Below are 140731 nucleotides of genomic sequence, written 5' to 3' on the forward strand. Positions count from 1 at the left end.
TTTCAAATAGTTGATCCCCCTCCTGTTTGTAGGCTCCCTTTAGGTACTGAAATGCTGCAACAAGGTCACCCCGCAGCCTTCTTTTCTCCAAGCTGAACAAGCCCAGCTCCCCCAGCCTGTCTTCATAGGGGAGGTGCTCCAGTCCCCTGATCATCTTTGTTGCTCTCCTCTGGACCCTCTCCAACAGCTCCCTGTCTTTCCTGTACTGGGGGCTCCACACTTGAATGCAGTATTCCAGATGGGGCCTCACAAGAGCAGAGTAGAGGGGGACAATCACCTCCCTGTTCCTGCTGGCCACCCCTCTTCTGATGGAGCCCAGGATACCATTTGCCTTCCGAACTGCAAGGGCACATTGCTGGCTCATGTTAAGTTTTTCATCTATCAAGATCTCCAGGTCCTTCTTTGTAGGGCTGCTTTCAAGGACTGCTCCTTCCACTCTGTACGGATGCCTGGGAATCCTCCGGCCCAAGTGCAAAACTCTGCACTTTGCTGTGTTGAACCCCATCAGTTTCACCCGGGCCCACCTTTCTTGCCTCTCGAGGTCCCTCTGAATGGCATCCCTTCCTTCCACTGTGTCAACCGCACCACTCAGCTTGGTGTCACCAGCAAACTTGCTGAGGATGCAATCAATTCCATCATCGATGTCATTGATAAAGATGTTAAAGAGCACCGGTCCCAAGACAGACCCCTGGGGGACACCACTCGTTACCAGCCTCCACCTGGACATAGAGCCATTGAAGACCACCCTCTGTCTGCGGCCTTTCAACCAGTTTCTTATCCCTCAGATTGTCCACTCATCAAATCCACATCCCTCCAATTTGGAGATAAGGATGTGGTGGGGGACCATGTCAAAGGCCTTGCTCAAGTCCAGGTAGATGACATCGATCGCGTTTTCCTTTTCCACCAATGCCATCACTCCATCATTGAAGGCCACCAGACTGGTCACGCATGACCTTCCCCTGGTGAAGCCGCACTGGCTGTCTCGGATCACACGCCCATTCCTCATGTGATCAAGCATGTTGTCCAGGAGGATCTGTTCCATGATCTTCCCAGGCACAGAGGTGAAACTCACCGGCCTGTAGTTCCTGGGGTCCTCCTTGCTCCCTTTCTTATAAATGAGAGTGACGTGACCCTTTCTCCAGTCATCCAGGACCTCACCTGATAGCCACGACTTTTCAAATATGATGGAGAGCGGCTCGGCAACCACCTCAGCCAGCTCCTTCAGAACCCTGGGATGCACGCCATCTGGCCCCTTAGACTTGTACACATTCAGTCTCATGAGGCGGTCTAGGACCTGCTCTGTCCTCACAGCAGGGAGGGATTTACCACCCTGGTCCCCACCTATAGGTTTAGGGATGCAGGGCTCAGGGACGTGAGAAGTACTGGAATCCTGGCTGCCAGTGAAGACCAAGGCAAAGAGCTCATTCAGTACCTCAGCCTTCTCTTCATCCGTTGAAGCAAGTTCTCCTTTTACATTTACCAAAGGAGGTACACTCGCTTTCGTCTGTCTCTTCTGGGCAATGTACCCATAGAAAGTCTTCCTATTGTTTTTCACATCCCTTGCCAAGTTCAGTTCCGCCTGCATCTTAGCTTTCCTGATCCCACGTCTGCAAGTCCGGACAGTATCCCTGTATTCTTCCCAGGTGACACACCCTTGTTTCCAGACCGTGTACACACCTTTCTTCGCCCTCAGTATGCCCAGCAGGTCCTCAGCGAGCCACACCGGCTTCCTACCTCCTCTGCCCGCTTTCTTATTCAGAGGGACGGAGAGCTCTTGTGCTCTCAGGAAGGCATCCTTGAAGAGCAGCCAGCTCTCCTCAACATCTTTGTTTTTAAAGACAGCATCCTAGGGGATCTCGGCCAATAGTCCATTGAACAGCTTAAAGTCCGCTCTTCCAAACTTCAGGGTCCTGATGCCACTCTTCGCCAGGCCCACATCCCTCGAGATCATGAACTCGACCAGAGTGTGGTCACTGCAGCCCAGGCTGCCTCCAACCTTAATGCCTTTAATGATCTCCTCCACATTGGTGAGCAGCAGGTCCAGCAACACTTCACCTCTGGTCAGTCTGTCCAACACCTGGACCAGAAAATTATCATCAACACATTCCAGGAGCCTCCTAGACCTCTTGCAACTCGCCGTGTGGTCTTTCCAAGAGATATCTGGATGGTTGAAGTCCCACATCAGGACAGGAGCCCATGAGCACGAAGCCTCCCGCATCTGAAGCAGGAAAGCCTCATCAACATGTCCCCTTGATCAGGTGGCCTGTAGTATGCATGCAGATATTCATACGCACACTTAGCAAGAGAAAGGAGAAAAAAGAACCATTGTTTCATTCCATAGAATGGAATGAATTTGTGGAATGAATTTGTGATCAGCCACCATAAAACTTCAAATTCTAAGCATTTTTCTGTATAAAACTTTGCTGAAAATGAGAAAATTGCAGAATCTACCTTATCATTATATGGAATTCTGCTTTCAGTTTCAGAAGTTACTGTGTCTTTGAAAGTGAGAACAAAACAAATCAAATCCTATTGAAAATCAAACCTAATAAGGGAGAATAAGAGTTACATAATACAGGCTTTTTATGAAGATACTCTATTCATTGTTCATTACCTGACACTTGAACAAGCTTCAACCATCAAAGGTCATGCTAAAATACTAAGAAGCAAAATGCAACCTAAGACATCTGCAGAATTGTGAAGATTAGTCAAGAACTGGTGCCTTTTCAAGTACATCAGCAAATGTTACCACTGAATGTATTGAACTTTCCTTGTCATACCTGCAAGGATAACAAATAACTTGTCATGTTAACTCCAGAAATGTAATTAGCATTAATAGTTATGTAAAGTAAGCAATTACTTTCTAAGCATGATGGATACAAGCATAGTTTCTTAACAGTAACCACTGAGAGTTCCTATCTAAAATCATGGCAATTCATCTTAAATGACTCATGTGATACTACTTCAACTAGTATAGGACACTGAGTCAACCCAAGTAATCGCTTCCACAGAAAAAAAGTCCTCAGAGGCAGTTTTCAAAAATAACTGATCTTTCTCATAATGTGAAAGAGCATGTCATACAATCACAAAATTGTTTGAAATTTATGGATTTAATTCTCACTCTGGAAAACTTTGGTCTTTGCACATTCCTCTTTATAGATATAAATATTTGTAAGAACCTAGGGAAATCATTTTTCCTTTGTGAATTACATTTTATTTTCAGTGTATGTGTCTTGGCAGAGATGCTGAATAGAGTTGAAAATTACCCAACTACTCAGCAAAAATATAACCTTTCTTTTTTACAAATCTAGAAATATCTGTATTGCATTTTCCAATGCATTCAAGTTCAGCTCTTAAAGCAAAAAATTTTGACTGCACTGCATCCAAAATTCATCACTGTCTTCTATAGTTTGTAAGATGCTGGTTTAAAGACATAAAATATTTTTTGTAATATTCAGAAATGCTTTTTGACCAAGTAACGAGATCTGCAGTGTATACAAATATACACAGCCTAAAGCATCCAAACTCTCTGTAGGAAATAATTTCATGTTGAGAAACAGCAAAAAAAAATGGTCCATAGTATGCACATAGATTGTGAAAATGTCTTGGTTGCAGTTTCATGTCAGAAGAAAAGATCTAACAACAGAAATACTGAGATACTGATGCTATCGAGCAACAAATGGAAATTGCTGAATTGTGAAGACAACAGTGATTAAATGGAAAGGGAAATCTTTACATTTAATATGGCAGAAAATCTATGGGCATTCAGTTACTTGTATATTCTTTACACATATATTCTGTGAGTTCTTTGAGTTCATATGCTCACAAGACTCTAGACTCTATGCTTGCATCACTGAATTGCAAAACACATGGAAAAGGCATAAAATCTCTTGCAAAGAACCTACCATATACATGAAATGTATAATCCTCTGCTTTACCATGAGGGAAATAGCTGGTATCTTAATGACACTGGAGGAGCAGAGGTAGCTTAACACAGTGCACTTGTGTTCACTGTTTCTTTTGCCTGGTGAACCTAGGACCTATGTGAATCAAAGGGTATTGGGAAGTTAGCAGAGGTTTGTTTTTTGTTTGTTTTTCTCGTGCTTTTCATTAGTGGTTCACATATTTTTCCCCTCCTTTCCAGTGATTTTACATAACAGTTTAAATTGTTTATATATTTATGCATAACTAATTTAAAGCATTTCACATATTTGAGGTGCAGTGTTTCTGAATAAACTTACAAAACATAAAGGGATGTCTAAGTCATTAGAAAAAAGAAAGGTAAACATAATGTAATATTTCTGATAATAACCCAGGAGAGTGTACCCCCCCAGTGAATGACACAGGCAAGCTGGTAACAACAGACAAGTAGAAGGCTGAGGTACTTGACAACTTTTTTGCATCTGTTTTCTCCGATAACTGCTCAACACACAGTCTTAACGTTTGGTTTGGTAGGAGTGCACTGGGAAAGCAATGTCCCTCCCACTGTAAGTGAAGATCAGGTTTGTGACAACCTGAGGAACCTGAATATCCACATGTCCCATAGGGTCCCCATGAGATGCATCCAAGAGTCCTGAGGGAATTAGCTGATGTACTCACCAAGGCACTCTCAATAAATTTGGAAAAATCATGGCAATCCAGTGAAGACCCTGGTGACAGGAAAAAGGCAACATCACACTCATTTTAAGAAAGGTAACAAGGATGACCCCAGGTATACTAACTTCTCAGTCTCACCTTTGTGCTGGATCCTCCTGGAAGCTATGCTAGGGCACGTAGAAGAGAGAGAGCTGATATGGGAGAACCAGCATGGCTTCATGAAGGACAAATCCTGCTTGACCAATCTTGTGGCCTTTCATGATGGTGTAACTGCATCAATAGACAAGAGAAGAGACACTGAAGTCATCTATCTAGACTTCAGTAAGGCCTCTGACATGGTACTCCACAACATTCTTCTCTCCAAATTGGAAAGACATGGATTTAAGGGTGGACAGTTCAATGGATGAAGAACTGGCTGTGGGGTCAAGTCTAGAGAGTGGTGGTCAATGGCTGAATGTCTGCGTGGAGAACAGTGATAAGTGGCATCCCCCAGGGGTCAGAGCTGGGACCAATACTCTAATATCTTTATCAATGACACTGACAGTGGGATTGAGTGCACCCTCAGCAAGTTTCCAATGACACCAAGCTGTGGGGTGTGGTCAACACACCAGAGGGACGAGATGCCATCCAGAGGGACCTGGACAAACTCAAGCGGTGGGCCTGGGAGAACCTCATGAGCCAAGTGCAAGGTCTCGCATTTGGATTGAGGCAACATCCACTACCAATAAAGTTTAGGGATGAAAGGATTGAGCCCCACCAAAAAGGGCGTGGATGTACTGGTGGATGGAAAGCTGGACATGAGCCAGCAATGTGCCCTCACATCCTAGAAAGCTAACTGTATCCTAGACTGCATCCAAAGAAGTGTGGCCAGCAGGGTGAAGGAGGTGATCCTACCCCTCTATTCTGCTCTAGTGAGATCTCACCTGGAGTACTGCATCCAGATGTAAAGTCCTCAGTACAGGAGAGACAAAGACCTGTTGGAGCACATCCAGAGGGGGGCCACAAAAAGGATTCAAGGGATGGAACACCTCCCTTGTGAGGACAGGCTGAAAGAGCTGAGGCTGTTCAGCCTGGAGAAGAGAAGGCTCTGACGTTACCTAATAGCGGCCTTTCAGTATCTAAAGGGGAGCTACAGGAAAGAGGGGACAGACTTTAGCAGGGTCTGTGGTGATAGAGCAAGGGGAAATGGCTTCATGGTTAAAGAAAATGGATTTGGGTTAGATACAAGGAAAAAGTTTTTTACAGTGAGGGTGGGGTAAGGCACTGGAACAGATTGCCCAGAGATGTGGTGGATGCCCCATACCTGGTGACTTTCAGAGTGAGGCTGAATCAGGCCCTGGGCACCCTGATCTAGCTGTGCATGTCCCCGCTCACTGCAGGACCATTGGACTAGACAACATTCAAATGTCTCTTCCAACTCTAAGGATTCTGTGATATCTCAGACTCCTTGTGTTTCAGTAACCAAAGACTTGCTTTCAAACATCCTGTCACACAGAAATTGTTACAATATACTAGAGAATCAAAAGAGAGAAAATTTAATCATTTTATTACTATGAAAAACCTGCCAGTGTTCTCAGAGGGACTCCGCAAAGAAAGAGTAAACAATCAGCAGAGGGTCCCTATCTCAGCAAAGCATCCTGCAATCTGTCCATGCCTACTCCCTCCTCTATATCAGAACACATCAGAATGAGCCTTGAAGCCAATGGGGTAATCTAGAATAAATTGTGTCCTTTGTCTTCAAACATTTGCTGTTATTTCATGTGCATGTTTTGTATTTCCGTCAAAACACACTGCCCAACTTGTTCCTAGTCTGCAGCATCAAAACACTCGGTGTAACATTCTTGAAAGCTGCACTGCATCTGGCCGGGTTACACTGATGAGGCCACAAACACATTGTTTAATATAATGTTCATTGCACTGAGTTAGCCCTCTCTACAAGTGAGGTTTTATTCTCCTGCACAGGCACTTCACTGCAGATTCATAGAATCAGAGGGGTTGGAAGTAACCTTTGGAGATCATCTATTCCAACTCTTTTCTAAAGAAATTTCCCTGCAGTGAGTTGCACAGGAAAGCATCCAAATGAGTCCTGAATATCTCTAGAGAAGGAGACTCTTCAACCTCTCTGGGCAAACTGTTCAGTGCTCTGTCACCTTCACAGTCAAGGAATTCCTTCCTCATGTTCATATGGAAATTCCTGTATTCTAGTTTGTGCCTATTGCCCCTTGTCCTGTCACTGGGCACTGCCATTTGACTCCTACCTTTCACGTATTTATAAGCACTGATCAGATTCCCCCTCAGCCTTCTTTTCTCCAGGCTGAGCAGCCCCAGGACTCTCAGCCTCTCCTCATACAGGAGATGCTCCAGGACCCTCATCATCTTTATGGCCTTCACTGGGCTCTCTATGGAAGTTCTGTCTTTCTTGAACTGGGGAGCCCAGAACTGGGTACAGTGATCCAAATGTGGCCTCACCACGGCAGAGTAGAAGGGGATTAAAAACTGTGTACCTATGAAGTTGCTACTGTTCTCCCTCCAGCAAAAACATACGCCATGTTTGGCTATCCTGACACGAGAGGTTTCATGTGAAGTACTCGGAAAATGAGTTGCCTTTTAAGCTGGTAACACAGAATCTTCTACAACTCTGAATTTAAGACTCTAGCTATTCTAAACTCCATCATTTCTAAAATTTTAAATATTCTAGAACCACTTCTTAAGCAAATCTACCTTTCTTAAAGAGACAAAGAAAGAATAATTATTTGTGATATTTTGCATTCCAACACAAAATGAGGAAAATGTCATCAAAACCTCATACATATTTGGTATATCTTGGGTCTCCCACACTCTGACAACTACAGAAAATCCAGATACCACATCACACCTGTGCCAAACCCTGCCCCAAAGGGAGGATTTCTCCCTTACGCAATAACTCTGCAGCTGAGCTCCATCTAGTATCTCCAGCAAAGATTCCAGGCTAAATTCTCCAGCCCTCAGCTAACAGTACTGCCCAAATCAGGGCAAAAAATCTGGTCTTCAACTTCTCACAGGTGTGATCATTTGGAAGCTCTGATCATAAGATCAACAGACAAAGAAGACAGTCTATATGTTACACATAAAAAATCTGCTTTGCTGCCTGAAAATAATGTACAAAATGTTCCTGCTTCAGATTCCAGCACCTCAAGCTGAATGTTTTTAAACATCTGAGTGTTGGTATTTCAGCCATTGCATTTGTGGGGGTTGGAAGGGACCTCTGGACATCAGCTAGGAAAGTCATTTCCAAGCAGGAGTCTTCCTTGAAGCAGAGTGCCAAGAATTGGTATTAGTTACTAAGTTAAGGATCAGCACTGGGTTGAAACAACAGGTTTCTGTGTCTCAGACTGTATTTTTTAATACATGTTTAATCTTGTTCACAGCTGAAAAGCTTTGCTGACTTGTTTTCACTGTGTAAGCAGGTACATTCCGAGGTCATTTTCTACATTAGTGTTCCCCATCTAAACTTTATTCATTTCAAAGTGTTCCTCCACGTTGTATTTATTCAAATGAACTTTCCTACCAACATTTTTTTTAAGTTTTAGAAGAATTATTATTTTCACATTCAGATTCTCCATGTTTTCAGACTTCTTTCCCTAATCTGTTAAGATAATTTTGATTTCTAATTCTGTCCTTCTCTGTGATTGCTGTACCTGCAAAGTATACTCTTTTTCTTTCATTCTTGTTTCATTTCTATTCTTTTCTTTCATTAATACATTAATGGAAATACGACAAGTGCCAAGCCACTGAAGAACTTAACAGTTGTTTCAGCTAATTCTAATTTTCCTAGTTTCTTTATAAGACTATTATGAGAACAAGATATGACTATGTCAAAGGCCTTCGTCAAACTGTGATCGTGTTCTGTTTAGTGCTTATCCCCAAGCACGAGGTTAAACCAGCTGGCCTGTTGTTATGTTTTCTGAAGATAGAGGGACTGTTGGTGAGTTTTGCAGAACCTCCTTAACCTCCAGCAGTTCTCAGAAATAACAATTAGAGCTCTCAAGTTACTTCTGCCAGCTTTACTGCTGTGCACTGTGAACAATAAGGCTCCAACTTATTGGAGCTTTAGCAACTGAAAAGGTCTCATCATGTTTCTTATGGCAAAGCACCCGTTTAGCGGGTAATAATGCTTTAAAGCATTCTCTTCCGGCAATTTTTAGAGAAATCTTTCTGAGTTTTGGATTTATGCAACATTCCTTCTAACAGCCAAACTCTATCAAATCTCCAGCTACTTTTTTAAATTATTATTATTATTTTATTCACTGCTAAAAATGTTCAAAGAGTGAGTCAAATGCATAATAATGTACAGGGATATTTTATGACAATGTGTGATTGCACCTTTGTACCACTGGATTTCACTAGACAGTGAAGATATTAACTCAAAATACTGGTGTGAGCACAGAACCTCAACACTGTATAAAATGCAACATCCTGTCAGACTTTTCTCAGTTGCTCGCATACTACAGACATAATCTGTTACTGTCTTGATTCAGTAATGAACTTTTCCAGCAATAAATTGCTGTGAGAATTTATTGTCTTTCAAGGTAAGACATTATAATGCTCAGACATGTACCTGTAGTGGATTTGGGTAGCTACCTATGTGTTCTATTGCAACAGCCATCCAACATCGTAGCATTAATTGGAAACAATAATGCAAATTTAGAGGCCCCTTAATACATTAAGGGCTTTAAATAATTCATTTTACAGAGACAACAAGCAATATAACATTTTAGTCCTGTTAGTTCCGGTATGCTATGACCCATGATTGTTATAAGAGGTGGCATGAAGTGCAAGGATTTGGTTTTTGCATCTGGATCTTTGTTAACTTGAAGCCCAGTTTGAAGCCCTGGCCAAACTGGATTTATACAGTGCTAAAACCATTTGACTGTTCTGGAGCTTCTCAGTAAAAGTAGACAGGCCTCTGGAAATTTCCTGGAGTGGAATTCTGCCATCTTATATCTTTGGAAACAAAGAGAGCTGCTATTCCCACTGAGATTTTGTGATCTAAAGGAAAAGCATAGGAAGAACAACTCACATAATTTCCAGAATATTTAAGACCATATCCTTTAGAACCATATGTTTTCCTTTCCCCAGATATTATTCCTTTTTTTTCCCAGAAATTCTGACACAGTAGATTTAAATCCCTTATGTACTTAAGTATATATATATATAGCTATATACACAACTATACCTATGTATAAGCATACATAGATAAAAACACATATACAGGTATTTATGTATATATACATGTATATGTGTGTGTTTATATATATATAAAAACAACTGTGTTCTTGATGGAAATGTTTTCTGTCACTACTTGTAGGTGTCTGTTACTATTTTAGACATCCTGAAGTATCCCGTATGTCCTCCAGCTGTTTTCTTGGATGGACAAAGATCTCCCATGTGTCCTATGCTATATCTGCCAGACCCTATGAATGTCTCGTACATGCTGGACCATGTGAACTAGTCCTAAAAACCTGTGTGAAGGTATCTGATCTGCTTTCTGGATGTCTGATGTGATGAGTGCCTCAAGCAGGAAATGCTGGAGATGGCTACAGCCCACACGAGCTATGATTAAATCAGAATTTATCATAGATAGTAGGTGTGTGCATGCTATATAGCCCTGTGTGTCTCTGCCAACATTTTCAGAAAATATTATATTTATTGACATAAGTTGTGTATAGTACAGTTTTGCTGCAGGGATGGACATGCTGCACATGTGTTGTTTAGTCAGTATGTCCATGCTCGGGAACCTTTGTTTATTACAAGTCATCAACAAGTTTAGATATGCATATTTCTGTTCAGAAAATCCCTGAGAATAATCTTAGTATATAGGAATAAATCTAGAGGGATGACTTAAATTGGCCTTTACATACAGCCTACAACAAAAGATTGCAAACAAAGGGACTGAACATTTGCCAGGTGATTTTCACAGCAGTTCATTCTGCCGGTCAATAAGGAGCTTGTTGTCACAGGGTACTAGTCAAAATTTACATTAAAAAGGCAATATAACTAGAATCGAATCAATGGAGGGAAAGAATGTGTCAATTAAAATAATCTGATGGGGGAATGCATAAATTAATTTGAATCCTTTCAATTTTCCATTACTTTTTGATGTTAGAGAATATTGTTTCAAATACGATTAAAATCAAGTTTGCTTTGTGTGACTCACTTTGCTTAGCTATATAATACATGCAAACTACCATTCCATTATGTTACAATCGTATATTTTCTATTATAATATCTGGATGTTATCAGAATGAAACAATTAAATGGTTCTGAATCAAATTTTGCATTCTGTGGGAAGCTTACAAGTGATTTTTTTTTTTTATTATTCTGAATTAAAGCAAGTTTGAAAGTGCTAAGACTTTCCAAAAACTAAAATTACAGTTTTTATCAGCTTGGGGGAGGGGAGAGAAGGGGAGACAAGGTGAGAAGGGAGAGGAGGAGAGGAAAGGTGAGTTCTTCAACTATTTTCTGTAAAGGAAAAGTTTGCAAGACTGCATACAGTAAGTATGAGTTGCAGTATTTCTATCCAACTGAAATACTTATTCATACAAAGCAGGTGAGCCTTGCAAGTGTCCCTACATTCCAGATCACACACACTGTTGTTAACAATGCTAACTGCCATCCAGTAGTTTCTAGAGATAAGAATGCTCAAATTATGAGTGAGAAGGGGTGCTTCAGTACATCGTTTTCTGAGGACAGTACCTCAAGTAACGAAGCTGAGGATAACATTTGCAATGGTAGTCTGTTCACAGTGTGATACAGACCTGTGATCTGTGGATACAAAGCGAACCTATGCCTCATGAGGTGGGGACATAAGCCCCAGCAGACCCACAGCTTATGCCTGGTGGATGTGCCTGATGTCTTCTGCAGTGCTGGCTTTGCTGCCCTTGCACAAGTACAGCCATCTGTGTTTGTAGGAAAATGTGTCTGGAACAACCATATGTGTCAGTCTGAACAAATATACAACTCCAAATTCCTGCCTGAAAAAAAAGGAGGACAGACCTTTAGTGCTCAGAAGTGAAAAGGCAACTCAGAGGTATGCTGTTAACTGTGAGTTCCTGATCAGAGCGTGTAAGAGAAAAAAAAATCACAAATGTCTCTTGTTCAACCACAACCACTGTTGTGGTTTAACCTGGCAGGTGGTTCAGCACCACACAGTCATTTCCTCACTCACGCCCTGCTTGCCAGTGGGATGGGGCAGAGAAACAGGCAAATAAAAAGTAGATCTCTGTGAGCCGAGATAAAACTGTTTACTAAGACAGAGGAAAGGATAATAGTTATGACAATATATATAAATACATATGAATGTATATAGCAAGTGATGTCCAACTGGTCCTCAGCAAGTGTAGGAGAGAGAGGAGCTCTCACTCTCTTCAAAACTCCATCTACATGATGCCATATGGTATGGAATATCCCTTTGACCAGTTTAAGTCAGCTATACTAATTATGTTTCTTCCCAGCTCCTTGGGTCCTTCTCTGAGAATGGCCTTGACTCTGTGCAACACTTCTTAGCAGCACCTATAAACATCAATGTGTTATCAGCATTGCTTTTCTCCTAGAACCAAAACATAACATCATACCAGAAACTCTGAAGAAAACAATTCCGTCCCAGCTGAAACTAAGAAACTCACCACACACCCACAGTGCAGTGCCAGGCTGAGAGCAGGAGGCAGCTAAAGGCACAGGTCTTGTGCAGCCTGCAAACAATTAGCATTACACAGCTCTCAAATTCTTTGCAAACGTTTTTTATCCCTTCTTAACCTCTCTTCAGCTCCATTTCCCTACAGGTGCCCAGAAAGTCAGCAGATGAGCTGCAAAATGTATTTCTTGCTGGTTCCAATCTTTGCCAGGAACACAGGTGCACTACTTTAGTGGCTCCCTATAGATGCTCTTCGTGCCTAGCATCAAAAAAACGGGATTTTTCTGACAGCAAATTAATTACAGGGGACTCTGAGCATTAGGAAAGCCAAATGCAGAGTACCTTGCTTCAACTTCTGAGGCAAAAGTATAACCAGTGTTTGCATGTGTTTTCTTTTGCCTCCTATCAGTAATAGTTCATTCCTACTCTGTCTTCATCTAAAGAAGGGAGAGTTTAACCTGATTTTACTTATCCACTTGGGGAACACCCTACTGCCCACAGCATACAGTTATGCCCTGCTAAAATCGTAAGTGCAATCAATGGCACTTCTTAGTCCACCAGCGGAGACTGTGCTTCAGCTCCTTCCCTCCTCTGGTGCCTCTGATGCTCTACACAGCAAGCACCATTACACGGAAGCATCTGTCTGAAAGACTCTGATATAACATGGACTTTTAGGTTTTATCCCAGAGGCAAGAGCCCCATACCAGTTTTGGCGATTTCTGTAAGAATTTCAGAAGTGTTAAATTTTGAGCAAACTTTGACCATTCTCAGAGGAATCATGGATGTTGAGCCTGAAGCAGACAGCAATTTGATTTGGTACGGACAAAGTTCACAGTGAGGGCAAAGGAAATGAGCCTTGTGCACATGGAGGAGAAGCAAAAACCTCTTCTAGATGGTGAACAACACAGAGAATGAATTTAGATCTGGTGAAATGCTGCTGAAGTTACATTTAAAAACACTTTCCTATAAGGTGCAACCCCTCTGTAAGACTGATAAGGACAGTGAGATGAGATAATCTCACCTAGCTCCATATATCAGCACTGGTTATACTTGGGGCTCTTCATCACTTCTTTCAGATATTTCCTTTAGGGCTAGGAGAACTGCCTGTTTTTCTCTCGTGGCCATTAAGAGAAGATTAGACAAGCGCTGATGGCATTATTTGGTCAACTGAATCCCTCCAGCCTATTAAGGGGCAAATCTTAAGCACTTCCCTTTTAAACCAGTGTTTTTCTTTCTGTTCTTAAAAGGAATGAAACTAACTGAGCTAATCACTTCTGTTCCCCTTTCTTGCCATGGATGAAACAAGAGGTAACATGTCTCCAAGTCAGCAGCAGAGAAGAGCTGCAAAACAATGCAAGGTAGGAAAGGGAAGAGTGGAAAGCACCTGAGCAAGGTCAGAGAGGGCTTTCTTCCAGTGTTAATGCTGCAGATACTATATGGGTTCAGCTCTTGCACCTTGGAAATGTACAGCTGGGGGAAATAACATCCAAAATGGAACCGTCATTTAGGGGACTTGAATCTGATGTGAGAACAAGCAGCAGTAAAAATGGGCAGTATAATTTTGAACTGTGCCTCAGCTTGGCAGGGGCGGGATTTTGCCTTCTAGAATTCCACAGCTTTCAGTGGCATCCATTTTACTACACAGAAAAATTCATGAAAGCAGAGGGTATTCAGAGAAATAGACAAAAAAGGATTAGAGCTCCAGAGGGCAGGAACAATACTGAAAGGAAGGAAGCAGCAAGCGTATGTTATATACGGAGATATGATTTTAAGTATATCTTGAGGAGCACTGGCATTCTTTTTTAAGATGGGTATTTGTTGAGATCAAACAATATTTTTACGTTAAAGTGTGTGAAAGATCAGGAGGGCTACAAAAAGACAGAACAGCTTAAAGAGGGATTATACAAGAAAAAGCAAGAAATTCAAGAAAAATATAAAGAAAAGATTGCCTGAGGCTAATTTCTAGTAGGCTAAGTCTCCAAAAGTGGAGAAAATTCACTTTCCTTAAGCTTATTCAAAACTAATAAAACACAGGATGATTTTTCAAAAAGGAACTCTCAATGCTTGGAGTTTTTACATAACAATTTTAAATTCTGTGTAGCTTTTATACATAGCTCAGACTTTCATAAATTATCTTTTCAAAAAAAGTCAATGAGATCATTTTATTGAACACAAAAGGCTGTAGGTACTTCAGACCATAAAGTCAAGCTTTCCAGCCTGTGTTTCTACAGGCTAAAATAAATTTACCTGTTTTTTAAAAATACAGATTGACAGAAGTTTCCACCACTTTCACTTAGAGAAATGCAAATGCCCAAAAAAAAAAAAAAAAAGGAAATTAAAAATCATCCTATGGGTTTGTCCCATTATATTTAAGGCAGTTGGTGTTGTCTTCTCCTGCTCTGCTGAATTTTGACAGCTGTACCAAAGTGTCAACTTTAACTTATACAACCACAAATAGAGACGAATTGGTAACCACTCCTGTGACATCTATCAGGCCTGTATCCAACAGTGGGGACTGCAGAAGGGTGAGATGTGTGAACACAGGATCCCAGGGCTACCCTGCAAAAATGTCCTATGCTGGGAGCAGACAGTTCATAGATGGCTATCCAATGTATTGCAGGGTTCAGTATGAGCAGAGAGGTGTAGTCATGGGTCAGCCTGAACATCAAGAGTAACCTGGTTTTTTTGGGTGTTCTATGTCAGCTCAAGAAATCGAATTGAATCAGATTTTGTAAGCCATGAAAGGAGTGAACAGGCAAGAGAAGCTGAGATTATTTCCATCTGTTCCATTCTTCCAGGGCCTCCCTGCACCAGGGAAATAGCAAGCACCAGGGAAAGAAGGAAAGGGGAGCAAAATGGGAGTTACTAATTACAGAATCACAGAATGGCCTGGGTTGGAAGGGACCTCAAGGATCATGAAGCCCCAACCCCCTTGCCACAGGCAGGGCCACCAACCTCCAAATTTAGTACTAGACCAGGCTGCCCAGGGCCCCATCCAACCTGGCCTTGAACACCTCCAGGGATGGGGCATCCACATCTTCTCCGGTCAGCCTGTGCTGTGTTCCAGCACCTCACCACTCTCTCTGTAAAGAACTTCCCCCTGACATCCAACCTAAATCTTCCCTCCTTCAACTTAAAACCATTTCCCCTTGTCCTGCTGTTATCAGCCCTTTCAAGGAATTGATTTCCCTCCTGTCTATAGGCTCCCTTTAGGTACTGAAAGGCTGCAGTGAGGTCACCCCACAGCCTTCTTTTCTCCAGGCTGAACAAGCCCAGCTCCTTCAGTATGTCTTTGTAGGGGAGGTGCTCCACTCCCCTGATCATCTTCGTGGCTCTCCTCTGGACCCTCTCCAACATCAGTCTTTCTAGTATTGGAGGCTCCTACCTGGACACAGTACTCCAGATAGGGTCTCACAAGAGCAGAGTAGAGAGGAAAAATCACCTCCCTACCCCTGCTGGCCACTCCTCTTCTCATCGAACCCAGGATAACTTCTGAGCTGCAAGAGCACACTGCTGGCTCACATTAGGTTTTTCATCCACCAGGACCCCCAGCTCCTTCTCTGCAGGGCTACTCTCAAGGACTGCTCCTTCCAATCTCTATATATGCCTGGAATTCCTCTGGCCCAAGTGCAAAACCTTGCACTTTGCTGTGTTGGACCTCATTACATTTTCCTGTGCCCACCTTTCAAGTCTGTTGAAGTTCTTCTGAATGGTATCCCTTCCTTCCACTGTGTCAACCGCATCACTCAGCTTGGTGTCACCAGCAAACTTGCTGAGGATGCAATCAATTCCATCATCGATGTTATTGATAAGATGTTAAAAACCACCGGTCCCAAGACAGAACCCCTGGAGGACACCGCTTGGACATAGAATCATTGATGACCACCCTCTGTGTGCAGCCTTTCAAACAATTCCTTATTCATAGGATTGTCCACCCATCAAAACCACATCTCTCTAATTTGGAGATAAGGATGTGGTGGGGGACCATGTCAAAGGCCTTGCTCAAGTCCAGGTAGATGACATCGGTCGCGTTTTCCTTTTCCACCAATGCCATCACTCCATCATTGAAGGCCACCAGACTGGTCAAGCATGACCTTCCCCTGGTGAAGCCATGCTGGCTGTCTTGGAACACACGCTCATTCCTCATGTGATCAAGCATGTTGTCCAGCAGGATCTGTTCCATGATCTTCCCAGGCACAGAGGTGAAACTCACCAGCCTGTAGTTCCTGGGGTCCTCCTTGCTCCCTTTCTTATAAATGAGAGTGACGTGACCCTTCCTCCAGTCATCCAGAACCTCATCTGACAGCCACGACTTTTCATTATGATGAAGAGCGGTTTAGCAACCACATAACAAAGGGTGAAGTGTTAAGAAATTCAGAAAGATTTCAGTCTGATGTTTAAGTTTGGAAAACTAGTGAAAGTGGGACTGAATCAACCCTTGAATCTTGTGCATGTACCAATAACAACTTTGTTACTGTTCATTGGACTCTTGGTTCTTACACCCCATTTCCCCTTCATGTAGGCTTGGTTACAAACCCAAGGCCACAGATTTCCTGACCCCAAGTTTCACATCCCCATAGGGTCAAATGGGGCTGGCACAGCTTTGTAAGTCTGAGCTGGGCTGCTTGTTCAGTTTGAATATGTCAGTTCTCTAACCTGAGGGTATTCTTCATCAAAGCATCTCATTTTCCATAAACTGTTCTTTCAAACGCTTGAGTAATCACTCAAAGTTCGGCAGATAACTATTCATGCACAAAAGTGACAATAAAAGTCCAGTGAACAGATTCATTCACTCAGTTCTTTACAAAGATAAAGACACATGGGCTATTTCATCATTAAGATGGGCTTTTTATTTTCTAGCCAAAGGTGGACACTCTTCAGGTGATAGTTTGTCTCAATCCAATTACTGGAAGAGAGCTCTGAGCCAAAAATTGTTCCAGCTTCTTACACAGTTACAGAAAGCAGGATTCATCCTGGTCTTGGACATTTATAGTTTGAACTCTTGATTCAGTTTTCCTAAATGTTTTCTCCATTGATAATGAAAGCTCAACTAAGTAACTCAGGTATATGTTTTAGAGACTGAAAGTTAAAACAGTCTCAGAAACTCACTGTCCAAGATTTCACAACACATTAGGTTCTACAAGGATTACCAGATAACAGCCCTTTTCCTGCTCACCACATATCCTTTACTCCTTCTGCAGACCAAAAGGGTTGTGCTCTGCATCTGCTCTGCTCCCACAGTTATCAAAATCAGCACTTGTTCCTTAACAGTTGCTCATTTGTCCAAGCCAGACTCAAGTTGGACTGTTTTGTTGTTGAGACCCTAAATTAAAAATGAAGCTATGGGCATAAATTAGTCATGACAACAGTCTTAGAGGTTGTGACTACAGAATTTGTCCATCAGGAAAACGATACCATGTTCAGGTGAGAAAGGACTTCTGGGCAGCCTATGGCTGCCTTCTCCTCTTGCAGTAGAAACAGTCAATTTCTCCAGCCTCCCACTGTTTTTTTAATGATCATAAATACTTTCAAGTAATAACATTATCCCTTTTTCTCCCTGAGACTTCGTCTGAAAGCAGAATCTATTTCTTTTTATATCATCCAGAGACTGCTCTGCTGATTTCTTTTAGTATTTGGAGCATCAGCGGAGCCTACATGGATTTGGTAGGTGGGCGGGCAGGGTTTGGAGGAGAATTTTAGAATACCTAAGTTTTTGCAGTTTTTCCTTCTGAGATTTTTTTTTTTCTGGCATATGATGCAAATCTTGGTTCTTCGCTGGGTGCACACCCTGCATGAGAAGACAAGGATCTACAAGAGGAAATGCTCAAGGAATTAAAACACAAACACATTACCAAGGCAATTGAAAATTAACATTCCCCGAGGTATGGTATTGGCAAGACTGTCAGAGTGAATATAGCTCAGAGGAGCAGCAAAAGCGCTCCCAAAGGAAGAATCAGATAAAACAGCTCAGCATGAAAAGTATTCACAAAGGCATTCCTGATCACGACAGTCATTGCACAGGAGTGGGATCAAATCCATGTAATAGCTGAAGTAAAATCTGCAGTGGGAGCTCAGGAGTTCCTCAGCATTGGGGGATCTTCCCAAGGGAGAGACTTAGCATAAACAGCCATTGTAGATGAGCTAGAGATGCTGCCTGAGACAGCATGAACAAATTCACCAGAGAGATGTTGTATAAATATTTGAAATGGAAGAGGAGCTTAACATAAGAGCTGTTTCAGCCATTAAAGCTTACACCAGAGTTGTACAGCAGGAGAGGCCACAACTTTGTGATAAAATCACAGTGAGAGTCCATGCTGGAGCAAACACCACTTGGTTTTCAGCCACTGTCTGGAACAGCAGTACCACCTACAATGCCTTAGTCTCCACATATCATACTCTAACAAAGCCAGAGTCTGAAGGGACAACTGGCATACAGCACCAGCTATACCTCAAAATAATTTCTTTCTCCAAACAATCTTTTCTTTCAATTTTCTATAATAATGATGACATCATCATGGAATGAAATAGGTCTTGACATCTTTGGGAGAACCACACATTTTCAAAGATTTCCCTAGACTCATGAAAAATAAGCCAGAGACAGAAAGTAAAACCCCAGGCAGAAGTGATGGATAGCCTAAGATTCCTCATACATCCTGTGTCAGTAGGAAAGGAAGGGCCCCACTGCTGCCAAAGTGCCGATGCAGAACGTTTGCACACCATTTCAGAAGTGCCACAGCAGCCTCAGTGCCTCAGTGGTGTCAGACCTGTGAGAGGCCTGACGGTTTGTTTCCCAAGCCGTCTGTGTTGACGTAGAGGCACTTCAGCTGGGCAGCTGGTCTTGTCACCTTCTTGGAGGATGACTCCTTAATTCCTGTGAAGTCTCCCTGTTGTTTCATCATCATAAAATGCAGCAGGTCAAGGCCCTCCACCTCCACCAGCAAACTGAACGGTTCCGCAAGGAGAAACACCGCAACCCCCACCCCATTAACCCTGGGAACACCCAGTCTACCTGTGGGGGTCTGCCTGCCTTCATTCCCAGATCTGCTCATAGTGCGTCAGAGCTGCATCTGGGCATGGGGTTGGCACTTCACACTTGGGAGTGCTGGGTCTTGCTTTTCCTGCAAGGATATTCTAATACCAGCATTTCTCCCATTTCCCTTCACCTGCAGTCACCCACAGTCCCCAAGAACACTTCAGCAACCACCAACTGGAATGAAAGCCAGTAACTGGCAGCCAACTGTAATGTCTCCCTCCTTTGGTTTACAAGTTGTGTCTCCCTGTGCTGCAGAACACTGTGGCAAGCCTTCCGTATCGTGGTGGGGTTGTCACCACCGCCCATTCCCGTCTGGCATTTCCATGCAGTTCTGTTTGGATCATGACAAAAGCTGTGGAGCTGCTCATTCTCCTGGTACAGGGCAGCCTCCAGCACCCACAGGCAGCAAATGTGGCTCACTGGCCTCTCTCCTGGTATGACAGCACTGTCTGCCTACTACTGCTGTTAAGACCTTCCATTTGCCTTGGAAAAGGGATTGGCTCTGCCACATCCATCCCGTGCAATTAGCACATGGTGTTTACAGTTTCTTTCTCTTACAATCTCAGAATCATAGAGGTTCGAAGGAACCTCTGGAGATCATTGAGAACAACCTCCACTGCTAAAAGTAGTTCCTTACAGGAGGTTGAGCAGAGAAGCATCCTGGATCACCCTCCTCGAGCTGCTGGCCACTCCTTTTAAAGCGCCCCAGGATAACATTGGCCTACTTGGCTGCAAGGGCAGCCTGCTGTCCACCGCAACACCCAGGTCCTTCTCTGCAGAGCTCCTCTCCTGCAGGTCAGCTCCTAGCACAAAAAATATGCAGCTGTGCATTCCATTTTGATACTAGAACTGGAGAATAGATTTCAAGACTGCTAGAAATTCATCAACTTTTTTTCTTTGCATCTCCATTTTCTGTTGACATAAATACATTACTGGCTGATTTTCAAATGGAGCATGTAGAGCTGCATCCATCTAAAGTCTGATTGCTTTATTAAACAATAAAAAGTAAAAAATTAACATAAGTTGTGTTACTTATTATATTATACAATGCATTTTCTGAGGGCTGCTCTGAAAGTAATGCCTCTCATTTTATGGTGTTGGCCCATGATGTCAGAGGTGAATGCGAATCACCGATTGCCCTTTTACTTCACTTGCTTTATCTTCATCCTGACACTCATTTAATTGTGCATCACCCAGTCCCCGCAGATACATCACTTACATCATTATGGATATATATATATATGATTTTTTTTTAATACGTTTGCACACATGTATTTATGTATTTGAGAGATTACCATCACTAGTCCTAACTAGCCACATGCTACTTTGATAAGATTGTGTTGGTATATCATTCTAGTAGCAGACATATAAGTCCAGAGAGATTCCAGACACATCTGTCTCCAAATGTAATTTGGGGAATTCCAGAGTTCCTATGTATTCTATCTACTAAGGAGCAGACTAGAAGTATAAATAAGTTTAATTGAGAGCTTTCCTCATTAGACCTATCTTTCTAACTTGATTTAATTAAATGTAATGGATATCAGTCTGTGTTAAGGATCTCAGTGATGTGGTACACCATTTCCATATACATCCTTTATGTCTGTATTTCACTCAGTCTAAGATGAGGCTCATGGACAACTCAGCTCTTCACTTAGCCCTCCAACAGTCCTGTTTCTGACGTAAGCATGAAGCAGACACTAAGCACAAAGGAGACCCAAAGCATTCCTGAGCAGTCAGGACAATTAAAAAAAAAAAGAAAAAAAGAAAAAACAAACAAACAAAAAACAATAGCAAGTACAGCACTGAAGTTGCAGAAAGACTGAAAGACTAATGAATAAAAGTGGTATTAAATCTGTCTCCCAGGCAGAGCTCTTCAGTATCCTTTCAAGTATAACAGGGAAGAAGAAACAAGGAGACTAGTATGGAGATCAGAACAGAGGTGTCCACAAAGAACAAAGGATATCCAAATAGTATTGTTGGCTGCAGACATGGTCAGGCAGCATTTGGAAAGAGGAGGTTTTCAGGAGGAGAAGAAAGGGAAAGAAAATGAAGGAGCAAGAGGAATGGGAAAAAAAAAAATGGAACATGCAAAAAAAAATGCTAAAGAGAAAGAAGCATTTGCATTTACTGATTATACATCTTTGAAATTGAAATACAGGCAAACCAACAACAACAACAACAACAAAAAATACAGAATAGTACAGATACTGCTATTGAGAAGTGCTAGATATCCTAAGTGAAGGAACTAGACCTTAAGTTTTACAGTCCACTGGGACAAACAGCATTGTAATGAAATCCTACACCCTCTGTGGCATGCAGCCCCTCAGTTGTGTTCATCAAGGGGCCATGAATCGCCTGAAGAACTGTCTCAGAGAACTGGTGAGAAAAGCAGGAACTGAGGGGGGAAATTCTCTAACCATGGTATTTCTGAAAAAAAGTATTAGGGGATGTTTCCTCTTGCACCATTTAATCTTGGCCAGGACTGACTTGCTGAGTGAAGAGGAACACGTTCTGATTTTTAAAAAGTGAAGAGGAGTATTCAAAGAGGATGGTATAGTTTATATAGAAGAGTTTGCACAGACAAAAGAGGCTGTAGCCTTAAAGCCACAGATTTTTCCAGAATAGCTTTCTTGGACTACTAGACTGTTCAATTCCACTTCCAATGGGAAAACATTCACATTTACTCCAAGCCTTTCACAGTTAGTTGTCATTCTCTCCTCTTGCCTTCCTTGTAGACTGTTAACACTTAATCAGATTTAATTTATTAGTAAAGTGAGCTTCAATTGCTATAAAATAATGAGCAAAGATACACTCTTGTTTCTTATTTAGCTCGTTTCTACATGAATCACTGCTGCAACACCAGCTACTAAAGGATGCAGAGAACATCTTTATGTCATGTACTTAATGTGCCTCATCCAGTTCAGTTCAGTAGGGCAGATTTCACACTCTTTACCCTCTGGAGAACACTAGTACCATACAGATAGAATGTTATCAGAAGAAGGGAACCTGTCAGGAAAACCCATACTTCTTGCCATCAATTTGAGGAATGTTAAGCAAAGTCAAATCTTTGCAGAATATAGTCAACACAGAAATTTCCTCAGAAGGATTTTTCTAGTCCCGGATGGGATTTCCCATCAAAGCATTTCAGAGACACCAACCTTGAGAATAAGCAAACACCAGCAGCTGAAGTCATCACTGTGAACACCACAGGTTAGAATGTGTCCAGATTAATTTACATGGAGCTGGCACATCTGAAATGAAGAGATAAACCACTGGACTTTTGTCTCTGTTAGAGCTTTCCTCAAGCCTTTCCCTACAATAAAGCACTCTGATGACTGTCTTGCTCTGATGCACAGTGACACAGAATTTCAGAAGTTCAAGCAAACTGGAATTCTCTAAGGTCTTGGCCTGAAATAAGAGTCCCCCTGGTGAGGAACTGAATAAGCATATTTTTCTAAGCACTCTGGGTAGTGATCTTTAGTCTTGATTCATAAATTATTGGTGCCTCCCTGTTTCTCTCTGAAGTCTCCTTCAGTGAAGCTTCAGATCTGTGGCATCGAGTAACACACAGCTGACTGTTCAGACATAAAATCTTCCCTGTTTGCTGTTCAAAAGCACTACACAAAGGCACTGAGGAGGTTTGGTTTTTTGTTAGTTTTTGTTTAAGTTGTGATACATCCCCCAAAATATCAGCAAACTGTATTTTCTTTATAGTCTCTGCTCATAACCTGAAAATAAAAGCATGCAAATTCTAGGCCAGGTTGGATGGGGCTCCGGGCAGTCTGATTTAGTGGGTGGCAGCTCTGCTCATGGCAGGGGGTTGGAGCTGGATAGACATCAAGGTCCCCTCCAACATAAGCCATTCTACGATTTCATGGAATAGAAAACATGAAATCTGCCTGCTGTTTCTCTTGTTTCCGGAAATCACTGCATGCATACAGATCTATAACTGCAACACTGCAAAGAAAGCATTAAACAAAAATATTGCAGATGACCAATACAATTTAAAAAGAAAAATTAGTCCGCTCTGTCATCTGGATACACTGTATGTGAGAAAATTTCATTTTCTTCTTATTCATTGACTTAGTTATCAAAGATGCTCCATAACATGTCCTACAAAGTCCTCTTTACTGTATTAGTCTCAGGGGAAGGATGTTCAAAAGGGGAATGCAATATATACAGTAAATAGTTTTCAGTATGATTTGATGGGAATGAAACCATCATGAGGAGTCATTAGTTCACTAAATTGCTGCTGCAGCATCTGTGCTTTCTACTTACATTACAGAACTGATGCTTTTAATGTAAGCCAGGCCAGCAAAACATATAAATTACTCTAAACTTCTTTTTCTTTTTTTTTCTTTTTTTTTTCTTTTTTTTTTTTTTAACATGGAACTGCTGTATTCCACAGTCAGGTAAATGAAATAGATGCAGAAGACCACAGAAGACAAGCTCAGCAACTGGAATACACTCAGGTTAATTGGAAAATCTGAGTATCTGCACGTTCATGAATAGCTTTCTCCTTGCTTTTACAACCTCTGTTTAAAAAAAAAAACAACAAATGTAGTAACAATTATCCAAATCTTGTGTTTTGAGCTCAACTATCCTACTCTGTATAGTTCTAATGTGTACTGCAGCTTTAATATGTCACCATGTTATGTGATGTATCAGACAATACACCATCAGGACAAACTCACATTGTTTCTTTGTTCTGTTACCATCTAGATTTAACTCAGAACAAAATCAAGCTTCTTTGGTTATTGAGAAACTCAAAAATCATTAACTTTGTTTCTGAAAGGTTTCAGATAAGAAAAAAAAAGTACAGCTAAAATGTCATTATTTGGACACCATTCCCATAGATTTGGGTAATTTATTCAGGATCTTTAATTTGAGAGATGTCAGTCCAACAACTATGCTAACAAAAATCACAATGTATGCAAGAATAGTAGGGTTTTTATTTATTTTCTTTGATCATGCTTAAGCAGTTGTGTGTTTCATTAAAGACATCACTCTAAATTTTCCTGTAAACCCATATAAGCACAAAATCATTCCTTTCCCTCCAGCTAATAGAAACTTTATAGGAAATCTATTGCAAATCTTTTTGCATTTATGCCAGACTTTATTCCTAGACCATGACACTAAACTATTATAATCTGCTGTTGTTTAAAGCATTTTAATTTTGGTTCTTGAATACTTCCCCACAGGAGTCATATTTGCTAGTTATTCAAGGGTCTAAGATTTCATTTTGCCATGTGTGCATTGCAGCTGTTGTGCATTTATTTTTGTTGGCTACTTTTGGTCTGCAAGTACCTGAAGCACGCAGCACAAGTCAAGTGCCAGGACAGGGCAGATGACATAACTCTTAAGGGAATTATGCCAAACTACAAACAGCAATGAACACTCAGCCAACTAATGTGATTGATGTGATGCCTTTGTCGGAATTATGTCTGAGAGAAATTAGCCTAGCTGTTGCCTTTCTCTGAAAAATAGCTGATCTCTACTTTTGTCACCATGAATATGTGACTGTTACTCTTTAGTTCACATTTACGTTGCCAAAGTATAATATGTAACAAACATCAGCTTTTAATCAAAGATAATTCATGCATAGTTCATCCTGCAAAAATGCAAATGAACAAATCTTGTGAGTGTGGGCTATATCTTGCATTGTCTTACCTGAATGGTCAGATAATCTGTGTTTCCTACTGTGTTCCAGGTTGCACTAAGAGTACTAATTGAGAGAAAAATGTGGTTATTGCTTTGAAAAACTTTCTCAGTTAAACAAGAGAAGCAGCCTTAATCGCATGGCACACAGTGTACAACAACACATTGTACCCTGTGAAACCACTATGCAATCAAAAGACAGATTCATTTAAAGGTTTAAGCTTCTTAACAACCCATTAGAATAGTTGATTGGGAAGCTACAACCCTGTACTCCTTATAAAAGTACAAAATCAACTAAAATGTTGCAGTACAAATGATAACTCAGTGTACTACGATTCCATACACTTAGAGATAAAGTCTGCTAATAAAAAAATAGAGATACTTGAAATGTTGGCAAAACCTCCTCTGATTCTGTATGGTGGCTTTGGACCTGTAGTTGTGAATATTTTCATTTTTCTAAGCACAAAATCTCAGAGAAAACAAAGATCATCTGCTACATATATTTGTGCAAACCTCGCTTCCTATGATGACCAGTGATTCCTCATCAGTTTCTTGTGCTGCCCCAGAAATTTGTTTGTTTGTTGTCCTTCCTGTTATGCTCAGTTTATAAGCTTCTCAGGGCAAGAAACACTTCTTGTACCTCTCTGTAACTCATCATGCACAGTGGGACCTTGGTCCATTTCTGATACCAATAACAATCTGGTTCTTAGATCTCAGATGAAAGGGTTTCAGAATCCTTTCAAAGAACAAATGAAATATTGTTATTTCTTTCAGCAGAGAAGCAGAACCAAATAGCAAGAAGGGCAACTGTGTATTCTGAAGAAGCTTAGAAATATTATATGAGAAATTGCTGCCTCATATTACCTTTAATTGTGTATCTTCCTACCAGGAAATCCTTTGTCACAACAGAAATCAAAGTGGCCCCAGGAGAAATGTCCAAACAGACATCTTTTGTGAAGCAGGAGTTTTGAAAGCTATTAAAGGCAATTGGAAAAGGGCATTTTACCTAAAGATAGCAATAAAGCTGAAGTCAAAATTTCAAAAGAATCAAAACTATATTAGGGTGGGCACATTTTCTGCATAGAATGATGATATTATTTTCTAGCCATCTGTCAAATCAAATTCAAAGGATTTCCAGATCCATGTTGCAGGGGCTGGAAATATCATCAGATGCTTTATTTTGGCTTTGATGCAAGGCTAACTGTGTTAGGTCATTGTCTCCAAGAGTCATAGTTTCTGTTATCTTACAAATATGAAAGAAGGAAGCAGTAAAAATTTACAGTAAAAGAAAAGCAATAAGAAAAGCAGGGAAAAGCAGTAAATTCTCTATACTGCCAACATGTTCTTTCATTTTCCTTTGGACAATAAAATGACTGCAAGTCTCAAAAGTACACTGGCAAGTTACTTCTGTTGATCCTTGAGAAATAATCACAATGTTTTCTGTTATACAAATTCTGCATTTTCTGAAACTTGTTCAAGGAGGAAAATAAATTGATTAACACCTGAGCCCTAAGCTACAGTCAAGTTCTTGCTGATGGCCAGAAAAAATAGAAAGCCTTAGAGAGGTGGTAAAGACAACAATGACTCAGCTGCTGGCATGGAAATTGTCATGCAGTTGTTGCAGGTAAAACACCCCCTGCTTGATGGAAAGGATAGGGGTGAGAAACTGAAACAGGAAACCCTTGGTTTCCCAGTCCCACCTCTAGAATTTCTCCTTGGTCCCAACGTTTCCCACCCCAGAGGACCACGTTGCACAGGAACACAAGCAGTGCAGGCTGCCTCCAAGGATGTTGGAGGGGGAGCAGGTCACCTCTGCGAGTTTTGGGGGAATCCTCTGCTGCCTGACGTGATTCAGGGAGTGGAAATCTGATATCCCAGGGGGAAAAGGGAGGAGGGGAAAAGAAACCATGGGCTCCTGCCTTCATCTCTGCTCTTCAAAACTCCAGTTATTTCTCAAAGTCTCTCCAAACTTCTACTGTTTCACCAAACCTAAGCTATCCATTTATCTGTTGCATGCACCCAGCATTATCTAAATTTGCAGTATTCCAGCTTTCCCCTTCTCTCCTCTTTACCCTCCTGAGTCCTCTGCAAATGTTGAAGAACTAGAACCAAGCTTTCTCCACAGATCTCAAAGTCTTGAGCCAACTCTGGCTGCCACCACTACTTGGATAAGGATTGTGCAAACACTTTGGCCCTTCTACATCACATGGTGAAGAGTAACTCTCCTAATGTAGGTGTCAGCATCCTTCTGGTCTCACTTTAATCCATCTTGATCCTTTTGCTACTCATTTTAATGAAGCCCAGAGTAGTGGAAGGAGAGAAATGGCCACTCTACCACCAGTTTTATAAAATATATTCTGTTTAAGCCCTTATGTGACCCCATTGCTTGTCATTGCCCATGTTCCCTGTAATAACCATGCTTACACTGGCTATTTCTGAGCTGCATGCGTATCACCCTAGCTAGGAGTCAGGAGGTAGCTCAGGCAGGTATCCACACCCAGGAGCTCAAGATCAAGACCCACATGGCCAAGGGGAGATCAGTCCCAACCTTACATACACAAGAGAATGAAGGTCAGAGATCTCACCATTAAAACAGTGCTTAAAATAACATTTTTTAGACTAGACCACCACAGACTGAGATCATTAGACTGAGATTTACCTACCTGTGTCCACTGGGGTAGATTAGCTAGGTAGACTTGGCAGGATTGGAATGGACTGGACAAGGAGCAAGAAACACAGTGCCTTGCTATGCAGCATCAGCAAAACCTAACTAACAGCTTTTCTGCTTTTAATCTATCAGTCTAACTTTCTTTGTCATTTTCTCATTTCCAATAAACTTCAGTTATAATTTTTTTTTTCACTATATTTTTCCTATGAGATAAATTAATGCCATGGATTTGTATTTGTTATCAAGGTAAAGGAGGCTGTGCTCTTGATTACAAAGAAAGATAAAATTCTGAAATATCATACATTAATTTCTCATACATAAATTTCTCTTTCCCATTGCTAAAAGGTTGAAATATATTTTTACTGTGAACTTTAATTTTCACTGAGCTCAAATGAAGTTAATTGGTTGCAGCTAAACTAAAAAGGTTCTATGGGCCATGGAATCAAACCTTTGTTAAATTATGAAACTCTTCACCCTGTTTTCAGCTGAGACAATAACTAAATGTAGTAGATAGCTTTCAAAAATGAAGTTTTTCAGACCACCTAAAGATAACGTGGAATTTCCTCAGTGATGTGACCTTACTGGTTTCAGTTGAGCATGACTTCTTCCTAACACTCTGCTCTGCCTTCTACCTTTTTCCTTTTCCTTTGTCAACAGAAACACAACCTTTTTCCTCAGTCTGAATTAAAATTTGCAGTGAGCTCCTGATGTTTTGTTTTTTTTCCACCACTCCATTCTATATTCAGCTGCTTGTTCAAACTCTGCCTTGTTTCATTACATACTTTTTGTACTTCTCTGGTGCACTATCAAGGAGAATCATGTCTTTGTTTTTCTCTTGTAAGCTGCATGGAACCTGGTTCTTAGGCTCAACACTGCTGGCAAAATCTCTCATCTTTCCCTTCATCTGGCCCTCCACCACTGCCACTGCCAAGAGCAACTGCACTTTGAGAAAAGTCCATGTCTCCAGGGCTGAGTAGTTTCTGGAGGTTTCAAACATTAGTGTCATCATGAAAGTAAGATATGTAACATTCTTTGGGACAAAGGAAGTTGGAAATCCTTACTGCTAGCTGCTAGTGAACTCGAAGAGATAAAGTGTAGGTTCAAAACCTTTCCCTTCTCATCTGAACCCAGGTAAAATACAAGCAAATAACAAAGTGGCCTTTTCCATCTCATGATTTTTATTTAGACCCACCTTTGTTCTGTGGGAATGTAGCAAAGTGGAACTAAGCTTGTCATTTGCTGGTTCCATTAGTGCTTTTGATAGAAAGCATTTTTGGGGGTCAAGGCATAAGAAGGAAGACAGGAGTACCTGCAGCATGGTATGATATGGTTTGAATCTCCTGTTGCTGAATGTTTTTTAAGTGAAAGCCTAAAATAAGGATAAATTCCCATCAAAATGTTCTCTGCTATAAAATTCATGCTTTAGGGACTCCAGCTGGGAGTAAGCATACAAACAGAGCAGCTTTCTCTTACTTTGTAGTCCCTGGCTCAGAATAAGGGAAGATAATAAGTCGGTCCAAGAAACAGCAGGTGTTAAGTCTTCTGTTTTCACAGCTAATATTACACTTGAAACGGTAACCAAAAAAGCAAAGCTTGGATATTTGGGTTGTTTCCACTGAGAATAAATTAAATTTAATGTTTATTAAAAAGTCTGTGTTGCACAGAAATCTCTAATCCACTGGAAAAAGAAATTAACAGTTAAAAAAAATAGCGGGAGGAAATCCAGGAAAAACTTAGAGCTGTGACAATTTGTAAGAACATTAAGTTGCTCATTGCAATTCTAGTATCATTAGATGTTTTTCATCTTTAAAGGAAAATAATTTACTGAATGTTATGTGGCATGCATATATATTTCATGTGGGTGTATGGATACACTGCGTGTTTGGAGCAGGCTATGAGATTTTCTACCAAACTGGGTAAAGATGCATAAAATCTTTTTTTCTGCTTTAGTACTTCCTTTTCTCTCCAAGAAGAGGTCCTCTAAAACACTGAGATTAAAATCTAAGGCCTCCGTGTGACTCTTAGAAAAAGCATAATAGCATGAATAACTAGAGAAGAAAAGAAGTGTTCAAACAAAATAGGTAGAACACATATTTGTGCAACAAATGGAGCAGAAGACTAAAAATGCAATTATTTGTATGAGATAGGTCTCTTTTTCAGGCCTGGATTTTTAATCTCATGCCACTCTGGTAGCGTGAAGGTTTGGACCCAAAAGCTATGCCTGAATGAAGCATTCTCAAAGCTGCTCCCTGACACCAGGGCCAAGTGGCATGGAGTGGTTTGTGCTCATACTATTAAACTCCCTTACCATATAACATAGGGTGACTGTAGCTACACCACACTTGGGAACAGTCCCTGGCCTAGGCTAACTTCTGAGCTGTGACTGGGAATCGTTTGGGAGAGTACTATTTGGCCAAAAGCAAGCTGGGGGGCATTTCAATAATTTAACAATATAAATAATCAAGTCCGGTAATGTGCCCTGGCACCGCTTCATTTATTAGAGGAGACACAGCTGACACGGCCAGCTGCTGAACCCTCAACAGTACAGAGACAGCACAGATGGCCTTGGACCGCTTTCCTCTCCAAGCAGAGGTGCCGGGAGCGTGCCCAAGCATATGCAGTGCTTCGCCAGGGGCCAGAGGAAACCCGTTTGTTGCAGAGTGAGCCAGAGCTCATGCTGGTAGAAAAGCTGCTGCCTTCCAGCATCGCTGCCTCCTTCCCCTGTGGGCCTGCACAGGAACACAAGCCACCGTTCTCTTGATCCCAGAGCCAGGGGAGGGATGGAAGATGCTGACATAGCCTGCCAGCACACAGGAGGAGAAACAGAGGCCAGTGGTGGTCCTCTTCCACAGCAGCCATCAGGGTCTGCATGCAGGAGTCGTACGGCTGCAGAAGCCACAAGCAGGCTTACAGGGTGGATACACTATGCACTGTGATTTAATCAGTGCAGTTCTCAACACAAGTGGCCTCTTTGTTTCTGAGTAGTAGTGTAAGCATCTTTGACCTGCATTTTTAAAAAATTATCATTTTCTATTTTATGAAATATTTTCATTATTGGTCTATTCTAATCATTAATTTCACATACAAAATGTCTTGGAAGGCAGCGAATACCTTTTGTATGTCACTGAAAAAAGAAAAGCTATTTTTTTCTTTATAAGCCATTTTTTAAGAATTGTGATGAACTAAAACACAGACATTTAAATGACATAAAAAATTAAAAGAAGACCATGTAAGGCAGCCATGCACAGATGAGCTCCCAATGTGAGATTCAAAAAGCAACTAGTTTGTGTCTGCCTCTGTGTTTATGCCTAGAATAAAAATAGGCAGCTCTGAGGAATTCAATACTTGTTTTTATTTTCCTCTCACTGCTCAGCTGTAAAGAGCTCATGAATATGCCATGGGTTTCAGCTGCTTCTCGATTGTCCAGTTAAATTGTCCTTCAAAACACCTGGTCACCACTGAGGGCTGTTTGGATTGTTTGACCCAGTCCTCCTATTAGAAATCTTTGTACTCCGGCAGCATCCCTTGCCAGCCACTGGCTGAGAGAAGCAGCATGGATGCGGAGTTTGGCTACTGTATTGCTCTTACGCAGCAAGATTTTGGTACTGGAGGGCTGCAGGGGAGCTGCAGGGATGGGCTCACATCAGATCAGAGCCAGCTCTATCTAATCCAAAAGGGACCTGCCACTTGTGCCTCTGGGAGAGCAGATTTAAGGAAGGGAAAAATTGCTGCGCAACAGCAGCTGGGAGAGAGAAGTGAGAGATGATGAGAGAAGCAGGTCCGCAGGCACTGACTGAGGACGGTGCAGCAGGAGGGCAGGAGGTGCTCCAGGCACAGAGCAGCAGCTCCCTGCAGCCCAGGAGATGCCCATGGAGGAGCAGGCTGTCCCCTGCAGCCCACAGGCACTGCATAGAGCAGATCTTCACATGCAGTCACAGAGGAGCTCACAGAGCAGTGGTGAATGAGGCCTGGTGGAGGCACAGCCTGTAGAGGAGCTGTGGAAATGAAGTGTTATGGGCTGACTGCAGCCCCCATTCCCCATTTCCCTGCACAATAAGTTATATGGATCTCTATGCTGAATCCATTTTGCTGCTAATTGGAAAGTGGTCTCCCTGCCCTTACCTCAACCCATGAGTTTTTTTACATTGTATTTTGTCTTTGTCCTTCTGAGAAGGGGGATGAGAGAGCAGTGTGGTGGTGCTACTGTACCATTATGGGTGCGTTCATGTCTTCAGCTGCTTGTCTCAGAGACAGTCTTCAGATTCCTCCAAAACTGATGGTGAGGGAAGGACTTCTGTGTGAGCTGTTTCCTTGTTCTTATACATTTACTTTCACAAGTTATGACAGTACAAGTTGTACCTTACCATTCAGAGTTTGCCTCACTTCCACAGAAGGATTGAGTAGTTTGAGTGGGAAGGGGTTGGTACAAACTTGGAAAGTATTTCTGAATTCATTGACACAAGCATTGTTGACTTAGTCTGTCTGCATAGTGTGCAGCTGGTCTCAGTCCAGTGGCATCTGTGGATGAGCTGGCTCATCTCAGCAGAATTAAAAAGCTAATGAAACAATGTCAGTGGTAGCGAGTGAGTAAAATACAGCAATAGGTTTGATCCAGGATGCATTCAAAATTATAGAATCTATTAAGGCAGTGCATACACATATTATGTGAGCCCTGAACTGTCAGCAGAGCATCCACAGCCATTCCTTTGCTTAAAAAGAGCTGGACTGTCAAATTTCCCTCACGTTCTACTCACTGTTTGAGATGCAGCTTCTGTCATTCATTCTCTTTTCCCTTCCTTCCTTCTTTCACAAGTAATGAGTGGTTTGTTGTCACATAAACATCTAGAAGCTTGTTTTATTGAATATTATTGTTCAAGTATCAACCAATCCATTATTCAGTGCATACACTTCAGTTTCTTCATCCATTTACTCAGCTTTGTCCTTTCCCGTGCCTACAGTAGAACAGTTTATAGTAGGGGTGTCCAACCTTGCCTTTCCTGGGCCATACTGAGTGAACGTGAATTGTTTTGGGCTGCACACACAAGGTTGATCTGAAAGTAATGCCTCCAATTTAGTTTCGTGGAAACTACAATTGATACAAAAAGCATAATAACGCTATTTGATTGAGCACATTATCAGCTACGAAACGCTATTTTTCAATGTAGTCACCACCACAAGCTATGCATTTTCACCAGCAATGAACAAGAACCTGAACGTCACACTTGTAAAAATCTGCATCAGCGAAGGTGACTCATTGTCACTGTCACCACTGCTAACATGTGCCACTCACCACCTACTGTGCTCACATACACTATTTGGTCTCCATCAGCATTCAGCACGTATCTACGAGTGTCACTGGGTGCCATTTTCTCCACAAGGAGGAATTCACCAACACCCCTTAATTTCACCCACACTTCCATGTCAGGCATCATTGTGTCAGACTGCCTCTCTGCTGCCATCTGTCACACGGCAACAGCATGTAACAGGATACTGGTGGGAAGGTTCAACCTCTACTGCCATAACACCAACATCTGTCTCTGATGTTATGAGCCAAAATAATAAAACAGGAGGCATTACTTTCAGGGCAGCTCTCTTAAAATATATAACGTAGTTAATGTATACAAGGAAAAAAATATTTTAATCTTTAATATTTTTACTAAGACAAGAAAGTAGAGGAACAAAAGCATAAAACTGGTGGGATATGTGACCTTGTTTTTGTGAAACTAACGTGTCACCCTGGTTCGATGGCAGTGGTTGCAATTTTTAGTGTGTTCTCAAGGTATTCATCAGAAATTTTTGATGAAATGTTACTCTTCCCATTCTTCATCCTAAAACATCCTAAAAAACAGTTGTTCATGAATGTATGTACTGCTAAAGAATTAATAAGGTGTGACTGTGAAGTGAGGAATGTTTTTCTCTGGTAAGAGAGGTCTTATAAAAGTAAAGAAACATGGTCAGATTTTTAAGCTGAATGTCTGATTGCAACTCTACACATTCCATTTAAAAATATGCAGGTAATGTATTTATGCTGACAGAAAATGGAGTTGCAAATATGCCAGTGCCTGAGGGAACAGCATGGAGCTGTGTCAGGAGAAGGGCAGCTATGGGTAAGGGAAAGATTCCGCACCAGAGGGCGGTGGGAATGGAACAGGCTGCCCAAGGCAGTGGGCACAGCCCTGAGTACAGGAGTTCAAGGAGTATTTCGGCAACATTCTCAGATATAGGGTTTTAATTTTGAGTGCTGCTGCGTGGAGCCAGAAGCTGGACTCAGTGAACCTTGTAGGTGCCTTCCAAATCAGGATGTTATATGATTCTGTGATTCCAGTGTCATTTCAAGTTCTTGATCCTTGTATTGTAACAGGAAAAGGTCAGCTAACACATGTTCACCTTATCCATGACATTCAGATGTCATGGATTTCGTCCTCTCTCTGAAGATTAGAGTCTTCTCTTTTTCAGACTGAATATTCTCCTCTATGTAGCCAAGCAGAAGTTTCACGCATCTGATAATTCTAGTTAACTTTCTCCGTAATCTTTGTGGGTGGGCCATCCAGCTGATATTCCTTGAAAAGAGATCCTGAATATTCCCCATGCTTTCAGCTGACACTGCATTTCTCTGCAACATGACCAGACCCACCATACAGTCTTCTGCCTTTTCAGAGGTTTCATATGGCCAGTGTCAAGCAGAAGAGAAGACCTCCATACAAAGGCTCAGAGGTCACCTGTCCTAGGACAGACTAAACTTGCAGACAGCCTGGCATTATAGTACATTGTGGATGTCAGGTGCTAGGTTTAAAGAGGATGCTGGGTTTTCAGGATTAGATCCTTGCCAGAATGTAAATATAGATACAAAGTTAGAGAACTGCAGAAGTGTTGACTCAAAGAGACCTGGAAGTCATCCCATGCACCTCCTGCTTGATACTCATTCAGGTCATCCGCAACTTTGTCTAACCCTTTTTTGAAAACAAGGATCAGTACTGAAAAATCTACTTCTTTAGTGCTGCTCTGCCCTTCAAGTGGAACAGCTCTTCCTAATGTTCAACCTGAATATCCATCGTCACACATTGTGTCTCTTAGCAATTCTTATTGCACTGTACACCACCAAAAATAAATTGATTCCATCACCCTTAAACCTGCCCTTCAAGCAGCTGCAAGGCACTGTTAGATACCTCCTCAGTTTCACCTCATGTAGCATGTGGTTCAGCTCCCAGCCATCTTGGTGACTTCTTTGTTGGACCTTCTTCAGTTTATCTATACTCATCTTGAACTAGACAGGTCTGAAACTAAATACTATATCCTAGTGGCAGCATCACCAATGCTGAGTAGAAGTGGATAACAACTTCTGGCCACATTCATCTTAAAAGTGGCTCAGTGTATAGATCACTTTTGCAATAAGGTGTAAAGATGGTTTATGTGTTACCCCAGAGTAAAGAGCTCACCATAAAGACCCAGTCTTTTTTGGCTGCAGCCAAGATGATTAATCTCCCCATTTTTAGTAAAATATATGGCATTAATTTTAAAGGTATGACAACAAATTTATAATCGTATGACAATTAAAATATCCTTAAGTAGGAGAAGTAAAACCTTCATGCACATAATGAAACAACATGGTTCTTGCTTCAAGAAAAGAAACTTAGGTAATAGAAGGTGTTGCATGGAAAAAGGATAAATAAATAACCGCACGTGAGTTGACAGTGATACACTGATATCTAGTATAAAAAGCAGCAGTTTCAGCATCAGCTGTCCAATCCAGCATATTTTATTGATGTCTTCCATATTTGATTAAAATAACTGCGGTATAATGGCACTCTGAAGAAACTCCTTCAGATTGCCAGTCACATATATGATGTCATTTTTCACACAGGTGTCTCACTCCAATTTATAAGAGGGAGAGGAAGTTCTTTTAATATCCGTATACCCGGCGTGAGACTAAGAAACAATGGTTCAAATGTGGTCTGACCAGTTTATTATAATCCTAATCAGGGAGACAGAGAAGGGAAGGATGGCAACTATTATGAATTAGGGTGGTGGGGAAGGGAAGGAGGGCAATAGAAAAGATAGGAAAGAATAGGAAAGAATATGCAAGAATTGCATAAAGCAGGGATAGTCACCACCAGGATCCAGCAGCGGTCCCGTTGCACGATGTTTTGAAGGTCCAAGGCAAAACCAGCAGGGAGAGAGCAGCAGCAGTGTGGCCGGCCTTGGGCAGCAAGCAGGTAGCAGGAAGAAGTCGCAGAGCCAGTCTGGGAGGAAGCGGCAGGACTCAGGTAGCAGGGCCAGGAGAGTCTATCAGCACGCAGGAATTCCATACTGAGGAATCTGATGGCAGACACCTCTGTTCTTTATGAGCATGCTGGTAGAGCGCAGAGCAAGTTCAGGAGGGAGAGAGGCAGATCGTGAGGCTTCTCATGTCCGAAACCTCTTTTTCTTTGTGAGGAAGCACAAGGCTGATACCTTTTTAACCAAGCTCATAGATAGATCATCCCAGCAGCAACAAGTTCTACAGTTCCAGTATGATGAATACAGTTAAAACTCTTGTTGATGTGACTTCAGAAGTAGGGATGACTGAGGTAAAGAAGATAAAAGTAAGAATTTTTGTGAAATATCCATGAAAACCCATTATGAATATTTGAAGTTTGGATGCATAATATTACTGAACAATAAAGAGGAGTGAATCTGGGAGTTAGTCTGATACCTCTCTGTGAAAAGCACAATCTTCCTTTGAAAAATGCTATTTTCCTAGAAATCTGAATAAATTCAGGTCCATAAATACGTTATACATTCACTGAAAAAGGAACAGAAGGAGCAGCCTAATCTGATAAAATTTCCAACACAAAGTGTCTCGTAATTCGTGAAACAGGAAAAGGTGAACTCTATGCATCTCCCATTTGGTAACCCAGTTTGCTTTCAGCAGTGGTAGAAAATAAAACTATCAAAGAATACCTTTTTTTTAAAAAAAAAACGTTAACATAAACAGCTGCTTACTCCACATGGGTCCAAAAAGCACATCAACACTTTTTTTTCTCTCTATGGACAGAAATTCTCTTACGGTTCTACTCATAATTAAAAATTCCAGTAGCCATAGCAACAGGACCATTGATTGTTCAAGGCCAGCCCGGTAATGGCCTGAGAAACATCCTCTAAGCATGCAACAAAGGTGGTTTAAAAGGGAAGCATTCTCCCTCACTCTTTGACTACCATCTTCTTGTTGCTGAGGAAAGAGGGAAGACTCCTAACTCCCAATATGATATCTCTGTACATTAACTAGTTAGAATAAAGGCTAAATTCAAAACTAAATCTCTCGAGTAGAATTTCAGTACCTAATTTACTCTAATATTAGGCCCCTGGCTCCTATTCTCTTCAGTTCATAAATGCAGATAGGCTGGAGGGACTGCAAAACACAAGGCAATAATATAAAATAAACTATTAAAGCTAAGGACACCATGTTCCTTTTATTCTCTCACTCACCCACACACATACGCCTACACATAGGCAAAAGCTCCTCGGGAGCAGGAATCTTGAAATGTGAAAAGTCCAGTATGCAATAAAGCTGTAAAATAAACTTATTATTTTTTTATGTACATGTCCTGTGTCATTAAGCAGCCTTCCTAGAAAAAAGGACATGGTATATACATGCCTTTTTTTTTTCGCTACAGGAGTGGTAATTGCTTTTTCAACACAAGTAATTTCGAGCTACTTGTTATACGCTGAGTGACACACTGGACAAGCAATTTTGTGTTCCCACAACAGCAAATTAGAAAGGCAGCCAAGCCAAGTAACCACATGACAATCCTCCTCTCCCCTTGAGTTTCAAATTATTGCATAGAAAGCACTAGAACCAATATAAAGCCCAGCCATTGATTTCACCATGAACCAAGTTTCACCCCAAATTCTTTTGCAATAGTTCATGTGAAAATTTTAAGTGTCTAGAAACTTCAGCAAGAACATTGTTAAAGGTAGGTTTTTGCAGAGATCCCTTCAAACAACCATATGACAGTTTTTAAGTTTGGAAATAATTCCTTCATTATCTTGGAAATCTGGTTTGTCCTTCAAAGTTTTTCTGCCTGAACACTAGCCCTTCATTCAGACTTCCAAATTCAGTTGTCAGTTCCATGTGCCAAATCTTCAGCTCAAGCTGGCAGAGAGACACCTGGAGAGCATGCATCTTTTAACAGCACATTTCAGTGATACCAGGCCCATGTAAATGGAGAATTGCCTGTCAGTATGATTTCTGCAATTTTTGTTGGTTTGTATTAAAATGAAACCTCAAGTATCTAGAATCCTCATCTGGCCAAGCTTTGCAAGCACGTGGCTGTGTTTCCATAAAGTGCTCATGCTGCAGCTCCAAATTACCCTCAAGCCACTGCTGCTTTCTCTAAGAAAAGAAAATGCTGACTTACCTGACCTGCAACTTTGCGCAAGCTGTTGTACATAGGAACCTAAACTGAGTCTTCGGTCTGGAAAGCTTGAACTGTTCTGAACAGAAGAGAGAGCACTACAGTGCTCCTACTGAATGGCAGAGGGAAAAAGAAATGTAAAAAAGTCTGAAGCTGTCACCTTCTTATGGGTTGCTACTGTGTGGAACTGGATTCAGTGCCGAGATCAGATTGCATCATTCCCCACATTCCATAGAAGATTCTTTATAACACTGAGAGTGTCAGTTTTATTCAAAACCACATGGCCTTTCCCAAAGATTATCTGGTATTTGGCTAAAAGGGATTCAGAAAGCAAAAAGGAGTTCAAGTAAGTTTATTATTCTGTGCTCCACCTTACTTTCCTTCCTTGCCTATGTCCTGTTTCCCAAGAGTCAAGTACATGCAGGCAGAAAGAATCATAGCATCATAGAATCATAGAATTGCTCAGGTTGGAAAAGACCTTAAAGATCATCAAGTCCAACCACAACCTAACCGTACTACCCTAACTAACAACCCTCCACTAAATCATATCCCTGAGCACCACATCCAAATGGTTTTTAACCACATCCAGGAATGGTGACTCGACCACCTCCCCGAGGAGCCTATTCCAGTGCTTAACTACCCTTTCTGTAACGAAGCTTTCCCTGATATCCAAACTAAACCTCCCCTGGCTCAACTTAAGGCCATTTTCCCTCGTCCTGTCACCTGTCACCAGTGAGAAGAGACCAGCCCCTCTCTTGCTGTAAGCACTTTTCAGGTATTGGAAGAGAGCAATAAGGTCTCCTCCCAGCCTCCTCTTCCCCAGACTAAACAGCCCCAGTTCCTTTAGTTGCTTCTCGTAGGGCATATTCTCCAAGCCCATAACAAGCCTTGTTGCCCTTCAAGTCAATTCAATTTTGAAGGAACTAGTTTGTTTCCACAGGCTACATTGGCAGGACAAATAAGAAAAGAAAAGGTAACACCAAAAGTATCCCAAATCAATTTCAAATGCACAATTCAACAGGATAGGCAAACAGAATTTCTTGCAGAATAAATCAAAGCAAGGTAAACAGAAAAAGGGACATTCTGAAACCCATACTTCAGTACTCAGATTCATACAAAATTTAAAGCAAGACTGGCAAAGAGCTGGTTTTGCAGGCTCCATGACTTTCCATAAATAAAATGAGAAATATGCAAGGTAAACATCCAGATGAAGTACAGTGGTTTTCCCATCTACAATTCCAAGTCCAAAACAAATTACTTGCCTTCTGTGTTTGGACTCTGAAATAAGTAGAGCTGGTTCACTTTTGGCTCAGGGGATTGGCTCTGAATTGGCTTGCTGAGCTAGACGGCAGCATTAAGCATTCTGTGTGTATAATATAGTCTTAAATTTGGCACTTGCTCTCCCTGCAGTCCTCTGGCACAATGACATCTATTCAAATTGCCTACTTTATTTGCCTAACACAAGTGCTGAAATCTCAAAATCAGATGCCTGACCAAAGCAGGCATCAATAATAAAATAATGCAGAGCATCCAATTTAGGGTGCCAAAAAGAGAAGACTGTGAGATCCACAGCCCTTTTTCTTCAAGGTGAACAGCATGCAAAATATGACCTTACAGTATCAATCCTCTTATATTTACTTTCTAGTGCATTATTTCTAGAACTTGTCTCCTCCTGGGAGGAGTAGGACTGCTGTCCCCAGGACCTGCATATCCAGTGAGACAGACAGACAGACAAAAGATATGGTTGTTATTCCTGTCTTAAAGGCATTTCAAAGGTATTCACACAATGCCTTGCTGTGAACAAAACACTGACATACAGATAGGAGGGGAATTAACATAAATGGCTTAACTGAACAGTGTTATGACAATGCATGATCCATGACCAAAATATCTTCTGAATTTTCCACTATTTTGGAATTATTTTTTATTCACTGTAAAATGAAAATTAAGAACTGATGTTAACAAATGTACACTTCTCAAGAAAATTAAGCTATTCATATTCACATTCAAACTGGGAAGTTATTTTGGGCATTCTAACAAAAATAGAGTGGGTTTCCACCAGGTCTTGAGGTCAATAAAAGCTAACTACCAAAAGGCCAGGCAGAATTGTGCCAAAGCTTCTAATGTTCAAAATATTTTTTCAAGGTGAGGGATGAATGTTTTACCCTCAAAAACTAACAAGCACACTTTAGGGAAAAGGCTACAACTTATAGAAACAAAACCATGAAATTCAAATTATGAGCTTGTGAAAAGAGAAAAATACTGATGAATATTGAGTCTCAACTGTAAGATGACTCACTTTAGTATTTATTCCTGTGTCAGTTATATAGCACTTCTGCTGTCTGAAGGAGTATAAAACAGCTGAGTTGGGTAAAATGAAAAACTGGTCATTATGCAAAACCAGTCAAAATGCATGGGCTGATACTCCAAGTTATAAAACAAAGTGGGATGTATTCTGGCCACACGTTTTAACCTTACTTGTTTACCTCCTCAGCCATGCCCACTTCCTCATCAATGCCTATTTTGTGCCAAGTCATACACACCTCAGTGTCAATATCCTGTGCCTGTGATCACTGCATGGTCAGAATGGGTTTATCATGCAAAAACATTGCCCAGACTAGAATTAATCTTCAGTACCACAGAGGCCTAAGATGTGATTGTTGTGCGAATTCCACAGGCTTTGCAGCATTTAAATTCTCAGCCACAATCTTGTGTTAATGTAGAAGAGCTATTGTCTTGAATAGCTTTGTGCCTACCCAGAACAATGTTAGATGAGAGCTTAACACTTCCACATTGCCCAGATTCTTGACAATTTTTTTTTTCCAAAACTAAATTCAGCTTTACCTACTACATACTAATGAATATATATTCCTTCTGTTTACACAGAAGGAGGTTCCTAAGACTTATGTTGCAGGTTGTGAAGTCAATTGTGTATTCCATTTAAATGAAAAAAAAAAAAAAAAGGAAAAAGAGGAATTGAAAATTAAGTTCTTAAGCAAGAAGACAAAACTAAGAAAATTCCCCAGTCCTCTAATTAAGAGCTTGCTCATTCAGGCCTTCTGTGTTGCCAGCAGACTACACACTGATAACAACAATTTTGGATTATTTAGACTTGAGCAAAAACGCTGTGAGTTTAGAAGGCCAGCATGAAAATCATTGCCATAATGACAAGCTCCAGCAATAAGAAAATTCAATTAAATCATTACACAGAAACATAGCACTGATGGAATTTTCACAGCTCTACTGAGGCCAGTATGAAGTTCATGACCTGCTATGAAGAATGTTTAACAATGATGGGCTACTGAATGCCATTGTTTATTTAAAGTTCTAAGAGGGAACTCTTTGAGCACTTTGGATGGGCCTCATCAGTGGTAACAAATAGTCTAAATAAAACAAGTTTCTAACAAATGATAGCATAAACAAAAAACTTTTCTTTAAGCCTTCTCATTACCAGAGAAGAAAAAGTGAGTTTTGCAGCATTCTCATAAATGTGAACTAGATACCATTGGTGAATCTAAGATGGACTCCATTAGTATGTCATGAAGATGCTTTAAAAGATGTAGAATTATTATTTTCTTACTTCAACAATCTCTAAGAAAGTTACCAAAGTAACTGGGATTTGGAGTACAAAAGAAAGAACCTTGCACAGGGCAGGAAATTGCAGGAATTGCTGAGTTTTGTAGATCCGTGCTGTCAGCCGACAGCCAAAGACACTGGCTGCGTTTGGTGCTGGGCCCAAGTCATGGAGTTCCGGCAATGTGACCTACTACAAGAAATGAAGTAAAAACAAACAAACAAAAAAATATGAGCAGGAATATTTGTACAGCCATTTTTTATTTCATTTAGCTGACTTGGATTTCAGATCAGCCCTTGAGAACACAAAGTATTTTGGGCTCCATATGAAGTTCTCCAGTCAGAATGTGATTAAGACAAAATTTAACTCCCCCTTGTAGACAAAATGAAATCCAACACTAGGAAGAATCATTTACTTCAGTACTCATGGGAGAAGTAAAACACTATTAAAATAAATGCACAGTGGGTAAGCACAGCTCCTCGCATTCCCTCTCAAATTGCATTTTTAGAGAAATGCTTTATTAAGGTTAATACTATTCTCAAAGTTCTTGTAGAGAGCTGAGGATAAAATAATTCTTGACTTTCGAAAACTGCTTTAAGGCCTTCAGAGGCTTTTTTTATTTTTGAAGTTTTAGTTACTCTACCTACATCACTCTGGCACATGGAGCTGGGACCTGTGGTTGAGTGTTTATTGAACAGATATATATTACCCTGCCACATAAACACTGTTATATTGATATTTCCCATGCTAAATGTGCCCTTCCTTGGGTGTTTAACATTCTCCATGTAGTATTTGCAGAAATGTGCTGAATAAAGTGAAGGAGAAAAAGAGAGGGAGAAAAACACTTCTGACAAATCTTCCCACCATCTTCATCTTACTGTAATTAACACAAAACACAGCCAAAAAAAAAAAAAAAAAGGCCCAGAGAAAAATGGTATATCTGATGTGTTAATATAATAAAGATCTGACTGATTTCCACCAGTAGTGGTAAGAAGAAAGTCAGTACCCTGAAGTATTATACATCCTTTTCTCAGCAACACAAGATTCAAAAGTGGGACTTAATTACTTGTGGGCACTAGCTTTATTCCCTCCTAGAGCATGAACTTGACTCTTTTCAGTGTTTCTACTCTCATGTGAGCTCTCAGCTGTGCTCTTCTCATCAGCATCTCAGTTCTCAAGCGTCACCATACTGCAGGGGACAGTTTGTGCTCAAGACAGGTTGCTCAGGAGGATGCTATGTATTGTGCTGGACTGTGCTCTCTCTTCCCCTCTCCTCCCTGTTTAATGAATAGGGCAAAGCATCTACAGAATAAGCCTGATTTTCTGGGGAGCCAGCAATTATTACTAAGAGAAGCAAGGCAGGAACAGAGAAAAAAGTGGGATAGATCCAGAAGGGGACATAAGAGAAAAATGAGCCCTTTATATATGCTGTAGATGTAGAAGGATTGCCATTTAAATGTTTGCCAAAGTAAATCAAATATTTACGAAGAAGATCGTCTACTTAGGAGGAAAAATTTAGCTTTTCAGGAGCTGTGGTATGCTTGTGTGTAGTCAATTTTCTTTTAAACGATCACCCATTATAAACTAAAGTAAAAGACAGACCTTAACACAACATAGCCAGAGGAATTAGTCTGCACTGCAATATTTGGGAATAACACAGGTTTTCCAGCATTTGATAGCTGTTGTAGCTCCTCTTCCAGACTGCATTTCTAAATGAGCTGCAGCCATTATCATAGGTAACACCAGTAAAACAGGTTGTGTTGCTCAGTATTCTGACGGGGGGATTCCTGACTCCTCTTACTGTTCCAGAGCTGACTATCTTGCAAATGTTTGCTGCAGTGCCTGATTATACCTGACTGAAATACGAAAAAAAATAAAACCACAGTATCTCTTTGCCAGGAACCATAATCATCTAAAAAAATCTAATTGCTATGAGTTTTTATCTACGAAAACGAATCATGCAATTTTAATCTGAATACCATTACTGAAAAAGAAAAAAACACTTTTATGGGAGAAATTCCCAGTGTTTGTTCTGAAACAGATAGACTTTATTGATTCTGCCTCAGTAATATCCTTACTGCAGAAAAAACCCTTCAGAAGCCGGAAGGCATGATACACAAGGAATAAAATGACAATTGCATAAATGTCTTCCTCCCATTAACCAGACTGAAAGCTGTTCCCACAAAGATATTTTATGAAACTTTCCCACTAACTAGCAAGGTGCAAAATTACTTTGATTCCTTTCTTTCCATTTGTGAGAGAATTTGACACTGAAAGGCATGCTGTGGCACTTCCTAGAAAAGGCTCAGGTGAAGGGCACTGCAATGTTAGCTACACATCACAAAGTTTTTGAACAGTTTAGTAGAAGGTTAAATGTTATTAGGCTTTAGAAAAGAAAGAATTTCCCACAGTTGTCCTTCTCTGATGTCATTATTCCTTGTAGTTCCAGTTCAGCTCATTTGTCATGTTATAGAGCTTGGTAATGAAAATTCTGTTGCTCTTGTGAAAGCTCTCCAAACAGCTGAAATATCTTATGACTATTCTTACAGTCATCAGCAGGTCATACAATAATTTGTGTGAATTACCACCAAAGCTGAAAATTTTCTCTTGTCCCTGTGAGTTGTCAGATGTTTTGCTTTTCACCTATAATAGCCTATAATATATATTTTTAGAAAAGTACAAAGAATCGGTGGTGAGAAGACAAGCCTAAAGAGATGAAACCACCGTGTAAGTTCAGCTGTTGTTAAAATCTGTAGGAAGAAAAGATTGGATGAGCACTTAGAAAGCTATTATTTCTATAGCCATAGCAAGAGCATCAAGTAGCTGGCAACAATTCTTCCAAAGTTATCTAATATTTTAAATCAGGGTCACGTTCCTCTTTTCTTGTAAAAGTTTGTCTACCCTTCTGCTCCCACCTCCCTTACAAATGTGGTTACCTTTAGCCCCTGACTTCTGTTTTTCTAGATACATCCTTGCAACCTAAGCCACACCAGCCCTTCCATCCCAGCTCTGCATCCCAGCCAGCACTTCAGCCTTCCTGCACCTTGCCTTGCCAAACCACAATATCTGCTTCCCTGCATGTCTGCCCAGGTCGTCCCAAAAATTACTCTTTCCCAGGTATTACTGAGTGGGTAACGCTCCAATCTCTGGTGATGAGAGAAGTGAGGGAAAGATGATGCAAAGACCACATGTTACCAATATCTTTTATACATGGGATAAACATTCTGCACACTATCCCACCTCAGCATTTCAGTAACTGTTAGGCTGGGTCTCCTGACTAAACATACAGCATTCTCCAGTAATATCCAACATAAATCCATACTGATCTATCTCAGTGGAATAACTATTTATGAAAAGATTGTTCCATTTTCTTCTTAAATAAATGTGGTATTCACAATGATCTCAAAATGCTCAGTGATTTAAAATACTTTATAATACTATCTTTCAATCTGTCATAAAAATTCCTAAAGCAGTGGAGGAAATACTAAGCTAAAGTTCTGACTCTGCACTAGTACAGGCCAGAGAGTTTTGTGTTCCATTTTCCTTGCTTAACGAAAGTTGAGAAATGAGGCTCAGTAGTATACATGTGAAAGCCACATCTCATTAGTTGACAACCTTTTAAATGTGCCAAAGGCTTTAACTTGTATAAATGTGCTAAGGAAAGACTTCTATAACCATTAAGAGATAATGAAAGCATTGAGATCTCCGTTAAATCTATTCTAGGAAGTTAAAATGAGCCAAAATTCATCTAAACTAAAATATTTGAGAGCTATGTGTCTTGAGAGTTTGAAAAATGTAACATTCTATGAGCAATGCCCAGACGATCTAACACAATGAATTTTGAAGAGTATTTTGATGCCAAGAAATGGCAAGGAGCCCTACATCAAAATGAAAAATATCCAATTACAGATTTCTGTAAATTCTTGAGCAATGAGGATGGTAATGAGATAAATGACAGGGAAGGAATGAAAGGGATAGGAGTTGGGCTTTTAGATCTTTATGATACAAAGCTTTGCCTGCAGTTTTTTTGTTGTTGTTGTTTTTAGGAGCATTTTTTTCCTGGGATTTGTATATTTTTATTTCTTCCATTGGCTCCCTCACCATGACTGCTTTGATTGTTTACTTTCTCTTTAAGTAATTCTGTGAAGATGTTACTGTGTGCCACGCTTTTTTGCTTATAAAATGCAAGCCACAACAACAGGGAAGGGGAGGAAGAAAACACCTAGTAAGCAGTCAGGGCAGCACTCCGGAACCCCTGGTCACAGTGTGGAAGTGCACCAAGTGGCAGTCTTTCCTCTAGGTAACAAAGTGATTAGAGGTACCCTGACGATGCACAACTCCTGAAACCTCTGGATGCAAGGTTAATCAAAGTATGTAGAGCAAACAATATTCCGTTAACACCCCACAGGGCTGGCACTAGAGCGATGCATCAAAAATGATTTATGCTCAAGCCAGCAACTGCACGTGGTAAAGCAAACTGCTCTAGCAATTATCCCCAAACTCAAAGAACTCAGACCATTGGCACACAGTTGAGGTCTTGGTGCCGCATGCACCAAGTGTGGCCATCTCCCTGCAAATACTTCTGACGCACCGCTGCTTTCTCCTGTAATTCTCTTGCAAGTAACGTGTCTCTCCTCTTGCTGCCTCGTGCCTGAGCCTCAGTGCTAGCTTGAACAGACACCTTCTGAAGCTAGAGTGTTTCCACTGAGGTAATTGGTCTAAGTTCAGGGTACGTAGCTGCTATCTCAGCCAGAGCCAAACCCAGTACCACGGTGACTCTGTGCAAACTATAACGATCTCAGATGAGGACCGTTTTCTCATCGTTCGCAGTAGTGACAGGTCATAGCCATTCAGAAGAAAGGATAAAAACTAGCAAATAGGTCACGAGAATCTCTTCTGCAAATCTAACACCATTAAATAAATAGTAATATTACAAGTCTTGGTAAATCTGTACAGGCTTAGCCAGTCAGAAGGATTCTGAGAAGGATTTTCAGTGTTTATTCTCATAAATTAATCGTTGCTTCCTAAGACTAGTATTCCAAATATAGCAAAAAGATCTCTACTAAAGCATTTTACAGTGTCCTCGTAAACCCCTAAAATAACAGTGGAGATGTACAAGCTTTTTTGTTGTCGTTGTTAAGTGTGTCACAGAATACAGATGTATACGAAAGGAATTATGTTCTCAGGAATAAATCTCTGGAACCACCTCTGTATCTATCCAGTTATGTCTCACTGTATTCATTACAAGAGCATTTGAACACCTTCCAGCTACTTACAATGCAAACAACAATCTCCGTCTCCTTTCCCACAATAGGACTGCATTCATATTCAGTTCTGTGCTAGCAAATTGGTTGATTTGTGTATCTGGTACCCATACAGTGAATATCACAGCTTGTCCTGTGTCTCAGAGAACAACACATAGTAAGTATGATACAAAATAACAGAAGTGATTGCTGGCTTGTCTGGCCATGCTGTGTGTATACACACGCCTGGGAAATTCATCAAGTAACTATTACATTTGGTTTTGCAAGTGAATATTATTTATCACACCAGAATTTCTCTCATTCTGTGAAGGCAGATTATCATCTCTACTCCTGAAGATTTCCCACCATTCTGGTTCAACTCCACGTGCGTCTCCCTGTAAGATAAGCCCTCCAGGAAATAGCAGTAGTGAGATTTTGCTTTTCAGAATCATTTAATAAAAAGTCCTTCATTATTCATTCTGTGGGAGCCTCCCTGCAAATAGCAAGCTCTCATTGAACAGGGAGATGCTTCGGTTGTAAATCACAGGATACCAAACTGGGAAGATGAAAACCAAAAGAACATTTAAATTAGCAGAGAATGGATGGACAATTCGTAATTAATGATTTGGGAATGAATGCCACCTCAATTTATCATCAAGTACGTGCAAAGGCGGTACATGCACCTGTAATGCCTTTTACTGTCTTGTCAGGGTCATCAGCGAATGCTGGCCCAGTCCATTCCGCTACGACCGATAAGGTTGGGTGTTTAGTCCTGCATTGACATCTCAGCTAAAAATTGTGCAAAGGACGACATCAGTAATAAACTAAATCTTCTTGATTATCTTCTTGAGGAAAAAACAAACAGAACTGTCAAAGCTTGTGCCTATGAATTTAGTGTGACTGGCTGAAAGGGACTGAGCGACGCTTTGTGGAATCTCTCTATGCACAGTTTAAAAACAGATTGATGCTATGAATTTGTGGTTAACTTATAAAGACTTCAATTCACATGCAGAGTATGTCTATTTTCTCTGCCGATTGTGTTCTCTCCTTGTTTTCTGTTGGATGAAATTCTTAATCCCAGTGGTGATTCAGGGCTGACAATTGTGCAGGGATGCCATCTTTCTGCAATACGTGTCATATAACCTGTTACAGAGACGTTCAGCAGCTACTCACCACTGCCTTTCTCACTCATCTGATTACACACATGCAGCACTTCAGAGCACAAGGGCCTCCCTCTCTGATGGTCACTGTGTGCACATCACGTCTGGCCGTGTGGTAGGACTATGCACACACATACCAAGTCTCCTAAAGGACTTCCTATGCACATCTCCAGCCACAGCAAAAAGGTCCTGAGCATGCCAGCCGGAATAAATACTGTGGGCCTTGTGATGGAAAAAACAGCTGAGTCCTCAGGACAGAATTAGCAAGGAACAGGTTGTGAGATACCAGGACATCTTGCCCAGCTCACTTCAGGCTGTCTCACCGTCTCCAGGCTACCTTTAGGAAAGAGGGAGTCAGGATGCACCAGAGGGTGGCCTCTTCTAGTCATTATTTTTTTGTCTTCCATCGCATTGAAATATCACGGGACAAAGAGTTCATTATCACACTGGCCAGCTGCCTTCCGAAACCTAAATTTCAAGAGGAAGTAACTGAGCAGGGGATCATCTAATGGGAACTTGGATCATCTGTCAAGGATGATGAAATGTTTAATATACACAGAGCACTTCTATCTAAGGAGAAAGCAAAGGTAAGTCCAGGAAAGCAGGCAGAGAAGAGAGGCCAGAATAGAGACCCCGCTGGCAGAGGAACATCATTGCTTCAGGAGGAGAGTTTGGGGCACCTCAGCCTCAAGGACAGGTCCAGAGAAAGGAGAAGATTGGAGCATGGGTGGATGTGAATTCACACTGCTTCTACTTTCTGTAACACCAAATCTGCATCTGCCTGTTTCGTCTTCCACTTATACCTCTTATAAAGCCATTGTAGCTTCACAGTCCGAGCTCTGGGAAAGAGTGAGAATTGGCATTCAAAGAATGCTCAGGATCAGCATCGCTCCTGGGTATGTCATGGCTTCTGGGCACTGAAGCCCTGTTCCTGAGAGAGGCCCAGCCTCTGCGTAAGAAGTTTATCAAAGACAGCAAGGAAACATCACCAAAATTATCCAGGTGGCAAAAAGCTTAAAAGCACACAGGATCCAAAGGAGCCAACTCAGCAGGACATGTGCCCAGCTTCTTTAAAAACCTTGCTTCAAAGCTGACATCTTTGTACCTTTCAGGATTCTCTGAATTTACCTGGGACTTCCAGCTAGAAAATCTCAGTCAAGTATAACCTCGCAATAACAAGACCCAGAAGCAACAATCAGTGAACTTTGAAAGGAAAATGTTTGCTTTCAATGATGCAAAAACAGTTTCTGTACAAATATTGATTCATTTAAATTCAATTCCATTTCTTAATTTTAATTTACCAGAAATATTTTGAGAGTTTCCAGTACTAGTATCTATTGATGTTTGCCATATCCTAAAGTTCTTCTTCAACTTATATCTGGTTGCTATTCAGGACTGAGAAAATAGTGAAGTTTTCACAATTGGATGTTCTGTAGGAATTTCCATCTCCTAGACCAGCAGTAAGTACATGCAGTATGCAGGCCATTTCTCCGGGTTTGCATGCTGCTGGGCTCTTCTGAAGAACTCATTTTTTTTCTGATTTGAGTATTCTGGAGTCAAGGAACTCTTAGGAGTATGTCCATTTGTGTGGGATTTCTGGACTGACATATGGGAGAATCTTCCAGAGGTTTTGTTATCTGTGCATAACTCAGCACAACAGTACCTGTTCTGCAAGCTCCAGAACCAGAGGGCTGCTGGAGAAGTAGTATATGTGATGTAGTAGTAAAATCTCCCATCTCCAAGATGTACTGGTTCTTCTCTACATGAGGAAATCCTCATTAGCAGTAGCTTGTACATTTTTCAGAAGCACAAACCTGTTCTGCATTTACCATACAATGTACAAGCACATCTGTCTGACATTTCCAAGACTCAAATTTTACCTCTCACACCCAGGAAGCAGAAACCAGCTTCTGATTTATCAGCCAGATCCCATTGGTGAAAGCTGAGAATACACTAAAGGCAAAGGCTACAAGACACCTCCCTCAGTCTTCACACAGACTTTATTGAGGAAAGTTGCTTCCCTTCTTCTGCCCCCATAGGGAACAAACTATACCTGAGAACAATAGCAAATATTTCCATGAAAACTTCAGTCCCAAAGAGCATTCTCATTGAATTAATATGATGGCAGTAATTAAACAGAGAAACTGGAACCACGATCAGACAAATAAAATAAAACAAGCTGTTGATGCTCAAAATATTCAAAATTTATGGACCCATCTAATACTTTTTGCATGATTACTCATTCCTACTGCAACAACCATGGTATTTGTCTCCCTAAATTTCAAGCCATTTTGACTGCCTGTTTTTTTTTTTTCCTCTTTAGATTGGCCAAAGTATTTGTGTGCCGAACATTGCAATATTTCCAACAAAGCCAGCTTTACAGCTTGCCAAGTTATGTCTGTGGAAACATAAAAACACTGCAATGAAAATGTTGATGGTGGCCTATAAACAGAGGTCAGGCTTTCAAGGTCAGCAAGAAGTAAGTGGCTTGTTCGTTCTCCTGGATGTAAAGTATTAAGCCTCTGAGGTTTAGAAGAGTTTAACCCAGTCTCTCATTTCCAAGTGATGTACTCAGCAGGCTATCCTGTCATCAAAGGGAGCACATTCATCATGACTTATCATTGCCACCTAAAACAAGAAAGACATGCATCGTTTTCTGACAGAATAGCTGCAGGTGAAGATGTCTTCGCATTCTGATTTCTCTATCTTTTTGCCTATCCTCAAATACATAGCAGAAATACCTAACATTGTATCTGGTATCTAATGTCAATGGAGGCAGCCATTTTCATAGAGCCTGCATGTTTTCACGGAGCCTAATGGAAGCATGGGCTCTTCATCTGGAAGCATAAAGTTGGTAAAACAATCACAGGTGTGAAAGCAGGTTTGTCCTGGCCCCACAGCTGGAGGGCTGTCTAAATCCTCGGCTGCAGGAAGAAGCAACTGAGAATGACTTTGCAGCTTTGTTGGGGTCGATCCATTTGTGCACCTAGCTCAGCTCTGATCCAGAGTGGAGCCACTGTCATCTCTTGCTTTTACACACAGAACTTTCTGCAGCTCTTCTCTCATAACTCAGTCACATGGAGACAAAGCAATGCATTTGAAGGATCGAGCAGATTCCTCTTGTTTGGGACAGGTCAACATAACTACACACCTGTTCTATATTCTACACTGCTCCTCAATGCATTTCTAGCCTCAGTTCAAAGAAATTGTGACTAAAGCTTTTGTAACGGAGGACAGAGAGAACACAGAGAAAGACTTTTGCTTCCTCAAAGCCCTCTTTGAGCAGAAAGCTGAGCCAATATTTTCTATGGTCTGTCTCGGGATATAGGTGCTGCTATGGGCTTTATTATTTTCACCTACTGTACTGGGCACAACACCATCTGTACTTGTGGAAATTGAAAAGGTCATGGAAACATCATCAGTGAGACAGCCTGCATTAACAGCTGAAAGACAGCTATGGCTTACAAACAGCCAGCTTTAAGAGCCACAGACACAACAGGTAGGTCCAAGAAATAACAGAAGAAAGGAAGAAAAGAAGAAAGATTATGTAGGGCAATGATCATAATCAAGCAGCTACCATGGCCTAAGTATGTACAAAGTATGTAACTGAGTGTTTTTAATTGAATTTCAAGTGTTCTTCAACACTTCTATCATTAACCTCTAGTCAGTTAAAGGTGGACTATTCAAAAGTTGATTATTAAGTTTAGGCAGAAGTTAAAATACGTAAATAAATCTGACCCCAAGCCATGCGATTTGCACAAACTCTTTCCAAACATAGAACCCATTAATTTTGGTAGAATTTTTGTACCCATACCTCTTAGGCAGTTCATCATACTTCAGTGACTAATAAAGGAATTCAACGCACAAATAAAAACAACTAAAACATAAAATGTATTTTTAAAAGTTAGCTGTGTCTCTAATAAGCAATATTTGTCAAAGCAGGAAAAAAAAAAAAAACCTACATTAAAATGCTGAATGTTATTCAGTCGCTATTTCATAGAATCATAGAATTGTTAAGGTTGGAAAAAACCAATAAGATCATCTAGTCCAACAAACCAGGCCCTGAACACCTGCAGTGATGCAGCATTCACAGCTTGTCTGGGCAGACTGTTCCAGCGTCTCGTTGTCCTCACCATAAACAATGTCTTCCTTACATCCAATCTAAATCTACCCTCTTTCAGTTTAAAACCATACAGCAGACTCAGTACCCTCCCTCACCACTGTGGTCACAGCCATCCAGCTGTACAACTCTCCCCTGATCCAATCAAGGCACTGATTGGACATTTAAAACATCTGACATTACCACAGGGTTTTCTGAATGAAAAATAACTGGTGACATGTGAAATAATACTTTTTTTTTTTTTTTTTTCCTGTACGGAAGAAACAGTACAATGTCACCTGCTCCTCCTAATTAAAATCTTTATACGCTGCTGCTGTATAATAATAATGGCAAGATTAACAAAGACACACATAAAAGAGACCCAATAACCAAAGACCATCAGGATAAAATTTAAACCAACAATAAAATGTATCATTACAATGTTTTGCTGTGTGCATAAAATTAACATATAAAATTCTGATCTAAATCATCAGAAGCTGCTATGCCAAATGTTCCAGTGTTAAGCCTCCGGAAATAGAAATTTAAGAACTAAGTGCTCTGCTCATTTTCGGTTTCAGGCTCTGAAAATCTGGATGGCACAGGTCCCTTTGCTAGCCTGCAAGAAAAAGAAGAACCTTGTGCCATCTGAGAGCTAAGAGAGGACAGCATATTTTAGCAAGACAGAGCTACACGCCTGCCTACTTGGCAAATCTTCTACTCCATCAGAGAAAACAGTTGAGATACCAGCACTGCTGCTTGAAGCAGAAGTTGTGTATTACCATTTTACAATGCTGCCATCTTTTGGCTTAGGTGGAGTTTCATGCTTAATAATCACAAATCCATATTTAGATTTTTGCACTTCCACAGTTTTTCTCAAAGGTGGCTAAACATAAACAGCTGCAATAACAGAACCTCATGAGAATTGTCTCAGGCTTCCTAGAAAGTCAGTGGGAGAAATAAGCACTTTTGAGGAGTGATTCATTTCATCCCAAGGTAGATAGCCAGCAGACATCAGATATGAGCACTACTTTAAAAGCATTAATGCCCTATTCCAGTGGCTAAAACAGCAACTGAAGAGTGATCACCTCAGCTGTACACAGCGCTGATGCGTTCTAAGCGTACAGAACTTGCAAAAGGAATACTACTCCATAATCCAGTGGGAAAGTCTTCAGAGGTGCTGCTAATTATTAATTCATTAACTTGTATTCACACACAGTGAGGCAACAGGCACTAAAGAAGGTGAGTAAGTGCATCTAAATATGGATGAGGGAAGACATTTCTTCCAGAAGTTCAGCTCCAGTATACATTTTCCTTGACAGTTTAAGATGTTTCTAGCTCTCTCTCTGCTTTGCTTTCATAGCCTGTCATTTCTCATCTCCGAAAGCTTAAGAAATATCACCTGTTGTTTCCTGCACACACACAAGTATCAGAAAGGGGCATCAGATCTTCCTAGAAATGTTACAAATTTTGGATTCAGATTATACAAGAGCTAAACCAAAGTAGGATTTGCTTTAATCCAAAGATAGATCTTATCATAGAATCATAGAATCACAGAATCACAAGATTGGAAACGACCTGTAAGATCATCTACTCCAACCGTCTTCTCATTACCACTGCTACCACAAACTAAACCATATCTCGCAGCTCCTCATCCAGGCACCTCTTGAACACTGCCAGGGACGGCGACTCCACCACCTCCCTGGGCAGCCATTCCAGTGCCTGACCGCTCTCTGAGAGAAAAAGTTTTTCCTCATGTCTAACCTAAACCTCCTCTGGTACAACTTGTGACCATTTCCTCAGGTCCTGTTCGTTGCCTGGGAGAAGAGGCCAAACCCTCCCTCACCACAACCTCCCTTCAGGAAGTTGTAGAGTGCAACGAGGTCTCCCCTGAGCCTCCTCTTCTCCGGACTGAACAATCCCAGCTCCCTCAGCCTCTCCTCACAAGATTTGTGCTCCAGCCCCTCACCAGTTTCATTGCCCTTCTCTGGACACACTCCAGGGCCTCAATGTCTTTCTTGTAGTGAGGGGCCCAAAACTGAACACAATACTCGAGGTGTGGCCTCACCAGTGCTGAGTACAGGGGGATGATCACCTCCCTGCTCCTGCTGGCCACATTATTTCTAATGCAGGCCAGGATGGCGTTGGCCCTCTTGGCCACCCGGGCACACTGTCAGCTCATGTTCAGCCAAGCATCAACCAACACCCCCAGGTCCCTTTCCTCTTCACAATCATCCAGCCACTCGTCCCCAAGCCTATAACGCTGCATGGGGTTGTTGTGGCTTTTGAATTATAGTCAAAAAACTGCTGCAAATTCAACAATGTTTAATATGATTATGTCTTATCAAAGGGAAAACAGATAATAAATTAAACGCTTTACATGGTTAATAATCAGCCAAGAGCTTTAGGGCTGATTCATTTTGTATTATCTCTAAATCAGTAGAGCAACACAAAAATAACACACCTGCAAAATAATTTTCTACATACAATTTTGCATCAGTTTAACAGAACAACACATTCAGATGTTACAGACATACAGTTCCTGAATAGTAATGCAAGAAATAGAGGTCAGTATCTAATTTCCTACTTCCTATTAGAATCATCAGGTGATGGAAACAACTATCCTGTCAATGCCATGTCAACAGTATTCTTGCTGCTTACATTTTTACAAATGCCCAGTGACTGTACTTCTTGATTCTTAAAGTATAAGCTAATTAATCGGTCAATTAATGAGTCTGAGTAGCTGATAAATGCTCTCTGAGATGTCAACACTTGACAACTGCTTATAAGGAAATTTCTCTGCTCTCACAGCTGTTCTACTCCAGCATTTCTGGAGCTGCGAGATATGGTTTAGTAGCTTGTGGTAGCAGTGGTAGTGAGAAGACGGTTGGACTAGATGATCTTATAGGTCGTTTCCAATCTTGTAATTCTATAATTCTGTGATTTCAATCTCTGCCCAGGCAACAGTATCCCTACTTTTCTGCCTGGATCTTGACTAGCGTTCAATCATTGGAGCAGCACTGAAAACTGAAAGGAATACAGCCACGGAAGAAAGTTCAACAGGGCCCTGCTGCATTATGGGCCACCATTCATAAAACTGGTAAGAGCAAACCTTCCCTGTAATGCTTCTGGTTCCGAACCTGGGCCACCTAACTAGAAAAGGATCTGGTAGTCCTGGTGGGCACCAAGCTGAATACAAGCCAAGAAATGTACCCTTGTCATGAAGAAGGCTAAGAACTTGTGGATGCTCCATCCCTAGCAGCACTCAGGGCCAGATTGAACGGGGCCCTGGGCAGATTGATCTAGTGGTTGGCAACCCTGCCCATGGCAGGGAGTTGGAACTGGCTGGGCTTTGAGGTCCCTTCCAACCTAAGCCATTCTATGATTCTTTGATTCTGTGATCCTAGGCTGCACTGGGCAAAGCATCAACAGCAGTCAAGAGAAGTGATCCTTTCTCTCTGCTAATCAGCAGTGAGACCACGCCTGGACTACTGAGTCTAATTCTAGACATGTAGTACAAGTGAGACGTGGACATGCAGGAAAGAATCCAATAGAGGGTCACAAAGATGATGAAGGAACTGGAACATCTTTCCTATGAAGTGCTGCGGCAGCTAAAGCTGAAGAAGTGAAGCCTCGAGGGGGCTCTCAACAACGCGTACAAATACCCGAAGGGAGGATGTAACGAAGACAGAGCTGCTCTGTTTTCAGCGGTGCCCGGAGAAAAGAAAGGAGGCAATGGGCACAAACTGGAGCGCAGGAGGTTGCCTCCGAAGCACCTCTGAAGGCAGCACTTCTGTGCTGTGCAGGTGACGGAGTACCGGGACAGGCTGCCCAGAGGCTGTGCAGTCTGCTCCTTGGAGGTCTCCAAGAGCCGCCCGGCCGCGGACCTGGCACCCTGCTCTGGGCGTGCTGCTGGGCAGGGGCTGGGCCTGATGGACACAGAGCTGTGTGCCAGCACGTCATTCTGCGATCCTGATTCTTAGCGCACTCTCTGCGCTGTGACAGATATCCGCCGTGTAACTTTCCTCATCTCTGTTTTTTTTTTTTTTAACCTAGCGACTCTCCGAGTCAACCCCCGCGTTCCGCTTTCCCCAACTCCCAGCCGCCAGTCCGCCACCCGCACAAACACGCACCGCCTGCCGCGGCCCGGCCTCCCACAAGATGGCGCCGCGGCTCCGCTGAGAGTCGGGCGGAAGCGGCGGAGGAAGCCCCGCTCGCGGTGCCGCGCTGCGTGCGTGCCGGAAGGGAGCGACGGAGCACCGGGGCCGGTTCCTCTCGGTTCCCCACGCGGCCGGCTGCTCGGGCTGCCCGGGTGGGTACGCAGGCTGCGGCCGAGTCGTCTCCCTTACGCCGGGAATGCTGCGGGAGGGCCGGGCCGGGGAAGGCGGCGGCGTTAGCGGGAGAACGAGCAGTTCGTGGGGAGTTAGTTGTGCTTTCGGAGCTCGGGCGCCCGGTGGGGGCGGGCAGACGGCGTTTATCGCGCGCGAATCGGCTTTAAGGGGTCGAGGCTTTTTGTGTTTCCTCCACAAGATGTTGGTGCTTCGGGGGCACGGCCCCGTGTGTGCTGCAGACACACCTCTATGGGAGCGTGTTCCCGTCAGCCCGTGGCCTTCGCACTTAGCGGGGCCGTGGCCTGTTGGTCTTCCTTGTGCTGGCGATGAGCTAAAGGGCTCTAAGCAGAGTATGGGCACCGCGTATGCGAGAGCAGGAAGCTGGCTTTGCCGTCAGACCCTATGAAGTTTGTTCTTTTCCGAGCTAGTGACTGAAGCGATGAGGTCCCGTGAAGCAAAAGCTGACAGGGACTGATGGTGATTGCGTTGCACCGCTGGCCTCAGCTTCTGGGTTTGCGTGCTGGATGTGGATTACCCGCCTTTCACAGCAGCACAGGGTTACCGCCTCAGGCTCTGCTTGGCTAGGAGGTGCCCTAAGAAACTCAGCCTTGTTTACAGCTGTGTTGGTTAAGCCAACGGTGATTGTAATTGTGACTTACTTATGTGCAATTTGTTTGCAGGAATTAGCGCTGCTGGTGTATGAGATTGGTGTGAAGACACTGTAGCGATAGCAAAGTCTTCACCTTGTTCTCTTTGGGTGATGGCCAGCTGTGATTGAATCCTAAGTCCCAGACAGATCTTGTGTTACGGCCATTCTTAGAGAAGAATGCAGTGTATGCAGTTGGGAATTGTTCCTCTTTTTCTTTCTCTTTAGGGAAATGCTAGTATAGCCAACTGTCTTAGCAGCCACAGAGTTGAAATTTCTTCATGATTGTAACAAGGGCACTTTGGTATTAAAGTTAACATCATGCTCCAGTATTAATCTAAGGCATATCATCAAAGCACTATTCAGACAGTTCACTCTCCTGGTAATTCTGCATTAGAAGTAAGCATTGGAGGGGTTTTTTTTGTTGTTTTTTTAAAGGCAGTAGGTGTTTGTCAGAAGATGCACACTATTAACATGGATGACTTGCTTTATCTTACTAAACTTTTGGATTATTTTTAAAGAGCTTGAAGTGGGTGAGGTTGAAGTAACCAGAGCAGGTTGACGTTTAACACTTAAATTGTTAAGCTTACACTCATGGCACGTTGTGGAAAAATGGGTTCACAGAGGTGACACAGTTTGGCTTTGAATGCCAAAACCACCTGGGAGCTCAAAAAGTCTCTGAACTATCTGTTGCTGAAACGGTGACACATGTAGCTAGAGAAGTGTTGCATATGTTCTTACTGTGTTTTTCAGAGTATCTCTTGCTACCCATTGCCTGAAATGAGGTACTGAGTTAGGAAGACCTCTGGTCTGATTTGAAGAAGACGCTTCTCAAGGAGCAGAAGCATTAGCAGCAACGGGCAAAGGTTGTGGTCCTCTGTTGTCTGTTTGGGCATTTCTTGTGCAAATGTAGATTACTTTTTCAGGAAAGCTTTATAAAAATGTTTTGGTGAAGAACGCTGTTGAATTTCTTGAAAGTTCACCTTTCTTTAATAATATCTTGTGTTCTTATCTCGGTACCACAGAATGGTTAATTTTCCAATCATCAGCGTTCTAAATAAAGTCAAATTCTCTTTGATCCTACGTTAATGGGCCTTTTGAGCTGTACCTGTAGCTTCCAATATGGCATCCATGTGACAGCACTGTATCTGACACACCAGAAGATGGTTTTGCTTCCATACTGCGCTACCAAGACTTAAAATACAACAATTGGTCTCAGCTTCGTTTGACTCCATATAAATTGAGTGCTGTCACTACTTTGATCGGATATATTTATTTTCATTAATGTTTATTTGGCTGATGCTGATAAAGAAACAAGCATGTTTTGATTAAACGCATTGCCTCCGTACTTAATTATCTGTGGAGAAATATTCTAAAACTGAGAAAAGGAAGCAGTAAAACTTATCAAAGAGAAAACTTTCTTGTGTTAATTTCTTTCATATTTGATGAACTGAACAGAGTTGAATAGTTTCACCAGGTTTTTTCCCTCCTTTCTCCGTTCCCCATTAGAGAGCACACGTACATGTCGTGTATTAATAATAAAGTATCAAACTTCACCGGTTACTGCTTTAAAAAGTACATTTATATTAAGCTCTGAACCTGATTTCTATTTACGCTGAAGCTAGTTCAAAGACCCTTCTGTCACATAGGAGGAATTAGGGGGATAATGAATGTGAATTGTACCTAGTTTTTTTCTGGAAATGGAAGAGTTGGCTACCATGAGCTTAGATTTTTAAGGAAAAGACATGGTGACCTTGACAGCGTCCAGATGTGTATGGGAAAGGGACAGAAAGTACGCATGTAAGTCATGAGAACGGAGCTAGAAGTTTTGACGAGAGGTAGCATGGGAAATGAGGTGTTTGAAGTGTGCAGAGGGATAGCCCATGAGTCTTCTGTGTAGGTGTGGGTGGCAAATGTTAGAAGTCTCTGCAGTGTTTTTCAGTGATCTCAGTTCTGGGTTTTATTCTTCCTACTTTAAGTAGGCAGGGCGGAATACAGTGAATTCATGCACTTGGATTGCATCATTAGGCAAACATTTTACTTACTGATTTGTCATCCCATTGGTTGCAATGGAGTGCTGCTTGTGTACGGAGGGCTCCTTGTTGCTCTGACGAAGGATTTATGGGTTTGAGCTTGGTGTGTGCCATACTAAGGGCAATAATCTGCCTTTGTGGTAGCTTCATGATTTGCATTTTCTTTGAATGAGGCTCATCCTTATTCTTTCACTCAGCGTGTTTTGTCTTAAGAGCAAAAAATTGCGGTTTAATTAGGAGTATTAAATGGGAGACAGAGCACAAGTGGTTTTTGTCCTGTATTCACATACATGCCTTGTGAAAAATCCTAGTTTTACGTTGATATAAATCTACAACAGTTGTAAGTAAGTGCTGTCCTGGCTACGTTCCAGTATTGCTGGGAAGAGCCTTTGACTATGTTTTATGGGTCGCAGTGGTGGTTTAGCGTGCTGGGTGCCTGTTACCTTTCACAGGCATCATGTACATCAAGTTTTGAATGACAGTCCTGGGAGGAAGTATGCGGATGGAGTAGCTAATGTTGTAATCAAGTAATTGTCAGGTAGGGAGGTAAGTTGAAATATTTCTCAGTGTTCCATGCTGGTAGATCACACTGAAAATGATGGCAAATACAAATCCAGCCTTAGAATCATAGAACGACTTGAGTTGGAAGGGACCTTGAAGATCATCAAGCTCCACCCCCCTGCCATGAGCAGGGTTACCAACCATTAGATCAGGCTGCCCAGGGCTGCATCCAACCTGGCCTTGAATGTCTTCAGGGATGGGGCACCCGCAAGTTCTCTGGGCAGAAAACCTTGTGGTCACAGTGATCTTGTTCATGCTTTTGCTCTTTCCCTTCCTTCCCTTCCCCACCCTTTTTTTTTTTCTCTTCCTTCTCTGCCATTGCCCGTATTCCTCTCTCTTTTTCCTCACATTCAAAAATATCATTGCAGCCTGTGTCAGTCTATGTTTCCTTTGCAGGAGATGGGACTGGTTGTCTGGAGAAAAAGATCAGTAAATCAGTAATGTGGAAAATCATTCAGTCTCAGCGCTTTGGGCTGTATAGCAGTAGGTTGCTCCCTGTTAACTAAGGTTAACAAACTTTGGTATTGTAGGGGAGAATTTTAAGGACTGGGTTTTGTACTGACTAATAATAAACTACCAGTAAGAGACTTCAGCTAGCCACAGCAGAGGAAAGATATTCAATACCTATAGGCCATAGTACTCAAGTTTAACAAAAAATATATTGATTGCTTTGACCATCATAACGCATATTTTTATGAATTAAAAGCTGCTATTTTGTTTTCTAGTTCACTGTGATCATGGAAGAAACTCCACAAGAGATGGTAAGCAGTCTTTATGGTTGTCAGTGTGATTGCTTAGTCATATTTTATATACAAAATGCTTATAAACACTTGTATTGAATTGTCAACGCAGACATGTAAAAATTAGCTGTGAAAATATCTAAATGGCTGTGAAATAGAATTCAGATTACAACAGTGATTTGTCTACTCCTGGGGAGGCTCCAGAGTCGTAACGGGAAAGTAACAGAGGACTCTGATCATTTGCTTGGATTTACAGCTTTTGTTTTCTTGAGGAAATCTCTTATTTCCATTTATTCTGCAGCTGGAAAAGCACAGACATAGAACTAAGATAGACTTTGAAGTGTTCCCTTCGTCTTTCCACACCAGTGTAAGACATTTCTGTAATTTCTTTTTTAACAGATGGATTTTTAAAATTCAAATGTAAAAGGGGGGTTTTAAGGGTCACTTTCAACAGAAAAGCCATAAAAAGTACTTGGACAGGCACCAGCAGCACAGTCCTGTCTCCATGAAGTGGCTTTTTGTCTTCCTTTCTCCTAAATTAACAACTGGAGCCAGTCAACCAGCTGGATTCCAGAGCTTAGGGTAAAGTCATCAAGGGCTCTTTAGAAACATTTAAGAAGAACTGGAGATATTTTCTGAGCTTTGAGAGAACACGTTGTCATTTTTGGAAATACATAGAATGTAGGAGATCTCTGCTTTTGTCAAGCTGCGTGGTGTTTCAAAACTGGATTTTTAACTAGTGGGAAAAATAAAATGTTCTGTAAGTAAGCTGTGAATGTATCAAATTGGACAGCAGAACGTTCTCGTCTGGTGAAGGATGAGGAGTCGCTGTGACATTCTTTAGCAAAGTAAGAACAATAAATAAATGAAAAAAACATTGTATATCGTAGCTTTTAGGTCCCTGGATGATTAAGAATGGAGAAACTCCATATGGAAGGCAGATGCTTCTCCTGCACCCACTCGTTTTAGGAATAAATCTTCTCAAATGATAGGTCTTGTAGCAACGCAGTATTGGACTAAAACAAGAATCAATGCCATGAAGTTTAACGTCCATGAATTGTTACTTTATGGGAGGGATCATTCATCTGATCTTTTAATTCGGATTGCTGAGCCTCGTAGGCCTTCACGATTAGGGTGCAGTTTTAATCAGAAGTTATTAAGGGATGCAAGTTTGTTTTACTGTGTGAGGTTTTTGTTTTGTTTTGTTTTTTCTTTATGGACTCTCATGGCTGGGGATCTTTTATTTCTGAAAGCACTCAGCAGTTACCTAGAAAGAGAGCATTTATGGACCTCTTACGGAGTAATGGGCTCAGCTTTGTAGAAAGAAGGGAAACAGAACAGCTGAGGGGCTTTTTGGTATGAATAACAGTTACTCCAAGCTCTATGGTATTTGCATCATTACCTGACAAAAAGAAAATGAAAACAGATATAAGTAAGCGAAATTAACCTACTTTACTTTGTTAGCATTAAATGGAAAGTGCTTCTTTTTTTTTCCTGTTTTGTTTGGGGATTTAATTTTTTTTTTCCAGAGGGCCATTGTTTTAAAGGTGTGGAATTTGTGCCAGTGCAGCTCAAGAAATCACATGTAAAGATTTTTTTTCTAGTATGCCTTTAAAAAAGAATAAAATGAAAAAAACTAATAAAGGACTGTAAGTGTCACATTCATCTCTGCAACCCTTGGCTAATCTTGCCATGGATTGAGTGTTTGCCAAAAGGTGGTTTAATTAAAAGTCTTCTCATTTAACAGGCATTCTGTTTTGCCTAGATAAAAGATTTTCTACGGAAATGAAGATGGGACAGGAAGGAGAATGGCTGCATGTTCTATTTGTTCTAGATTTTAGGTTACTGCTCTATGGCTTTCTTTTAAGATCCTCTGTTATCTCCTGATTTTTGTGAGTAGGGTGAGGACAGAGGTGAAATGGTCTGTATGACAGGGCTCAGGGCTAGAAGGACTGCAGGGCTTTTCAGTTGCTTGTGGAACAGGGACAGAGTGAAACTGAGCTTTTTCAGGGAAACTAAGATCAGGTGCAGGACAAGAGACAGTGGTGTTGCAATACATTTCCCTCTATAGAATTATTTTTCCCTGTGCTTTATCAGTGGTACTTTGTTACCCTTTTTCATGTGTTGGTTGCTGAGGAGTGCAAAAGGGAGATTTACTGGCAACTGGAAGTGGGCTAAATACAGGCTTGTTTTTGATCGAGGCCACGATGGCTGTATGAACTGGGCTGAATTGCCATTTGACCTTTCCTGAGAAACTTACTTTGGCAGACAGATGGAGGAAATATGTTACTGGATAAAATGAATGCCTTTGTTTAATATGGAGGAATTTTAATCTCCTGTGTTTTCCGCCTGCGGATTTGGAAATCAGGTGTCGGTTGTAATGCGTACACCTTGGAATGACTCCGTTCCTAAAAGTCATGTGAGTGGTTAAAGGAAATGTGGAATATATCCACAGAGCGTTTTCCCTAAAAACCACTGACTTCCACCATGGCAGTACAAACACTTGTGTGGAAAAACCTCCTGGACTCTGCAACTCTCTGTTGCCAGTTCTTCCTTGGTAGATGTGATGATGAAAAAACAATCTCTTGTAAGAGTAACAAAGTGTAATGCATGTGTACCGTGTTAACGGTTGCCCTTTTCTTTTAGATATTTTTTTTGCCTTAGGAAAAGAGCGATGGATGATTAAAATACAAATATAGGGCTTACTCTTCCAGTGTTTTACCTCTCGATTACTGCTTGTTTTCTCTTCCACGTGTGTCTCCCCCCATTTGGATGCAGGAGGAAACTGAGCCATGGTATTTTCAGAAAATGTATGCAAGATACTGGAAGCACTATGATTTAGCTATGCGCTGGATGCACAGACACCAGGAAGCCTACAGGAAAGCCATGGAGTCCGTTTATCATGTACCATGGCCTCCTTACGCAGCTTCTCCAAGCAGCCGCTACTCAGATTGGGATGGGGATGACCCCCCGTGTACCCACAGCCATTTTTCCAACTATAGCCCACGTGGCAGAGCTCAGCAGTACATGGATGCCCAGCCAGGGAAGGAGGATGATGACAGGGAGGAGGAAGAGGAAGACTCTGAAGTGGAGGAAGACTTGGAGTCCGAAGGGGAGTTTGAATATGACCTGAGTAACATGGAGATCACAGAGGAGCTTCGCCAGTTTTTTGCCCAAACAGAGAGGCATCGGGAAGAACTACGTAAGTCTGTGCTTGTTTTGTGTTTTCCTGTGCTTCGTGGCCATGCCAATGAGTCGTGGACAGCTTCAGAGTTTACAGGTTGTGTAACAGTTACAGAAACAGGCACTGCAGGTGGACAAGCCAAGCAGATTGAATCAGGCAAAACCAATGGGTACAGTTGAGTACGTTTCATTAGAAATAACTGTTAGAAAAATCTTCAAACACTTTCTGTGAGAAAGAGAAAGAATTATGACCGCAGAGAGGAGACTAACATGCTTGTCTAGGAGACAGTATTCTTAAAAATTCAGGGGTTCTTGAAACTGAAGGTTAAATATAGCTAACATGCTGTATGGTCGAGAGGGGAATCCAGAGGAAGCGCTTCACTACATGAACCTCACTGAACCCCAGGGTAAACCTCAGCGTGTTCTATATTATGGAGCAGCCATTTTGATTGTTCTTCTTTGGCTAACCCAGCAGTAAAATTCCGAGACCTTTCTCTTGTCTCTGCATCCCTAAGGTGCTCTTCATTCTATACTGTACCAGAAGTTTCTCTTTATTTTGCATCTTGATCTGGAGCCAAGTCATTAGGCAGGGGATGTAAGCCAAACATTTAGTATTTATCTCAGATCTTGATCATCATCTTTTTTCTGTGAAACTCCTTAAAAAAAAAAAAAAAAAAAAAAAGAAGAAGAAAAGTTTATTGGTAGTTTATTTCATATACAAATACTGCAGAGAAATTAATGATGTGTTTTTAAAAAGTAGTATGATGAGAACAACTTTTCCCTTAACTCAAATAGGAAGTAGTCAGAATAAATGTTTAATGGAGCTTTCTTTGCATACCGAAAGAGGGAAATATTCTAAAAGAAAAAAAAAGGATGATAAAGGCAGTGATTGGGAGGGAGAAATAAAAATCTTGTTACTCTAAGGCCTTTGATCTGAGGTATCCGGTGAGCTGAGACTGCTCAGCTTTAAGTTCATGCTTCTTACCAGTATGGTGCACCGTTTCTGTAGTTAGGAAAGGAATGTGAGCCAAAGAGCTCAAGTGGTAGTGTGTGATGTGCTAGCCCTTTCTCTCTGTGGTTTTTCAGCATCAGATTGAGGTCTTCTTCTGAAACATTCCTTTAGTGAGGTACAGGATACTTTAAGATGCTTGGCTAATTCTAGAAAATGCAGTACTTGCTTTGATTTTTTTTTTTTTTTTTTATCTTTATGGTTAATGGTGTTTGAAGTTGTGTGAGTGATTAAAGTGGTGTCCTGGAAATGGGGAAATCTGGGCTTACAGATGTTCTTTGTCACGAATATCCTCTATGACCTTGGAATAGCTGTTCAGTCTATTCCTGACCCCTCACTGCCTGCTCTTGCTAAAAATATGAAAAATATCCTTTATGATGAGCAGGTGAATCAGGAAGGGGCTTGTGACTCAGAATACAGATTTGACTTCTGTTCCTTCCACCACAGAGATACTTGGAGCCTTTTGGAATATTTAGGTTTCTGCTCTGTGCCATGTACTAGCCTATTTATGGGTAAGTGTGACTTCACTTTCTTCAGTGACAGTATTCCATTTCTTTGTCCAAAGTTAAGCAGAACCTGGCCTTGAGCTACTGCAAGTCTCAGTTTCTTGTCATTTGAAGTTTCTTTGTGGTATGATAAAGCGAGGGTAATACTTGTATGTAATTATTCAAGGCATGAAAAAGTAAACAAGTACTAGATTTAATTAAAGTATAAAAGTGTTACAGAACTCTTGGGTGACTGCTGCTATCTAAATGCTAATTTTGCGAATAATTAAAAATACAGTATAAGCTTGTTCAGAAATCTTTTTTTCTTGCAGGAGGGAGAAAGAAAAGTAAAATGCATTTTTTGTTGTGTTGAAGTTTCTCGTGTAGCAGAAGTAGCAGGAAGTGGAGAGAATCTTTGTTTCCCTCACTGTATGGTAATGAGCTGCTATGGAGATTGTTCAAGGCAGTATCACACAATGAGGTAGTGTTACTCGTTTTCCTGGGTGTCTTTTCAGAACAAAATGAAATGAAGTTTAGAAGCTCATTAAGGTGCAGTCCATTGCACTGCCATGTTCTATCTTTCATACTGTGCTGAGGAATCCCCGTAGTTCTGTGTTCAAGAAAACTGCGACAATACAAGTGCACAAAGGAAACCCATGCTTACTGATTTCCCCTCTGATAGCTTTTCATTTTAATCCCAAACTGTATGTCGTGGGCTGGCTCACTACCTTAGGAACAGATCTTTAGAGAAACATAGGCATTATAAAGCTGAGTTAGGCCTGAAGTTTAGGCATCCATCTCTGGGAGAGCCACTTGCAGTGCTGAGGTGAGAATTTTAAATTTTCTCTGAACTGGGCATGTCAAAGGAGAATACCAGTAGAGACCTTGGCAACCAGGTGAAGTATAAGCCAGGTGTCAGAGAATGTTAAGGGAAAGCTGTGTCTCAAGTTTTCTTTCTCTGATGTAAATAAGTGGCTCCAGGGGGAGTTCACAGCCTTTGAACCCTCACCTTGATATGCATTTGCAAGCAAACATTGGCCCTCTCTTCTTTTGAAATGAGTGCTGTGCATGAGTTTGATATATGGTTATGGGCAGCTCGCTGAAGTGTGAGACGTGGGAGAGGAGCAACGGGCCAAATAGGGAATTTGGGCTCCTACAGGAGAGTTATACAGGTACAGAACTTGGAGAATTGGTTTATTTTTGTAATGGACGACCACCATTATTCTGTTTTTCAAGACCAAGGCAAAATTAGGAAGTAGTACACAGACTTAACGCAGCTATTTGGACGTGTGTGTGATGAGAGCTTTGATTTACCAGGTTAAATACAGCTGGTTCTCAGCCATGACCCATGTCTGATCAACATGTGGAAGAGTAGTCAAGTAGACTGAAACTATCAGACTCTCACTTCTGGTGCCTGTTGAAGAGTCCACTGCAGGTAACAGGGGTCACAGACATTAGAGGAGAGCATCTTGCAGACTTTATCTGAAAGACTTAAATAGGCCTGAGATTTAGGTGGGAAAGGCATATGTCTGGGTGGTAAAATACAAGTCTTAATACTAATTGCAAAAAGAAGAGTTTCAAAGAGAAGGAAGCTGTTGTTTTAAAGTAGCCACAGAAAAGAACTTCAGGTTTAGTTGAGTTCTCAGTAACCAGCACAGATTTACAGGAGTATGCCTGTTCTTCAGCAATTTTTTTTTCAGTTGTTGGCTGACTTGTACAGTAAAGCCTTTAAAACTGGCAAGCTCTAAGTCTTGCTGCATGATTTAACACTTAGCAGGGATACAGTTGTTCACAAACAACCTCTTTTTTGTCTTTGAATTCATATCAAATTCCTCACAGTTTTTATATTCTCCTCACGTGTTGCAGTCAAGTTATGTGTTCCTGGAATGCCCCAAAGTGATTGTGAGCAGGGTTCTGCTGAGTCTGTATGAGCTCAGACACGTTAATGCACCACAAATTGATTCCATTCCATATTCTAGATATCCTGTGCGCTTGGTTAAAATTCCTTACAGGCAGTTTTGATTTCTTTTCAGTTGTTTACCTCCGTATGCAATCACAATTATTTAGTGTATCTGTTCTAAGGGGTTTTGTTCTTCATCTTAACTGATGATCCCAGCACCCTGTGCTTCCTGGGGATGTTTTTACTAGCACTTAGGTCTTCACTAAGGCTGTTCAGAAGCATGAAATCATTGTTCTGAGTTATCACACCTGTCAGACCTAGGCAGTGTACTTCATTCTCCAGGTGCTCTAGATATGAGGGGCTGAATACACTGTCTTCTTACATTTGCAAGACTTAAGGGGACAAAACCAAGAAAGTAAGATTCACGAGCCTAACAATTCAGTGAATTGTCTAATTAATGCATTTTATTTATTGCACTTCCAAATTTAGCCTTTGAAATGTGGTTTGTTGTTAGGCAGTTTTTCTTTGTTCCCTTTTTACATACGAGAGAAGATGGCTGCTGTAATTGAGCAAATAGGCATTGCAAATACATTGAGACCCATTCTGTAGCAGCCAACAGGCAATGAAAGTGTCTTTTATTTAAAAACAAAAGCAAAGGAGAGTACTGTCATGTCAGTTCATCACTGTAGGATAATGGTCTGTCAGTTGTTAATGCTACAACTCTTTTTTTCCATTAAAGCCTCTGTTTGTATTGCCCGCATAGACCCTCCAGCTGTTCCCAAAATAAAGTTGTCTCAACATTTTCATGCCAGATGGAAAACCTTTAAAAAAAAAAAAAAGAAAAAGAAATTGAAAGGAAATGCTGAATGAAGATGTTTGTTTCAAATCTGCAATTTGTAGTTTTTTTCCCTTGGGTTTCAGAGAAAGGTGACAGTGGCCACTGCCTCTTCCGTGACAAGGGACTAATGGAATTTTCCATGTTTTTTAAACTTGTCTGAATAATACCAGATCCATGAAGTTTTTGGTTTTGTTTAAAGTCTTTGTACTTTGGAAAATAAAGGCTTTTATGCTCATGTTTGTTGTTACCATGCTTTACCAACAGTGAAAGCAATAGATATTTCTCTCTGTTACTCGTTTTGCTCTGTTAGACTCCAGTAGTTCTCCTCTAGATGACCAGCACCTTTTTGCCTCTTTTTCCCTGCCCTGGACTGCTAAACAGTGTGCATGGTGACTCTGGAAATGTCTGCTTGACTCCTTGGCTTGTCAGCCTCGCCATCGTACAACTTTTTACCACTGTCTTTGTAAGCTGGATTGCTGGAGTTTCTGAAAAGAACGTGTGAAATAGAGTGTTCTCCACAATATGTGTGGGTGCTTGAGATAGGTTTTTGAGGCATGGGGTGTTGTTTTATTTAATGGAAGGAGAAATATCTCTTCTTAATGGTTGAACCTTTTATCATGTAGCAGCAGAGTCTTCTCAGGTGCACAAGCTGGTGCCGCCAACGTAGAGGTTGTTATTGTTTGGAAATCAGTGGCAGAAGAATGCCTCCTTGCTGCAGAAACAAAGAAAAGTTCCACAGGTTTTCGTCACCTTAATATTGGAAGGTAATCTGTACTTGCAAAAGAAACAAAAAGGGTTCTGAATTGCATTTGCAGAACAGCAGAGTTGGGCACAGCTTTATATCCATTTCATAAGGGAAGAGATTAACATTGTACTAAGAGTATCAGCTCGGGAACACAGATATTCCTGGAGAATGTCATTCCCAGAGATAGTCAAGAAAATGGCCTTGGATCTCATGCTGGAGACAAAGCTCGAGTTTCTAACATGTTTAGCTTTGTTGTGTGGACCTATGATTTTTCCCACTAATCCAGCGTGTTTTGCAGCTGGTGGCTGTTATGCTGCTACAAGTTGAATGGAACAGAGAGACAAGGTGGTTGTGTGCTGTGTGCATCACTGACCAGATACAGTCAGAAATGAATTTCCTCTGTTGCATGGTCAGGAGGATTTTGTAAGGTTCATGTATGGAGCGAGGAGTGACAAAGTCTGAAGTTGCTCTTATTTGTTTTGTGCCTCAGGCTGAGACGTTTTGACAGCGTTGGCATCCGCTTAAAGTGTGCAAGCAAAGGCCAAGTGTGCAGTCGTTTTGCTGCTGGGATGCTCCAGCTGTCATGTCCAGGTGCTGCAAACCACGCTCCAAGCATGCAGCCTGGGCACTCAGGGGGAGCTGGGGCTGGAGCCTGCAGCTTTGTCTGCCCATGGCTGCGCTGCGCTGGGTTCTGCCCAGGCAGGCTGTGGGTTACAGGTGTTGGAGGTGCAGCAGGCTGTTAGTAGGGGCACGAGGGCAGCAGCTTGTCTGGTTCAGTGTAATTGCAATGTAGACATTGCTTCAAGAGGAGTGCTGAGGTGTCAGGTGTCTCTGTTTTTTTCTTTCGTTTGGTGGAAATGAAGATTGCTTCAGTAGCTGTCTCAGTGTGAAAATATGTATTAAACTTTGGAAACCTGTGATTAAAATCTCACCCCTTATTTTTCCGTCTCCATTAATACAGGGGAGATAACACATACCTCAGGTGGCTTGTTGAGAGGCTCAGTTTGTTCACGTTTGTGAGAGATCTTGAGTACCTTGGCAAGAAGTGAAAGCCTTAGGTGACAGAACCAGTATGATCTAAGAAGAGTTGTTCATTCCAGACCTTTTGTTTAATGCTTAAGTTAGATGTCACCCCTGCATACATCCTAGTGACATCTTTCCTGAACGAGTGCAACATTTCAACTCCTTTTCTCCCAGAGAGTTTTGTTCTTCATAAAATTTCTTGCTTGTGAATCAGTGACCTCTGGTAACTTTGTATGGTCGCTGCTCTTCGTAAATCATTGCTGTAGTAAAATTCCTCCTGAATGGAGTTTTTTCTTGAGGATGTGAGGATAAGATGCATGGGACAGACATCATTGCTCCTCTCAGCTGCCCTGCCCCTTACCATCTGCATGCTAGGTCTGCTGTTGGTAAATCTTGATAGTTGGTGGTCTTAGAAAGATGCAGTGAAAACTGCTTAATAGCTTGCAGTTGTGCACATGGTCTCCTCTGTATCTCTGATAGCTCAGCTATTAGGACTTGCTCTTTACAAAGAAATTGGCAATTCAGTTTTAGGTCAGACAAGCAGAGAGTCATTTCCTGTTTTGTGTCCATGCAGCTTCCAAAGCATGAACATATTCTGCAGTGAGGTACCTGGGCTCCATGTGGCTCTGGTGAAGAGCCACCCTGCAGACGCCAAGGAATCCCTTCCCAGTCTTCTTGTTAGAGCAGAACAACTTTCGGAAGGTTTGTGGGTGAACACACAGAATCTTCTCAAACTGGCACCTGGTGCTGGTAATTCTCTCAAGTCATGTCTGTCTGCTTGCTTATGCCATCAGCATCTGCAGCTGCTCTGTGGGGTTCCCCTAGTCTTCTCTTCATTCTCTGTCCCTGCAGGGGAGCCTGTGAAAGCAGCTGCAGCTGCTGTGGAAAAGAGCAGGTGAGACCGTGCTGATAGCTCTAGGGAAGTGGTGTAAAAGCCATTCACTGCTAATCACTGGACTCTGGCAGTCTGTTATGCACTTTTCTATTGCCCTTAAAATTCCTGGATTAGTGGTTTGGTTCTGTCTGGGTGCCACATGTGGCATCAGTGGACCTCTAAATGCGTTCAGTTAGGAGAGAGCTCTGACTCAGTTTTGTGATGATAAATCTGAATTCATCCATCTTTAATGTAGTGCTCACAACCCTGTAATCGGGCAGTGGCTATGAATTAAGTATTTTCTAACCCAGTCTTTTTTGTGTCTGCTTAGGGGAGCTGTTGTAGCACGAACAGTTAAAGTTTTAAGGTTTATAGTTCTTGAGTGATGCCTTTTCAAGGACCAAGGTAGGAATGAATGTAACCACGGTGTGCATTTTTTATGTTCTTTATTTCCAAAATGTGCTCAGAATCTACAACAGTATGGTGCAACAATACTTCTCAAGCCTTTAAAATTTTAGATCTCTCTCTTAGAAAGCAAACGCCTTGTATGGATTTGCTTGGAGACATAACTCAGCTCTGCAAATTTTAATGTGATGTTGCTAAAGCCAAAACTTCAGAGGAACCGTTTGCATTTCAACACCTTTCACGGTTCCTCAGTTTGATCAGAAGCATCCAGATGGAATTCTTGCCCGCTGTAATTAGGGGCTGTGGGTGCTGCATGGACAGAAACTGAGAGTTGAAGGACTTCTTCTGCCTGGCTCTTGTAGAAACTTATTTCCTTGCATGCTCAAAATTGAGAGGTACAGAGACTTTTGGGCTCTTGGGTTTCAGAGTTAGGTACCCTTTATAGAATTCCATCATGACCTTGGAAATGTCATTTGGGACTGGTACCCAAAAGCTATCAAAATGGATGGAATTTAGCATCACATCCAAAGTGATCTTTCTTTTCCTGACCATACTTTCAAGGAAAAAAGTCATATCCAAAGGAAGAGGCATCTTAAACTCCTATCTGCAATGAAACATTTTATCTCTTCAGTGGCAGGGTTGAGCACCTGTGACACGTTATGATGTGGTCTTCTATGAAGCCCATCCATTCCAAGAATGTAAATCATCTTCTGCTCTAGGAATTTGTGTCCAGAATCCCTTTTTTGGATTTTAATCCAGGGGCACAGTGGCACTTGCCTGTCTCACAGGAGCACAGAGAAGTTTGTTGATATGTCAACACGTTTAAAAAGAAGTTGTACTGCAAGCATATGAAGTGCTCAGCATGGATTGATCCAGCTGTTCATCAGTGTTACTGCCTCAGTTGTTATTTGCCTCCAAAGTACAAAAACCTGTTTATCTGGATGTCAGAGCTTTCCCTTGATATTTTCTAAGACATATGTCTAAGCTGTCAAAACACTGCTGCTATACACTGAAATCACAGAGACAATGAAAAATGAAGAATAAATTCTAACTGGCTATTTTTACTGAAATTGTGTAAGTACTGAAATAAACACCATAGGTGCTATACTGGTGATTGTTATTGTTCACATTTAGCTGGGTGAGAGTCTCTTGGGTTTAATTTCATTTGTAGTTGCTTTAATAACCAACTCTATATTCACGTGGAAATTAGGGAAACTTTGCCAAGGAATGTAGGTTTCCTGAGAGCATGTTAGACCTTGATTTTAATATGGTTGTTCAAATGCTACAAAGCCAATATTCTTCTGATCTCACGCTGCAGGTGCCTTGCAGAACATCTTTATTTCTAGAGCTGCAGTTTCTCATCTGGTTGCTGACCAGAAGGGATGTGGAAGATTTCAAATTCATCAGTTGTCATTGCTCTGGGATTCTTGGCCAGTGGTATGGTGAGAAGGAGTCTGAGAAACTGTGAAAGGGTCCAGAGCATGAGATGTCATTGTGGTAATGTGTCAGAGGAGGAGGTGCTGAGGTGGCAGTTAGCAAATTATCTGGCTGGCCTTGGTGGAGTGTGAGGAGAAATATCAGCTTTTTCTGATCTTTCTATTTTTCAGTAGCTCAAGCTGGTGATCAGTGATCTTCTCTCAGTCTGTATACGTATTTGGGATTACTCCAACCCACGTGCAAAACCTTGCACTTTGCCCTGCTGAACCTCCTTAGGTTCACATGGGCCCATCTTTGGAATTTGTCAATGTTCCGCTGGATGGCATCTCTTCCTTCTAATGTGTCAACTGCACCACTCAGTTTGGTGTCACCAGCAAACTTGTTGAGGGTGCACTCGAGCCCAACATCGATGCTGTTGATGAAGATGTTGAAGAGCACCGGTCCCAAGACAGAGCCCTGGGGGACACCGCTCATCACCGGCCTCCACCTGGACATAAAGACATAATGCCATTCACCACAACCCTCGTTCTACGGCCTTCCAACCAATTCATTATCCACTGAATAGTCCACCCCTCAAGTCTCTCTAATGTAAAGATAAGGATGTGGTGAGGGACCATGTCAAAGGCCTTGCACAAGTCCAGGTTGATGACATCAGTCGCCTTCCCTCTGTCCACCATTGACATCGCTCCATCACAGAAGGCCACCAGATTGGTCAGGCACGACCTTCCCTTGGTGAAGCCACGCTGGCTGTCTTGGGTCACCTGCTCATCCCTCATGTGCCTTAACGTATCTTCTAGGAAGATCTGTTCCATGGTCTTCCCACAGGCACAGAAGTGAGGCTCACTGGACGGCAGTTCCCTGGGTCCTCCTTCCTCCCTTAGAATTTTACTCTGATGGCTCTCCTCACGTAAAATCTTCCCTTCATCAAGTCTCTTCAGTGCTTCTTTCATGTGGGAATTGCACCACTGAAGTCATAGAATCATAGAATGGCCTGGGTGGAAAAGGACCGCAGTGATCACGTAGTTTCAGTCCCCCTGCTGTGTGCAGGGTCACCAACCACGAGACCAGGCTGCCCAGAGAAGTCACAGAAGGGAGACATGAAGCTGCTACTTGACGAGTTTTAATAACTTTGTAGAAGCCAGGATGCTGAAAGCTGCCTTTTTGAAAGGAGACAGTGCTTAGACCTCTGCTCCAGCAAGGGGCTCTTGAACTACTTCTAGTGTCAAACATTTCCCTTTTGCAGAAGGTATGATAGGCACACACACATCTGCAGGTTTTCCCTGGCATATTTTCATCGTGATATTATTGTTGTGCTTTTCCATACTGGGCACAACAATTTAACCTTGTGCATTTAAGTAAATCTAATTTAATTTGCTAGAGCAATGATACGATGCCAGGTGAAAGGCAAGTTTAGAACAGAACTAAGCTTTTATTTTGTGTTTTGTTTGTATGCATCCTGGCATTGCTCTTAAACTGTTGTGGTGGCTTTGAAGTCCTAATTTGTTACGTGGTCTTTTTTAGCATGGTAGCAATGAGAAGCTCAGAAGGAAAGTTAATTCCCAAAGTTACCCCTCGGCCCTTTCTTTTGTAAGTTTGATGTGCTGATTTCTTTAGTTCCTCATGTCTCTTACAGAATTATTGGTCAGGCAACACACTGTAGGGGTTTGTGTGTTTTATACTAACAGCGTGGAAAAAATGTACGTTTCCTTCTGAGATTAATTTTATCTGGATTGGTGACTGTTAGTTCGGCATGGCTGCAGTGACACTAACTTCTGGACCTGCTGGTTAACTGGAAGGTCTGTTCGTAGTGTGACTGTGCTTTCTTTCAAAAAATTGGTGACGTGGGCACAGGTTGCTTTCAAAAGTCTTTGCTTTGGTAGCTCAGCAGATTTCCCTGCGTATCTCACTGAGTTGCTTTGCCATATCGTGCCATAGAACAAGCTTGAATTCAGCGGTACGGTCTGTGGCTAGAATCAAGGAGAAAATTTAATTGGAATTCTACTGTGCATGTTTATTTTAAAAGACTCATACAGGCTACTCCTTTTTGTTGCCCTGGAAGCACCAGACACTCAGTTTTATTGAGCTGTCGAGCACTCTATACATCACAAAATACTGTCTTCCCAGTGCGTGTGCCTACTTTCTATTCAGGACGCACGCAAAGCTGGTAGTGAAACCACCAGTGTTTTGTGAGTTTGCTCATTGTTTTGGTTTGCTTTTAAAGAAGCACTCCTAATTTTGTGTATTGCTGTGTTCGATCTGCTCCGGCTGTGCCATATATGCCTGAGTGTATATATGGATGCAGTTCTATATAGATTTAAGTAATCCTTCTGTTTACTCTGGCACTGGTGTCTTTGTCTGGCGTCAGCACTGTTGCCATCAACGACAGATTGGAGTTGTTTGGGGGATGGGAGTGCAGAGTCAGCTGGTCTGTATTTAATCTTATTTCTGTAGGCTTGATCCGTACTGGAAGCAGCTGCCAGTGCCTGATCCTGTACTAATTTCTGCCTGGCGGTCAGCAACCTCCTAGCTTTTTAATTCTTTCAGGTGGTGCAGATGTACAGTCGGGATGCTTTAGTATCTCTGGTTTGTGTGATACAGTGCTCTGGTCGGTTACCTTGGGTGTGCCTGTGTGTTTTGTGCTCTCTGTGGCTATCGGATGCACACATATCTGACTGAGAGCTACATTCAGAGCATTCCACTTTCAAGAGCGGGCTTCCACTTGGGTTCCATGGACTGGCTGGTTGATTCATGTTCATGGGTTTTGCTTCAGTTCATTTTCTGGTGGAGATAAGAACATCCCTTCTGAAGGGTTTTGTTGTGGGAGGTGGTAGGAAGAAATCAAACGAAAGTGAATGGTCGTTTAGCTGGGTGGTAACCGGTGTGGCCTACTGCTAGTGTAAGCATGGACGTGAAGGCTTGTGTTGTTTCTATCCAGGAGCTTGGGCAGTTTGTTCTGGAGACTACAAGACAGCCCTTCTTAGTTTTTAATCCTATTTGTGGAACAGAACTCGGCTTTTTTAATCTCCAGTTAACTGTGCAGCTTTCATCCAGTTACTTACCCCAAAAAATTCAAAGTTGTGTGAGATAATTAATTCTTCATAATTACCAGGTAGGAAGCAATAGGCTCCTTTTATAGAGTAATTACACGGAAGCATGATGTGGATAATTAACAAGAGTGGTAAGTACTATTCAGTAGCAAAGCAGGGAGTGGAACGCTGTGATTCTAACCTTGCTTCCTGGCTGTGTTTTCATCTTGGTTTCAAAGGTAACATCTGGTCACTTGTTGTGGTAGTAAGTGATCTTGCCCTGTTTCTACAGGACTTTCATCTTTGAAATTTGTAGAAGTCTGTTACAATAAAGAAACAATCAAACTGAGTACTTCAGATTTGCAAAATCTGTTTCCTGTCTGCTCTGACAGCCTGTTGCTAGTGCATCTTTCTTAGAGAGACTCTCATGTTTCTCAGACTATTTCCTGCACTAAGTTTTCAGTCAGACTGTGGTTCAGCGAACATTTCTTAGTACCAAAGCCAGGCTAGGTTGTTTTTCTTCCCAGCCCATTCACTTCTGCTTCCATGCTGCCATTTTAGTTCAGCTCGTGGTGCCAAGACACTAAACTGTAGCAAGATTAAATAGAACTCTTTCTTGTGGGATGCAGTGTAGTGCCCCTGGGACGGTGATACCAGCATCTTCGAGGGGCTTGGGAGCTGGAGCGTGCAGCTAAGGGGAGAAAGAGAGAAGCAAGAGCTGCATAAGCTAGTTTTGTAGCCGAGAAAAGAAGAATGTCTGTCGGTGGAACCACAGTTTCAGCCTGCCAAGGAGTCACATCTGCTCTTACTTCAAAGCCTGTAACAGAACGTTTTCTTTCCTTTTCTTTTTTTTTCTGGAGAATATTGCATTGCTTGTAGATATACGTGGTGACGTATTCAATTTCTTTTAACTCCTTCCCTTCTCAACTAGCGGATGGAAAAGATGTCAGCACAGTACTTGGGTTTTTAATGCCTTTGCATTTGTGGTAGCTCTCTTTCACAGTGGTTGTCATTCTGATGACGGAGAGCTTATCACTGCAGGCAGTTACTTCCCCCAGAAAGTCACCTTTATTCCAGAATGGTGTTTTCAAGCCAACTGCATGATTCAACTGTGTAAGTTACACTGCTGGTGTAGTAAGATTGTGATTACTTGGATCTTGAATGTTCCCACCTATAGAAACTCTTGCTCCATAAAGCCTTGCACCTGATAAAGAGTAATGATTGAGATGTCAGCTTTCATGATAGCTCTGGAAAAATTAAAATCCTTGAGTATCCTGTTGGCAAATTCTTAAATTGAAATCCTTATTTTGTTGGAATTCCTTTAGGTAAAGATTGGGGTTTTCTATATGGCATGCCTGGTTTATACAAGTACTGGCATAATAAAATGGTCTGATGCTATCACTTCAGAGAGACCGTGTAACTTCCCCGTAGAGCTGTTTAGTTTTCTGGGGGAGCTGAAGAATCTGGCATTTTGCATTGAGAAGCCTGTGTGGGCAGAATATTTAACGCAGCAGACAGGCTTGTGGGAAGTGGCATTCAAAGGCAGGGAACTAGGAGTCTTTAATCAGTAGAAAAGGGCAGCGTTTTAAACGCCGTTAGCGTGGGCTGCTCAAGCTCAGCTCAGGTAGCACTTAAGACAGGATGAGAAAGCTCAGAAAGTGCACATGCAGCAGTAACAAAATCATTAATCTCTTGAAGTAAGCAGGCGAATGTGTGAACAGGGGTGTAGGTCGATCTGAAAGCATGGGAAAGAAAAAGCAGAACCGAGACTGGGAAAAGTGAAATAATTCCTTCAAGAATAACGTGCTAGATAAGCAAGAAACCGAAAGTCAGTGGAGGCTGTGTGACATATAGGGCAAGCAAGACCTTGGTCTCGTGGCGTGGCTGCCGTAGTGCAGGTCAGCATCCCGTAGCACAGCCAGCTGCAGGTGATGTGCACCCAGAGAAGTGAGAGCTGCCTTGTGAGAAATGCTATCAGCTTGTGTGTGATCACTGGGCTACAGCAAGCTGAGGGCTGAGCGTACAAATACAAAGAGCTAAAAATGGCACAAGACACCATAGGATGCTGGTTGTGAATTTTTCACTGCCTTCAATGAAAATTCAGCGTAGGTAATTACTGTCCTTGCTTTTATCTTCTCTTTGTGTGCAAAAGTCTCTTCGTGAAGACTTGTCTCCAAAGAAGGGAATTTTCTTGCATTTTGGTTTTGAGATTTTTGTTTTGTCCTTTTTTTTCCTGTTTTCTTCTAATAAGAAAAGGATGAATTCCATAGTTGTGTTTTGATTGCTTCTTAATCTTCTCACAGGATGCTACAAGCAAAGAAGAACAACGTGGATCAGTCTTAACAGTGTATGACCTTCTTCTTATAAAATAGGAGGAACAAGACCTCTGAGTTTCTGAGAGCCTATAGGAAAATCGCTTACATCTTGAAGAGCTTTGGTCAGAGTTCCACAGAAAGCGTGCAAAATGGTCTTTGTGTGCATATGAAGCCACAAATGCAATGAATAGCCAAGATGTTTTTACTGTTGATCCTGCTTTTGGCAGCCTCTGAGGATGAAGGTCATTGCCTGCATTCATTCCCATTTCTTTCACCTAGTATATCCAAAATTAAAAGCCGATATCCATAGCAGGCAAGAAAAAGTGGGAGGAAAAAAACCTTCTTTTAAAAGACCGAGAATAATTGATGGTGTCCCAGAATGCAGCACGACTTGGGTAGAGATCTTGGTGTTCCTGAGAGGTGAAGAAAGAACTACTTAATGCACTTGGAAAAAGGTGTCTGAACCGCTTTTGGCCAGTTTTTAGCTATGGCTTTGCAGAAGTGGACTTAGAAAGGATAAGTTACTTGTGAAAATCGCTTCGAGGGAGAGGAGAAAGTTTGGGAACAAACAGAACTGGCCGGTCAAGAAAATGTCAGCAATGCTTATCCTTGGTATGGCAACCAAACACTGCTGCTGTGGTGTGCCTGCCTTTTGACCATTTGCAAAATGTTTGTTCACAACAGGGGGAAGTGAAGCTTGCCAGAAGTTGAAACTGAGTGCTATAAAGGAAAGCACTGGTTTTTTTGGTTGTTGGGTTTTTGTTGTTTTTTTTTGTTTTTTTTCAGCATGTGTGAAGTGGAAGGAGAAACTACTCAGAACTGTGTAAAAAAAAAAAAAAAAAAAAAAAATTGTTTCACGTTTACTGCTCGGCATCACGGTGACAAATTTGGAGTGTGGAGCTCAGATTAGAAAATGAGCTGGGAACTTCATTGCTGTGGGCTGAGAATTAATTTTTTAATAATTAATGCTGTCTAATTCATAAACGAATGTTTGGTGCTTTCTTCACAGAGATTCTTCCTCTTGCTGTAGGTTATTATTGCTATAAACAGCTTACAGTTATATTGTTTTGGGGTTTTTTTCCGTTATCAGAGACCTGTTGTCATCTTTTTGATGAGACAGTAGCTGCAGATGTAGCACAAGTTGTATTGTTTTTCAAGTAAATTCTGAGGTAACAGGTAGAACCCAGGCTGACTGGAAGTGAGGGGAGTTGTGTTTCCCTCTCTACCAAAGGTAATTAGTATGCTTCTCAACAGGACAGAACTTCTTTCTTATCTCAGTATTTGGCTGGAAATAACTGCTTTGGTAAAGGCAGTAGCCTACGTAGCCATTTTATTCCGTGGCTTCTCTTTAGGCGATGACCACGATACCAAATGGTGCCGGCGCTGTCCCTTCTCACAGTGGTACCTCTCCACAAATAACCCATGGGAAACTACATCTTCCGTGCAACTGCAGTGCCATTACCAGCAACAGCTGCCGTATTCTGTGCTCAAATTCAGCCTCTGCAGTTAAAAGCTGTGGGTAGCAGACTTCTGTCCTCTGCCTATGCCCAGACTCTCTAAAGCTCATTCTTAGATCTAGGACTATGTGATATTGTCGCTCTGGGAATTTGCTGGCCAGTTGCTGTGGAATAGTTAGTTAGGTCGGAAAGTTAGTGGCGTTACGTGCGGTTAGTGAAGTGTAATGTAAAATGTAGAGGTTCATTAGGTAGTTCAGAGAATAGAATTACAATTTATGTTATTATCTTGATTGTTAATGTCAGGATCTGTGGGTTTATGAACCACTCTGGGCTTCAGATAGAGATGGATGCACACTAAACTGTAATCTGCTCATCCATCATAAAGCTTCTGCTGGAAACGTACTTAATTTCCAAAGAGAAGGATTCATTATATATCTGCAGAGAAATTAATTTTTAAGTGTTACGGTGTGCAGCGAACTATCAGAGATATTCTCAGGCATGTGAGGAAGCAGCTGTTTCTAGCATGCAGCTATAGAAGTAATGAGTAACAAATTTCCCTGGACAATACAGAAGTAGAAGGAATTGCCTTTGTGACCCAGGAGTCAACAAATGCGGGTTCAGTTCATTGCCCTGCCAGAGTTTTGCTTTATAACCTGCGGCAGGAGATGTTTTTTCAGCATCGATTTTTGGGGTTTGTCAGGGAATATTCAGCGTGAGTTGCATAATTTGCAGCAGGTTTGTCCTTTAAGCATGTTACCTGGTTGTGGGCAGCCGGGTTCCCACAAAGTTTGCTTCAGTGCAGTCTAAGTGACCTGTGCCAGCTGAGCTCTAAGGCTGTTTTCATGATGCTGGGCCCTCTGCGGGTGGTGTTAGTAGTTTTGATGAAGACCTGTGGTTGAAATAACTCTTCCAGAAATGCAGGTGGACCTCTAATGTGTGTTTCCCCTTGAGTTCTGGCAATGCAGCACACTCTGGGGATGTACCCTTAAAGAGGAAACACTGAAATTGAAGCATCTCTTTGGAGTAGATTGCAGGGGGATTGAGCTCAATGGTCTCCAGAGGTCCCTTCCAACCTCTGTGATTCTATGATTCTGATAGCCCCTCAAGCACTGCTGCCCTGCCTCTATCAACACAAAATGGTGGAAATGGCAGCACAGAAGCTTTCCCTGTCCCTCTCTTGACAAGCAGATGCCAGAGTTGAAGTTTCTTCTTACACTGTTGAAAATACCTACTGTCTGTGAATGAGGTACAGGAGATCATTCTTTTATGAAGTCTGACAGTCAGTTGGCTGCTGCATGCAGGGCTTTGCAGTGCAACAATAAACTGCAGATGTTTGACATGGCTTTGTCAGGATACTTAGCGTTGGGTTAGGGTTTGCAGGTGTTGTGTGTTTGGTAGAAGCTAAATTCACTCTCTGAGGAAGGAGAGAAGGGGTCCGTAGCACCGAACACCGAGAACTGTGTCCTGTATGTGATTCGTGCATCCTGACCAGTGAACTCAGTCCCTCCTGTTTGCTTGTTTTAAAAAAGTGTTCACGTTAACAGTGTACCATTCCTGTGATGCAGTTTTGGGAACCATCACTTGTTATTGGTAGGTGAAGAAGTTCAGTCCCTCCCAGGTGATTTTTTTCATCTTGTATGAATGTCTCCCATTAGAGAGGAGTCCTGCACATGCTGTGTTTTAACTGCCTAGAGCACTGTTTATTCCATCAGAACAGCACTCATGAAGTGAGGGTATCCTTATGCATGCAAAACCAATTTCTTGCTTCAAAATTGGGCTCACTAAAGAGGTTTTTTGGCACATTGGCCCAAGCGTTTCACCTCTCTGAATTGTTTTGAATCCTCTCTAAAAGATGTGGTGCAGGGATAAATGTTAGCTGTTGTTTTGTCTTGCCTTTAAAGCAATGACAGTAAGGCTGTCAGTTTTGGACTTTGCAGGTCGTGCAAAATGGATGAGGTTGGCTAGTTTGTCTAAACACAATGCTTACAGCTGCGTTTCATTGGATACATTTGATGGCTGACACTTGCGTGACAGACTGGTTTGTTCATTTCCAGAGAGTAGTAACTGATTACATTTTCTCTTGGCTGTGGTTCAGCTGAAGTTGCACCGTCCTGTGCATTGTTTTGTTATCTCAGCTGCTAAGTAATTACTTTGGAAACCAACTCTTGTAGTTTTTTTTTTTTTTTTTTCTTTTCAGGGCTTGTGTACATTAGGGAAGAACTGAAGCAATGCTAGTTACTGCTTTTTATTACTAACAGAGAGGTTTTCTGTGTTTTCCGGGATCTTCTTCCCTGGAAGAAGTTGGCAGCAACCTAAATGCGTGGATCTGGGCTGTCTAGACTCACCACAGATTTGAATGTGTAATATTTGAGAAGTTAAAATAAAATATGATTGGGTGACTTACGTGTCTTGTGTTTCTGTTGTCTAGGGAGACAGCAGCAGCTGGAAGCTGAGCAACAAGAAATGTACGTGGAGGCTGATCAAGACCTTTACAGAAACATGAAGCGTTCTGTGGAGCCACCTGCAGAAAGACCTGGGGAGAGAAGAATGGCAGAAATGGAGAAACTGTACGGTGATGAAGCTGCCAAAATCCTAGCTATGGAGACTGCCATGCAGCTTATCTTTGATAGAAATTGTGACAAAAAACAGCCCAAATACTGGCCGATTATTCCCCTCAAGCTGTGAGTACCTGGACTGTGCTCTGACTGGCACAGAGCTGTAGGGACAGTTGCCTCAAGCTGTGCTGCTGGAAGAGTCAACTGCACGTGTCATTTTTGGATGGGTTTTAGGGCAGGATCCAGCAAGGACAAAGTGATTTTTTTGCCCTGTGTTCCTTCAACATCGTCTGTTGTGATGGTCAGAGTTCATTTACATACATGCCGTTGCCAATTAGTAAAAGGGAGAGAGAGCAATATAACTGTCTGAAGTCCATTTCACTCATTTGATGTCAGCCTGCCTTGACCGTGCAGGTGAGAAATGTGACAACATCTGTACCTAATGAACTGGAAAAAATTAACAGCAATTACAAAATGAAAAAGACTGTAGAAATAGTCAGCTCTTTCCATTTAGGAAACTAAGTAGTCTTATTCTTTAGTCTTATTTAATATAGCAGCGTTTGGATCCAGCTTAATGCAACACAGCTTGAAGTGTTGTCTCCCCTAATCTTTTGATTTTCTTTTTTTTTTTTTCTTTGAGAGCCAGGAGCCCACTGGCCAAGACACAACACATCGAATTACTGTAGCCTGGTCATTTGAATTATTTTTCAAATGCATATAATAAAGCAGGAAGTTTTTCTTCAAGACTGATACTTATCTGGCAGGAGTTCAACTCTAACATCAAATTAGATAGGAAGATGTTATGATGAAGGAGGTGGGGAGTTTGGGGAAGAAGCTTGATGTGGCCCTGTCTGTTAGAGATCTGTCCAGCAAAAGAGATCCTTAAGAGGACAAAATGCTTTTTGGGCAAATGCCAACAATTATTTTTGCCATTCTAATAGAAACATCTTATTGGTTTGAAGCTGGAAGGAAGACATATCAGTCTTTAACTGTGAAGGACTGCTGCTACATGCCAGTGTGTGCTGAAGATCTGTAGTTTGTGTTAAGCACTATTACCATGGCAGAGCAAGGGAACAGCACATGTTTTAGATATGACAAACGTTTGTGTGCCTTTTTTCACAGCAGAGAATGTCACAGCTGAAATTAACTTCTCATGCCCATTGTGTTTGGTGTTCTCTGCTACAGTCAGCTGAACCAAACCAAATCTGAGGTGCAGTTTGGAGACTTTGTTTTCCCTAGTAGTTACCATGTTTTTGTAAATCAGCATTTTGAGTTCAGTTCTACCTCCTTCGCTGCTCACTAGATGCGAAGAGATGAGTTGAACACTGAAATTAAAATCCCTCAATGTTCAAGACTTGTTACAGGTGTGATTGATATGAATAACTTAGGCTTGACACACGAGGGAGGTGTGTTCTGAATTACTTTCACAGGAATGCCAATCAGTACCATACCACAGAGTATGGTACAAAATGAATAGGAGAGCTGTTGCATCTGCGGGGAAAAACTGTGTCCCCAGTCATATGCATAGATTTCTCTGTTTCTCTTGGAAATGTTTCCATTGTGGTGGTGATGTCTCCCCTGTGCAGTTCACTAAAGAAGAAAGAAGGGATGCGTAGGACTGGGCTGTTCCTGATTTCAACCCAGTTCTTACGATGGATGTTTCCGGATCCAACTGGTTCTGCTAGCAGAAGCTGAAATCCTGATCTCCTGAAGTAGATGTATGCAGACAAACTCTAGAAGACAAACGTTGAATTCCCTTCTCATCTTCAGATAAAATACACAAGAACTTTCCCTGCCTTTGTTTCTTGTACCTGTTTCTAAGAGGTTTTAACATGTGCTGTGAGGTTGGAAGTAGAGAGACTTGGATAAAATAAAAAAGTTCCCTGAGAACTGTGCGCTAAGATTGAGCGAGAGGAGTTGCCTGCACTGTTGCAGGCAGTGTCGCTGCCAAATAATCTCTTGCTGCTCCCAGATTTCAGGAGACAGGCAGTTGCTGGTGAGCTGTATTTTGCTGGTTATTCAGAGGAGCCCGGAGATTCTGTATTGCAGTTTATTCCATTTCCTGTGTCATTTTAGAGTTCTAACAAGTGTCTCAGAAAAGCATCATCATGGAGCAAGGTAATTGCAACTCAAAAATGCACATAGAGTCAGAATGTCTGTAACACTTCTCTCCTGCGTGCACGCATTATGTCGAAATCCTCAAGTGACAGGGTACGTACTTCTTTTTTTGTTTTATTCCCCAGCGATGATGGTATGTCAACCTCATGAATAGTATGCAGTAGTGGTGCTGCAGACTTGATTTTTCCTTCTCCAGAACGTCACAGTGTTACTTTCATTTACACCAGCTGCTCGTACAGTCCTGCTGAAAGGAAGTTCTTCATGGTGGTAGTAGTAGTCTTGAGCTTTTCTCAGCTCTAGCAGAAAAAAAAATGCATCTTGCAGTTAGGAGCAAAGTTCTCATACAAGAAATTAGGGAAACCAGCTTCTGAAACTATGACGATGTGCTACCTGCAAATATGCAAACTGCCCCATCTTCAGGAGCTCGTAGTATGGTTGAAGATGCTTTTGAAGTCTGGAGAAAAATGGGAATGGATCTCTTTTACTGTACACGTTCTTAAAAAAAAAAAAAAAAAAAAACTTTCAGAACTGGCACAGTATAAATTTAACATAAAAATGAAGCAATGACCTCTTGTTTCTTATCAAAAGAAAAACTACTTACACTTACTTATGCAGTGGTGACATTGTCAAGGACGCCTGTCCTTGTAGAATTATTTCCTGTCCAGCCCACAGGATCCTTACTTCACAACACAGCAATAATGTGACAAAGCACTCCAATAAATGTTTACACCCAAGCCTGTTAGATCAAACCTGACATCTTTGGCCAAACTCAAATGCATTTCTGAACCTAAACGTTTTAAAATGAAGCCTGTGGAAGGATGCTTTTACTGGAATCATTCTACTGTGAGGAGGCTGGATTTTTGTCTCCTCCTTTGGAGGAAGGGTTGTCAAGCTTTTCTGTCCACATTTCACAGATTCATAAAGGGAGGATGAAAGCACGTGGGCTCTACTTTGGAGGAAATTCATACCAGCTTGTGTTTGTTCTGTATAACAGACTTCAGTCTTCAGAGATCTTTTCACTCCCAAGCTTCCCACTCCGTGTAATGCTTTACTGAGACCTTCCACCCACTTTCAGACCTCACATTACCTCCTTCATGGCTCCCTACCAGCTAAAAAGTGCAGAGAGGTGAAGGTATAGAAGCAAGTGTGTGCATTCAGAATAAGAAATACTGTGGCTGATTCTTCTGTCCTCTTTCTGCTGCTCTCTCTAAACTCAGATCTCTCACAGAATCATAGAATCAACTAAAGCTGGAAAAGCCCTTTAAGATCATCTAGTCCAACCACCAACCCATCACACCATGCCCGCTAATCACGTCCCTCAGTGCCACATCCACACGGTTCCTGAGCACCTCCAGGGACAGTGACTCCACCACCTCCCCGGGCAGCCTGTGCCACAGAACACCCATGCACATAAGAGCAAAATACAGAGCAAGTAAGGCCCAGCATGCAGAGCCGTTAAGTGAAAGGTGACTCCTGAGCTGCCACAAGTCCTGATCAAAGCATTATCCTTCATTTACAATGCCTTCTATTTATTTTCTTTAAAATCACTAAGTGACACTAGCTATTTCACAGTCGACTTGGGCTGTATGAAACAGAGAAGTCTATCTTTTAACACGAAGGATGTATTTAGCGCTCTGTAATTAACACCAAAGTGGTAATCACTAATTTTCAGGCAAAATTAACAGCGGTTCATTGGGAAAAAGTATGCATTCTGTTGAATATATAATTATATCTATTCTAAAGTAATCACTGCTGATATTTACATTTGAGGAACGGTTGCTGAAAACGTGACCTACTTGATGATAAGAAACAGTTTTGATTTTGAAGAATATCTGTTCCATATGCTATTGTACGTGAATGTTAATTTCTGCATGCTAGCTGAACTACCAAACCACTTCTCGCTTTTCATCTTTCCTTTTCCCTCTTTTTCCCCAAACTACACAGGGCCAATGATCTGAACCATTTTGCTCAGCATTTTGCTATATGAACGTTCCAAAAGCAGCTCTGTGTAGCGAGCACTGAGAAGGGGCTTTGGTAGCAGCAGTGGGAGTCTAAAGCAGATCAACTTCACATAAAAGGTACAAAGGACACAGGAGAGCGTGAGTCATTCTCCTTAATCTACACTGAGGTGCTGAGTTCAAAGCACGGAAAGGTCACTGCTCCATTGCACGCAGGTGACAGTATGAAGAGATTCAATTGTCATCTAATTTCTCTTTTGTGGGAACAGAAGAAAAACTGTTCAGAGGAGAAGCTTGGAGCAAGATGAACAACATGAGAACCAAGGTCACCTCCAGAAGAAGAAAGAACGTCTCACAGCTCTGATTGGATAAGCGCCTGTGTGAGCGGTCGAAGAGTGTTCTGTAGAATGCTCTGTTGACATGTATAAATAGAGTAGTGCTTAACAATAAGGCAGACTAACAGCTTTTAACCACGCTGGTGTGCTGTTGTGTCTCCAGCGCATCCTGAGAGTCCGGAGACTTCCCCACAAACAACCGGCTACATCTCATGGTTAAAAATGCCTTGTTTTCCTTGTATCTTCTGTCTGCCCTAATTAAGTTTCAGCCCTGCAGAGAAGGACTTGAGGGTCCTGATTGATGAAAAACTTAACATGAGCCAGCAGTGTGCTCTTGCAGCTCGAAAAGCAAATGGTATCCTGGGCTCCATCAGAAGAGGGGTGGCCAGCAGGAACAGGGAGGTGATTGTCCCCCTCTACTCTGCTCTTGTGAGGCCCCATCTGGAGTACTGTGTCCAGGTCTGGAGCCCCCAGTACAAGAATGGCAGAGAGCTGTTGGAGAGGGTCCAGAGGAGAGCCACGAAGATGATCAGGGGACTGGAGCACCTCCCCTACGAAGACAGGCTGAGGGAGTTGGGCTTGTTCAGCCTGGAGAAAAGAAGGCTGTGGGGTGACCTCACTGCAGCCTTTCAGTACCTAAAGGGAGCCTACAAACAGGAGGGGGATCAACTCTTTGAAAGGGTAGATACCAGCAGACAAGGGGAAATGGTTTTAAGTTGAGGGAGGGGAGATTTAGGTTGGATGTCAGGGGGAAGTTCTTCACAGAGAGAGTGGTGAGGTGCTGGAACAGGCTGCCCAGAGAGGTTGTGGATGCCCATCCCTGGAGGTGTTCAAGGCCAGATTGGATGGGGCCCTGGGCAGCCTGGTCTGGTGTTAAATGGGGAGGTTGATGGCCCTGCCTGTGGCAAGAGGGGTTGGAGATTCGTGATCCTTGAGGTCTCTTCCAACCCTGGCCATTCTGTGGTTCTGTAAGTTTGAATTCATTGCTGAAAAATGGGCTATTCAGAGTCTTTATACTCCTTTGCATCAGGCCACCTTTCAAGATGAGGGGGAGCTGGACAAAAACTTGTCTAAAGAAAGTGGGCCTTCTATGGCCACTGTTCCGTCTTTGTGTGTTATTTAAAGTGATCTCAGATTCACTCAGAGGAATCCCTTTCCTCTTGAATATAATGCATGTTTGGAGTTAGCTGGTCCCTACTGGGCAATGGAGGTGGAGGAATGCCTCATCAGAGTGCCTGAATTTGGTTAAGGCATAAGGTAGTGTCTAGCCAAGGCACGTCTAAGCACACTCAGGAGCCTTTTTGCTTCCACTCTTTCATGCTATTGACGTGTAGTTGAAGCAAAAAGAGTAATCAGTGTGTCTTCATGCCCTTGAAATACTTGAGGATTGCTAGTAGCTGGCATGCTAACTGAATACCTGATGATCTTCATGCTTTCAAGAATCTTAGCCTTTGCATTTCTGTGTATTTCCCATTTTATATCATGGACTTGGTCTTAATGAGATTGGCAGGTCACTATTTATGCCAGACATTGTGCACCTCTAATTTGAGAGATGTTACAGGCTGTGCCAACCTGTCTGCATAATTTAAGGGGCTCTTAAAATCACTCATTTCTGTAAAAGAGTGTGAATTGCATATTTGGAAGCTGAAGCATCAAACATACATTTTCTGATGACTTAATCAGAGATTTATAGTCATATTTCCAGAGGGAGGAAAAAAAGATAACGAATCTGTCTAATAAAACAGCACATTCTGCTTTATGTATACATATTCCTTGTTGCTCTGTAACCATATGTAATAGGTTTTCCGTTGATAGGTGTTATGCTTACAGTAAACTACGTATACATGTTTTCATATATTCTGTATATAAATTGCATGTTTCCTAAGACAGGCAAAACATAACAAGACACTTAATGAGTGACCCCAGGGCATTGGCTTTGACTGTATAAAATATTTAAATCTACAACAAATATAATGGAAATAATACAGTTAAATTAGAACATGGTCAGAACAATAGAGTCTCCTGCTTTAATATCAAAAGACTTTGGATCTGCTTTGGCATTTGTTCTTTGTAAGTTCCCTTGGCATTTCATGCAGCAGCAGACCAATATTCCATGACAAGAGCCAAATGCATTGATACATCTTAATTAAACCACTGGTTCTGAATAAAAGCAACACACCAACATGACATGGATTATTGTGGCTAACTTTATAATTATAAAAGATGACCAGGGACAGATGAAGCCAAATAGCAATTGTATTTACACTTCCACAAGCTCAAAGCCTTTCTGAGTTGCTTTGTAGGGAGCTGGTTGGAGGAAACTCAGACAGAGATCTGAGAATGAAAAAGCAGATAAGCAGTGTAGGTAGTCAGGGAGTTCACCTGAGCTAGCTGTCTGGCCCCACCTGCGTAGAAGGCTAGACATGACGTAACTGGGCATGAAGTTCCCCTAACCTGCTGATGTTCTGTGTAAGAAACTAAAATTAAAGAGGGATGGTGGGAAGGACATGTTCCATAGCCCTCTTTATCATCAATTTTAAAACACAGTGTAAAGGTTCCTTGCATAATTGCAGTGAAATTGCCTGAGAACTTGTACATCTAGGCAAGGCAGAAGCAGGACATCAATTTCCTAGCCACATAGTCAAAGAAAAATAAAACCAACTAACAAAGCACAAAACAAAACCCAACAACAAAAGCAAACAAACAAAAAAACCCAGACAATATAATGTGTATAAGGTATCTTCACGTAGCATATACTTTTGCAGTGAGATGCCTATTTCAAGGATAAAAGCAAATCAGAGGAATACCTCCCTAATAATGGATATGTTCACATTTCAAGAAATCTATGTTTAGCAAGTATAATGGCCTAGCCACTTCCAAAAACACTGATCATGTAGCTTCTTTCCTCCAACAATGAATCTTCTGTGCATACTCTACCTAAGATGTGCACCAGTTTCTTACTACATGCTGTCTTGCTTGAATGGGATCTCAGCACCTACTGGAGAAAATATCCTCTCTTGAGCCTCAAACTCTATATGGAAAACAGCCCCATGTAGGGTACTGACTGCATCTAACATCACAGGCAGTCGTTGTTCCTGACTGAAGTCTGACATTGGGAGGGTTGTTAACCACTGGAGAATGAAACACATCAGCTCCGTGTCCACGTCACATATACTATTCAACTTTTAAACACATTTATCAGTTATTTTTCAACAGGTATTTATTGCTAAGTGTCAAGTCTAGATTAAAGTACACATCTGCAGACAGTGCCTCTTAGCCCGCACATAGAAGTTGCTCCTACGTATTAAGTCTGATGTCCTTCATTTCACCTCTATGTGTCATTCAGTAATTTCTATTCATGCCTTTTTAAGCAGTTCATTACTGGTCTACTCAGGGGCCAAATATGCAAGCAGTGGGCTTGAATACATGGCAAAAACTGACCCTTGGTGCCAAGGAGTTGTCGTATTAAAGTGCATTAGCCATTTCCTGTAGCAGTTGTCAGGCTAATTTTCAGTAAATGACTTAGTCCATGTGTTTATTATTCTGATGTAAACCCACCGACTCGGCATGAAAATGACCTTACAATGCTGTAATCACAGACTAATCTTCTACAGCGACAGCCACTACACGCCCAAACTGTGTCCCTCTGACAAGACTTCTCCAAGTTCAGAAGCAGCATCTTGTGAGCAACTTAATTCAAACTGTGTTACGTCACCCACTGTTGAGGGTAACACTGACAGGCACTGGTTCTGAAAATCTCCGTGCAGCTCCATAAAATTCAGAGCATTTTTTAGCAAATGATGACTCAGTGGGAAAGAATGCACTGAAATCAAAGAATTGAACTCAATACAAAATAAAATCACTCTTATCTTGATTGTTAACATTTTCTGTATCTAAACATCACATATTGCTCGAGGTCTTGGGGACAAATTCCCCCCTCTCCATTCCGTGTGTGATAACCATATACTTCTTAAAGCGTAAATAATACAGTCATGCCTATTGATAAACAGTTTTCTCCATCTGATCAGTCCTAGTTATTTTAGATTGTAAGTGGTTTTAGAAGATGAAGATCTTAAAACGTGAGGGTAGCTTAGTAACTTCTGAAGGTGAAAACCTGCCAAGAAATTTGAAATTCGAGCTGACTCCATCAGCCTCACATCTCGTGTTCTGACTTAGTTGTAGGTTGACCTTGCGTACCATGGCGTTGCTTACAGTGTTCTTGAGGAATCCTGAGGTGAATACAAAGTAATCTATGATATCCCTTCACCATCTCTGGCTTCTATCAGCACAAAACTACATTTTTGGCTGGTGTTATAACACAGGTGCCCCGAACTACTTCTGGCTTTTCTGAGGAATCGAGGTGATCGATGGAGAAAGCACAAGACTTCACTCTTGATTTTTGTTATTTTTGTAGCTTTTCATCATTAAAAATGTATATCGTTAATATTAATCACAGAAAAAGAAAATCATACAGGTTCACATTTTATTATTTTACAGCAGCCATGCTTAACTGATGTTATAACTGAAAAAAAACCCAGCAAATCAAGTCATAGGATCCCAAGCGTATGTTTGCTGTCAACAAAGCGACAGCAGGACTCACAGGGACTTCAATTAGTATTAGATTGTAGTCTTCATATTTACATTTAAAAGTATTCCCCTCCATGTCCTCACATAAATTATTAAGCTATTCAAATTCAATAGGGTAGAAGTGTGAGATGGAGAAGTGTGCATTAAGTATCTGACAAAGTGACCAAAGAAAGGCAATTCTGAGAGATGTCACTCTGGCTGATAGTCGGGGGGACTGTCCCTCTAAGTGCCTGGTCATTTTGTATCTGATCACTGCTTGAATCAACAAGAACCAGAAATCTTCCCTTCTGTATTCCAGTGATTGCATAAGAGAGAACGATAAGAAAATAATCTTTCAGTATACTGCAAAAAACAAACAAGCAAAACAGAAAACCTGGAACCATAGGAACTGGTGTCTAAGCGCTTATGTATTCACCTGTTGCTCTCCCAGTATCTTCCTGAATGTTCTACTGCGCAAGAGTCAGTTAGGGAAAAGCATGTAACTAGTGATTAAATTCTTTATCTGGATAAAACACCTTGTTCCAGTAAACAGCATTTTCTTCTCTTTTTAGCTTTTATTCCACAAATTAATCACATAGCTGCTGTTTTCCAGTAATTCAGACTTGTCATAGAAATACATTTAATTATTGTATAATTAGCTGTATAAGATAAAGGGGTTCTACTCAACTGCCTTTCCAAGAATATCCGAATTTTCTAGCATTTTAAAATGCCTATTGAACTAGCAAAAAGCTAAGTGACTGATCTAAAGGAGAAAAAATGAACAGAAATACATGACTAGTGGTCCAAATACCTCCATCCACACTGTATTTTTTGAAACACAGGAAACTAACATTAACTCCAGATTATATGTAAAACCAGGTAGCTGATCTCTAGTCTGAGTGGTTCTTCCTGTGGGCATCTTTCATACTTAAAAATTCTTGCCTTAAGATATAAAAAAATATTCTTAAGTCATTTAACATTTCATATATCAGTACAGTTATATGACTTAAAACCAGTATTGTGCAATAGATTATATTGTCAAAAAATTACACCAATTAATAAATGTTAGAAATGGAAGCAATTTGTATTGAGATCACAATAAAGATTCAGTGCAAAAAAAAATCCTTATATGACTTAATTCCAAGCCAAGTAGATTTCTTACGACCTCCTTGCAGCTGTACTCTCATTCTTTAAACGGAAAATATGTGCTATATAGAAAAATAACTTCTTTCCATTCTTTGAAAAATTTAACAAGATTTGGGCAACTGAAACATGGTTATACATCATAATGACTAATAAAAATGGTTATCAGCAGAAAAGGTTTTCACAGGCGCAGTGAAATTCAAAGCCACGTGACTTAATTCTCTAGTCCGTAAGAAAACCTGTGAGAGATCAGAGATAGGAAGTAATGAAAAAATCCTGAAGATCTGCTGGAAATTCAAACTGCTGCTGTGGAAAAAGGTTCTTTGCTTCTAGGAGCAAAAAAAAAGTGCCAACAGGAAGCAGCTTCACACTGAGAAGAAACCACGAGGCTTTCAGGGAAGCAGTGCCTTTCAGACACCTCAACCTTATGTTGTACACATCATACCTGCTCTAACCACAAAACCAAAAAGTCTGTCTCCTTCTGCCTTTATCACCAAATGATTTTAGACATACACTGAGGAGAAGTAAAGAGTTTGTGTTGTTATATGAACAGGGACTGGTATACGTAACTGATTTTACCTGAGCTACAAGAGATGAGGCAGAAGTCTTCCTTTACTTTCCCTCCAACATAAAGGACACAAACAAGTTCTTAACAGTTGCTACCCTCACTCAATTCAGGCAATTTCTGTCTTTATTTGCATTCTCTAAAACTTCTCTGATATTCATGAATACACATCAAATGAATGCAAAAGCCTAACACAATATCGCTACAAGATAACATGGGCTCCAGTTCAGGACATTAATAAGCATTTTGTAAACTCTTCTGAAATTAAAACTCTGACTAGAGTTTTATTAACTTCAAGACCTTTGGATCTGAAAATCAAATTGGATTTCTCCTCACTTAGGCATAGTAGGCAGTCAAAAAAGACACTTCATTCCATGTCTTGTAATTTGTACTTGTGGAACAGAGAGAAGAAAATGATCTTTGATCTAAATTAATTAAACACTTTTCTCATTGGCACATAAGTGGCTTTTTCCCCAACAGTTCTTTTGCTGGCTAAGAAATTATTGTTTGTTCCCCTCGTTATCAACTTTCACAGCACCGTTAACAAGGAGCAGTGTAGAAAATCATGCATTTTGGTCAACAAAGCCAATAGGTATGAGCTCTACTGTACGTTAGCATCAGAGTTGTTTATGAAGGAAGAGTTTTATTAATTTTTAAAGTATAATTGCATTCCAAGCTTTGAGCTGGGTTGAATGGCCAGTTTTGGAGGAATTAGAGAACTCTTCAAAAGAGCTAAAAATTTATTTACAATGACAACTTTCCTCATAGCTGTCTTCATTTGAAGCCAAAAGACATTTGTGTTCATTTCCACTAGAATTTAAAGGTGTATAGCAAGGAAAACTTGTTCTGGTAGTAACAATTGCAGAAGAGGGCAGGTCATAGCCTTCTTCGTGCTGGAATAGTGGTGGTGATTCTCCACAACGTGGTTCAAATTTTGAAAGAAAAGGAGAGAATCGCAGAAATGTCAAACAGAACACGTTTTTGTGGTTTTTGTAAGGATCATGGGAAACTGATTCTGAGAATTCAGTCAACATTAGCAGGATAACATCTGCTCTGTGCGTACCTTGAGTCCTATCTTCCTTCTTCAGACACTGCTATAAGAGAAACCACCATTCAGCATGGAAGTGTTGAAAGTTCTCATGGCTTAAAAATTTCAGGAAAAGGTCATCTCAGTTACTTTTAGAGGGAAATCCGGAAATCTTATTTACTTCTTGAAACTATAAAGGTCTTTGTAGACAACATCTGATAGCTAAATGTTTTTGACCTATGTAGGTAATTTTGAAAAGAGAGTTTTCTGTAGAGTACAGAGCTCTGTACACTTACTACCTGCACTGCTCCTTTAGTCCTCCCCTTGGAACAACTTATCTGCATGACAATAATACCCTAGAAAGCCAAAGTTATTGTAAAAAGAGTAAGAAATCAGATGTAACATCCTTAAACAAAACAAACAAAGTCATTAATTTATCAACAGTCTTAAAAAAACTTACCTTTAAAATTTGGTCTGATTCTAGCATCATACCCTGATGTCCTTCCCATCAATTTGTCCAAAAAATCTGAAGGAGACAGGGTCTGTGAGGGAGATTTTCCAGATCTTGAATCATGTTCTTTACAGAAAGTCATCCTAAATAAATTATCAGCCACCATTAGGTACTATTCAGCTAGTATTTCACTCAAGTCAGGAAAAAAAATTGAAACAATTAATAAAATTGTCTCAATTCACTGAATGCAGCAATTAAGATTTTTATTTATTGAATGATATCATATATTTTTCATCAGGAAACATTATGCTAGAAATAAAAATGAATTTTGGATAGCATGCATGGACACGTTTTGCTGTTCAAAACAAATCCCTCCACTTTAAAAATAAATGTATTTTAGCTTTAAAAATTTAGAAGAGCCAGTCTATTTTTTTAAAAAAGCATGTAAAGAAATCTTACAGGAACTTTGATATCTAATTCATATCACTGATTTAATTAGAAGCATACTGTTGAAATTTACGTCTTGTAGCACTGATTCAAGGTGATTGTAAACTTCCAAACAATAGCTGTCATCACTCATCAAGCGGATCTGATACACATTGGTTTTGTTAATGTTAGAAAGGATGTAGATGCAAAAAAACGTTCTTTATAGATGCCACTCAAAGAAGATTGAAATCGTGCCAGTGAATGTCTGGCTTCTTCACCAGGAGGGCAAAAAAGGTTCCAGAGTCAGCCATATATGATTTTAATGATTTGTTTTGGTCTTTTTTTCATCAATTAACATCAAATAGTACCTGATCAGTATTATCACCAGCTGGTATTTATACGCAAGATCCTGCACATATGTCTGTTTTCAGATTTTAAGAGTAAACTTCTGGTACCAGACTATGCATATGAAACTTCTTACAGATAACAAATTACATACTTCAAGCACAGTAAGTATTTCAGAAAAAAAAGAATTTATGAGTTCCCCCAGGTCATTCTGCAGGGAAAATAAACATTTGGTGCGCAGAGGCACAGATTTCATCATAAGCAGCACTATCTTGGTTCCTAAATAACCAACATCATGGTATCTGTCCTGCAATATATGCATTGAACTACTAAAAGTAATAAAAACACTCTCTTCTTAACTACTCTCTATTTAAATGTTTGCCCAAAGGGGACCACTCTGTTTCAGGAGTCTTTCTTGTTCTTTTTTTTTTTTTTTTTTTTTTTTTTCTTGGTGCATTTACATGTAAGCATACTAACTAATACTAAATAATACTAAATTCTTTATCTTTTTATAGAACCATCAAAACTGCTAAAAGGCAATGTGACAGTAAATCTTATTCCCCACTTTTTCAATTCCATATATGGGGGGAGGGGAAGGGAGTTGCTTTTTTTTTTTTTTTTTTGCTTTTGTTGTTGCCGTGACACTCTTACATCTCTAATTTTTAATATAAAATAGATGATATTTCCCACTTAAATAGTAGAAATGTTCAGATAAGATAATAAAAACTTGAAAACTAAGTCAGTGTAATTACTTTGGATGATACTTTACAGTCTACTTCTGTCTCCTTTCAGTGTCCACTAGTGATAAGTTGTGCTGTCATCTCATGTGTGCAAACTCTTGAATACAAACATTTTTTTTTCACTCAAGCACTGTATACACATGTTATTACACATACAAAAGCATTTTGTATGTTTACATGTAGATACACAGCTTTGTACACGAAGATAAGGAATCTCAGCTGAAATGGTGCTTTGGTGAATAGCAATGACTTGTTTGCCTTGTATCGCAAGAAGTCAGCAGCTGAAGCAAAAGCTCATCAAGCATTAGAAATAAAATAAAAAGAGAAAATAAAAATTAGAAGCAATAATCTGCTGTACTGATACTTTAAATTAGCATTGGACTGGTTTAATTAGGCATTTTTCCAAAATCAGAAGGCTGGATTTCTAATTTCAAATAACCACATCCCTGACAAATCTGGTTGATCATTTCCAGAGCCTGAAGAGGAGGGAACCAAAGCAACTTCCTTCATAAGCTCTGGAGGGAGCACAAAGATTAAATAGCATTTGGAAGAAAAACTGAAGAAACTGTTTTCAGCTATATTGGTAATCAGTAACAAAGCATGTCTTTGAATCAGAGAAATGGAAAATAGATCACCCAAACTTGAATATTTTTTGGTGTTTGTTACCAAGCAACGAGTCTCTTAGTGTAAAAAGGAAAGTCTATTCAGAATGAACACAAAACACTTTCAAATATAGCAAACAAACTAGGTTAACATGATATAGTTTCTTTATAGTTATGATGTCCACATTCTTTGAAAAATATCATCACAAGGAGCCATATCACCTACCTGAAATGGTTTGTCTCTAAGAAAAATGCAAATAAGGTTGTCAAAATTTTCACTAGCTGCCGGTTCATTCCTCCTGCTTTCTGTGTTGATTTGGAAAATATCCCAGAAACGATTCCAGAGAGATGCAGGGAGAAAGTATGCTGGTGCTGCCTAGATTCCCAAATTCAGCAATAATTTATTTTTCTTGACAATCAGGAAAAGAAGGTCTGGATCTCTACAAACTGGGGATAAAAAAGAAATGCCAGTCCTTGGAATCATGGTCAGGTCAAGCCTAGGCTCATCTCCAGCAGCCAACAGAAAATATACAAAGCATCAGACCTGGTTATTCCCCACCTTGCTTTTACTGGGAGATGAAGAAAAAATTAAAAAAATAAAAAAAAAAAAAAAAAAAAAAAGAAAAGAGAAAGGAAGGGAAAAAAAAAAAAAGGAAATAAAAAGAAGGGAGAACCCTAGTACCCAAAGAGCATCGCCCAAAGGGGAGTAGCGTTGAGAGCAAGCAGTCTGTTGCCGGTGTGTTTTATTCCCCTTTTGCTTTGAAAAGTAGCATTTAGGAAGGGTGGTGGGGCTACTGGCTCGCTCTGTTCCACTCCCCCGTTGGCAGGGAGGTGTCGGCGCTGCCGTGCGGGAGCGAGCGGGCGGCGGGGGCTGCGGGGAACCCCAGCGCCTGTGCTGGAATGAGGCGGGCGGGAGCGCACCGCGCTATAAATTCAGCACTCGGACAGCTCCGCGCCCGCCGCTGCGCATGCGCCTGGTGTCCGGCGTCTGGGAGGGGAGAGGCGCGCGTGTGCGCGCGCGTGGGTTTGTGTGTGCGCGCGTGGGGGTGCGCGCCCAGAGGGCGAGTGGGAAGGTTGGTGGCATGGGGTGTGTGTGCGAGGAGGGCGAGTGGCGTGTTTTGTGCGCGTGGGTGTGCCTGAGTTGGGAGAGGGGTTGCGCTGGGGGTGCTGGGGCGGAGAGGGGCCGGAGTCTTGACCCAGTGACTGGGGGAGAGCGGCCCCCCGACACCTGGGGCACTGCGGGGTCTGGAAGGAGCGGAGCGGGTGTGCGGGGCGAACGGGCTCTGGGGAGCCCATTTGCAGTTGTTCCTCGGTGCTGTTTCTCTTCCCCACGGTGTAGAGAAGGAATCAATGGCACTGAGCTTTCTTGGAGGTGGCTCTATCTCCACACCCTAAGGTGCTAGCAGCATCGTGCCTTTCTTTTTACACATAAGGAACTGAAGCACTGGCAGCTGAAACAAGGGTCGTGGTTACCTGAGGTTCCTTGGGTACCTTGCAGACCTTGGGTACCCTCCTGCTCCCCAGCGTCCCCACCCTTTGTCCTTCACACAGCGCTTCCCACTGCCTTCACTGCTCACCGACAGCTCCTCATGTTAAACTCAGACTGATGGTGGGGTATCACATTGTTTGAAGGAAGGCAGGGTGACTTGAAGCCTCTGAAACACATACGGTGATGGGCGGAAACTCTGCTCAACCCTTGAAGTGTTTTGTTAACATGGTTTTAAATGGGAAATCTCATCTAGTGGATTTAGTGAACTAAGTGCTTCCCTCTGCCATCCTCGTGGTTTCCCCTCCATCCACCACCTGCTCTGTCTGGTCAACCTGACAAGAATCTGGACGCTTCCACATTGGTTTAGTTGGCCTGCTGGAAAATCCTAAACTTTGTAAGAGTAAGAATCAAGTCTGTTTCAATATTCTGAAATCCAATTCAGACCAAAAAAAGAAACACACCCGTGGGTGCCAGGCCCCGGCAGCACATCCACACAGCGATGGGTGGCAGAGGGCAAAGCGAGCGTGACTGATCCTTGTCCCCAGGGTGACCGAGCGCAGGCGTACTGTGAGCTGGAGAGCGCCCTGTGGGAAGACGACAGCCGCCCGCCGTGCGGAGTGGTGAACCGGCTGCTGGCAGAGGTGTCCCAGGACCTGACGGCAGCCCAGGTGAGGGGTCACTGCCAAAGGCAAAAGGAGCCGCCTGCCCACGCTGGTGTTCTGCTGGTGGATGGTGGTGGCTTAGCCCTTCCAAGGGCCTCAGGCAATCTCCTGTGCCGCGTGTCACCAGAGACTCTTTTTCAGGGCGTGACCAGCAATGTGAGGACAGCTGCCAGCAATGTCCTGGTGGCTCTGGCCCGGACGCACTTCACCTTGGTGATGGCCGAGCTCCAGAGCCACCTGAAGGCCATGGGGGACATGTCCAAGGAGTTTGTGCTCATCACCCTGAGCAAACTCTTCAGCACCTATGGTAGAGTGCCCTCAGCCTCCTGACATCTCTAACAACCGGGAAAGGGGTCTCTCCCCTCCACGCGTGATCTGCGTTGAGCTGGGGGATGCAGGGCTGTAGCCCCTCCTCCCTCACTGCCGGGACTCTGACTGTGGCCCTCTGCTTCCTCTCTGCAGCTCCACAGTGCATCCCCTTTGTGTGGCTGACGCTGGCCGGCCTGCGCAGTGTGGTGGGCCAGGTGAGGAGTGGCCAGATCCTGCGCATCGCTTGTGCTGGTGAGTGCCGGCCCCGGAGCAGGGGGCCTCAGGACAGCCCTTGCACCTCGCCCTGCTGCAGACTCTCACAGGCTCCCTTTTCTCACACTCTCTTTTTTTTAAAAAAAAAAATATATATTACTTTTTTATTATTATTTATTTTTTTTTTCAGTTGTGAAACAGCGGCTGGACGGAGTCAAGATTAACTTGTCCTCTGGAACCCAGTGCCCCTGGCCTGCCATGGAGAAAGAGCAAATTTATGAGAACCTTCACGAGCTGCTCTTCTCTGTGGTGTGGAACTGGCAGGACTGCCAGGAGGAGGAGGTGAGCATTGCTGCACTCCCAGCCCAGGATGGCAGCAGGAGAACCCACGTCGGCAGCTCTGTCTGTGCCCAGCAGGCTGAGAGCCGAGGGGTGATGAGAGGGAGTGGGCTGGCTCTGCAAAGGGCCCTGAACTGGCTCTGTGCCGGGAAGCAGCCGCATGTCACAGCACTGTGGCAGGAAGTGCTGGGGATGAGGCTATGGGGAAAACCTGCCTGCCCTCCAGAGTGAGCCCATCTCCTGCTGAGCGTGAGGGTGTGGGGAAGGGAAAGAGAAAGCCCTCTCTGTAGAAAGGGCAGACCTTCAGTCTTTGATGCCCAGCCTCTGCCATTCCTTTCCAGGACAAACAGGCCGTCCTTGGGGCTATGGCTGCCATTCTGGATGTTCTCCTGCAAGAGGAGCTGCACCGAGAGCACGTCTGGGAGCAGCTCCTTTGGCTTGTGCACCCATGTCAGGAGATCCAAGACACCTGCAGGGTGGCCAAGGTGAGACGTTGTGCAGGGCTCAGGGTGGACGTGGGGCCAGTGCAAGTGCCATGAGGGGTCAGGGGGATGCAGGGAGGAGGTGGGGAGCCCTTGGAGAAAGAAGGAACAGGTGTTCAAGGGAGGTCTGAGGCTTCCTGAGCTCTTCAGTCAAAGAAGGAACGACCCGGACAGGAGCCAGGAGGGAGCCAAGAGTCACTGGGGCTCATCTCCTGGGGATGGGAGGCCTCAGCACCACCACTGTGGGGCTCTGAGTGCCTGAGGAGCTCTGTGCTAATGACTGGGAGGACCACATCCAGTTGCATCTGATGGGGGAGAAGAGGGCTGCTGGGTGGGAAATGCCTGCAAATGGTGCCCAAACACTGCTCGATTGAGAGCAGAGACTCTCTTGGTGCTGCTGGGAGGTGGGGGGATAAACAAGAATCCCTAGCAGGAGCTTTTCCCTGCGGAGAAACAATTGGGAAACAGTTTCTCCACTCCCAAGTGGCTAGATGTGGCTTCATCCCTTTCTTCCTCTCCTGGTCTCTCACAGAGCCTCACTCTCTTCCTGGAGGCCTTAGAGGGCACTGAGTCTGTCATCCCAAGGGATAAGTTTCTGGACATCACCAGTGCCGTGTTCTACCAGGTAAGGGGAGCCTATCCTTGTGCCCACAGCAGTTTCCCTCTTGGCTAAGTTTCAGGAGGACTGCAAAGCTCCGAGCCCCTGGCTAAGGTGGCTCAGCCTTAGCTCCTGCATGCTCAAGGCTGTTCCAGAGCCGTGCATGTCCCCCCGCGGATGCTGTGGGGCGGGCTGGGTTTTGTCTGCCTGTCCTCTTCCTGAGAGTGCCCAGGGAGATGAGAGCGGGCAGCACAGTGTCTTTTCCGTCCTCAGTGCTGATGTGATTTTCTCAAATGGACCTTGTTCCCACAGCTCTATGACGACACTAAGCAGCACAGCGAGGCGGATCATGCGGAGCTGACCCACTGCATCATGCTGCAGGGTAAGGAGAGGAGCTTTGGCAATGCTTGGCGGTGCCCTGGCCAAAAGCTCTCTCACAAACCTCAGGAATGGGCGTGAGTTTCTTGTTAACACAGCGTGGGATTTCCTCCCTGCAGCCCAGATCTGCCCAGAGGAAATGGTCCTGTTTCTGCAGTCACAGCTGGGAGATGACTGGGAGGCTGGATGCGTGGCAGCCCTGGGTCTGCTGGGTACTCTGGCTCGCTCTGATGGTCAGTACCACAGGTTGGGACTTCCAGGGATCCCTTCTGCCATCTGGGTTGTGGCTCCGCTCATGTTTCTGCGCATCTCTTGCAGAGCCCATGATGACGGAGAAGCTGCCCCAGGTTGTCAAGGCTGTGCAGCGTCTGTGCAGCGACCCCAGGATCCGGGTGAGCTGGTTTGGGAAAAGAAAGCGTTGTTGGGGTGGTGATGCTGCTGCCAGCACGGGCAGGGCTGGGGTGATCAGGGAGGTGCTGGGGCATTGACCACACGGTCACGATGTCTCCTGTGGGGAGAGCAGGCAGAGTGGAGTGGGCTGGTCCCCGTGCTGTGCGTGGAAAGCGCACAGTCTGGAGCCAATGTTATTCAATGAATATGATTCATAAAGTTGATTAAATTTCTTTTTCTGTACTCAAACATACTGTACTAAAAGTCCTTATTATCATAGCAAGAAAAGTGATCAATTGGATGAGTGATTGTTCTCGGTATTTTGATAAGTATAATACTGAGGCAGCATCTTCAGTGATCTGTGTTGCTTCAGACACTGCAAACGTTTCTAACACTGGGTGCTGAAGTCTAGTCATATAGGCTTTTATACTTTCATTTGTGTTTGTTAAGATTATTTAAATATGTTGATTTCATTTCAGATTTGAACAAATACCTTTTATATTTTGGATTAATTACTTCTGTTTTTAATCAAAACTTTCCCATTTCCTGCTTATTTAGCCACAAAAGACCAACCCAAATCCTCCTTACCTCTTCTTGAGGCTCCCTTTGTGTTGAATTTTCACACAGTGATGCATCAGAAGGGTAATATTCTTCTCAGTCATGGACATTTTGAATGCATTTTCTAGACGTTCTTTATAATGTCTAAAAATTGGCTAAGAATATCTATACCAAAACTTTTCTATTTCCCATTCCTGAAGAAATAGATATCTACTGCCTCTTATAAATCAGTTCTACCTGAAATAAGGAGACCCTATATGATGACTCAAACCTAAATGTTTTTCCAGTGCAACACTTGATTCTTTATGGCTTCTAGCATCCTTCTGGGGAGAAGTATAGAGTTTTAATATTTATAATACAAAAATCTTTATTTATTATCACTTTTAAGTTCTAACAGCAACTGTTACTGATATCAGACCTTATTTGCCTTGGTTCAGCTGTCCTATTCTGCATTTCAGTTTTCTGGATCATTTACTCTGGCAATGAAAGATTTACACAGAACCACACCTCAGAAAAGAAATTTATAAAGCAAAAATATAACCACAAGAGTCCTCAAATATTCAGTTGTGGGTCCATAAAAGACCAACATGTAGAGCTGGGGTCTATTTGAAAACCTTTCCCTTAGAAGTTAATCACACTTCCCTTTCTTAAAAGTACTTACAGATGCAAATTATCTTAGAATTCAGGATGCTGCTGGATCTGCTGCTGTTTCCTGGTGCGCTGAAGAATCTAAAGAAATATTTTTAAAACAAGTTTTTTTTAGTCTAGTGTCTGGTTATTTTCTAAAACACTTATCCCAGTTTGGAGAGACATTCTGAATTACATCATCTTCGTGTGTGTGTGTGTGTGTGTGTGTGTGTGTGTGTGTGTGTGTGTGTTGTCTGTCTGTCTGTCTGTCTGTCTGTCTAAATCTAATTGCATTTGAGTGTGACTGTGATTTGTGCAGCTGAATATATCTGCCTCAGTCTTAATGAAAACACAGCTGATGATATAATGAGGAAATAAGAATGGGAGTTTCTTTCAGCTTCCACAGTAGATGGGGGTAGAGGAGTCTGCCATAGTTAGGTCACCAAACAAAAGCAATCTTAAGATATTGCTTTGATCCCTAAGTTTATCTGACTTTAGCTTTTCTTAGGAGGTTGCATGATGGGTGGAGAGAAAAAGTCTATTACAACTATGAGTAATTAGAGTGCCATCTGCTTGAGGGACATAAACTTACAATATAGCACATAGAGTTAACATACTTTACAACAGTTAAAGCTGTATGCCTGCAAAAAAGGTTGATACTGTTTTTCTGGCAGAACACTGACTTCCAGTAATTTATCTTGATATTCTATTTATATAAGAGCTGCAACCTTAAGCATACAAGGTTAATGAAGGTTAATCTGACTGCCCTTTTTACTTCCTGGGCTTTGCACAGCATTGAAAAGATGGCAGATTGTTAATCAGAAGTCCTTGATACTTTGTCCAAACCCAGAGGTGAGAAACCTCTGTTTCACAGAAGTGATAATTACATGTAATTGCAGCCATGGACTATTTAACTATGAGTCACAGTTAAACCATTCATCTTTTCTGCACATCTTCCTTGCAAAATGGGACAGCAATGTACTCTGTAGCATTTCATTATTCACAGGATAGTTTCCTTTTTCACAGTTTTAGCTATGACACTGCATCAGTAGATTAAGTGAAGCTACAGATGGCAGTGGTTCACAGTGACACTGTCTTTATGCTTATGTACTAGATAGGATACTGGTCTTTTTTTTTTTTTTTAAGCAAGATTTCTTGTCTTTTTTTATTACGAGTTTTATATTCATACATTGTACTGAAGTGGTGTTTTGCACTTGGAGCTCAAGCATCTTGATTCAGATCATATCCACTCAACATATTTTTCTTCTAAGTTTTTAGAAGAATCTTACATTACTAAAAGACCATGCCTCATAAGCAGGTGCTAGCTATTCTGAACCAGTGTAATGCTGACGTGTTGTGAATTCTGATACTTAAGCAGCTGAGTAACTGGAAAAGCAGTCAAAATATCTTCTGTGTCTGAATCACTGCAAAAAACTGATCAATTACTCACATTACTTTCATTGACTCTGGTCACTGCATGGAAGATGCTGCTGGCTGTTTCAGCACAAGAATATGGGAATCTGGACTGTGGCACATAATTGGGTGTGCTGGATCCAGCTGGTATGGAGTTCATTTTTCTCATAGCAGCCCATATTGCACCATGCTCTGGATTTGTGCCTAAAGTAGTATTGATAATTCCTCGGTCTTTTGGTTGCTGCTGAGCAATATTTGCACAACTCTGAGGTTTAATTATTTTTCTTTATTTTTTTTTTTCCAGTCTGCTGTGCCAGTGAGTAGTCTGAAATTCACAGGATGCAGAGAAGGGACACAGCCAGGACAGCTGACACAAACTGACCAAAGGGACGTTCCTATTGTATAACTTTGTATTTGGCCTGAAAATCCAAGGAAAAGGAGAAGAAAAGGGAGGACAACTTGTTCTGGATACCCTATCCAAACTATTGGAAGAGAAGGTTATCAAGAATAGTCAGCATGGATTCTCAAAGGAAAAATCATGCTTGATTAAGCTGGTAGCCTTCTACGATGTCGTCACTGGCTGGGTAGAAGGGGGAAGAGTAGTGGATGTCGTGTACCTTGACTTCAGCAAGTTTTTTGACACCATCTCCCAAAACATCCTTGTTACAAAACTTAGAAAAATGTGGGAGAGATGAGTGGATGGTGAGGTAGATTGAGAATTGGCTGGCTGGTAGAGCTCAGAGGGTTGTATCAATGGTGCAGAGTCTGGTTGGAGACCTGTAACTAGCAGTGCTCCCCAGGGGTCCGTGCTGGGTCTGGTCTTGTTTAACATCTTCACCAACAACCTGCATTCAGGGATAGAGCCCACCCTCAGCAAATTTGCTAATTTACAAAGCTGGGAGGCAGTGGCTGACACAACTGAAGGTTGTGCTGCCATTCAGCAAGACCTGGACAGACTAGAGAGTTGGGCAGGGAGGAACTTGATGAGATTGAACATGAGCAAGCATAGAGTCTTGCCCTGGCGAGGAGGAACTGCATGCATCAGCACAGCTTAGGGGATAATCTGCTGGAGAAGAACCTGGGTGTTCTGGTGAATAACAGGCTGGCCATGAGCCAGCAGTGTGCCCTTGTGGCCAAGAAGGCCAGCAGTACCCTGGGGTGCATTAAAAAGAGGGTGGCCAGCAGGTTGAGGGAGGTGACCCTCCTCCTCTACTCTGCCCTGGTGAGACACATAGACTACTGCGTCCAGTTCTGGGATCCCCAGTTCACAAAAGATAGGGATCTTCTAGAAGGAGGCCACTAAGATGATTAAGGGCCTTGAGCATCTCCCCCGTGAGGAAAGGCTAAGTAACCTGGGTCTGTTCAGCCTGGGGAAAAGAAGAATGGAGGAGATCTGATAAACGTGTGTAAATATCTAAAGGGAGGTGGGAGGCAAATGGATGAGGCCAGGCTCTTTTCAGCAGCATACAGTGGTAAGAAAAAAGAGCAGTGGCCTAAAACTTGAACATAGTTCCACACTAACATGCTGTAGTGGAAATGCTAAGTCACAGCCTGAATAAGTAATTGAGCACCTGGTGGGAAAGCAGGGCCAACCCACAGGAGCTCAGGTGCATGCAGTGCATCTGGGTGACTAAAAGGGGTGAAGCCAGAATCCACCCCATCCCAGATCTTATTTAAAGGTTGGAAGTAGAGGCAAGGATATCTTGCTGGAGGTTCCTGCATGCTAGAGACCTTCCAAGGGTAAGCATATTCTTTTCTTTGTTTCTGTGTTTTTGGTTGCTGCATTTGAGCTTAGCCTTACTTGCTGTAGCCTAGGATTTTGCTCCTATGCTGTTATTGCTGAGTTTTCCATCATGTTGCAGTGTGGAAGAGCTTCTTTGTGGTAAGGATGACTGAGTACTGGCACAAGTTGCTGAAGGAGGTTGTGGAATCTCCTATGGAGATATTCCAGGTCTCCTAGATGACTATCTGTATGACCTATTGTAGGGAACCTTCTTTAGCAGAGGATTAGTCTCGATGATCTCTTGAGGTCGCTTCTAACCTCTGTAATTCTGTGGTTCTGACAATTCTAGTTGTGATGCCTTTCCTTTCAAGTAAGTATTACGTGTGCTGAGGCTCTGCATTCCAGGCCATCTGCCTGTAAGTGTGAAACAGTGAGTGAATTACTTAATCCACTTTGCTTATGTGTTTGGCATTGCTTCACCTGTTTATCTAAACCTGCAGGCTTTTAGCTTCTGCTCTTCTGGTTCTCTCTCCTGTTACACTGTAGGGAAATTAAATAATGGGCAGGTTGAAGTTTTATCTGCTGATTGAGGTAAGTACACTTACTTGATTTTTTTTTTTTTTTTTTTTTATCATGGACTATTTCATAATTATTTTAAATGAAGATGCTGTTTTTTGTTTTTTTTAAGTTCAGTTTTTCTGTTTGTTGGTTGGTTTGGTAAAAACCAAGCCTTCATCTTCTCAGCTATGCAAGAGATTTCTTCAACACTCACTAGGACACAGTTTGTTGTATTTACTAGGAGCCATAATGCTCTAGATGAAAAGGAAAATAGCAAATTAAATCTAGAAGTCACCCAGTTATTTAGAGTAGTGTAACAGGATTTTATTTTTTTCATAATTGAAAGGACCTAGCAAGACCAGTCAACTTGACAGAGGAAAATAAAAGCTGTGAAGATTAGATAAGCATTGGAAGTTAAACAAAATAAATACATTAAAAAATTAGCTGCAGTTAACTAGAGAAGGGCGTGCTCATCAGTATTAGTAGTTCCATGGAAACATTTGCTTTAAGCATAACACCTCTTTATTTCCAGTTTTCAATTCATGAAAATTGCTGTCATTAAAACAGGAATATTTTAGTCTTCTTCTTTCTTTTTTTAAAAACTTTTTTCACAAATGTAAAATGAAAAGCAGGAAAGTGTCTTGTTTGGATAGCTTTTTGTTGTTCATTTGTCATCATCTATGATGTCTTGGGCACTTGCAAAAAATTCAGTGAAAGATCTATCCTCTGAAGGGTCATTCAGAATCTAAGGACAAACAGGCAAAGGCTACAGGAAACAGATATTGGTGAAAACAGATCAATATGTAGTAAGAAAAAGGTTAAAATATAGATGTTCAAGTCACTAAAGATGGGATTGGCATACACAAAAACTTCATCATGGGGCTTTTTTTCTTAAAAGAAGGTCAGGATCTCTGTAGCATCTCCAGCGGTATTTCAGGATGTTCTCATTTGCAAATGACATTTTGCTGTTGGCAGAATACCTCTATTTTCTCCTTGGTACCTTTGCTTTCCTTACCAGCTTGGCAGCTTCCTAGACACTTAAATACTGATGACATATGTGCTATGAAAGGGCTTCTGTTTCTATTTAGATTGTAGGAAAAAATCCTAAAAAGAAGAATTAAAAAATAAAAATATTGCTGGTTAAATAATAGCTACATAATATTTCTTACTTGAAAGTAGTCTTCAAATCAGGATGACTTAATGTGGCATTACTTCTATCTGCTTTCTGTCCTGGCATGTAAAGACTTTAGGTTGATTACTTTAATACCACGCATTTCCACTTCTCCTCGTCGACAGTATGTGTGGGTTGTTGCCACAGTAGGTCCACCGTGGAAGATACATTTCTCAGTGTGTGCAGTATATCTTACTAAACACTGATGATTTGCTGCCATTATAAAACAAACAAGATCAGTAATATGAAAACTGTACCAAAGATTGATTGAGAAACAATAACAATAGAAGTTTATAATAAAAATGTTTAGCCTATATAATCAATATCCTGTACTTATATAAACATTAAAAAAAAAAAACCTGGTATTTTTCTTTTTCTTAAGGCAACTTAAAGTCAGACAGCATTTACTTGCCCACAGTTAGTTGCACCTGAAAGCCATGAGCCAGATATTTTAAGGAAAATTCTGTGCGTTACTGATAATTGTTTTGTTTGGTTTTTTTTTTTGCTTTTGAAATAGTTTGGTATATTGATAAGACCCCTGAACTAAATCATTTTTGACTGAGATGAATCTTCCTGAAATAAATACCTCAAGTCACCCGAAAAGAGAAATGGAGGAGAATTGGCTGGAAGTTTTTAAGGATGCAGTAACCCTCAATCTTTTAGATAAATCTGTGCTTCTGATTCTACCATGTTGTTAGCTGGCACTACTGCACATTCCAACAGGGGAAACTGTTCACCATGCTCCAAAAATGACAAAGTAACATAACTTTTGTTTCCTTCCAAGAGAGGTCCCTAATCATGCAAGGGGCTGAGTACAGATGATTATTTTAGAATAGCAAAAAGTGGACAATGAAACAGATTCCTCAGACTTGATCTTCAGTAAAGAAAGGTGTTTTGTGAGATAAAATGGCCTTCAGGAATATTAGCTGCCTGCTCATGAAACAAAATAAAGCTTTTTACTGGTCCCTAACTGCATAGTGAGCTCTAAAATGTACACATCAATAGTATTATGTATTTACTTTTTGTTTTATCTTTGTTGCTATCAAAATATTCTGTTATTTAACCGTATTTTAGAAATGTTGCAGGAAGGTTTTTGGGAGCTGTCACTGATCAATCTGTGCAAGTTTGAATGCTTTAGGAATTAACAGCTCTCTCTTGTCAGTTGTATGTTCTTTGAACAACTTCTTAAGTTATGTGTCATTTGCATGTGTGTTGCTAAAGTATCCTGTGCGATGTCTTACATGCTCCAACAGCCACATGTTTATATATTCCTTAAGTTCATACAGTGGGCAGAGTGAGAAAAAGGATGATCAACCACTTCCTGTAGATGTAAAAAGGAGGCATTGCAGAGCATATTCTTCCCCTGAGTTTTCAGAGAACCACAGAAAGAGGTGCAAATGGGTGCAGGGAATTACAGGTATATCAGTGCCGTGAGATTTGATACAGCCCGGTGAGAATGAAGATAATCCTGATAATTTCATGACTTTAAAGCGTCTTCAGATGCAAAATAGTTTTAGATGTAAAATCTTTTCTAGCCAAGACACTATCTGAAAAGCCATCCAACCTGTTCCCTTTCTTTATAGTAAGGAAGTCCATAGTTGGTAAGAAAGGTTAGAACGTTGTAATTCATATTTCTACTGATAGTGACTAAGTTCTAAATTCTATACATTTTCCTACTGATATATGATCTTTTAAATACTTCCTATGAAATAAAATTGTTTGGAATTTGAAAAGCAGCACTTGTTCTTACTTTCTTTTCATTGCATGAGGAAATCCAGAATTATGTGTAATCGTCTTGACATTTTATTTCAGTTTATTAGCTTCTGATGATGAATGGAACTATACAGTGGGTGTGAGTTGGAAAGAAAAGGAGTTGAGCAATCCTAGTCTTTATCTGGGTGTCACTGAATAGCTGTATTATTTTAACTGGGACAGAAAAAGTCCTCAGTGGCCATCTTTCCCTGAATCTAAATACATGCGATATTTATGGTACATTTCATATATATGAAGCAAATTATATGGATATTTTTTAAAATCATTATTCCTTTCTAAATTCAAATTCATATCAGTTTTCATTTGGTGGTAAAAACAATGCAAGGGATACAAACTAATTTGATCTTCAGCAGCATAACTTTGCACTCTCCCTTCACCACAAATCTCTAAGTTCTCTTTTAATTCTTCAGAATCATTTGATTGAATCTTAGAGAGGCAAACTTCTGGATCTTTCTCCAGCCATGGAAAACTAAGATGTTATTCAGTGTGGCTTTTTCAATGTCTGTACTTCTCTAGTCTGTCAATAAACAGGTATGTTATTGAACATCCTCTGCAAACAGATTCAGCAACTCAGAACAATAGTAGGCACTTTCTTACTGTTTTTGAACACCCACAGCACACAGATTCAGCAACACAGCTGGAACGTTCTTAGTGTTCAAAGTGAGGTCAGCTCTTGTTTTCCCTTGCAACTTTGCCTCATGGGATCTAAAACAATCGGAGACACTTCAGAAATTTTTCATCTGTGATTCTGCTGAATTAGTTTTGCTATTACTTGGGAAGGATGAGAGCTGTTATCTATTTGTTCAATCAAAAATCATTATTTCCATCTGTGTGATGTGCCTGGTTGTGATACTGAATATCATGCTTTTTATATTCTAGCGTTGAGTTTTCTTGATGAATCAGAGGCAGAACTCCAGTTTGCTTTTTGTTAGCGTATGAAAAGACTCCTACAGTTACTTTGAGTCTAAAAGTAATTGGGTGAATACATCTTTTCCAACGCTGTAAAAACAGAGTAATTTTCTTAGCCTGGACTCCTAGATATCTGGACCCAGTCTGCCTCTACTCTGAAAGCAACGTAACATAAAATCATAGAATGGCATAGGTTTAAAGGAATCTTAAAGACTATCTAGTTCCAATCTCTCTGCTATAGGCAGGGACACTTTCCACTAGACCAGGTAGCCTAGGTGCAGCCTGGCTTTGATCATCTCCAGGGATGGAGCACTAACAGCTTCTCTGGGCAGCCTGTTCCTCATCACTCACTGAGTGAAGAATTTCTTCCTAAAATCTAATCTAAATCTTCCCTCCCTTGGTTCCCCTTGTGCCACTGTTCATGTACTGCTGTTTTTGTCAGGGCTAATTAACACAAAGGCTGGTCACCCAAATACCCTCTCCCAGCTTTAGTGGTAACCAGATATGCTGGTATACGTCTTTCCCTGAGCAACCCAGTCACTGCTTTCCCCCACTGCAAAAGTAGCTGTGGTATTAAAACACAAGCAATAGAACGTTTTCACTAAAGAGACAGCACCTTTCTTCCAAGATATGAGAGAGATGAAGCTCTGAGTAATCAACTCTTGATCTTCCCTGTAGAGATAAGTATTAATTAGTGGTTGATTACAAAGAACACAATCTAGATAACCGGTATCTATCTATGCATTGCATTAGTGCAACTTTTATAGGGCTAGTCCAAAAGGGAAGAAATTGGAAGGCAAATGGTTTATCATTGCTCTGCCTTCTGAGACTTTGCACATAAGGAAGATGATGAAAAAATATTTGCCATAAGACAAGAAGTTCAGCTTGTTTGACAGGTAAATAAGCCTTTTTTCTTGGCTGCTATTTCTTACACATTTTCTCCTATTTATTCTTTTCCAAACCACTGTATGGAAGCAGTGTGGGAAATGAGAGCAGAGGTAAATTTTGGGGAGCAGACTTTGTAAATAATCACTTGTGAGGGAAAGACAAGTTGGGTAGTAGACCCTTGGCTTTCTCCAACACAAAGAACTAAGGCATGATGTGACTGCGCTTGTAATAGTGTTACTTCAGAGGCACACAAGCCCCTCTGCACAAAAAGACGACAAAAAGCCTGTAGTTTTCAACTCCTTTAGTGTCAAAGTTTTGCTATAGTACTTCATTTGACTATGTTCCTTAATACAAGAGGCCAATTCTGAATTTTTAAGCTGTCTGATCTATGTTGAATATAGTGTGTATTTCATGAATTAGAAACAGAGGCATTCTAGTAGAAAACTGCTTTCAAGTAAGTGCTTGAAATGCAAAGAATACTGGTGTGGCGCTGCTCACAGGCAGCTTGTGTTCATTTTGCTTCAGTTCTTTGCCAGCTCCCTTGATGCAGTCAGGGCATCCATCACTCAAAGATCTTTTTAGCACCCATGATTAAACTCCTGCAGAGCTACTCAGGTTTGCTAGTGAATATGAGAATGGAGAACTTCTGTCCTACATGTGCAGCTGCTTTGGAAGCTAAAGTACAGCGCAGAAGCATCTGACATCTAAGTCCAATTGTGCCCAGGCTGTGTACCATCGCTTTTGTCTCTGAATCCTACTTTTCAATACTTGAATTTCACAGAACTTGAGGTAAGAAGTTTACAGTGAATGTGACTAACTGGGCTCTTTTGGTCTGATTTGTTCTGGTTCTGCACAATGCAGAAATTATTAACCTTTTTCTGTATGTGGGGTGACCTGAACTCAGCACAGTACATCTGCTGCACTGTACCTGCCCTAAGAAGCTCAGCTGATCTGAACTGGCTCTACACTGAGCCAGCACGACTCTTCCTATCCAGGGCAAGATTAATCCACCATTCCTGATACGAGCCAGGATGCAATTGGCCATCTTGGCCACCTGGGCACACTGCTGGCTCATATTCAGCTGACTGTCCATCACTACAGCAAGGTCCCTTTCTGTCAGGCAGCTTTCCAGTAACTCTTCCTCAAACCTGTAGGGTTGTTGTGACCAAAATTTCAAGATATTTCAAATGCACTTTCCAATCTCATGTATTTTTCTATATAAAAATATATAACACCACTTCTATAATCAGCTATATCTATGTCATTGATACAATTTTCTTTTCCTGTCAGTAACACTCTGATAAAGGCCCGTTGGTTTTAATAGGTTATTTCAGTATTTTTGTAAACTTCTAACTAATGAAAATTGTGCCAAAGATGTGTTGTTTTTTTTTTTCTCTCTCATTATAAAGGCACAATCAACAGGAAACCCTCTCAGTGACCACAAAGCAATGCACTTCTTTCTACCATGTGAACGTTTATTTAATTTCCAGCTGTAGGAAGAGGACAGAAGAGGGAGGAAGCTGCAGCTGACCATGCTCAAAATCCTTTTATATCCTTAAGTGTGTGATGTTGGGAGTCCCCTGCCCAGAAACTGGTCTGTACTTCTTGTGCTACAGGTAAAGGCTGTCTGAGGTGGCCAGCATTAGAAGTGGAGCTGTCGAGAGGGGAGAAACTACTGGAGAATCAGCTGCTCTGGGCGGGAACAACAGGCAAGGTAGCTGTGGACAATGGCTATGGCTTCTCTTAGGAGTTGGGAGCATAACCACTGTGTCAGCCCCAAATGTCTCTCAACCATGATGCTTGCACCAAGCTACTCTTGGTCTCTGAACACTTTCTCTTCTTGGTTATGATATGATGTCTGATTAGATCAGTATATCACAGGATAAATAGCTTATATTCAGCTTCACACACGTTTTTCTGTTTACACTTTTTCTTCCTATCGATTCTCCCAAGCTTCCATAGTCTGGAGGAAGTAAATGTTTTGTATGTAACTACTTGAAAATCTTGTCCTTTTTCCTGCAGTGATTATAACTATTTTGTGACTGCCAGTCTCTTGGCAAACACTTATCCCTGGATTAAACAGTGTTTAGCAGGTGAAGGAGATTGTTATAGACATATCCCATACTGCGTACAACTTTATCTTTGCTGAGTGTTATCTGTAAGTCATATTCAGAGGTGGGAAGCCTTCCCTGTGTAAATGGCCAGACTTTGCAGTGCCTGATATATAGTATTCAGATGTTTTTCAGAGCAGGTGCCTGCACTGGAACTTTTGAGTCCTCTGGGATCGCAGATTACCTTACATGTAGAGTTAGTAGTTAACAAAGTTGTTTCAACTTCTGTTGTAAGAATTAAAATAAAAATGAAATAACAAAATAGAAATTAGTTGTCTGAATGAAAAGTATGCAGTAAAAATTTCCTTGCTTCTGAGTGATTGAGTCTTTCCCATCTAACCCTCCTACAACTTTGGATGACTTGGCACATTTTGTCTGCACTGTGTGTTCTTCAGGCCTAAATTAACGAATGTTTCAACCTGCATTTGCAGAGATTTTTAGAAATGGGACTTTGAAGGATGGTCACGTTGTAAAGTAGTAATACTGATGAAATACTCTAAACAACATAATTTGTTTTCCATTAGCTTTGGGGTTATGGTAGCAGATTTTTAAAGCTTTATTTCAGCTTTTTCTCAGTCCCTCCATTAGAAGCAATTTAGTTGTGCTTTTTCTCATGAAAGCTCTAATGAAATCATCACACTTTTTAAATTTAAATTGAATTATTATCATGACTGCTTAGTGGCAAAGTAAAATACTGAGGTTGTTTAATCAGTCTTTGATTCATGACACAGCACGCTAAGTTGCTTGTGTTTTTCCTTTGAAATTATATATAACAAGAAAGCTATAGCATGAAAAGAAGATGTCCTTAATTTTTACTTCCTTCACGCACTTATAAAATACGAAATAGTAAATATATGTTAAATACATATCGATGAGAGTAAATTTCTGAGAAATTTTTCTATAGATGTTAATTTTAGGTTTGCTTGAGGGATATGTATACCACATTGTAATATAAAGCAAATTTAATATCTGGACAATTTTCATTGAAACATCTTTACACTCACAGACTGGTTTTTGAATGCATGAAGAATAGTGCTGGGGAAGTAATTGACTTCTGCCTTTTAAAATTAATTTATAATACAAAAAGAAGTCTGTTCATGATCATGAGTACGCAATACTCTCTTAGACCAGATTTGCTTTTCAGTTTAAGAAAGCCCTCAGAGTATGAAGTGATGAATCACTTTGCTTCTTGTAGTGACATACTGTATGTTAATAACAGTGAGACCTTTGCAATGGCTAAAAAATGGGAGTCTATTTGTGGGTGTTCTGAAACTGAAATTGTAAGGATATAAAAATTTGTGTCAGAAAGGAAAGGTTATAAAGCATCAACAAGAACAAAATAGTTATTATTGAACACTTTGTGTGGTGGTGAGGAAGTCTAACAGCATTGAAATACAAGATTCGAAACAATGATATGTTATAAAAATAATGTAAAATAGTAGAGGAAACCTGAGTATTTGGTTTGTGAGAAGCCAAAGTCTAGAAGACCTTACAGCAGAAAGAAGATGGAGTAAATGTTTAAAATTAATCCACCTTTTACAAACTTTTACTTTCTGTTGTATTCACTCTTTAGAAAGGTTTAGGGAGAAAAAAAGAGTGATGTATGGGCGAATAGTGGTTTTTAAGAGAAGGGGACGTAGAATCAATTAAACCTTCATTGTATGTGTTCTGGTTTAATTAAACATAGATCTCTTCACAGATCTAATTAGGAACAGAATGTCTTTTAAAAGTTCAGGTTACCACTAAAGTAGTGGTAAAAATTGTTTTTTTTTTTTTTGCGAAAACTAAGCCTCTAACTCAATTTTCTGTATTACTTTAAAACCTTAGTGAAGTGGTTTCCTTCATAACAACAAAAGCCCAAACCTGTAGGTCACAGGTAGAACTGAAATGCATATAAATATTATCTCCATTATCCTTAGAAGATCTGGCCCTTGCTAATTGTGGCCTTATATATAGAGAGGAAGGTATGTCATTGCATTTGATGAAAAACTAGTCATTTTCATAAATGGTTAAGAAATATCATTCATTAGCAGGTGTAATTATATAAAGAGTAATGGTGTAATATACACCCCATCAAAGGGCAATGCTTTCCTAAATACCAGAGATTTGAGTTCCATAGCTTTTTTTTACAGTTTCTTTATGTTTTGTAATAGTTTCCTGATTGCCAAACAGATGTCTGAATTCACTAACTCTCTTATTAAAACTCAGTTTGGTAGGTTCAGACTGCAGCAAATCATAAACTAATCTTCATTTGTTTTAAATTATTCAAGAGGAAATGAGACCCAGTAGAGTGCTTCTGTCTTGAGCCTGGAATAAAGGCAATGAAAAAGCACCATTTAGTTCAAAATGGTCTTGAAACTGATTTACTATCAAATAAAGTGTGCTTCTCACTTATTGTTGCTTAGATATTAACATGTATCATGAACATGGCTAGGTTTATATCTGCACAGATAAACTCCATTCAACAACAAAAAATGATGGGCATTTCTGTAAAAGTGTCAGAAAAACTAACCTGTTACCACATAAAAATACATGCAGCACTGTGAATGCTTTATTTTAATGAATTTATTGCATTGCTTATCCCAAGCTGTGAGGCAGATGACAATGATTTATAACTCACAGAGCAGAAGCCCTGATAGGATGATGAAGGACTGTTTCTCCTCATTATGCCAGCAGAGCTTCTTTTCATCTCTTCTCTTATTCTCTGTTCATTGTTTGCCCTTGGCATCAACAGTCAACAGGCAGTACAGTTTACAAATACTGTTTTGGCTGACAGAAAATAAATTGTTTGGCCACTGATGTAAAATCTATCAAATTCCTACCAAGTAGCATCTTGAATCCCCCATTCAAGCTCTTGTCTGAGACTGATCCATAGCTTAGGTAACATTTCACTTCTAAGAGAGAGATTACTTCCCTTCTCAGTTGTTACTCAGAGCAAGATGCATTTCCTTTAATCTTTCTGCAGGCAAAGGCTGACCAACTTCTAAGAGCTGTAGGAACTAAGTCATTTGTCTCTGGAAAGTTGTTGTTGTTTTTGTTTTTGTTTGTTCTTTACAAAACCTGCTAAGATATCTTCATGGAGAAATAGCATAGCAGTATTTGCCATTTCCAGTAAGCAAATATGAATGACACCCAATATGATAATAAGTAGCTGGACTTTGCTGTTGAAAAGAAAAGACACACATCAGAGATGTACTAGGAACAGGTTTGAAAAAAGAAACCATGTTTTGTGTTTATCTATCTGCTTAGCAATACTCACACAAAGTCATTTAAACTATAAAACTGTCTTTGAATAGCTTTCTGTGATTCCCCATGCAAATCAGTTGGCTACTGAATGACTGGAGCTTCTGAGTGGAGAATTATGTACCAATATTTAGACTAAGAAAATAATTCTGGCTTACAAATCTGAACAAAACACACTCTGGTACACTCTTCTGTACATAATCCAGTATGCAAATGTGGTTGTTACTGCAGTATGACTACAGACAGTCTGGAATGCAGGAGTAAATAAGAGAATTTGCAAAGTACAAAGACTGAAGAAGAGGCATCTTCTAGTGCCAGACAAACCACATGTTAAACTGTTGGGTCAAATACTTGAAAAATATCCATTAACAGTCATTATTGAGAACAGTGGGCATTGCATACTGAGACTGAGAAAAGAGTAATTTACTCTGTCAGTCAACTAAATCTATATCTTTACATTTATTCAAATAATGTAAAACACGAGAAATCTTACCTTGCCCTGTTTTTTTCTATACCTGAAATTACTCCTGGGAGTGAGTTTGGAGTTAAATATGAAAACAAAACATTTCTTCAATGCTCTGACCTAGTCTACATTCCTGTTAACCAGATTTACTCTATGGCCCACATGGTGGTGACAGCAGAGATAAAATCTTCTCCAGAATGAAACTGAGGAATAGAACAAGTATTTTTTTCAGGAGTTTTGTTCTGACCACATATCTTGCAGGTGTCAACAATTATTCTTCATTAAGAGCTGGAATAAAAATTTGCATAAAGTAGCCAGGTGTTAAGAGTTTCAAGCCTCTGAGAGTTTTAACCCTCTTACGTGTGTGTTTCTCATGTTCCTTTACTGATCCACGCTAGTAGAGACTGCAGGACCTCCTGAAGGCTGAGGTGACAGGCATATCAGAGACCATTTTCATATGTATCACACTATTCAGTCTTGCCCTGTGTAAACAACAGTGCATCATCCCTGCAGAGAACTGAATGCCATTTCAGACTTCAGAAGACTAAGCTGTGAGCTGCTGGAGGGTGAGCATAAGAAACTGCAGTGCCACCCAAGACCTAACAGGTTAGGAGGGAGATCCCAAGGCGCAAACAAATCTGAGGTGGGGAAAAATTAGAATAAACTTCCTGATACCAAGGTTAGCACTAACTTTGACTCCTTTTGCAATCAAAGTACAGCAGTCGAGTATCTAAGTACCAGAGACTCAAATACCAGTGAAGAGTTTCACTGCCTGAGTTGTCTGGAAGTTTGGAACCTGCTGTTGATTCAGATGAGATGAGGCTCAGCTCCAACTTGCCCCAGTTGCTTCACCTGGTTCGCTTTTCAGAAATGCATCAGCAGCCAATGCTTTTGGTCTAGTCTTACTTTCTATTACAATGTGCATTCACAGAAGGAAAGCCTTGGCAGATTCTGGCCCCCAGTTCAGGATAAGAAGCACATCATGTGCCGTAGAAAAAATCCGAGGGAGTTTGTAATCCCGTTAAGCAACAAAGGAGGGAAGTGCGTTTTAGTTCTGGTAAGTTTTATTAAGTGCCAGGTAATATCTATCTCATTCCTTCATGTTTCAGTCCTTGGACTGTCAGTGCTGTCACAAGTCTAGCTATCAAGCTGTCTAAAGTGTTTGTTTCATCAAACGAATTTGTGCCTTGGCAGTCTCCTCAAACACTGATGTTGGTGGATTTTTAAATTACTGATGCTTTCAAGACTGGCTGCTGATGCCCATTCAATTTTCTTCTTATCTTTCTGAGAGCACAGTAATTTTTAGTGATTTTTTTTTTTCCCCTCATTTTGGAGGAAACTGTGAACTGTCCTTCCAAAGAAGGACACCAGTGATCGCCGAGGAAACAGCAGCGGCGTTGGCGTCGCCTGGGCAATGGCGGGAGATTTAAACGGGCGCAAGCGCTGAAGAAACCCTTGATCGCCATGGTTAGCCCTTGATCGCCGATGTTAGCAGCTTCGGAGCTGTCCCGGCCAGAACCGCAGCGACTGATAGCGAGGTACAGGTGTGTTTCGGTCGGCTCCTTCATCCAGGGAACCCTGAGATTAACAGAGCAGCCCGGCAGGTCTCATGAGGGCGGTTGACGCGGCTGACGTGGCGTGGGCGTTGCCTGGGCAACGGCTCTGCATCCGCACAGCCCCTGCCTAGGAAAAGCAACGATGCATCGCCGCCCATCAGAGACGGAGAGGAGGAGTCAAGGTGTGTGAATCACATGGGTTTTAACGGGGAGAAACCGTAAAGGTTGTTAATACTGTGAAGAGAGTGCTAAGTGCGGGGACAGCTGTTAACGGGCTGGTAACGGGGTGAGGGCAGAGCCAGCGCTACTGGCAGCAGGGCGGATCACCTCAAGCCGAATAGCGCTGGTGAGTCTGCTGCTTTGCCGTGGATGGGAGTAGCTTCTCCCATCGGTGGATCGGTGGTAAGGGGTCTTAAGACGGGAGTTGTGAAGGATCATTGGTAGAGCTTTAAACGAGGTATTGGTCATGGTGAAGGAAGAGGACAACTCACCCTTTTGTAGGAAGAACACGAGGTGTGAGGCTACGGAAACACCTGGGTGCGGTCATGAGGGTATCAGGCCTACTGCCACTCAAAAGGAGGTCCAGCTCAGGTGCTGGAGGAAGTTGTGTGGTCGGAAAGCTATGATATAGTTGCCATCATGGAAATATGGTGGAACGACTCGCACAGCTGGAGTGCTGTGATGGACGGCTACTGACTTTTCAAGAGACAGGCAGCAAAAGCAGTGGTGTAGCCCTCTGTGCTAAGAAAGAACGTGAATGTGTGGAAATTAATGATGGTGATGACAGGATTGAGAGCTTATGGGTCAGAATTAAAGCGAAGGCCAGTAAGACTGATGTCATCATGGGAATCTGCTACAGGCCATCCAACCAGGATGAAGAGGTGGACAAGACACTTTATAAACACCTGGGTGGGGTCTCAAGGTCTCTCCCCCTGGTTCTTCTGGGAGACTTCAACTTCCCTTCTTTTTATGAAATAGATACTTTTCAAAACTTTTGTTCTGCCAAGGGAAATGGTATTCTTCACCTCTACCTATCTCAATCTGAAAACTATGCAGCTTTACTGCAGAGTTTCAGATTATTTAATCCATGGTTATAATGCTGAATACTCAAAAACAAACCAGAAGGGGGATGTAAACATTGTTCTGTTACAATCACCTGCCTCTCTTAATGAGAATCTCTGCGTAGTCTCTTGCATTTCTAGAAAGTTGAAGCTAGCCAACTGTTTCTCAGACTAGATTCTTCAGTTTGCTATTTTGCTTTATTGTTCTGTTTTACAAATGCTGTATTCTTACATGTGCTGAGAGAGAGAATTTCCCATAACAAAAACAACAATGCATGCTTCCTTGGATTACTTTAATGTTTTCCCGTGAGATTTAAAACATTTAGCTAGGATTTTGTGTAGGCCTTGTTTCTGAAGACCCCAGGAAACAATTTATAAAAGGGCATTTTATGCCATAAATTTTCTGGTAAATGTTATGATTTACATCCTGTATTATGTTGGGGAAAAACAATAAGTTTATGGGAATAACAGTTCCTCTCAACAATCTTATCTATAAATAAAATAGAAACCTACCAAGGCAGATTCAAAGTTAAATGCCTCTGGGTACATCTTTCAATTACCTTTCCTAAGTGAGGAAATTAATATGCTAATGTCATCAGTCTGGTAGCACTTGCTTGTTTCTCTCCTGAGAGCTTAACCTCTTTCTTGTTGAGTGTGCTGGTATCCCTGTGGCAGCTGTGATCACACTTTCCTACTGCTTGCCTATGTAGGCTGTTAACACAAAGTAGCCTTTTCCTTTGGAAATCGTGACACTTGCTCAGGAGTGACTTTTATAAATGCTTCAGTTTTAAATGCAACTGCCAGTAGATGCTGTACTTTGAGCACTTGTTATATCCTCTCTATTAGACAGCCCCTATTAAACGTCTGAGAATTCAGCTATGAAAAGTTTCATCGGTGATTTTTTCAAAATACTGCATGATTAACTCACAACTTAGTTACTGTGATGAGAGTTGTCAGTTTTGAGTTCAATTGTTTGCTTCACTTGGTTTGGCTGGCAAAACCTATCTGTGTTTAAAATCAGGCCCCTGGAGCCATCTGCCTGTTTCCTTTTGGTTTCAGAGTAGCCATTCCCCCTTTTCAGAACTGGAATCAAATACTTCAAGCTCAATTGGTAGAAGATAGATAAGACTTCCAGGAAAGCCAGCAGTTTTCTGTTTTATTCCAGTACTCTCACATAGTCTGTACAAGTGTATGATTTATCCTTTAGTTTATAGCAGTCATGCAGATCCGTATCAGAAGCTAGAATGTTTCTGAATTTCATAAGTTTCTGTGTGAACACTTCTTCTAGAAGACTGCTTTCATGAATCTAGGCCAAACCCAAGATTAAATAGATATGACTGATTCAAGGTTGTCTTCTGTGAAGACAGTTTCAGAGATTAGTGGAAGTTAAGATTTTACACCAATCAAGTAGTTTTGAAACAAGCTTTGTCCATGGTATTTTATGAATGTGGTTGTTTGAGTTTATGATGTTGTGCTATATGAGGTAGAAATTATGATAATTACTGTGTACTATGGAGGAAGCCAAAACTTATGCTATGGCTGTTTTCAGGCCATCCCTAGAGCAAACTGCTGGCTGCAAAGTACAAGCAGAAGCCAGAGAGCAAATTAATAGCTGGGTAGCAGGGTTGATTTTTAGTCTAGTACGTAAGATTCCTCCCTTAACTTCCTTTCTTTATGGGTATATCCATTAACAATATATATGGTAATATCTACTGCAGCTTCAATGTACCAATGCACTGTATGCAAAGTATGGATACAGTTTGCACACACAAAACTATACTTATCCTGCTGTCAAATGGAACAAAGAGGCCATAATGGAATTAAACACTGTGGCACTTCCTCATCCTGCCTTTGGCTTACAGAGATATGTCAGTGAAAGACAAAATCAAAAGTACTAAATGTTCAGCAAAATGAGCTCTTAACATCCCTTGAAAAAAAATAAAGATGCAATCATCTTATTTCTTTGTTAGATTTATTCAACTCTCTTCTATACCAGTTCTTCTAGTGAAGGGCCTGCAGGTGGGAAAAGAAAAAAAAAGAGGATATATATACTTCAAGATCTGTGGGTAGAAAAAGCTATTTCAATTTGATACTATTCGATCCCATTTATTTAATATCCAGAGATCTTTTGGAAAGAGTCTCTACAATGCTTAGATCCACTATGTAGCTTTTCATACTGATGGTGAATTGCCAAGGCAGATAAAGAACAAAGATATTTTTGTTTGTTTCGTGCTATTCTCCATCTTCAAATAGTCACTGCTAGATAAAACCAAGTCCTGAAGCCTTTATTCATTAGTTATTCTGTTAAAAGTTCATTTATTACCAAAAGATCTTCACAAGAAAGTTTTCTAGTAACCGGAATTTATGGATATGTTCTAATGTAATTATTTTATAATGCATCCTCCTGTGGGATATGTGGCCCAGATTAATCCCACTCCACTACAGGTATAAGCATTAAAAACCTCACTGCTTCAGATTCCTTCTGTAATCACCTGGGTCACCCTCAGGAGTTGCCTGTCTTTCACTACAGGCTCACAGGGAATTCAGGATAACAAAGCTGCTTTAGTCCTTGAATACAAGAGACTGAAAGGATAGTTGAACCCATGCTCACTTTAAACAATGGGGAAGAATACAGACCTCCAATTGTAGAAAGTGGGACTTTCACTCTTATTCAATCTAGGATTTGTTCTAGATTCGTGAAAGCAATCTTTTAGAAGAAGTGTTCACACAGAACTTATTATGAAATTCAAAAACGTTCTGATTTTTTTTTTAAGTCTTTATCATTAGAAAGGAGATATTTTATAGGCCAGATGTCCAAAGAAATCCATTATCTTTCTTAGGATTTTAATGCAACAGAAATACCAAATTTAATAAGCTAAATTATTATGTTTTGATGAAATTGTGTAAAATCTTACTTTAAATTTTGAAACGATATGTAGGTGTGTTATGTGTACTTACTTTTTTTTTATCTTCAGGTTTCCCAGAAAAATAGTTAGGAACAGAGGTTTTCAGTTTTTACTGACTTCCATGAATACCATGAATATCTTGGCCTTCTTTTTCCTCTGTATATTTTTTTTAAATTTATGAATCTGTTTTCACACTTGATAAAAGATTCTGATGTATGTAACTAGAGAAGCTAGTCTTCCAGCTCTCAAACTTCTGAAGAATTATAAAAATTCAAAATCTTTCCAAGCATTTGGTAATTAAATCAAATTCCTTGAGCTGAAAGTGAGTAAAGTACTTTTGCAGATTAGACTGCTCACTTGTGCCTCTAATATGTAAGGCTGCACTGAGCAGAAACTGATGTCTGGGTGCTCGGAGATGCTCTCTGCACTGTGATGGCTGCTGTTCAGCAAAGGAACTAGTTTTTTTAACTGATTACCTTGCTCGAGTCTTGGTTTTCGTTTTTATCATTCTTCTCAATAATGGCGCTTGAAAAATCCTTCCAATGATAAAAGACTGCATATCATCAATGAACGGAGAAACAAAAAATCATCTTTATTTCCTCTAAGCAAATCTGGATGTTAAATCAGCTAGACCCCCAACTGCTTTACATTTCTAACTTAAGAAATAGAAATGTGGTACATGCTGAGAAGCTCTGACTGCAGGAAGCTGTTAAAATAATGAGCAATTTATTTTGAGGGATAAGAAGTGTTTAGGTTTTACTATCTACAATGAGGAAAAACAAAAGTAATACAATTAAAGTATATGACATTAGAATGGTGTGAAATCTGTGTGAATGAGGTCAGAAAGAAAAAATCCAAATATATTTTCTGATGCAACTCTGCTGAGAAATAAGAGTTGAACAGGTAACTCAAGCAGGTTTTATAATCATGAATTTTATAAAGACCAAATCATTCTATTGCTTTTCTACACTTTGTGTTCCTCAGCTTTATTATGTTAATCCAAGGCCCGATTCTTTCACTACTGTTCATACTGAAATAGCCACCTCATTCAAATGGCTCCATTAATGCCTATAGGCTCACTGGGGTGGATAATGTTGGAAGATCTCATCCTTCAACTGATAAGAGCTGTTTTTGAAAAAGGCCTTTATTAGATTAAAAATCATAGTTCTCCCTTTGTAGTTTAAAATAAAGCCCCTTCTCTTCCTAGTTACAATCGATTTATGCAAAGCTTCAAGCATAAATACTTTCACATTAGTATGCATTTAAATCCTGTTATAAAAGTCTTGTATATCACAACACCCGCAAAGTTGGGTTTTCAGGTAAGTTCTAGAGAGTGCTTTGTCATCCTATTATTCTCTGGAGAGCAAGGAATGAAAATACTGGACCAAAGTATCCTACTTTTATCTAGCAGAAGGCTGAAAGTCACAGAAACCTATAACGTACAGACCCAAACATTCTTCTTAGGTTTTATCAGGTCACATTGGTGGCAACTTGTACTTCACTTTGTAATGTACTGTCATGTCACCTCAGACACAATAAGAAAGGATTTGGCATGGTGTCACCTGAGATCATTATGGCTTGGACAGACTACCTCTAGCTTTGAAAAAATGTAGAACTGTTCAAGAATTTTCTAAGGAGAAAAACCTCAGGTTGTGATAATTCTCATTGGGAAATATTTGGAAGAGTGTTCTAAACTAATTATGGTTCAATTAAGCCAATGTTTGCCAGCACAGTGTAGTTTTCACCCTTTGTTAAAAAGTTATAGTTACACTTTGTTAAGGAAAAAGCTTGATTAAAACAGTGAAGATTCTCTCCTACAATATTTTGTCTGATGACAAGTAACCATGTATGTCTTTCCCAATATCCTTACGAGTTGAAAAAAAAAAAAAAAAAGAACTCTTTTCTTGCTTCCCAGATTTGGAGATGCTGCTTTTACTGGATGTTCTAGATGGAGTATGGTAGTATGAGAATGTTGTTCTGATGGTCTTGTTCTCGCTTTCCTACCCTTCTTTAAAGTTTTTTAGCCATTATCTTTTGGGAGGGCTAGGAATCTGAATTATATTTTAAAATGTTTTGACATTCGTTTCTGTATTTCTCTCATCCTGCTTGGTACTCTAGGTGTGTAGGTCAAATTATGCAAAGTCCTGTGTTTCAGGTAATATAAATACAAAAATGAAAATACTTATGTAGAACTAGGGGGTGTGGGACTGGGACAAAACTCTCTCCCAAAAGGGCAAGGTGATATCCACTGCTCAGTGGAGGAGCCTCTGCCCTGTTGTTGCCGACTAAAGCAAAGCTGTTTGAGAGAGAAGGACGGGTGGAAACAGATACCTGCTTGGCGTTGTGGGCGTCCCCCCCCCAGACCATGCTCGGCTCCCCAGGTGCCTCTGCGGAATAGATTTGAGGCCCTGGAACCCGAGGGAGAGGTGTGTGCAGATGTGGAGGGAGGCCCACCCATGAGGGTGCCTCGGGGGAAGCGGTCAACCCCGTGCCTCAAGACTTCCTCACCGGAAGGATAGAAGGGTGGTTGTCATAGGCGACTCCCTGCTGCAAGGAACCGAAGGCCCTATATGCCGGCCCGACCCTACCCACAGAGAGGTGTGCTGCCTCCCTGGGGCACGAGTCAGGGACATTGCTAGGATACTTCCCAGACTGATCTGCCCTTCTGACTACTATCCACTATTGATAGTACAGGCTGGCAGTGAAGAAGTTGGTAAGAAAAGCCTGAAGGCTATCAAAGATGACTTCAGGCGACTGGGGCGGGTAGTTGAAGGAACAGGTGTGCAGGTGGTTATTACATCTGTACCTTCAGTGGCAGGAAACGATAGTGGGATGAGCCTAAAAACCCATCTCTTGAACAAATGGCTTAGGAGTTGGTGCAAACGCAGGAGTTTTGGTTTTTTTCATCATGGGGCAATTTACTCGGCACCTGGCATGATGGCTGCAGATGGATGCAGCCTGTCTCCACAGGGAAAGAGGGTTCTAGCCGAGGAACTGGCGGGACTTATTGACAGGTGTTTAAACTAGGTATGAAGGGGGAAGGGGACAAAATGAGGACTGCTGGGACTGAGGGGGCAGTTCGAGGCTCCAAACAGAACTTGATGGGTGGAGACAGTGGAGTTCAAAGGCTTGGAGAGAGGTGGAGGGATGCTGCTTCTCTTAAGTGCCTGTATACTAATGGGGCATGGGGAATAAACAGGAAGAGCTGGAGTTCTGCGTGCGGTCGCGAGGTCATGATCTCATTGCGATCACGGAGACGTGGTGGGACAGCTCGCATGACTGGAATGTTGTCATGGAGGGCTATGTGCTTTTTAGGAAAGATCGGCTGGCTAGGCGGGGTGGTGGAGTTGCTCTTTATGTGAGAGAGCAGCTAGAATGTATTGAACTTCACTTGGGGGAGAGTGATGTAGCAGTGGAGAGCTTATGGGTGAGAATCAAGGGGCAGGCTAGTAAGGGTGACACTGTTGTGGGTGTGTACTACAGGCCCCCTGATCAGGATGAGGAGGCTGATGATGCCTTCCGTAAGCAACTGGATGTAGCGTCACGTTCCCAGGCACTGGTGCTTATGGGGGACTTCAATTATCCAGATATTTACTGGACGACCAACATGGCCAGGCACGCACGGTCCAGACGGTTCTTGCAGTGCGTTGAAGACAACTTTCTGATGCAGGTGGTGGAGGAACCGACGCGGGGAGGGGTGTTACTGGACCTTATTCTCACCAACAGGGATGGACTCGTTAAGGAAGTAAAGGTTGGGGGCAGTTTGGGTTGTAGTGATCATGAGATGGTGGAGTTCAAGATCCTGAGTGGAAGAAGCAAAGCAATAAGTAGGATTGCTACCCTGGACTTTAGGAGAGCCAACTTCGATCTCTTCCGGGACCTACTTGGAGCTATCCCATGGGCTCGGGTGTTAGAAGGTAAGGGGGCCTCTGAGAGCTGGTCAGCATTTAAACAGCTCTTCTTCCAAGCTCAGGATCGGTGCATCCCTGTGAGCAAGAAATCAGGAAAAGGTGGCAGGAGACCTTTGTGGATGAGCAAGGAGCTCATGCGTAAGCTCAAAGGAAAGAAGAAGGTCCTTGAAATGTGGAAAAAGGGTCTGACCACTCGGGAAGAATATAGGAACGTAGTCAGGGCCTGCAAGGATGCAACGAGGAAGGCTAAAGCCCGTCTGGAATTGAATCTAGCCAAAGTGATAAAGGATAATAAAAAAGGCTTCTTCAAGTATGTTAATAGCAAAAGGAAAACTAGAGAGAATGTGGGCCCCATACTAAGTGAGGGGGGGGTTCTCGTAATGGGGGATGCTGAGAAGGCAGAGATACTGAATGCCTTCTTTACTTCCGTCTTCAGTGAAAAGGCTCTCCCGCAGGAATCCCACACCCTGGAGGTTAGTGAGAGGGTCTGGGGAATGGGAGACTTCCCTTTAGTCAGGAAAGAGGACGTGCGTGAGCGCCTAGGCAGTACTAAGGTCCACAAGTCCATGGGACCTGATGGGGTGAATCCACGTGTGCTGAGGGAGCTGGCGGAGGTCATTGCCGAACCGCTCTCCATCATTTTTGAGAGGTCCTGGACAACAGGGGAGGTCCCTGAAGACTGGAGGATAGCCAATGTCACTCCGGTCTTCAAAAAGGGCAAGAAGGAAGATCCGGGTAATTATAGGCCTGTCAGCCTCACCTCTGTCCCTGGAAAGGTGATGGAACAGCTTGTGCTGGATACCATCTCCAGACAACTGGGAGAAAAGGAGGTTATCAGGAGTAGTCAGCATGGGTTCACCAAGGGGAGGTCGTGCTCGATCAACTTGGTGGCCTTCTACGATGCTGTCACATGCTGGGTGGATGGGGGAAGAGCGGTAGATGTAATCTATCTTGATTTTAGAAAGGCATTTGATACTGTCTCCCACGACATCCTCATAACAAAGCTGAGGAAGTGTGAGATAGATGAGTGGACAGTGAGGTGGGTTGAGAACTGGCTGACTGGCAGAGCGCAGAGGGTCATCGTTGGTGGTGCAGAGTTTGGCTGGAGACCTGTAACCAGTGGTGTCCCCCAGGGGTCTGTGCTGGGTCCGGTCTTGTTCAACATCTTCATCAGTGACCTTGATGAGGGGATAGTGGCCACCCTCAGCAAGTTTGCTGATGATACGAAGTTGGGAGGATTGGCTGACACGCCTGAAGGCTGTGCTGCCATTCAGCGAGACCTGGACAGGCTGGAGAGCTGGGCACTAAGAAACCGGATGAGGTTCAACAAAAGCAAGTGTAGGGTCTTACACCTAGGGAGGAATAATTGCATGCACCAATATAGGCTGGGGGATGAGCTGCTGGAGAGGAGCTCTGCAGAGAGGGACCTGGGCGTCCTGGTGGACGACAGGTTGGCCATGAGCCAGCAGCGTGCCCTCGTGGCCAAAAAGGCCAATGGCATTCTGGGGTGCATTAAGAAGAGCGTGTCCAGTAGGTCGAGGGAGGTGATCCTCCCCCTCTACTCTGCCCTGGTAAGGCCTCATCTGGAGTACTGTGTCCAGTCCTGGGCTCCCCAGTACAAAAAAGACAGGGATCTCTTGGAAAGAGTCCAGCGGAGGGCCACAAAGATGGTGAAGGGCCTGGAGCATCTCCCCTATGAAGAAAGGCTAAGTGATCTGGGTCTGTCTAGCCTTGAGAAAAGACGACTGAGAGGGGACCTGATCCAGGTTTATAAATATCTGAGGTGTGGCGGCCATAGTGGTGAGGCCAGTCTCTTTTCAGTGGTACGTGGAGACAGGACGAGGGGAAACGGACATAAGCTGCAGCATAGGAAGTTTCGCACAAATGTGCGTAAGAACTTCTTCACGGTGAGGGTGATGGAGCACTGGAACAGGCTGCCCAGGGGGGTTGTGGAGTCTCCTTCTCTGGAGATATTCAAGTCTCGCCTGGACGCCTACCTGTGTGACCTGGTGTAGGGAACCTGCTTTGGAAGGGGAGTAGGTCTCGATGATCTCTAGAGGTCCCTTCCAACCCCTACAATTCTGTGATTCTGTGATTCTATGATTCTGTGATTCTGTGAAAGTTGCTTTTATCTAGGAAGCTGTTTTCAAACTCATTGTAAATGAAATAACTTGGCAAAACCAACACTCTGTTGTTGCAGGCTATTCTTACAAAATCAAACTAAGCTTGAAAATCATGTGTTAACAGGATGACAAAGAACTGGAAGATTTTCAGGTAAATTTGACACTGTTCTGACTTCCATTCAGCATTCTGGTTTCTGGCAAAGAAAAGATAAAAGCACACTAGGAAAGGGAATGGATTTTTTTTCCTTATCTATTTGTACTAGTACCAAATAAATCACTTTTAGAATACCAGCAAATCCTGAAGTCTTGAGAAGAAGGTGACAAAAGGATTTTTTTTTTTTTTTGCCTTTTTACTGCACAGATGGTTCATGAGAAACACAGTAAACAGTAAAACATTAATTTGTTCAAAAATCTGCTGCTCTGCTGATAGTGTCACAAGCCATATTTGCAGCTGAACAGGTAGAATGAGAAGTGCTGAGACGTTCATGTTCAAATTTTCTCTAAGTTCTGAATAATTCCAGTCCTAATTCATAAATGTTTTAATTTTAAATATGCTTCTTAGTAAAATTTTAATTATGTTGCACACTTTCATGAATGACAAACGTTCTGTCCAGTGAAATCAAAAGCAATCTGAGTGCCACACACGCAGTAATAGATAAATGCAATATGATTACTCTTTATGGATTTGTTCTTAACACAGTCATCAATAGAGTTTAAACCATATAGATTCTTTGCATGTACTGTAACTTCTAATATTAGATACTCCTTTGTATATCTGCAATGCCTCGCAGCATAAAAATTACCAAAATATAGACAGCCTCCAACCTTTACATCCCTCACAAGACCTTCTCTGTTAAAAACCAGCAGGTTCAGGATTGTGCTTCCCTTTGTTGGTGTCTCGCTCCGATTTATAGGAGGGAGATTAGGTTCTTTTAATATTGTATACCCGGCGTGAGATTAAGAAACAATGGTTCAAATGTTGGTCCGACCAGTTTATTATAATCCTAATCAAGGAGACGGGGAAGGGAAGGAGGGCGATAGAAAAGAGAGGAAAGAAGCAAGAATTGCGTAAAGCGGGGATAGTCATCACCAGGATCCAGCGGCAATCCCGTTGCACGACGTTTCGATGGTCCGAGGTAGAAGCAGCAGGAGGGGAGAGAGAAGCAGCGTGGCCGGCCTTGGGCAGCAAGCAGAAGGAAGTTGCGGAGCTGATCCAGGAGGAAGCGGCAGGACTCAGGTAGCAGGCCCAGGGAAGTCCGCCAGCACGCAGGAATTCTGTGGTGAGGGATCTGATGGCAGACACCTACCCTCATGGTTTTCAGTTCCTCCTTTTATCCTCCTTTTTCTCCTGCCTATGTGACATCCCTGGGCGCTTGAGCAAAAGTCATGTGGTATCCCCGAGATGGCCATCATCCTGAGATAAGTCCACACAAAAGACCGCTTCACAGCTATTTAGCTGCAGCTTATCTTCCTCTCCTTGCCCCTGGCCTTGTCCATCGAAGTTCTCCAAAGGATTTCACAACCTTTGCCCAGGACTTGTCTGGACTTGTATAAGTCCATCTGTGTCCCCAGCAAGCTTTGAGACACTGATGTTAGCAGAATAATATCTTACAGTTGGCTCCTTCACCAGCTGTGTCAGGAAATTATCTCCCACACACTCTAGGAACCTCCAGGACTGCTCCCCATCTGCTGTTGCACCCAGCCAACTCTCACAGGGCACAACACTGTGCCAAATCTGGGAAGAACAGAAAGGGCTTAGAGGAGTTCCTGGCAATGGAAGGTACGTTTCCAGGGCCTCATGGGCAGCACGAGGTCAGAAATGCTCCTTTCAGCCATGGGAATAAAAGGCAATCAACAAGGACTCAGCCAGATGTGCACAAACCCTGGGAAGAAAGGAGCACTCCTCCTCCTGCTGTACAATAGGGCACTGCTCCTCCTCCCTCTCATCACCTCCTGTCTGGCTCCAGGTGGAAATGGGAGAAAGGCAATGGCTGTGATCTTCATGATCACATGGCCTAAGTACCAAAGGGCACAAACTTAAGAACAACTCATAGCTTTCCAAATTACATGGAGGGTGGAAGACAGCAGCCCCATCCCAGGCCAGAAACAACTCTGCTATATCATGGCCATGTTAACAGGGGCAGCCACCAGTTCTAGGAACCACAAAGCAGCTGAAACAGCCATGTCTAAAGAGCTGGTGGTGGATGGGTTCCAGAGCCAACTTGGTGTCACAGCAGCACAGAATGCTGATCACAAGGGCAGAGCAAGCCATAGTTCTCTGCCCAGTAACCAAGGGAGGGAAGGCTGTGGTGGTCAGGAGCAGCCCATGGGAAGGGATGGCAGCTGCTCCTCGCTTCCCTCACAGACACACAGAGGGATAGGGAAACAGCAAGATAGCAACAAGATCCAGTCATCCCCAGCATTCGTCTACAAAAAGGAGGGCAGTGCTCAAGCGTACAGAGAAGTCACTCAAAAACTACATCCCATCATGAAACTCAGACACTCTGGAAGCGAACAGATGACCAATTTCTTCACAAGGAAAACATTTAGGAAACACAACCCGGTGAGCAGGGCTGTAACGGGGAGGGCAGCATGGGGAAGAGAAGCAGGAGGCTGCTTTTCAGGTGCATCCCATCTGCCTTGCAGATGAACAGCCCAACACAAATGAAAACAGATGATCCCAAAAGCCTGAGCTCAGTGAGAAAAACAGGTGTTTGTGTACAACAAAACAACATAAGTCGGTCCCAAAATGAAGCCTGCTTTGATCCTGAAGCTCCATGGATTCTCCCCAAAATCCCCCTGTTCTTACCACAAAGCTTTTGCACTGCTTGGCTGACTCCTGACACCACTGCAGGTACTGGAATGAAACAAACAGATTACAGAGCCTTTGTCAACACAGAGTTACTGGCAGCATGAGACCCAAATGGCCATGGAAAGTATACCAGACCAGCAACCCGGTGAGCATAGCTATGCAGGGTACGTAAGCATGGGTTAGAGGAGCAGGAGGCTGCTCCTCCTGTGCTTCCCATCTGCCTTGCAGATGGACAGTCGAACAAAAATAGAATCAGATGATCCCAAGGCCCTGAGCTCAATGCGAACAACTGGTGCTTGTGTCAACAAAAACAAGATAACTCAGTCCCAAAATGGAGCCTGCCTTGCTCTTGCAGCTCAATGGATTCTGCCCAGGACCACCCTATTCTTTGCCCAAAGCTTTTCCACTGCTTGGCTGACTCCTGACCCCACTGCAGGTGCTGGCACCACACCACCTGACTGCAGTGGCTTTGTCTACGCGGCCATGCTGGCAGAATGAGACTCAAATGGCCATGGAAACCAATTCCAGACAAGCTACCCGGTAAGCAGGGCTGTGCAGGGGAGGGCAGCATGGGGAAGAGGAGCAGGAGGCTGCTTCTCAGGTGTTTCCCATCTGCCTTGCAGATGGACTGCCTAACACAAATGGTAACAGATGATCCCGAGGCCCTGAGGGCAATTAGAATATCTGGAGTTCCTTTCCTCAAAAAAAAGATAAGTCAGTCCCAAAATGGAGCCTGTCTTGCTCCAAAAAAATCCGTGAAATCTCCCGTGTTCTTAGCCCAAAGCTTTTCCACTGCTTGGCTGACTCCTGACCCCACTGCAGGTGCTGGCACCACACCACCTGACTGCAGTGGCTTTGTCAACGCGGCCATGCTGGCAGAATGAGACTCAAATGGCCATGGAAACCAATTCCAGACCAAGAACCCGGTGAGCAGGGCTGTGCAGGGGAGGGCAGCATGGGGAAGAGGAGCAGGAGGCTGCTTCTCAGGTGTTTCCCATCTGCCTTGCAGATGGACAGCCCAACACAAATGGTAACAGATGATCCCGAGGCCCTGAGGGCAATAGGAACAACTGGTGTTCCTTTCCTCCAAAAAAAGATAAGTCAGTCCCAAAATGGAGCCTGTCTTGCTCCAAAAAAATCCATGAAATCTCCCGGGTTCCTACCCCAAAGCTTTTCCACTGCTTGGCTGACTCCTGACCCACTGCAGTGCTGGCACCACACCACCGACTGCATGGCTTTGTCAACGCGCCATGCGCAGAATGAGACTCAAATGCCATGGAAACAATCGACAGTACGGTAGGGGCTGTGCAGGAGGCGCTGGGAAGCAGAGGCTGTTCTAGGTGTTCCCATCTGCCCTGCATGGAGCTAAACAATGTAACAGATGATCCGAGGCTGAGGGCAATAGGACAATGGTGTCCTTTCTCATAAAAAGATAAGTCAGTCCCAAATGAGGCTGTCTGCTCCAAAAAATCCATGAAATTCCGGGATCTTAGACAAAGCTTTCCACTGCTTGCTGACTCCTGACCCCATGCAGGTGCTGCAACCAACCACCTGACTGCAGTGGCTTGTCACAAAGGCCATGTGGCAAATGAGACTCAAGATGAGCCATGGAAAACCAATTCTCCAAAAAACCCAGAAATCTCCCGGGTTCTTAGACCAAAGCTTTTCCACTGCTTGGCTGACTCCTGACCCCACTGCAGGTGCTGGCACCACACCACCTGACTGCAGTGGCTTTGTCAACACGGCCATGCTGGCAGAATGAGACTCAAGTGGGCATGGAAACAAATTCCAGACCAGATATCCGGTGAGCAGGGCTGTGCAGGGGACAGCAACATGGGGAAGTGGAGCAGGAGGCTGCTTCTCAGGTGTTTCCCATCTGCCTTGCAGATGGACTGCCTAACACAAATGGGAACAGATGATCCCGAGGGCCTGAGGGCAATAGGAACATCTGGAGTTCCTTTCCTCAAAAAAAAGATAAGTCAGTCCCAAAATGGAGCCTGTCTTGCTCTAAAAAAATCCCTAAAATCTCCCGTGTTCTTAGCCCAAAGCTTTTCCACTGCTTGGCTGACTCCTGACCCCACTGCAGGTGCTGGCACCACACCACCTGACTGCAGTGGCTTTGTCTAACGCGGCCATGCTGGCAGAATGAGACTCAAATGGCCATGGAAACCAATTCCAGACAAGCTACCCGGTAAGCAGGGCTGTGCAGGGGAGGGCAGCATGGGGAAGCGAAGCAGGAGGCTGCTTCTCAGGTGTTTCCCATCTGCCTTGCAGATGGACAGCCCAACACAAATGGTAACAATGATCCGAGGCCCTGAGGCAATAGAAACTATTCCTTTCCTCCATAAAAAGTAAGTCAGTCCCAAATGGAGCTGTCTGGCTCAAAAAATCCATGAAATCCCCGTGTTCTTAGACCAAAGCTTTTCCATGCTTGGCTGCTCCTGACCCCACTGCAGGTGCTGGCACCACACACTGACTGAGTGCTTTGTCAACCGGCCATGCTGCAGAATGAGACTCAATGGCATGAAACCAATTCCAGACAAGATCCGTGAGCGGGCTGTGCAGGGGACAGCACATGGGGAAGGGCAGGAGGCTGCTTCTCAGGTGTTTCCCATCTGCCTTGCAGATGGACGCCAACACAAATGAACAGATGATCCCGAGCCCTGAGGGCAATAGGAACACTGGGTCCTTTCTCAAAAAAAGATAAGTCATCCCAAATGGAGCCTGTCTTGCTCCAAAAAATCCATAAATCCCGGTTCTTGACCAAAGCTTTTCCACTGCTTGTGACTCTGACCCACTGCAGGTGTGGCACCACACACCTGATGCAGTGGCTTGTCAGCGCCATGCTGGCAGATGGACTCAAATGGCCATGAAACAATTCCAGACAGCACCGGTAGCAGGGCTGTGCAGGGGAGGCAGCATGGGGAAGCGAAGCAGGGCTGCTTCTCAGGTGTTTCCATCTGCCTGCAGATGGACGCCAACACAAATGGTAACAGATGATCCGAGGGCCTGAGGGCAATAGGAACAATGGTGTTCTTTCTAAAAAAAAGTCAGTCCCAATGGAGCCTGTCTTGCCAAAAATCCTAATCTCCCGTGTTCTAGCCAAACTTTCCACGCTTGGCTGTCCTGACCCCACTGCAGTCTGCACCACACACTGCTGCAGTGGCTTTGTCAAGGCCATGCTGGCAGATGAGACTCATGGCATGGAACCAATTCCAACAGACCGGTGAGCAGGGCTGTGCAGGGAGGGCACATGGGAGGACAGGAGCTGCTTCCAGGTGTTTCCCATCTGCTGCAGATGGACCCCAACACAAATGTAAAGATGATCGAGGCCTGAGGCAATAGGAACACTGGTTCCTTCTAAAAAGATAAGTCAGTCCCAAATGGAGCCTGTCTTGCTCCAAAAATCCTAATCTCCCGGTTCTTCCAAAGCTTTTCCACTGTTGGTGCTCGACCCCACTGCAGGTGCTGGCACCACACACTGACTGCAGTGGCTTTGTAACCGCCATGCTGCAGAATAGACTCAATGGCATGGAAAATTCCAGACCACATCCGTGAGCAGGGCTGTGCAGGGGACGCACATGGGAAGGAGCAGAGGCTGCTTCTCAGGTGTTTCCCATCTGCTGCAGATGGACACCAACACAAAGGAACAGATGATCCGAGGCCTGAGGGCAATAGGAAATGGGTTCTTTCTCCAAAAAAAGATAAGTCATCCCAAAATGGAGCTGTCTTGCTCCAAAAATCAATCCCCGTGTTCTTAGCCAAGCTTTCCATGCTTGGCTGCTCCTGACCCAGCAGTGCTGGACACACCACTGACTGCAGTGCTTTGTCACCGGCCATGCTGCAGAAGAACTCAAATGGCCATGGAAACCAATCCAGACAGCACGTGAGCAGGGCTGTGCAGGGGGGCACATGGGGAAAGCAGGAGCTGCTTCTCAGTGTTCCCATCTGCTTGCAATGGACAGCCCAACAAAATGTAAAGATGATCCGAGGCCTGAGGCAATAGGAAACTGTTCCTTTCCTCAAAAAGAAGTCAGTCCCAAAATGGGCTGTCGCTCCAAAATCCTAATCCCGGTTCTACCAAGCTTTTCCCTGCTGTGACTCTGACCCTGCAGGTGCTGGCACCACACCACCTGACTGCAGTGGCTTTGTCAACGCGCCATGCTGGCAGAATGAGACTCAAATGGCCATGGAAACCAATTCCAGACCAGCCATCCGGTGAGCAGGGCTGTGCAGGGGACAGCAGCATGGGGAAGAAAAGCAGGAGGCTGCTTCTCAGGTGTTTCCCATCTGCCTTGCAGATGGACAGCCCAACACAAATGGTAACAGATGATCCTGAGGCCCTGAGGGCAATAGGAACAACTGGTGTTCCTTTCCTATAAAAAAAGATAAGTCAGTCCCAAAATGGAGCCTGTCTTGCTCCAAAAAAATCCATGAAATCTCCCGTGTTCTTAGCCCAAAGCTTTTCCACTGCTTGGCTGACTCCTGACCCCACTGCAGGTGCTGGCACCACACCACCTGACTGCAGTGGCTTTGTCAACGCGGCCATGCTGGCAGAATGAGCATGGAAACCAATTCCAGACCAGATATCCGGTGAGCAGGGCTGTGCAGGGGACAGCAACATGGGGAAGTGGAGCAGGAGGCTGCTTCTCAGGTGTTTCCCATCTGCCTTGCAGATGGACAACCCAACACAAATGGGAACAGATGATCCCGAGGGCCTGAGGGCAATAGGAACATCTGGAGTTCCTTTCCTCCAAAAAAAGATAAGTCAGTCCCAAAATGGAGCCTGTCTTGCTCCAAAAAATCCATAAAATCACCCGTGTTCTTAGCCCAAAGCTTTTCCACTGCTTGGCTGACTCCTGACCCCACTGCAGGTGCTGGCACCACACCACCTGACTGCAGTGGCTTTGTCTACGCGGCCATGCTGGCAGAATGAGACTCAAATGGCCATGGAAACCAATTCCAGACAAGAACCCGGTGAGCAGGGCTGTGCAGGGGACGCAGCATGGGGAAGAGAAGCAGGAGGCTGCTTCTCAGGTGTTTCCCATCTGCCTTGCAGATGGACAGCCAACACAAATGGTAACAGATGATCCCGAGGCCCTGAGGGCAATAGGAACAACTGGTGTTCCTTTCCTCCAAAAAAAGATAAGTCAGTCCCAAAATGGAGCCTGTCTTGCTCTAAAAAAATCCATGAAATCTCCCGTGTTCCTAGCCCAAAGCTTTTCCACTGCTTGGCTGACTCCTGACCCCACTGCAGGTGCTGGCACCACACCACCTGACTGCAGTGGCTTTGTCAACACGGCCATGCTGGCAGAATGAGACTCAAATGGCCATGGAAACCAATTCCAGACCAGCCATCCGGTGAGCAGGGCTGTGCAGGGGAGGGCAGCATGGGGAAGTGGAGCAGGAGGCTGCTTCTCAGGTGTTTCCCATCTGCCTTGCAGATGGACAGCCCAACACAAATGGTAACAGATGATCCCGAGGCCCTGAGGGCAATAGGAACAACTGGTGTTCCTTTCCTATAAAAAAAGATAAGTCAGTCCCAAAATGGAGCCTGTCTTGCTCCAAAAAAATCCGTGAAATCTCCCGGGTTCTTAGCCCAAAGCTTTTCCACTGCTTGGCTGACTCCTGACCCCACTGCAGGTGCTCGCACTACACGACTTGACTGCAGTGGCTTTGTCAACATGGCCATGCTGGCAGAATGAGACTCAAATGGCCATGGAAACCAATTCCAGACCAGCCATCCGGTGAGCAGGGCTGTGCAGGGGACAGCAGCATGGGGAAATGCAGCAGGAGGCTGCTTCTCAGGTGTTTCCATCTGCCTTGCAGATGGACAACCCAACACAAATGGTAACAGATGATCCCGAGGCCCTGAGGGCAATAGGAACAACTGGTGTTCCTTTCCTCCAAAAAAAGATAAGTCAGTCCCAAAATGGAGCCTGTCTTGCTCCAAAAAATCCATGAAATCACCCGTGTTCTTAGCCCAAAGCTTTTCCACTGCTTGGCTGGCTCCTGACCCCACTGCAGGTGCTGGCACCACACCACCTGACTGCAGTGGCTTTGTCAACACGGCCATGCTGGCAGAATGAGACTCAAATGGCCATGGAAACCAATTCCAGACCAGCCATCCGGTGAGCAGGGCTGTGCAGGGGACAGCAGCATGGGGAAGAAAAGCAGGAGGCTGCTTCTCAGGTGTTTCCCATCTGCCTTGCAGATGGACAACCCAACACAAATGGGAACAGATGATCCCGAGGGCCTGAGGGCAATAGGAACAATCTGGAGTTCCTTTCCTCCAAAAAAAGATAAGTCAGTCCCAAAATGGAGCCTGTCTTGCTCTAAAAAATCCCTAAAATCTCCCGTGTTCTTCGCCCAAAGCTTTTCCACTGCTTGGCTGACTCCTGACCCCACTGCAGGTGCTGGCACCACACCACCTGACTGCAGTGGCTTTGTCTACGCGGCCATGCTGGCAGAATGAGACTCAAATGGCCATGGAAACCAATTCCAGACAAGCAACCCGGTGAGCAGGGCTGTGCAGGGGACAGCAGCATGGGGAAGTGGAGCAGGAGGCTGCTTCTCAGGTGTTTCCCATCTGCCTTGCAGATGGACTTACAACAAATGGTAACAGATGATCCCGAGGCCCTGAGGGCAATAGGATAACATGGTGTTCCTTTCCTCCAAAAAAAGATAAGTCAGTCCCAAAATGGAGCCTGTCTTGCTCCAAAAAATCCATGAAATCTCCCGGGTTCTTAGCCCAAAGCTTTTCCACTGCTTGGCTGACTCCTGACCCCACTGCAGGTGCTGGCACCACACCACCTGACTGCAGTAGCTTTGTCTACGCGGCCATGCTGGCAGAATGAGACTCAAATGGCCATGGAAACCAATTCCAGACAAGAACCACCGGTGGCAGGGCTGTGCAGGGGACAGCAGCATGGGGAAGAAAGCAGGAGGCTGCTTCTCAGGTGTTTCCCATCTGCCTTGCAGATGGACAACCCAACACAAATGGGAACAGATGATCCCGAGGGCCTGAGGGCAATAGGAACAACTGGTGTTCCTTTCCTCCAAAAAAAGATAAGTCAGTCCCAAAATGGAGCCTGTCTTGCTCTAAAAAATCCATAAAATCTCCCGTGTTCTTAGCCCAAAGCTTTTCCACTGCTTGGCTGACTCCTGACCCCACTGCAGGTGCTGGCACCACACCACCTGACTGCAGTGGGTTTGTCAACGCGGCCCTGCTGGCAGAATGAGACTCAAATGGGCATGGAAACCAATTCCAGACCAGTATCCGGTGAGCAGGGCTGTGCAGGGGACAGCAAATGGGGAAGAGGAGCAGGAGGCTGCTTCTCAGGTGTTTCCCATTTTCCTTGCAGATGGACAACCCAACACAAATGGTAACAGATGATCCGGGGGGCCCTGAGGGCAATAGGAACAACTGGTGTTCCTTTCTAAAAAAAAAAAAATAAGTCAGTCCCAAAATGGAGCCTGTCTTGCTCAAAAAAATCCCTAAAATCTCCCGGGTTCTTTGCCCAAAACTTTTCCACTGCTTGGCTGACTCCTGACCCCACTGCAGGTGCTGGCACCACACCACCTGACTGCAGTGGCTTTGTCAAAGCGGGAAAGCTGGCAGAATGAGACTCAAATGGCCATGGAAACAAAATTTCCAGACAAGAACCCCGGTGAGCAGGGCTGTGCAGGGGACGGCAGCATGGGGAAGTGGAGCAGGAGGCTGCTTCTCAGGTGTTTCCCATCTGCCTTGCAGATGACTGCCCAACAAAATGGTAACAGATGATCCCGAGGCCCTGAGGGCAATAGGAATAACTGGTGTTCCTTTCCTCCAAAAAAAGATAAGTCAGTCCCAAAATGGAGCTGTCTTGCTCCCAAAAAAACCATGAAATCCCCGTTTTCTTAGCCCAAAGCTTTTTCCCCTGCTTGGCTGACTCCTGACCCCACTGCAGGGCTGGCACCACACCACCTGACTGCAGTGGCTTTTTCATCCGGCCATGCTGGCAGAATGAGACCCAAATGGCCATGGAAACCAATTCCAGACCAGCTCCGTGAGCAGGGCTGTGCAGGGGAGCAACATGGGGAATGGAGCAGGAGGCTGCTTCTCAGGTGTTTCCCCTCTGCCTTGCAGATGGACTCCTAAAAACAATGGAACAGATGATCCGAGGCCCTGAGGGGAATAGGAAAAGGGTTCCTTTCCCAAAAAAAAAATAAGTCAGTCCCAAAATGGAGCCTGTCTTTCTCCAAAAAAATCCTAAATCTCCCCGGGTTTTTTAGCCCAAAGCTTTTTCCCCTGTTGGTGCTCCTGACCCCCCTGCAGTGCTGGCCACCATGACTGCAGTGCTTGTCAACCGGCCGCTGGGCGAATGAACTCAAAAGGCCATGGAAACCAATTCCAGACCAGATTTCCGTGAGCAGGGGTGTCGGGGACAGCAAAAGGGGAAATGAGCAGGAGGTGTTCTCAGGGGTTTTCCCCTCTCCTTTCAGATGGAACCCCCCACAAATGGAACAGATGATCCCGAGGGCCCCGAGGGCAATAGGAAAACGGGTTTCCCTTTTCCCCCAAAAAAAAAGATAAGTCAGTCCAAAAAGGAGCCTGTCTTTCTCCAAAAAAACCCTAAATCCCCGTTCTTACCCAAAGCTTTTCCCTGCTTGGGTGACTCCCGCCCCTGCAGGTGGGCACCCCAAAAACCTGAGCAGTGGCTTTGTTTCGCGGGCCCTGGGCAGAATGAACCCCAAATGGCCATGGAAACCCAAAATTTCCCGACAAGAACCCCTGGCAGGGCTGGCAGGGGAGGGCACATGGGGGAAGAAAAACAGGAGGCTGTTTCGGGGTTTCCCTCTGCCTTGCGATGGATGCCCAAAAAATGTAACAGATATCCCCAGGCCGGGGCAAAGGAAAACTGGTGTTCCTTTCTCCAAAAAAAAAAAGTCAGTCCAAATGGAGCCCGTCTTGCTCCAAAAAAAAACCTGAAAACCCGTGTTTTTTAGCCCAAAACTTTTCCATGCTTGGCTGATCCCTGACCCCCTGCAGGGTGGCACCACACACCTGACTGCGTGCTTTGCCTACGGGCCAGCTGGCGAATGAGACCAAATGGCATGGAAACAATTCCCGACCGCACCCCGGGAACAGGGCTGTGCGGGGAGGGCAGCATGGGGGAATGCGCAGGAGGTGCTTTTCAGGGGTTTCCATCTGCCTGCGATGGACGCCCCCAAAACCAATGGGAAAAGATGATCCCGAGGCCCTGAGGGGAATAGGAAAAACTGGGGTTCCTTTCTCCAAAAAAAGATAAGTCGTCCCAAAATGGAGCCTGTCTTGCTCCAAAAAAATCCATGAAATCCCCGTGTTCTTAGCCCAAAGCTTTTCCACTGCTTGGCTGACTCCTGACCCCACTGCAGGTGCTGGCACACACACTGACTGCAGTGCTTTGTCTACGGGGCCCTGCTGGCAGAATGAGACTCAATGGCCATGGAAAAACCCAAATTTCCCGACAAACACCCCGGGGAAACAGGGCTGTGCAGGGACAGCAGCATGGGGAAAAAAGCAGGAGGCTGCTTCTCAGGTGTTTCCCCTCTGCTTGCAGATGGACACCCAACACAAATGGGAACAGATGATCCCAGGCCCTGAGGGGAATAGGGAAAATGGGTTCTTTCCCCCAAAAAAAAAATAATCAGTCCCCCAAAAAGGAGCCTGTCTTGCTCCAAAAAAAACATAAATCACCCGTGTTCTTTTGCCCAAAGCTTTTCCCCTGTTGGCTGCTCCTGACCCACTGAGGTGTGGCCCCCACCACCCGACTGCAGTGGCTTTGTCAACACGGCCATCGGCGAATGAGACCAAATGGCCATGGAAAACCCAAACCCGACCGCCCCCCCCCTGAGAGGGTGTGCAGGGGAGGGGAGCATGGGGAAAAGCAGGAGGCTGCTTCTCGGTGTTTCCCCCTGCCTTGCAGATGGAAACCCAAAACCAAAAAGGAACAGATGATCCCGGGGCCCCGAGGGCAATAGGAAAAAACTGGTGTTCTTTCCCTAAAAAAAGATTGTCGTCCAAAAAGGAGCCTGTCTTGTCAAAAAAATCCTTTTAAAATTCGGTTCTTGCCCAAAATTTTCCACTGCTTGGGGTGACTTGGCCCCACTG

At 42.4% G+C, this 140731-nt stretch overlaps 2 protein-coding genes and 1 long non-coding RNA gene across 5 annotated transcripts; all 3 read left to right on the forward strand.

Moving 5' to 3' along the window:
* Nucleotides 1-56250: 56250 nt before the first annotated feature.
* GEMIN8 (gem nuclear organelle associated protein 8) lies at nucleotides 56251-83009 on the forward strand. Of its 3 annotated transcripts, none has more exons than XM_085211893.1 (5): nucleotides 56252-56406; nucleotides 57825-57937; nucleotides 60391-60426; nucleotides 63184-63607; nucleotides 81531-83009. In XM_085211893.1, exons 3-5 carry the CDS (start codon nucleotides 60403-60405, stop codon nucleotides 81785-81787), a joined length of 705 nt encoding a protein of 234 aa, XP_085068019.1. In that variant the 5' UTR covers nucleotides 56252-56406; nucleotides 57825-57937; nucleotides 60391-60402; the 3' UTR covers nucleotides 81788-83009. The 3 variants fall into 3 exon arrangements, with proteins under 3 accessions (XP_085068030.1, XP_085068019.1, XP_085068009.1); XM_085211883.1 differs by lacking the exon at nucleotides 57825-57937 and adding an exon at nucleotides 59557-59650 and having other exon boundaries at nucleotides 56255-56406; XM_085211904.1 differs by lacking the exon at nucleotides 57825-57937 and having other exon boundaries at nucleotides 56251-56406.
* Nucleotides 83010-83377: 368 nt separating this feature from the next.
* On the forward strand, nucleotides 83378-88255 carry LOC146545598 (uncharacterized). The gene is made up of 2 exons (XR_014880192.1): nucleotides 83378-83941; nucleotides 84206-88255. It is a non-coding gene; the product is annotated as an uncharacterized LOC146545598 (long non-coding RNA).
* Nucleotides 88256-90266: 2011 nt separating this feature from the next.
* Nucleotides 90267-107324, forward strand: LOC116217802 (maestro heat-like repeat-containing protein family member 2A). The gene is made up of 11 exons (XM_085224580.1): nucleotides 90267-90302; nucleotides 96761-96935; nucleotides 97828-98391; nucleotides 98547-98645; nucleotides 98797-98948; nucleotides 99287-99430; nucleotides 99960-100052; nucleotides 100338-100407; nucleotides 100523-100636; nucleotides 100722-100795; nucleotides 103696-107324. The coding sequence occupies exons 1-11, from the start codon at nucleotides 90267-90269 to the stop codon at nucleotides 103795-103797; spliced, it is 1623 nt and encodes a 540-aa protein (XP_085080706.1). The 3' UTR covers nucleotides 103798-107324.
* Nucleotides 107325-140731: the final 33407 nt, after the last annotated feature.

This window comes from Meleagris gallopavo, chromosome 1, assembly GCF_905368555.1.
Source record: "Meleagris gallopavo chromosome 1, MGAL_WU_HG_1.1, whole genome shotgun sequence".
Classification (NCBI taxonomy): Eukaryota; Metazoa; Chordata; class Aves; order Galliformes; family Phasianidae; genus Meleagris; species Meleagris gallopavo.

Bases quoted from the DNA above. Each gene is read 5' to 3' on its own strand.
- GEMIN8 (XM_085211904.1), top strand. From the start codon at position 60,403: ATGGAAGAAACTCCACAAGAGATG. The intron at 60,427-63,183 runs GTAAGCAGTCTT...ATTTGGATGCAG, and splicing joins AAGAAACTCCACAAGAGATG to GAGGAAACTGAGCCATGGTA. The intron at 63,608-81,530 runs GTAAGTCTGTGC...TCTGTTGTCTAG, and splicing joins GAGGCATCGGGAAGAACTAC to GGAGACAGCAGCAGCTGGAA.
- LOC116217802 (XM_085224580.1), top strand. From the start codon at position 90,267: ATGGCGTTGCTTACAGTGTTCTTGAGGAATCCTGAG. The intron at 98,392-98,546 runs GTAGAGTGCCCT...TCCTCTCTGCAG, and splicing joins CAAACTCTTCAGCACCTATG to CTCCACAGTGCATCCCCTTT. The intron at 99,431-99,959 runs GTGAGACGTTGT...GGTCTCTCACAG, and splicing joins ACACCTGCAGGGTGGCCAAG to AGCCTCACTCTCTTCCTGGA.